Source organism: Tubulanus polymorphus, chromosome 12 (assembly GCF_964204645.1).
Source record: "Tubulanus polymorphus chromosome 12, tnTubPoly1.2, whole genome shotgun sequence".
NCBI lineage: Eukaryota > Metazoa > Nemertea > Palaeonemertea > Tubulaniformes > Tubulanidae > Tubulanus > Tubulanus polymorphus.
In genome coordinates this window covers 7,913,350-8,057,528 of record NC_134036.1, presented here as the reverse complement: position 1 = coordinate 8,057,528, position 144,179 = coordinate 7,913,350, and the positions used below count along the sequence as shown (strand labels likewise).

The 144,179-nt window shown below is 32.1% G+C and overlaps 1 long non-coding RNA gene across 1 annotated transcript; it reads left to right on the top strand.

Moving 5' to 3' along the window:
- Window positions 1-45,151: 45,151 nt before the first annotated feature.
- LOC141913872 (uncharacterized) lies at window positions 45,152-110,096 on the top strand. The gene is made up of 3 exons (XR_012620661.1): window positions 45,152-45,249; window positions 45,323-45,457; window positions 110,080-110,096. It is a non-coding gene; the product is annotated as an uncharacterized LOC141913872 (long non-coding RNA).
- Window positions 110,097-144,179: the final 34,083 nt, after the last annotated feature.

The window sequence follows — 144,179 nt, the reverse complement described above, 5'->3', positions numbered from 1 at the left end:
ATTCTTTTTTTTTCTAGTCCTTGATCTAAATTTTCAATAATCAATCTTGAACGTGTTATTAATATGAAATAATTATTTAATACCTGGTCATGGTGCAGCAGATTTTTTAGATAATTTTCATAGATATTTTGCATTTTTCATTAGACCATCTTTAACTTTATCTTGTATAGAATTATTATTATTTGGCGGTTCATCCGGTGAAATATTTACAAAGTAACTGGTAGTTGCTGGGGGATGTTTGACAAGGAGGAGTGAAGATGTCTCAGTTGTTAATGTAAATATTTTCCGAATTATCAACAATTTCTTTTACCCGTTTTAATATCGGCTTCGGTCGTGTTTCATTTTCTCGAGTATTTTCAGAATGGTCAAGTCGTTTGTTGATGGGGGATGATTGATAAGGTGGGTTGAGGATGACTTCAGTTTTTAATGAATATATTTTCCGAATTTTCAACATTTTCTTTTATCGGGTTTACTATTGGCTGAGGTGGTGTGCATGTGCACAGTCTGACTGAAGGCATTTCTACCAAAAAGCGACATAAATACCGGGGAAAATCAAAGAAACCACACGTGATGAAACTTTCTAGGTCGTATATATGTATATTAATAGTTTTCATGTATCGCTTTTTCAAATTACACTACCGACCTCTAGTGGGATCAATACATCACTAATTCTCACACCACATTAGTAATTGGGAAAGTAGGCTTTCAGATCAGAGGTCGAAGGTCGACCACTCATCACCACAAGTAATTTTTTTTCCTAATAAATGGGAGATAGAAAAGCATTCTTAGCAACAATAAATAACAGAATTAAACCAACAAAAAAACAATTTGAAATAAAAAAGTTAGTTGATGTTACAAAAGAAATTGAACATAAGATATTGAAATTAGAAAAGATAAAAACTAAATATGGAGAGAAAGTATCAGCTAATTTAAGCTACTGTAATGTTAGTACATCACGAGAATTTAAAGTGTTTTTACCCGATAAATGGGTTTCATTGAGTACAGAGGAATTGAAAGATTTAGTAGGATTTAAAATAATATATCATGGGAAAAATGAAGACGGTCATCATGATTTGGAAATTGTTGATTAAATAAAAAATAAAAATAATGAATATCTAAAAATGACCTTAGTCGTTTTATAAACAACTACAATCATACAGTCAAACATCTGTTACATGTTATTATATGAGAGTGCTTCATTTGAATATTGATCAATCAAACAGGTGTTGCACAACGTTGTTGTTATATTGGATAGCTAGCAGTTATATATTAAGCACGCAGTACATACAACACACACAAGCCAGTTAGCCGGCATTGAACCACCACGTTTTCATTGGTTGCTGAAAGCGAGGTTTATTTAAATTAGCTCGGCCGTGACGACAGGAGGATAGTCATCATTCTCTCGTGATTAAAAGGAATATTTCAATGTTTTTACGGTAAGTTTTAGCAAAACCACCCGACTTGACTCGCAGAGTTTTTAGGGGATAAGCATCCCGTTATTGAGAGGCGCCACGAGATACCTATCCCCAAGCATTTCTACTTACACCCCTGTGACCCACGCCTCGCCAATTCTCCTTCAATGGTTGACAGGAAACACATTATATTTAAGGCGCCTAATGCATTTCCTATCAACCCCTTACCCCGAAAGGAGGATCGAAAGTCAAAACTGAAGGAGAACCACGGAGGGTGGACAAAGGTGCATTTTCGAAATGCCCCTGCAAGCCAAGCCCGGCGGCACTCCAGTGGTTGAATGAATTGCCTTATATACTTAGCTAAAACACCTGTGAAATTGTGAAATATGTGAAATTTGAAATTATAAATTATTTCGAATGAAAAGAATATAAGAATGAAAACTGATAAATGAATTATGGATTTTTAACTTAATTATGATATAATTTTTAATCAAATTAGTAATCAATTACTATGTTAATTGATTAACAAATTCAAATTCAAATATTCATTTTATCATACCCAGTGTTGTCATCTTTCAATTTAAGAAAAAACTAATAATAAGAAACGACTGTAATACAATATTCAAGTAAAAACTAAATAAATTAATAAAAATAATGAATATCTAGAATCCGAAATGACTTATCTGGACAATTTAATTGCTCCGCATAGATAGACAAAAGTAGTGAGATATTCAATTAATTAAAAAAAATTATTTTTTTTTGCTTTTTTTCTAAAATATTAATCCATTTTTTTTATCATCAATTTTGGAATTTCAGAAGTACTTTCATTTTTGATAGCAGTTGGTTCAGAATTACTAATATCATGAATTTTATTTGATTTCTTATACCAATTACACCCAATCAAAATGAATACAATTACAAATCCAACTGTAAAATATAAATATTTATCAAATATTCTATTATCAGAAGGAGTAGAAATAACAATATTTTCACCATTTTTATTAACATTTTTATTACTTATTTTTTCTTTTACAGCTTTTTTATATTCTTGTGATTCAATCCCTAATTGCCGAGACCATTCAATTTGTTTCTGAGTTCTCGGTTTTTTCTTCACATTTAATTCCTTCACTTCTTTCACCTCGCTCATTTATTATAGAAATATTTTTACTTTCAATATTTGAAAATGTTATAACCCCAGTTGATAATAATGTCATAAATCCACCTAATTGAAACGATAAATATCCAATCCATTTATTTAATTCAGTCATAACTAAATAATCATTTTTTAAATCGGAATATAATCTATTTTCATCTTCAATTGGTAGTATATAATTACATAATTTACTATAACCTTTTACTACATTTTCTGATATCGCGTCATTAATTTTAGCTGTTCTCGCGGCTTCATAAATCTTAAATAATCTAATAATTTCATCTGATTTCATTGTATCTAATTCATTATAAGTTAAATTTTTATTGACAAAATTTTTACATTTTCCAGATGCTATTAATATTTCTAATTGATGTTTGCAATAAAGATAATATTCATAATTATTATTTGTTGTAACATTATTTAAAGCACCATCATCTGGAATTAATTTGTTTTCTGTTATTCCTAAATCATCTAAAGTTTTTTCAATTGGAACATCACCATTTTTAGATTTTATTTTCTTTTCACCTACCATTTATATAACAACAAAATTAGTTGTGATGTTGCAACTAGAATTCAACTAGAATGTAACTAGAATTCAAATAGATTAACAAGCTAGTTGAAATATTGTTGTTTTTGTTTATTTCTTGTTAAATCTAGTTGATTTTTGTTTCAACTACTAACAACTAGAATTCAACTAGAATGTAACTAGAATTAAACTAGATTAACAAGCTAGTTAAAATATTGTTAAATCTAGTTGATTTTTGTTACAACTACCAATAACTAGAATTCAACTGGAATGTAACTAGAATTTAACTATATTAACAAGCTAGTTGAATTTAAATAAATTCATATTTAAATGGGTGTTGTAATCTAAATAGTAATTTTGATCTTTTAATATTTTTCAACTTATCCATATATTCATAATGTAAATCATGTGGAATAATATCATTTTCCTCAAGTGCATTTTTCATTGATTTTCTATCTTTATTGTAGAATAAAACTAGAAATCTAATGTTTTCTCTAAAGTCTTTAACAATTGAATTTTATTTTTGATTTAAAACCCATGTTGTTATCCCGAAATGTCTTCCAGAGAAAGCTAGATAACATAACTCACTTTCTCTCACTTTTGAATCATGTAAATTAGCGCAATCATCTATAATGAATAATGTATTTGATCCTTTATAAATATCAATTGCTATTTTTATACAATTATCTAAATTTTCTTCTACTGTTTTAGGATCTAATATAATAAATTCATTATTTCTAGTACTATTTCTATCATAAGTTTGATTAAATTAATACGTTGGGCAAAATAATACTATATTATCAAAATAGTTTTCAAAAACAGTTTCTAATAAATTTAATATGAAATAAGTTTTTCCACAATTTGTTACGCCAGATATTAACATATTATGAGGCTCAAATATAAATAATTCTGTATTTATTTACATATTTTTAATTTTACTTGATAATATCCATTCATTGAATTTATCTGGCCATCCAACCCATTTTACTAAAGAATATTTTTTTCTTTTATATTTTTGTTTTTAATACTTTTTCAATTTTATATTCTTGTTCTAGATTTTCAGTAGTTAAACTTAATTCTTCTTCGTAAAAGTAGCCATCAACTTCTTCACCATCTAAATCTTCTAATTTATAGACATATGGTTTTGTTGTTATTACCTTTTTTATTTTATATATTTCTCTAGTAAAATTTCGATCGTATCCTTTATCAAATATCTTTTTATACTTAGAAATTCTAACATTTTGACCAACTTTAAATTTAGGTTCACCAAAATCATCTACAAGAAATGCTCCATATAAATTATTCCAAACAATTTCAGCATTTTCAGGTTTTCTAGCATCAATAGGTTTCATTCCAATAGAAGAATGATAAGAATTATTATATCCTTCTATCAATTTTGGTAAAACATCAATCCATTTAAAAGTATTATTTGCTGTAAAATATTTCCACATTCTTGTTCTTAATGTTCTATTAAATCGTTCAACAACTGCTGCTTTTTTATCTGATTTTGTTGAAAAATATTTAATATTATGATTATCTAAGAGTTCATGAACAAGTGAATTATCAAACTCTTTTCCATCATCAAATTGTATTTTTTCTGGTTTTAGTTTATCATCCGAAAGAAATTTTCTTAAAACATTTGATGTTTGTACAGCATCTTTTCTATAAAGTGGGAAGCTCTATACATTACGACTAAAAATAGCAATTATATTCAATAACCACCAATAATCATCATTATCTTTCTTAACATTTTTCATATAGATTAAATCTCCTTGCCACTGTTGATCTACATAACTTACCATAGTTTTACGAGTTTTTTATTTTCTAACAATTTTTTTATGTGTTGTATATGTTGGTTGTTCTAACATAAATTCATTTATATCTTTATATTTAACTAAATTTTGTGGGATCATCTTATCTAATTTATCTTGTTTTACTTGACGCCATATATTTTTAGTAGAAGAATAAGCAACTGAACTCTCAGGGTTGTAATATAAATTTCTTAAATATTGTTCTTTAGTATTAGGAGTTTTTTTACCACCCATTTATATATCCTTAATTTTAACTTTATATTTCTAATATTGAATACTATCTAATTGTGAATTTACAATACTTAATTGCGCGTCAGATATAATATAAATGTGCATTTTGAAATTTTTGTCCCCTCTTTTCTTCGCCATGAATAATTGTATTCCATCTTTAGTGTTTTGTAATTTTTTTCCAGAACCATGTAATGAATTATCCTCTGTTGTTCTAAAATCTAACCATAATGCATATTTATTGCCGGTATAATAATCAATTTGATTAATATTACAATTTTCAAATGATTTTACTTTTTCATTCGTAAAATGTTTTCTAATTTCTGGCCACTGATCTATCATTCTCACTCCTTGGCAAAATATTTTATTTGCTATTCCTTCGATAGTTATTTCTACTTTTGTTATTTCAGGATTATAATAATTATCTACCTTTATTGCACCATTAGAATATGTTGCAATGGTAAAAAATATTAATATACCTTTAATAGATCTTCTTGGGAAGTTAATATTCTCATTAATTATTTCATCATTTGCATTAATTTAATTTAATTAACTTAATTTATGACTATAGATATTATACAAACTATTAGATGGTATGGGAAGTGCACAATATTCTGCAATCTTTTTAGGGCAAGGAAGTGATCTTATTGTTCCAATTTTTGTTCTAAAATCAGAATTATTTATATCTTTATTAAATTCATTACAAATTTTATAAAACTTTGATAAATTAATATTATTATCTAATTCTTTAAAATATCTTGATCCTGGTAAAGCGCACTCTAATTCATTTAATATTATTCTTATTTGAAAGTATGTATGAAATCTAAATAAACTTTGAATTAATTTATATTTAGAATTATTCAAATGATCATTCCAACTAATTCCACATCCTGTTGTTGCACAATAAACAGCAAAATTTAATTGGTTCTGCCAATACTTCATATTAGATTTTAATAACCATTGTTTTTCATCTTTCAATTTTTTACATGAAATATATTTTCCATCTTTACATGAAAATTATTACTTTCAGTAACATAAATATATAAATCAATTAATGAATTTAAAACTTCATTTCTATATGTAATATCTTTATTAAAATCTATTGCTGGAATATTATATTTAATTGATTTATTATATTGGAAAGCTTTTGGATCTGCCATTTATATAATTAAAAAATTAATAATTTATTAATTCTTTTAATAATTTATCTTGTTCTTCAACTGTTATATGACCATTTAAACTTATTATATAATCTAGTGTGTTCTTTAATTTATTAATTTCTTTTATATTAGTTTTAATTTTTTCTTTATTACTTTTTATATTTAATTTTGAACTTATACCGGTTAAGATACTTGAACTTAATCCTAATACACCAATTGATATAGCTAAAGGTGTTAATGGACTGAATATTGCTAGAAATGTTATTACAGAACTAATTGTAACCGAACCACTAATAATCAAATAATATATAATTTTACTTTTTAAATATTTTTTCTTTTTAACTTTTAAATCACTTCCAAATTCTAATATTTGTTTTTCTAAATATATTTTTAATTTAGTTTTATTTATATCATGAGGAATAATATCAATATTATCTTCCATTTATTTAGAAAAAAAATTACTAATTAGTAAACTTATAAGCAACAAATATAACAATAACAGTTCCACCTAAAATCCAAATTATTTCATATTTCTGTTGTTCTTTACTTGGGGTATAATAATCTGATAATTTAGGTTTGTATAGATGTAATTTTTCTTTATTTGTTACTGCGTTATATAAACTCATTGCATCATCAACTGATTGAAAATCTCTATGTGAAATCTTCTGATCATATAATTCTTTATTCATGTAATCCATATAGTTTTGTCGTTTTTCTCTATATTCTTCTGCTGCTTTATTGTATTTCTCTAATGCTAAATTATGTCTTCTTTGTTCTCCTAATGAACTATTTTTATCAATATGTTTAAATAAATATCCACCACCAGTAAATGCTAAAGCGTTAACAATTGCCGATCCTATAATAGTTATAATTGCAGAAGCCATTTATTTAGCAAAAAAATTATGCATTTATATGGGAGGAATATATTTTTGTTTTTCCAAATAATCAATAGTTAAATTAGATAAAGTAACTGCTAATGTTAATTTTAAGATATCATTGATATCAAATCTATCAACATTAACACTTCCCATTTTGAATACTTTTTTTAATACCATTGAATAACCAACAGTTCCAACTGATAGTAATGCGCCATTATATAATCCAGTTATTATCCAGTTATTATCACTCATTTATTTATCAAAAAAATTACTATCATCAAAATATTTAGTTAACTTATTTAGGATTAATTCAACATTTATTTCATTACTAGTTTCATTTGTATATATTTCAATTATTATTTTTTTAATATCATCGATGATAAAATCTTCATCTAATTCATAAAATCTTAAAGATTCTCTAATTAAATTAGTAATCTTTTCTACATTTAAAGTTTCTTTATCTATTGTTGTTTCATACTAACATGTTGTTTCATTAGAAAATGCAATATTTTTAATATGTGTAATTACATCAGTAATGTTAAATTTCATTTCTTTCTCACGTTTAAAATCAAATCCAAAACATATGCTCGGCCCAACAGTTATAAAATGATTTATATAATGAAAAAATTACTCTCTACATCTTATAACTAATTCATATATTACAGGAAAGTTATTCAAATCAATTAAATAACCATTATGATTTCTTATTTCTAATTCAAAATTATTGAAATGTGGAATACAAGGTTTGAAATCACATTCTGTTAAATTATAATTTATTTGCGCTCCAAATTGTTTAACATTCTTCAATGGTAAAATATTGAATATACTAGAATTACATGTTGTATCTTTAGTTGCTTCAAATGTTTTTGTAGGATCAATTAAATTGCAATAAATATAAAAGTGTGTAAAAGGTATTATATTTGAAATGCCTTCTACGTTTACTGTAACAACATCTGGTGCAATTCCTAGCAATTTAGCTAATGGTTTTTTTACTATAAATGCATGTTGACTTTCATCAAATACCTTTATTTTAATTTTATTTGAGCTATCACTTTTTATAAATCTTATTAAAAATTCATCATCTTTTCTAATTTTCAACCGTGCTCTACGATTAATTTCTTGAGCTAATGTTTCTAAATTATATAATCCTGGTCTTAGAAATAGATGAAACCATTTATTTATATTTCTAATATGAATTAAAAAAGTATTATGTTCAATAGTTTTATTCGATATATTATAAATAGAATTACATAAACTTATATTAACTAATTTTAAATCTACACAATTCTTAAATTCTCTATCTAATTGTACTAGTAAATTATGAGATTTATAATTTGTAAGTTTTCTTGAATCAACAAATATTCTGTATTCTTTTAATTCTACCATTATTTATAACATAAAAAAATTACCGCTCATCACTAAAAATTAATTTTAATAAAATTTTTCCTTAATAAATGGATGAGAAGATAGCATGCGAAATTTGTGGTGAACTTCTAAGAAAAAGTAATATGGCTCGACATATGAAAAAACATGATGAAAATTATAAACCCCCTAAAATAAACTGCCCAAAATGTTATAAATTATTCTCAAGAAATTATGTTTAAAAACATTCAGAGAAGTGTAGAATTAATGGCGCAACGGCTAATGTTGATAGTAATGAAAGTAATAGTAATTCTGCCGAAGTTGAACCTGAAGTTATTTGGAAAAGACCTTTCTTATTCTATGATAAGGATAATATAAAAGATCATTTCTGCGAGCCTTGTCGAATAAAATATAGCCCTGAAAATATTGAAGATTGGGAGAATCATCAATTTCGTAAAGCACATATAGATAAAATTTCTAATAAATTTGAAACTGAATTCAATGAAAGAAAAAATAATTTATTAGAAAAAATAAAATATGAGAAAACGTAACCAGATCATAAAGAAACAGTTGAAAAGTTAGAAAAACAATATAATGAATTAACAAGAAAAACATATTATTGTAAATATTGTAAATTGATTATTACAACAAGTAATTCAAATCTACATAATAGAACAATAAAACATAAAGAAAACGTAAGAAAATACCAGGAGCTTAATGAAGATATATTACCAATAAATTATAAACGAAAATGTCCACAATGTAGTTATGCGACCTTAAGACAAGAAGGTACTGTGTTATTTTGTAATGAATGTGGATGGCAACAAATTTATTGGGTGAAGAAAAAACTAGAGATTTTCTCATAGATCCAAAATTAAATTATCTAGATGAAATTTTTAAAATATTTTCTATGAAAGATCATACACCAGAATATATGCAATGGCTTGAAAAAATGAAAATAATAGAAAATAAAAATGGTGAAATAACTAAAAAAGATATTATAAATACAATTATTCCGTCAACATTTAATTAACACAAAACAAAAGAAAATGTATTTATATTTATTATTTACCGATTATTATGAAAAACCTAAATTATCAGAAGATACGGAAAATATAAAAAAAATAATCAAACAAATATTAATGTATCATTTAGAAAATAGAATAACAGATTCAATAAATTATGAATTCTTTTTAAATAAGATTGTAAATTATTTAAACATAGATATTATAATTCCATTTGATGAATTAACAAACAAAAAGAAACAAAGAGAGCGAGATGAAATGTGGAACAAGATAGAACTTTATTTAAATGAGAAAAATGGAATGGAAGAAGAACCTGAACAATTAAATGAAAATGAAGAAGCCAATAGTGATTTCGAGTATGATGATATTGATTTTATGTTTTAATGACCATAAGGTAATGTTTTTATACCATCATCTAAAATATGCCTTTTATCATCAAATGGATTTAAACTAGTTTTTTCAACTTCATTAATGTACATCTCATGATCTTCTGATCTTAAACAATTCATTTTGTGTTTCATTACAATTGATTTATATAAACACTTTATATAATCTTGAAATTCTATATGTTTATCAACCACATGTTTTGTTATTCCTTTTAACTTTTTAGCTTCATGATCTTTTGTTCTGTAACTATACATTTTACTTCTTATCCCAACAAATTAAATCATTTCATCACCCCCTAATACATCTTTAAATTTACCAGGAATCTTTTTATTATCATTGCTAAATAGTTCATGATCTTTGGGATAATTGCTAAAATCAAAATGATGTTTTAATGTTTTTAAGTCTTTTGTTATGTCATTTGTTTTGATTTTTAGTATGTAGGCGTCAGTATTTTTGGCTATTAATGGAAATCCACAGTTAAATGTACCATCTTCAGTTGATAAATCATAAACATAATCTGTTGGGTTATATATTTCAAATAAATCTTTAACTTCTTCAGTTAACTCATTTTCTACATGGCTTAAATTAAAGCAATTTGGTTTAGATTTAATCAATCCAATATTCATATTAAAACCTAATGAATTGCATAATATATTTAATCCTGATATAGCAACTTTTCCTTTTGGAGCTAAAGATATTGTTTTGCGGTTTTTGAAACTTTTAGTACCATCGGCTGCGTAGAATCCAATGAAGAACCATTTTCTTAAATTATTTTTTGCATTTAATACATAATCTGGAACTATCTTTTCTTTAGTTGAAGTATTACTTTTCACTATTGCATGAATATAGAATTCGTTATTATATTTTATAGCAAAATCTTTAGGATTATTTACATGTATTCTATAACGTTGCGATGATTTCATAACATCTATGATTTTGAATGTTTTATGTGAATAAACTTCTTCACAGAATTTCTTAATTCTTTCTAATAATTTTAATTCTTGATTGCATAAATACCAGCAATATTGAGTGCGATTAACATAATTATACACACCTGCTGAACCATCACCCATGAAAAATCCTTTGATAAAATATTCTTTTTCTTCTAATGTTTCGGGTTCTATATTATAAATATTATCAATTATTTCATCAAATGACATATGATTCATTCTTTGGAAAAATCTTTTATGTAATAATTCATCTCCAATTTTTATATCAGTTGGTTTTATTTCATCGCCATTTCGTTTAATTAAACTATGATCTTCTGTAACATCTACGAACCCTAATTTAGTTCTAACTCTATAGATTTTATTATTTGTTTTATGTCTAATAATATTCTTTAATTTTTTCCATCCATTTCTTGTCCAAACATCCATTAATCCATTTATTTGTATTAATTCTTTTTCTCCATATGAAATATAACATTCATTTTGTTTTGGAATTATTTCTGAAATTCTTCTTATCAATATTTTATCATTACATTTTAATAATATTGGGGTGTCAGCTGTTACAGAATCAAAATATAATATTCCAATATGCTTTTCCCCAAAAAGTGGTTGTAAAACATTATAATAAAAATCATACATTAATAATTTTGATACTTCTAAAACAGTCGAACCAATAAATAAAGGTTTATTAAATTTCATTGATGTTCTTTTTAATTTAACTGCTGTTAAATAATCTTCAAATCTTTTATTTCCTAAATGTCTAGGACTTGATTGTAAATGTCTTAATCTTTCAGAATTATTTACTAATTCAATATCATTTCTATTTCTAATATTTTCACATGTTTTACCATAAAAACTATTATTCATTAATTTGAAGAAATCTTTTTCAAAATCTGTTTTTGATATTGTTCTCTGTTGAGTATTGAAATCTATATATTTTTCTAACCACTTCGATTGATTAAATTCAATATATCTATGTACTTTCTTTAATTTCATTCCTTGTTTTAGATAAAATTTTAACATTCTATAATGAACAATATAATTGTATTTATTATTTTGAGTAAGTATTAATTTTTCTGTAAAAACATGATCTTTCGGTTTTATTTTCTTCTGGTATTCACTTAAATAACTATCATCTACAGTTAAATGTTCTGGGCAATAAGGTAAGTTTCTTGTTTTAAACTTTATATTTTCAGGATATTCTAAATCAACTACAAAGAAATAACCAATTGGTGCTTCATCTTTTAAACTCGCAATTGCGCTTTCCCAATCAGTTTTATCACCATTTTCAACTTCTGTTAATATAAAATTTTCATATGGTTGAGGTTGCATCATTGCCCAACCATATAAATTATTGGCGTCAATATATAATAATTTATATTCATCATTTGCTTTAAAATACCTATCTCCCATAACACCACTAATTCCACCTCTAATTGATTTTTCAAATAATAAAACCATATCTGGTTCTTTTAATAAATCTAATTCTACATTTGTATATTTTAAACCAAATTGCCAGGTTAAAGCAGGACTAGAGTAGCAATAACATAGATCAACATTAAAATGATTCAAATTAACTTCTCTAAATTTTTCAAATATGTCAGCCAATATCATAACGTCTGATTTTAAATATAAATCAACTAATTCACCATGATTTTTCAGCTTAAAATGGTTCCAAATATTTAATGTTCTATTAAACACTTCGTCTTTCACATACTCCTCTTTTAATTGATTATAAAATTGATCTTTTAATAATTCTGTTACATTAAAATCATTGTGTGTTTTATAAAATGAATAAGGAATTGCACCTTTATATCTCAATAATTTAAAATCTTGTTCATTTGGATAATAATATCGAGTTATAACAAAATCATTATCAACTAAACTTTTTGATAAATTATCTAATGAACTTGCTAGAAATCTATAAGAATCTAAAAATCTAATGCAACCAAATTGAAATGAAATATAATTTTCAGATGTTTTAGCTAATAGTTTAAAATCATATTTTCTTACATTTACACCATTCATAGCATTATATTCTTCTATTTCTTGATTAATTGCGCCCAATTTTCCCGATAGTTGTTTTATAAATAGATGGGTATCATAGCCTGATAAATTATGAAATAATATTGGTACGAAATTAACTTTCTTAGCTTGTAAATTGCAATCTTCATGAGCAGCTCCACGATATTCTGAATTTAAATGATCATGATCTCTAACTCTTTTATCAAATGAATAAAAACGTTTTTCACAATAACAACAATGAGTTGCATAATTAAAATCAATTTCATCTTCTTTTGTCATAACTATTCTTTTATTTTTGTTTAATAATTTTGCAAAATCACTTTCTAATTCAATCATTTTATCACAAAAATCATTAACTACATTTTCACCTCTAAAAGAAATATATTGACTTTCATATAATTCAGGATAATTTGATTTTATATAAATTCCATAAGCAGCAGCTCTTTGATGAACTTTTTTAATTGTATTTATAATTGGTGGGTCTTGTATGGTGTCTACATTTAATTCATTTCCTTTATCCATTGATTTTAATAATTGCTTTTTGTTATATATTTCTTTTCTATCTTGATCAGTTAATTCTTTATTCAACGATTCAAAATCCCCATAAATTACAAATGGAACAATATTCTTAAATTTATGATTAGTAAGTTTCAATTTATAATCTTTTTCTGTTGGCATTATTAATTTACAAAAATCTTTATTATCACATAATTCTTTATATTTTAGTAATGTATTCTCAGTCATAAATTTAGATAAACATTTTCTACATAGATAAATTTTTTTATGGTGATCACTTTCTGTTCTAAAGAATAAATCAATTTTTTTTAACCACATATAATGTTCATTTTCATCTTTTTTGTAATATAACAAATCTATAGCATTTTCATCATCATAATATTCTGTTAAATATAAAGCTTCCAATGTATAATCTTTAATATTTTCACCTTTTGTCTTTGGTAATTGCATTAATTCGAATACATTTATTTTTAAATTATTAACTTTTTCTATTTTAGAAATCATTTTTATAGTTACTGGATATTGATCAATTTTATATAATGTTTCATATTTCCGATAATCTGTTATTCTACAAACATTTTCCTGTGTTGGATGTAAGCAAATAATAATTGACCATAGAAAACATTTATTATCTTCATTTTGAATATTTATTACTGCTTTTGTTGTAAATGGTAATTAAATATAAGATGATGCTTTAATATCCTTTTCTGTTGTAAAGTTTGAATCATTTTTAAACATTTTATTACTTTTTGATGTTTTGTTTCTTTTTGTATTATAAACATTTAAATCTAAATATATAATTTCATTCAATGTTAAGCCAGAACCCTCAAAATATCTTTCTTCAATATGACGTTTAAATTCATTAAATATTTTTTCTAAAATTATTTCTTCAGAGAGTGTTTGAATATTATAATCCATTTTATCTTCTGACTTTATAAAACTTACTTTCCCAGAGATACTAATTTTTGGATATTCAACATCTGTTATCAAATCTAGTATTTTTTCTATTATTTCAGTAAAAGTACTGATACACCGGTCACAATCCTCTCTTTAATCGTTATCTATTAAAATACTTGAGTAAGGCCCTGGCGAGAGAACGTGTCCGTGCACAAATCCGAATGAATAAACTGAAATACCGGATGATAATATTGAAGATAATATATTTTCTTTACCTTGAACCTGAGAATGATTTTCCTAATCCCTATTATATGAATCCCTATCGTTCCGAAGCTTCTCCTGTCCTGCTGTCGACACTCGTCTTACTAAGGTACAGATTCTCCCGATTGACTGCTCTCTCGAGATGCGGGTCCCTTTTATAGAAAGAATCGGCATTCTTAAAATACCGACTCTCCCACTCGACTTTTGGCAAGGAGCAGCAACCTTACTGTCATGACTGTTTTGGTCAGAATTTGGCCTTAATGATTCGCTGATCTAAAATTATTTTCAAAACTGATTTGCTAAACTAACTTTTTCCTTCCAACCCTCCTGTCATGACGCGTTGTGATTTACTCACTCCTTGCTAGTCGTTGTTGAGAGAGCAGCTATTGTCTGTGAATTACCAACGAGCGCATACAGACAACAGAAACTTCAGCCAGCTAGTTTTAACATTTAACACAAATTAATTTTTCTAAAACATTAGCGATTATAAACAATTTGTTCTTAAACAACATCTAGATTGCTCAAATTAATTATCTTTTCAAAACTTTGTTTTCTTTTCTAATTACAGTACAAATTCATTGTTTCTTTTTTAATTATTATAATTAACTACGATTCGGAATACATTGTGATTGATTATCAAATCTTAAATTATTTGAAATACTTATACTAATTATTTTATCTACAATTTAACTAATTCTATTTTAATACAGGATAAGCAAAACAACCACATCTTCCTAAACTTCCGGTTTTTCCTTTTACGGAAAGTAGCCGGGAATATCATCAAGTATCAGCGTGATCCCTTCACGACCCTCATTATAAATACACTCCATTGTTCCGACCCAACCAAATATGGTTCCAACTATTTAAAAGTTTTATATAAAGATTTTCTGAATGTTTGCCAGATCTCACAGCAGAAGAACCGAGAAAGAATTGTTGTTTATAGACTGATTTATGGTTTGCGTTGGTAGATGAAAGCATCAAACAAGAACTTTCGTAATTCTTACCACTAGTACGTTCTTGTCTGACGGCTTTAACGTAACCCCCACGCATACGGAAACAACATTAAGAACATTTCTAAATACTACGAACATTTTCAAATACTACGAAAATCTAGCTGTGGATCAGTACTATAATCTTCTATTGTTGTACCTTTAAAAAATCTAAATATAATAGCTTCAGGACCAATTTTACTATGTAATGTTTCTAAAATTTCAATTGTATCTTTTATTTCTAGTGAATCAATATAATTTCTAACATTTTCCATGTAAGGTTTATTTGAAACGGATTTAGTTTTTGAAGTTGATTTTTTTACTTGTTGAGGTTTATTATCAAAATATTCTGATCCTAAAACATTTTTATTTAAATTTTTATAATGATTTTGTGATTCGAGATGTCTATTATAATTCCCTTTTACTATAAATTCATTACAAACTTCACATTTTATTTCATCCACATTCATATTTTCTAATCGTTCTTTTCTTTCATTGGAATTTTCTGGAGTTTCAAAATCTATTACATTTTTTATATGATTTGCAGATTTTTCATGTCGTGATTTTTGGGATTTATCGATGTATTTTTTACAATATTGACAATAATATTGATTTTTATTGACATTATTGTTTTCTGGCTGTGGTTCATTCTCCATTTATAAGGAAAAAAAATTACTTGTGGTGATGAGTGGTCGACCTTCGACCTCTGATCTGAAAGCCTACTTTCCCAATTACTCACATTATACTCAAGATCTGCTTTTGGTCATTAACGGTTGACAAAACCATCATATGCCAATTACCAAATACTTATTACGGATAAAAAACCTCTCGTTTGACTTGTCAGGTTTAAGGTATTTCACTACTCTTCCTTCTGAACTAGCCAGATTCTGCTCATACGCAAACTATTCTAGCTAATTACCTATCCACATGTTTCAACAACAGCACTCACTATCTACAAACTGTCAAACCAAGGTTTTTAATCTGTGACATATAGTATTCCATGTTTATAATTTACGAATTGATGGATCTATCATAGTTAATTATATTGATTATAGCAATCAATGACTATTTCCTGGATAGAGATCTGGGAGCAAAATGAATGACGTCAAACGGCCGCAGACGTGAAACTTAGTGATGGTCGCATTTCGTTGCTTGAATAATTTCCGAATTTCTAACATTTTCTATTATCCGTTTAAATCCCGGGTCCGGTAGTGTTTCGTTTTCTCAAGTATACTTTTAGAATGGTCGAGTCGTTTGTTACCCGGGGATGTTAGAAAAGGAGGATAAGGATGACTTCAGTTGTTAATGTAAATATTGTCCGAATTATCAACATTTTCTTTTACCCATTTTTTTAGCGGCTACGGTCATGTTTCGTTTTCTCGAGTATTTTCAGAATGGTCGAGTCGTTTGTTACTGGAGGATGGTTAACAAGGATGAGTGAGGGTGACTTCAGTTTTTAATGTAAATATTTTCCGAATTTTCAACCTTCTGTTTCATGTTTTTTAATAACGGCTTCGGTCGTGTTTGGTTTTCTCGAGTATTTTCAGAATGGTCGAGTCGTTTGTTACCCGGGGATGTAAGAAAAGGAGGATAAGGATGACTTCAGTTTTTAATGTAAATATTTTCCGAATTTTCAACATTTTCTTTTATCTATTTTTACATCGGCTTCAGTCGTGTTTCGTTTTCTTGAGTATTTTCAGAATGACCAATTGGTTTGTTACTGGGCGATCTTTGACAAGGAGGATTGAGGATGACGTCAGTTTTTGATGTAAATATCTTCCGAATTTTCAAAATTTTCTTTTATCTGTTTTAATATCGGCTTCGGTCATGTTTTGATTAATCAAGTTTATATAGAATGGTCGATTCGTTTGTTACTGGGGATGATTTACAAGGAGGACTGCGGATGATTTCAGTTTTTAGTGTAAATATTTTCAATATTTTCAACCTTTTGTTTCATGTGTTTTAATAACGGCTTCGGTCGTGTTTCGTTTTCTCGAGTATTTTCAGAATGGTCGAATGGTTTATCACAGGATGATGTTTGACAAGGAGGAGTGAGGATGAATTCAGTTTTCAATGTAAGTATTTTCCGAATTTTAAACATTTTATTTTATCTGTTTTAATATCGGCTTCGGTCCTGTTTCGTTTTCTTGAGTATTTTCAGTATGGACGTGTCGTTTGTTACCGGGGGATGTTTGACAAGGAGGATTGAGGATGACATCAGTTGTTAATGTAAATATTATCCGAATTATAAACATTATCTTTTATCTGTTTTGATATCGGCTCCGGTCGTGTTTCGTTTTCTCGAGTATTTTCAGAATGGTTGAGTCTTTTGTTACTGGGGATGATTGACAAGGAGGATTGAGAATAACTTCAGATTTTAATGTAAATATTTTCCGAATTTTCAACGTTTTCTTTTATCTGTTTTGATATCGGCTTCAGTCGTGTTTCGTTTTCTAGAGTATTTTCAGAATGACCAATTGAATTGTTACTGGGAAATGTTTGACAAGGAGGAGTGAGGATGACTTCAGTTTTTAATATAAATATTTTCCGAATTTTCGAAATTGTCTTTTAGTTGTTTTAATATCGGCTTCGGTCGTCTTTCGTTTTCTCGAGTATTTTCAGAATGGTCGAGTGGTTTGTTACTGGGGGATGTTTGACCAGGAGGAGTGATGATGACTTCAGTTGTTAATGTAAATATTTTCCAAATTATCACTAATTTCCCGTAGCCGTTTTAAAGTCGGCTTCGGTCATGTTTCGTTTTCTCGAGTATTTTCAGAATGATTAAGTAGTTTGTTACTCGGGAATGTTTGACCAGGAGGAGTGAGGATGACTTCAGTTTTTAATGAACATATTTTCCGAATTTTCAACATTTTTTCATCTGTTTTACTATCGGCTGAGGTGTGCATGTGCACAGTCGGACTAAAGACATTTCTACCAAATAGCGACATAAATACCGGGAAAATCAAAGAAACCACACGTGATGAAACTTTCAAGGTCTTGTATATGTATATGAATGAAAAACCTCTTGTTTGACTTGTCAGGTTTAGGGTTTTTCACCACTCTTCCTTCTGAACTAACCAGACTCTGCTCAAACTATTCTAGCTAATTATCTATCCATATGTTTCACCAACAGCACTCACTTACTACAAACTGTCAAACCAAGTTTTTTAATGTGTGACACGTAGTATTCCATGTTTATAATTTACGAATTGATGGATCTATCAAAGTTAACTATACTGAATATAGCAATCAATAACTATTTCCTGGAGATCTGGGAGCAAAATGAGTGACATGAAACTTAGTGATGGTCGCATTTTGTTGCTTGAATATTTTCCGAATTTCCAACATTTTGTATCATCCGTTTAAATTTTGGGTTCGGTCGTGTTTTGTTTTTCTTAAGTATTTTTAGAATGGTCGAGTCGTGTGTTACTGGGGGGATGTTGGACAACGAATATTCAAGTTTGAGGATGACTTCAGTTTTTTATGAGAATATTTTCCGAATTTTTAAAATTTTCTTTTATCTGTTTTAATATCGGCTTCGGTCGTGTTTCGTTTTCTCGAGTATTTTCAGAATGGTCGAGTCGTATGTTACTGGGGGATGTTTGACAAGGAGGATTGAGGATGACTTCAGTTTTTATGTAAATATTTTCCTACTTTTCAACATTTTATTTTATTCATACTCAGTCCACCCTGTCAAATATCCCCAATTAATAAAACGAATCGACAATACTAAAAATACTTGTGATAACCAAGACACGACCAAAGTCGAGAATACAAAATACAGATTACAGTAAATTGCCGTAGCCTCCTAATAAAACTGGGAACAATATTTAGCAAAACAAATGATTTGAAATCATCAAATTTTTGTATGATAACATTTGCCATTAAAGAGACATTGATCCGATGGCCATCAATTTTCGTGCCGGTGCATATAGTAACTAATTACATCGTTTTATTTTAGAATACATGTATTTGTTAGTTAAAACAGGAGTGATGTGATTTATTCCTGCCTCTTGTTTCGGTCTTGTAGCCGCGTTCTAAACCCGCTGAAGTTGGTATATTAAACCCGCATATACCATAAAAGAATGAAGCAGACAGTTAATAGAGTTCAAATATTCTAGTACACGTACTTCATTGTGTCAATTTTGGGTCACGATATGATCGAATTTCCACACAATAGCCGCCACCCAAATCGTATTGTAGTAACGCTTGGTTAGAGCTTCATTCGAGAACCAGCCACCACGTCTAGCGCACGCACACCAGTGAAGGGCCTGTATTGAGGATTACCCACCAAAGCCAAGTCGTCAGAAAATCCCAACATATCTGGTAAGTTTTAGATTATAATTAAGATTAACGATCATGAAATGTATTTAAATCAGTGGATTCGTAAACTATCTTTCATATCAAAGATTTTGTAGTTAGTTTTGTTGTAGGTGTATAGTACCATTCTTCAAAAACTGAATTAGTTTTGTATTCAAATCTTTTATTTCAGGCCTAGTTTAATTTCTCAAGTTCAATTGATTTTTTTCTGATAGTTGACCTTTTTGTTCGGAAATCTTACAATCTTTAGTTTTCGTTTGTAGATACCCAAAACGCCCTAGTGATAGATATCTCGACAAGTCGGAAACATATTTTTGATTACTTTTAGAATATAACGGTGAGTATTCAACATATTCATTGCTGTTAGTTTCTCCTAAGTGTGAAGATTTCTTTTTTAGAATAATTTGCTTATCTGTTTTAGATTGATAGCACACTGGAAACAAAATCGATTGAATAGTCAACATCAAAACATGGGATCTTTATTTAATATGAATGGTTGAGTATGTGTTCATTTCATATAAGAATGAATTAGAATCTTTCAACGATGAATAAAAGTGAAAGAATGAATTGAGTTTTCTAGCAGCAACCGTCAACATAGTAGCAGCAGCATCCATCAACATAGGAGAGGCAGCATCCGTCAACATAGGAGCAGCAGCATCCATCAACATAGGAGAGGCAGCATCCATCAACATAGGAGAGGCAGCATCCGTCAACATAGGAGCAGCAGCATCCGTCAACATAGGAGCAGCAGCATCCATCAACATAGGAGAGGCAGCATCCGTCAACATAGGAGCAGCAGCATCCGTCAACATAGGAGCAGCAGCATCCATCAACATAGGAGAGGCAGCATCCGTCAACATAGGAGCAGCAGCATCCGTCAACATAGGAGCAGCAGCATCCATCAATATAGTAGCAGCAACAGCAGCAGCACAATTTGGTATCAACATAGGATCCAAGCGGCATCAAAAAATTAAAAACAAGTAAGTTTAAAGATAAGTTTTTCACCCCTAAGCTGAAAATACGGAACTGTCAAGGTTTTTCAGAGCTTCATTTTCCCGAGATAGTAACTGGAGAAAATATCGGTAAACTCTTCGGTACAGGGATTAAGTTCCACGACGACGTGATACCACCAGGAGCTCCCGAAATCCCAAACAGTGCTTCATATAATTATTAATTTCTATTTCGTCATTACAGCACGTTTTAAAACATTTTCAGTACAAAATAAAAAGCGCTTCGTTCGACTTCGAAAAAAAGACAAGTTTGTTTGGTCTTTTAAAATCTTGAATTCTTCCAGCAAATGTTAATTCTACAGAGCTCATTGATGCGCAGTGCCGGTACATGGATTCACAAACTTGTACTATTCTGTTTTTGCCAATAATGCCATTCAAATCAATCAATTTATTCAAACATTTTCAGCAACATTGGAATAGCAAGAGCAGTATGAGCGACAGAGGAACAACGGAGGAAAAATGAATCGCTTAGTATAAAAGATAAGTAGAGTTACATTCATCACTAGGAGCTGTAAAGTGTTTTGAATGCAGTCTGATATGTGTAAGATTGTAAGTGTAGAAGTTTCACTCATTGTTTCAGTCTAACAAAGTTGTGACTGATGTACATGTAACCGTGATTGTGTACACAGTCATTTCACTTATTCCTCATTTGGATGAATGTTCGTTCTCTCATCTTCATTAGCAATAAGAATAATTTCCATCCGTTTAACCGCGACATCATGACATTTCTACCTCTCTGATTGTAGTGTGGATTAGGAGTGGTTTGGAATAGGGAAGGGTACAGAGGAGCTCACACGTAGGGTAGGATAGGACAATATGATAAGGTTAGGTCGAGTTGGATGGTGCAGGATGCGTTGGTGAGGTTGGGTTGGATGGTGAGTTTGGTAGAACTGATCACGGGGTGAGTGGTGTATGTGGTAGGATAGGGTAGTGTAGTTCGGTAGGTCTGCGATTAGAGATAGAAAGGCTGGTGTTAAGGCATTACAGAAGTGACGGTGGTAGGGTTCGGGTAGGAGGATGAGGTGGGGTATGGTAATAGGATAGAGTAGGACAGGATGTGATAGGGTAAGGTCTCTGGGTGGGGTAGGGTTGTCTGGTTGTGGTTGGGTTTGGGATTGGTTTAGTTCTTTGAAGGGTATGCTTAGTACAATGTTTGAACGTGTTGAGCTTGAATGAACCGAACACTGATATCCGATTAAAAAAGAAATCATGCAACGAGAAAAGCATCGATCGTTGAAAAATTAAACAGATGTTACCTAAGCATCCAAGACCTTACGGTGGCAATGTTTTTGAAAGACACACGATGCAATGAATTTTGATTTCAAATAGTTTAGTACCAGCGTCAACCATTTCAATATCACGCGATGACTGGTATAGCACGTATCTGGATATGCTCTTGGTCTCAATACTTTCAAAACAGACCCGTAGCCCGGGATTTTGATCACAAACTTTGAAAAGGAAAGTTGGCTACAAAAAGTACCATATTTCAAAGGTTTAGGCAAAAGGTCGAAATACTATTGCTTTGAATAGTCTTAACGCGATTCGACAATTAAGATTAAACTCATTGGCATCTAATGTCGGTTGTAGGCTCTGTCGGTTGTAAGCTCTTTTCGCATCATGAAGATAGAAAGGGAAATACAATATTGAAATGCCTTTGATACGTTTGCTTTCAGTTAAGCAGGTTTACTTGTTTTGGAAACCATCATATTTGGGAATGGACATCTTTTGGCTGCACTTCAAAACCTGTAAATAGTGGATATATTGATAATTGAAGAAATTCTATAATTCTAATTTTGTAAGATAAAATTTATTATTTTGAAACCAAAATGTGTTTATGGATATTGAATCATATCCTTCTAAAATACAAGATCTCAACAACCAACCAAGACGCGTATACAAAAAAAAACTCAAATCAAACCTGCCAGAAATTATGCAAAGCAAATTCAAAGGACTTTCGGACTGCGAATTAAAATAACGAATTTTCAAAAATGGTTACCGTCATTTCCTTATCTCTGCAGACTAATGTCACTGATGTCACTATTCACTAATGTCACTGCGGACTTTCAAACATTATAAGAAGGATATTCCGCTATGACCGATCATATCGAATACAATCACCCCAGTTTTAGCTGGTTTATATTTGGAACACGTTGAAGACGGAACACGGATTTTGAAATTTTGAAATTTTGAAAAGGAAAGTTGTCTACAAAAAGAGTTTGATATCAACTACCCAGAGTCTGATAACAACTGGGCCATATTTCAAAGATTTAGGCAATAGGTCGGAATACTATTTCTTTGATTAGTCTTAACGCGATTCGACGATTAAGATTAAACTCATTGGCATCTTATGTCGGTTGTAAACTCTTTCCGCATCATGAAGAAGATAGAAAGGGGAATGAGATATCGAAATCATTTTGGTAGGTTCGATATGTTTGCCTTCTGATAAGCAGGCTTACCTGTTTTGGAAACCATCCTATTTGGGAATGGACATCTTTGGCTGCAGTTCAAAATCTGTAAATAGTGGATATATTGAGAATAATCAGGGTTTATTAGTCTGAAATTGTCTAAAAATGTTATTCCTGGGCATAATTAATTATTCATATATTTTAATGTTGCGAGCTTATTCACTAATGTCACTGCGGACTTTCAAACATTATAAGAAGGATATTCCGCTATGACCGATCATATCGAATTGCGATTCAAATTTGGCGAAAACTCTGTCATCGGTTTTTGGCTCATTTTTGAAAGCCAAATTACGTCCATCCTCGCGTGCCAGGCGTCCGGTATCGCTCCCCGAACTCGCTTCCACCAGCCCTCTAGCCTCACGACGCGCAATTTCTTTACTGGCGCTTTGCGCATGACATCATATATCGACTTGCGAAATACTTCCTTGTTCAGTAAAATGCACGCTGATTGGTCCATCTAAACGGGAATTCTTGAGGAAGTCTAATGTCGTTTGTTACAAGCGTTGTGATTGGCCCGACGTCGGCTAATCACGACAAAAACGACATATTAGGTCAAGGGGTTCGGGTAACGGCTTTAGCGTAGTGGGTTCGACTCCCTTGACGGGTGAAGATGACTTAGTCTTAATCAAGGTTTATTAGAATGTCTAAAAATGTTATTCCTGGGCATGATAAATTATTCATATATTTTGATGTTGCAAGTTTATTCATTTATGTTACTTTCAAACCTACTATGGATTTTCTTAGGAGAAAGTTACCTACTTCTTATTTTCATTTTGATAAAAACACAAGGCATACCGTAGAAATCGCAGATAGTGATTGTCTCTTGGATTTAATTGAGCTTTGTACAAAAAACTCATATTTTCTATTTGGTTCTAATTTTTTTAAACAGACTTTTAACATGGCTATGGGAAATACAATCACCCCTGATATATATATACTGTGAAATATCATAATGTTAGTCACTCTTGAGAATGGTTTTTAGGATAAAACCGAAAATTCCAGTTTTTAATAAATTCTTTATAGTTTTGATGTTTTAAAATCTTTTTCGAACTTGTGATTGTGGGATAATTTTCGAGTCTCGCGATTTATTGCGTAGTTTTATCACGTTAACAATTACCTCTGTTTTAGCTGGTTTATTTTTGGAACACGTTGAAGCAAAGTTCTTCCTCTTCACACTGAATGTAGACGTTACGTTGATGATTTTCTTCGGTTAGTTTCCGCCGATTTCAATTTGATTTGGATATACAAATAGTTCAAATAATGAAGGAACCTACTCTAAATTTCGATTTAAGTGGGATAAAAATAAAATCTAACCATTTGATACTATTTCGCTCATAAGTGAACGTGTATTTGCTATAGCAATTCTTACCTAAGTATACGCAACTTTACGGTGCAATGTTTTTGAAAGTCACACAATTTTTCTTTAACTGTTATAGCATCTAATACAATAATTTTATTATTTCTAGTAATGTTCTATTATAAGTTTGATTAAATTCATATGTTGGACAAAATAATACTATTATATCAAAATAGTTTTTATAAACAGTTTCTAATGAATTCAATATAAAAATAAGTTTTTATTACATTTTGTTACACCAGAAATTAACATATTATGAGGTTCAAATATAAATAATTCCTTATTCATTTATATATTTTTAATTTCACTCAATGATATCAATTCATTAAATTTATCTGGCCATCAACTCATTTTACTAAAGAATATTTTTTTCTATTAACAGTTTTATTTAATATATATTTTTTTAATTTTATATTCTTGTTCTAGTTTTTCAGTAGTTAAACTTAATTCGTCTTCATATACTACCAATCAAATTCTTCACCATCAAAATCTACTAATTTATAGACATATGGTTTTGTTGTTATTACTTTTCTTATACTATATATATCTCTAGAAAAAATTCCGATCTTACCCTTTATCAAATATTTTTTTCATACTTTGAAATTCTAACATATTGACCAGCTTTATATATGTAGGTTCACCAAAATCACCTACAAGAAATGCTCCATATAAATTATTCCAAACAATTTCAGCATTTTCGGATTTTCTATCATCAATAGGTTTCATCCCAATAGACGAATGATAATAATTGTTATACCCTTCTATAAATCTTGGTAAAAATATCAATCCATTTAAAAGTATTATTTGCTGTAAAATATTTCCACATTCTTGTTCTTAATCTGCTGCTGCTGCTGCTGCTGCTGCTGCTGCCGCCGCCGCCGCCGCCGCCGCCGCCGCCGCCGCCGCCGCCGCCGCTGAAAAATATTTAATATTATGATAATCTTAGAGTCCATGAACAAATGAATTATCAAATTCTTTTCCATTATCAAACTGTATTTTTTCTGGTTTCGCTGTACCTGAAAGCAATTTTCTTAAAACTTTTGAAGTTTGTACAGCATCTTTTCTGGATAGTGGGAAACTCCATACATAACGACTAAATAAATCAATTATATTCAATATCAACTAATAATCATTATTATCTTTTTAAAGATTTTTAATATCAATAAAATCTCCCTGCCATATGTGATCTATATAACTAACCATAGTTTTACGAGTTTGAATTTTTTAATGCGTTGTATGTTGTATGTTGGTAGTTCTAACGTTATATCTTATATCTTTATATCTAACTAAATTTTGTGGGGTTATCTTATTTAATTTATCTTGTTTTACTTGGCGCCATATATTTTTTACAGAAGAATAGGGAACTGAGCTCTTAGGATTGTAATACACATTTCTTAAATGTTGTTCTTTAGGATTACGATATTTTTTATTCCCCATTTATATATATCATTAATATTATTTCTATATTATTAATATTGAATAATATCTAAATGTGATCATGTTTAATTGTATTCCATCTTTTGTATTTTGTAATTTTTTCCCCGAACCATGTAACAAGTTATCTTCAGTTGTTCCAAAATCTACCCATAATGCAAATTTATTACCATTATAATATTCAATTTGATTAATATTACAATCTTTAGACGATTTTATTTTTTCATTCATGAAATGTTTTTTTTAAATTTCTACGCATTGATGTATTATTCTTATTCCTTGACAAAATATTCTATTTGCTGTACCTTCAATTGTAATTTCTACTTTTAATATTTCGGGATTATAACAATTATCAACATCTATTGTGCCATTAGCATATACTTTACTTATAAATAATAAAATATCTTTAATAGATCTTCTAGGAAAGTCAACATTTTCATTCATTATTTCATTAATTGCATTAAAAGAGTTAATAGATCTTGTAGGAAAGTCAACATTTTCATTTATTATTTCATCACTTGCATAGTTCCAGTTTTACTTTATCATATTCTTAACATATATTCGATAATTTATAACCCATATCTTTAATTACACTAGATAATACTATTTCATTTACAGGAGCAAAAGTTATTTCAAATATTATATCTTCTTGAATTGCATATTTATATAAAGGTGCATTATTATTAATCAATTCAAAATCTAATGGAATTTTATAGTGACTTCCATAAATGTTTTTTTAAATTAAATTATCTGCAGCATTAGTTACTATAGCATTATTTACTTTTGATCTTAATTTATTTTCATTTTCGTCTTGTGCGGGAAAATTCTTAGCTCTTGCGTATAAAATTGCAATGAACTCGATTGAGGGGCGTCGTCTCTAAGAGCGAATGTGATATGCTGCTTTTGGGATATACGGAGAATTACGGCACTACTAAAATAGTTATGGGGAAGCCATTTATGGCGAACGTTTCATTGGACTAGATGTGTGCGAATTTTGAATGCTCATTGCCGGTGAGAAATTATTTCACATATCGCCATAGGTATTGTTTCATTTTAATACCCAGTGATTGTGTTGATTGAGATTGAAGTGAAGCGAACGTTCACTACACAAGGCCTCCACATGTGCGCGGGACGGGAGTGCTAAACACTAGACTGTTGCACACACGCTCATACAGACTACTATATGGCGATGCTGTAAAGCTGCTTGGCGCGTGCACGCTTGGTATGATAACACAACAGGCTGCTCGTCGTAGAAGAAGATGAGAGCTGTGTATTTCCATCGAGTACTGTACCCTTTCCTATGGTTTTTGCCAATATTTTCTAAATTTGGATTTATCGCCAATGGTTTTTCTATACGACCCGGCCCTGCGGTATTGCATTTAGCCACCGGCGAAATCATCTTTTTTCTTGGCGTTCTCGCAGTAGAACGCGTTGGATTTTTTCGCCGTAAAAATCTGGGAATTAGGATATTAGGGAGTTTTCACTCTCGTAACGGTGAGTCCGTTCGGTTTGGGGGTTATCCCTGATTTCTTTTTTTCCGTAAGAATTTTATTTACAAATATAATTTGATTGAATTGAATTGATTTAATTTGTAACAGGTAATTATGCCACCCCCTCCTAAGGGTCAGCATCGTGGCGGGGAGGGATGCGGGCATTTGTTTGGCGCCTGGGACAACCACGATTCATGTGCGTCGTGCAGGCGCAAATCCGGTCAAATATGTGCAAGGAGCAATCCTTGCAATATTTGCGTCGTGTGGTCCGAGGACCTTTGGCTTCGGGCCGATAAGGCTCTTAAACTAAGAGATCGTCGTCGAGTTAGCAGGGATTCGTCGGTTTCGGCCGATGTGCCAACCGACGTTTCTAATCCTGTTTCTTATCGTAAAGCGGAGCGGTCGCCGGTCGTTCAGGTACGATCGGCTTCCCAACTCCGTTCACCGGGGAGGAACGCTGGTTCACCGGCACCGGTCTCCGGTCACCGGTCTCTGGTCGTTCACCGGTTCGGCCGGTTCGGCCGGTTCAGACTACATGTTCGGAACCGAGCGCGCGCCGCGGTAGTCGCGAACGGCCCGCACCGGTTCGGTCGGTACCGGTCCGGTCCGGTTCGGCCACCGGTCCGGTCCAGACGTCGTCCGGTTCAAAACATCCGGTACGTTCATCGTCTGATTCTGATCGTCGCTCCGGGGATAGAGCTCGCTCTCCCACTAGATTTAGACGCCGTGAGCGTAATAAACGAGCAAGATCTCCTTCTCGCAGATCAAGGTTTGATCGCGAGAGGGACTACGATCGTTATTGTCGGAAGTTTCGCCGTCGGTCTTCTCATCGTTCGTCGACGTCGGTTAGCGATGAAAGCGATTCTTCTAGTAGGTCGCGATCCCGTTCGAGGGACCGTCACCGAAGTCGGCATGATCGTCGGGATACTGGAAAATACCTGACTCAGAAGGATTTCCATGTATTTGAGGAGAAAATTTTAAACTTGTTATCTTCGTCGCAACAAGTCGCTGCAACTTCTACAACAGGTAAGCCTATTCCTGATTGTCCGGTTAGAAGTTCGCCAGCCCACTCAGTTTTTCGGAATTCTGACTCTGAATTCCTGGATGCTGCGGTAGGGTCTGATTTCAATGAGGATCCGGTCCCAGAGGCGGCAATTCCTTCTGGGGTCGTTCCTGTCGCAAGCAATTGTGGGTTGCCCCAGACGATGGGGGCTTCCCTGGCTCGCAATGTATCTCCGTCCCGTTCAGTTTTATCCGAACCAGCGGGGGACATGCCATTTAGAGCGATGATAAGTGAGTTCTTTGTCAAGCACGGGGCAACTCGCGCTAAGCCCACAGCAGCTCCTCTGGTCGGTGAGTCAATGGAAGCTTATCGCCCTCAGGACTCCGATCTTAACGTTTTACGGGAATCGTCAGCGGTTTCAAGAGAATGGGCTCGATTGGATACGCAATTATGGGGTGAATGTCGGCCTGGAACTTTTTCATTTCCCCCTCCAGAACGGGGTATGAAATCTGGGAAATATTTTAGTTCAACCGATCCACCTATAGGCGCATTTCGCTCGGCGTATTACGCAACTCCAGGTGCTGTGGATCACAGTCATAACTGCCTGGATGCTGATTATACTTTGATCAGCCCGGATACTGTTACAGCACAGTCGGGTATTCGTTTGCCTAAGTCCGGTTTGGTGGCCATGACGTCAATCCTGGACAATCTTACCAGGGTTGGTTCGTTTCAAGATATGGCACTTAAGGTGTTGACGGGTGAGCTTCGCGAGACTCACGCCGCCGTTCATGCGGGCTCCGACCCAGAGTCAGTTGCCCTAAAACTGGAGGGAATGGACCGGATTATCCAATCTTTGGCTCGGTCTGTTTCGCATGTAATTCCGTTGTCGGTTCGGGGTCAGGCTAATCTGGTGTTAGCCTCCCGTCAGTCAGTGATGGACTCCAGTGCCAAAACTCGTCTACCGGATATGGTGTCCAATGCTTTGCTGAGAGCCCCATTGGGGACGTCTTCACGTCTCTTCTCCGGTTGGTGCGCTCCGGTTTCCGCAGAGCTGAGGAAGATTCGGGAGGTTCAGGCCAAGTCCAACCCCCGAACTGCGTGGAAAAAGCGTTCTGGTCCGACGCCGGCGGCGCAAGGTTCGGCACGGACGCAAACAGGACCATCTCAAACTTCAGCGCTTTCTCAGGCGGCTTCGGATGCCGGTTGGAGAACTAGCGCGCAACTTCAACAATCGTGTCAAGCCTCGTCCGGTCGTAACAGTTCCGGTTCGTATCGAGGCAAGGGGAAGGCTCCAAAAAGGGGCTCTTCCTTTCGGAAAAACTCGAAATGAATTCTTGGGACCAGTGGGAGGTTGTCTGCAGCAGGCAGCAACCCACTGGTCCGACCTCTTTGGAGACGGTTGGCCCTCCCGGGTCGTCTCTCGGGGCTACCGTCTCCGTTTCCTAAGGCGACCGCGCCTGATGAGGTCACCTCCCGACATGCGGCCAAAACCAGGTCAGGAGGCCTTAATCTCTCCGGCTCTCAAGGAACTGGCAGAGAAGGGAGCGATAGAACCAGTTTGCAACGAAACTTCTCCCGGCTGGTTTTCTCGAATATTCATGGTACCAAAGGCCACAGGGGGTCAACGGAGACAGTGATAGATCTGTCATCCCTCAATCGGCACCTAGACATTCCAAGGTTCCGGATGACCAAGCCCAAGGACGTGATTCAAGGGCTCCGTCCGGGTCAATGGGCGGCTTCATTGGACCTGAAAGATGCTTACTTTCAGGTTCCAATTCACCCAAAATCTCGGCGATTTCTCAGGATAAAGTGGAAAGGCCGCCAGTTCCAATTCAGGTCTCTTCCATTTGGCCTCAGTACGGCCCCGTGGGTTTTCACCAAGTTGGTCAAGTCAGTTCAGAAGGTACTTCAGTCAAGGGGTGTTCGACTGTTCGTTTACCTCGACGACTGGTTAATAGTCGCGAATTCGGCTCAGGAATGTCGGGAGGCAATGACCTCAGTCTTGGACTTAGTCCATCAGCGAGGGTTCCGCGTAAACAGGGAAAAATCTCAGTTGACGCCGGCCCAACAGTTCACTTATCTCGGCATGGACTTCGATCTCCGAATCGGCAAAGTCTTTCCGTCTATGGTTCGAGTGGCCAAACTTCAAGAACCTGTAGCGGGAGTGTCCACAACCCCGAGAACAGCTCGTTACTGGTCACGGCTTCTAGGCTCCATCAGCTCCATGGGTCTGGTGGTGCCCTTAGGCCGCCTCAGAAGCAGGCGCTTGCAACAATATTTGAAGGTCTTCTGGTCTCAGTCGAAGGGCAACTGGGAGGCCTTGATTCCCGTACCTCCAACCGATCTAAGTCCGGATCTTCAGTGGTGGGCGGCCACTACGAATCTTCGGCTCGGGGTGTCACTAGCCCCGTTAGAGGCTCCAGTTCGTGTATTCACGAATGCCAGTCACCAAGGTTGGGGGGCACATCTGGAGAACCGAGTCAAAGCCGGGAAATGGTCTCGCTACGAGGCCACCAACCACATAAATTTCCTAGAAATGCTGGCCGTGTGGAAGGCCCTGAAGGTCTTTCACAGGAGAGTGGAGGGCCACCACGTTTGGTTAGCCACAGACAATTCAACAGTGAGGGTTTACCTTCAGAACCAAGGGGGCACTCACTCAGAAACCCTCACAGGTCTGTCGGCCAAAATTCTTCTTTGGTGCCAGACAAAGGGCGTGTCCCTGACTGTGGCACATTTAGCAGGGAAAAGGAACGTGATGGCCGATGCTCTGTCTCGTCGAGGTCAGGCTATTGCGACAGAATGGGTTCTCCACCAAGAAGTAGCCGATCGGGTTCGGGGCATTTTTGGCAATCCGCTGCTGGATCTGTTTGCCACCCGGTTCAATCGGAGGTGTCCTCTGTTTGTGTCCCCGTTTCCAGACGCGGAAGCGTGGGGGGTCGATGCCTTCTCTCTGGACTGGTCAGGGATGCATGCGTATGCGTTCCCGCCCACACCAGTCCTGCCGCGCTTACTGGATCAAATAGAGAGATCAGTCAATTGCAACATAGTTCTGGTAGCACCATGTTGGCCGGCTCAGAAATGGTTCCTACCACTTCTCAACCTACTGTGCGACAACCCCAGGATTCTTCCGAATTTCCCATCGCTTCTGTCTCAGGGGATCTTCGGCATCATCCAAACAGCCAGTGGTTAAATCTGCTCGCCTGGCCATTGTCCAGCGATCCTTGTCAGCTTCAGGCTTTTCAGAACAGGCTGCCTCCTTTATCGCAGGATCTAAGCGGCCATCAACAAGTACCATTTACGATGCCAAATGGAGTCATTTTGCGGATTGGTGTGCTGCAGGGGAAATTGATCCATGCTCACCCTCTGTAGCTCAATTGGCAGATTTTTTACTGCACCTATTTGTAGCAAAAGGTTTACAGGTCAAAACTATTAAAGGTTACCGCTCCGCGATTTCTCATACATTGCGTGCTTCTGGATGGCCAAATGTAGCAGGGGATCATCGGATATCCCAGCTGGTTGCTGGGTTTTCTATTTCCCGGCCTCGGGTAACAAGGACAGTTCCACCATGGGATCTGTCTGTAATTTTGAAGAAGTTAATGGAGGCTCCATTTGAACCTCTTTCGGCAGCGTCTTTTGCAAATTTGTCAAAAAAGACTGTATTTTTGCTGTTCTTGGCTTGCTCGGCCCGTCGCTCTGAGATTCATGCGCTTTCAGTCCGACAAGGTCACATTGTCTTTGGGCCAGCGAATGAATTTGTTTCGCTGCGGCCTGCTTTGGAATTTATGGCAAAGAACCAACGACCAGGCTCGGTTGGGCGTCAATGGCGAATTGAAGCCCTAAAACATCGAGTGGAACCGGGCATCCCAGACAGGACTTTATGTCCTGTGCGGGCGTTGTGTTTCTATTTAGATCGCTCTGCTTCACGGAGGGGTTCACGGGAGCGGTTATTTATTCCGCTGCTGGATCACCTAAAGGGTGATATTTCGCGGGACACAGTAGCCCGATGGGTCTCTTCAATGATCAAGGACATTTTATTGAAGGAGAATCTTTCCTCGGAGGGAGTCGTTTCTCATCAAGTGAGGTCTATGGCTACTTCCTGCGCAGCCTTTTCGGGTGCTCCGTTGGAGGAAGTCTGTCGGGCCGCCTTTTGGAATTCACCGTCGACATTCACGTCATTTTATTTACGGGATGTTTCAGGCCAGTTAGGCTCATTAGCTTCACTTGGTCCTGTTGTCATGGCTCAAGGTGTCCGTTCTTTCCGATCGGACCCTTTAGTGTCGAATATTTATGTAGCATTATCAGGATCACAGGGGGTGTATCCTTGTACATAGTTTGGGCTCATATCTGCAAGTATTAATTTCGCAAAATTCTGGGGGGGCCCCTGAGCTGGACGGACTCACTGTGGCCAACCGGTCTTCCCTGTGCTACAGTGCTCCATTCCGTGCTTGGGTAAGTGCTCTCTTTTTCCCTCTTACCTTGCGTTTGAGCGGTGGTTTTTCTATCTACCTTTCCCACCATCCTTGTGCTAGGCTAGTCTAGCAAAAACCATAGGAAAGGGTACAGTACTCGATGGAAATATTACAATTTTTGGAACTAAAATTTGTATTTCCGAGTAGTACTTACCCTTTCTATGGTGGGAATCCCGCCCACCTGCCCCGCATAGCTGTTTTTTTTTTTGGTCTGCTATGACGAAAAAAGATGATTTCGCCGGTGGCTAAATGCAATACCGCAGGGCCGGGTCGTATAGAAAAACCATTGGCGATAAATCCAAATTTAGAAAATATTGGCAAAAACCATAGGAAAGGGTAAGTACTACTCGGAAATACAAATTTTAGTTCCAAAAATTGTAATTTTCTGTTTGATAGAAATTGTAACAAATCGTAATTTCTTGTGACCTGGAAATACTAAGCAGCAAACTATAGGTATAGGTCGAAGTCTGAATATTATTGTCGTGGTAAATTCCAGGATTTAAAACGATCTACGCCCCGGTGTTTAAGCCGTAAATTGAAGATGTTTCGTCCCCAAGACTCTCAGCCACCCTCTGACATGTGACATCATATGAATTTTATTCGAATATTTTTTCATATCGTGAAAAATATTTTTTTGAAAATATAGAATAGTTTCCCTGCCGCGCCTACCTGTACCCTACGAATTTTTGGAGGTAGACCATAAACAAATATTTATCTTTGGTCTTATTTGACTACAAAATAATCATTTAAGAAAGATGAAATACAATAAAAACTTCTAGAACTTTGAAGTCACAAGTTAAAAAGATTTTTCAAGCAATGCCCTTACTCAAAACAACCTCTAGCTTTCACGGTAAACCACACTTTGCCCATGGGCAATTTATTTTTCAATTTTCTTTTGTTAATTATAAATCATTATAATGTGCAAATAAATTATAATCATCTATTGTAAAAACAGTTTCCGGTTCAATTTTCATAGTAAATTATTGTAATAAGTATCTACCAACATTATCTACAACATAATTATTATTATTACTAGTTAATTCTATATCAGCTGATAAATACATACTGTTTGATAAATATGAAAAGTATTTTGATTTAATCTAGGAATTCTAACATATAAAGTCTCACTTGGATTAATATTTGAAGGATTGAGTAATTATATGATGATTACGTTCTGCTTAATTTGCATTAGATATTCTCGAATTATTTGAAGGATATATGTATTTTCCATTCACCAGTTATTAAGAAAAGATAGTTCCCATAAATATTTTGCTAATTTCTTTAAACATCCTTAACTTTATCTTGTATAGAATTATTATCATTCGGGGGTTTATCTGGTTTATTGGGAGTAGGAGTAGATTTCAAAGCATTTGATATTGCTAAACCAATTGTTGTAAATAACATAGTTACAGCTGTTAGAATTGAAAGAATTGTTATTCCTTCTAATTTAAATAATAACTTTATTCTATCTTTCAATGATATTTTAGAATCTGGTTTTATCAACAAATCTTTAAAACTAACTTTTAATTTTTTAATATGATTAAGATCATATGATTTTAATAATGTATCTCTTTCTTTTTCCTGTAATTCTTTGTTATATTTTAAATCATCTATTTCTTTTTCTAAAGCTAACTTTCTGCTTTTATAATCAGCTTCCTCGATTAATTGAAGATCTCTATTTAATTCTAATTGTTTTAATTCTTCATTTGCATTAGTTAATTCTTTTTCTAACATGGTTATTTTAGAAAATCTCATCTTAATATTAGCAATTTCACCAGCTGTTTCTTGCATACCTTTAATTTCTCTACGTGCTTGTTCAGGAAATGCTTCTAATTCATCATCAGTTAAATCAAGTATTCCTTTTTCTAGTAAAGATAGTATTCGATTTATTCCAGTTTCAGTACCGGGTGTATCTAAAATACTATTCATCTCTTCGTCAAATGAATGAATTGTATCAAACATTTTATCAAAATGTTTTACTACTTGTAATTGATTTGAATCATTATCAATTTGTTGAATATCTCTTCTAGATGTTTCGGGTGTTGAAGATCTTAATTTATCTAATCGATCTCTATTCTCTTCCATTTCCGTTTCTGGATTATCATCGATTATTTTAAATAAGTCATCAATTCTTTGTTTGAATTCTTTTCTATTTTTTTCATTTCTTTTTGTGTTACATCGGTTATTTCATTACTATTAATTATTCTCTTAATTCTATCTGGTTCTAACTTAAGCAAAGTTGATTCTGCTAATATTATATTTTGATTTTTATAAGAGATGTTAATATAATAATCATCTTTCAATTTATAATAATATTCACCATCTAAAAACTTTAAATCTTGTACTAAAAGTCTGGCGCCTCTATCATTTATATTATATCCAGATCTTTCAAATACATCTTGAAACTTATATATAAATTTATTATTTTCTATATCTTCCTATGATAAACCTGGAATTTCATTTTCAGGATTTATTTTCGATCTAGTTCTTCTATTAAATTCATCTGTTGATGGGACTTTAGAACCACTATCTGCTAAATTAGAATTATATGCTGATTCATCATCATTATCAATATTAGTTTCATTAAAATCAGGTTGTGGTTCATCATCAATATATCCTTCATTATTATTTCCCATGTCATCCAATGGAAAACCTTCTCCACTTTCTGCCATTTACATAATAAAAAAATTAAAATTTAAAATATAATATTCCTCCGATTACAATTCCTATACAAGTTATAGCTAATTTAGTATTTTCATGGGATTTATTATCATCATTTAGTTTAATTATATCATGTTGAATAATATCAGTTTTTATATCTTCTGATGTGTTATAATCCGGTTTAGAATCATTATTTAATTTAATATTTTTAGTTTTAGTTTCTGTTGATTGAATATGTTTTTTATTTTTTTCACCTTCCATTAATTTTGGAGCAGTAATAATCTTTTTATTTATATCATTTAATCCAAATGAATTATTTATTGTTGCAGTTTTAATTAGATTATTATAACCAATTATATTTCCCATCTTTAATACTAAATCATTAGAAATAATTAATAGATTAGGGCTTATACAATAATTTAATCTAATATGTGATTTATCTAAATAATTTTGATATCTTATAATGTTTTCTGGAATCGATCTATTTTTATCATTATGAATTGAATCTTCAAATAAAACTTTAAATTGTTTCTGTGTATCGAATGATGTATTCAAATTTCCAATTATTGGTGATCTTGTTTCAACTTGCGCACCTAAAATACATATCAAATAAGTTCTAATAGATTGATTTATTCTTTGTATACCTGATTTAGTAAAACCTTCATTATTTTCTAAAATGAAATAAACCCAACCATTATTGTTTTCTTGTTTTAAATTATCATAAAATGTCGGTAATTTATTAAAATTTAATGTTTCTAAATCCTTAGTTTCTATTTTACCATAACCTAATTTATGACTATAGATATTATACAAACTATTAGATGGTATGGGAAGTGCACAATATTCTGCAATCTTTTTAGGGCAAGGAAGTGATCTTATTGTTTCAATTTTTGTTCTAAAATCAGAATTATTTATATCTTCATTAAATTCATTACAAATTTTATAAAACTTTGATAAATTAATATTATTATCTAATTCTTTAAAATATCTTGATCCTGGTAAAGCGCACTCTAATTCATTTAATATTATTCTTATTTGAAAGTATGTATGAAATCTAAATAAACTTTGAATTAATTTATATTTAGAATTATTCAAATGATCATTCCAACTAATTCCACATCCTGTTGTTGCACAATAAACAGCAAAATTTAATTGGTTCTGCCAATACTTCATATTAGATTTTAATAACCATTGTTTTTCATCTTTCAATTTTTTACATGAAATATATTTTCCATCTTTACATGAAAATTATTACTTTCAGTAACATAAATATATAAATCAATTAATGAATTTAAAACTTCATTTCTATATGTAACATCTTTATTAAAATCTATTGCTGGAATATTATATTTAATTGATTTATTATATTGGAAAGCTTTTGGAAAACTATCTGCCATTTATATAATTAAAAAATTAATAATTTATTAATTCTTTTAATAATTGATCTTGTTCTTCAACTGTTATATGACCATTTAAACTTATTATATAATCTAGTGTGTTCTTTAATTTATTAATTTTTTTTATATTAGTTTTAATTTTTTCTTTATTACTTTTTATATTTAATTTTGAACTTATACCGGTTAAAACACTCGAACTTAATCCTAATACACCAATTGATATAGCTAAAGGTGTTAATGGACTGAATATTGCTAGAAATGTTACTACAGAACTAATTGTAACCGAACCACTAATAATCAAATAATATATAATTTTACTTTTTAAATATTTTTTCTTTTTAACTTTTAAATCACTTTCAAATTCTAATATTTGTTTTTCTAAATATATTTTTAATTTAGTTTTATTTATATCATGAGGAATAATATCAATATTATCTTCCATTTATTTAGAAAAAAAATTACTAATTAGTAAACTTATAAGCAACAAATATAACAATAACAGTTCCACCTAAAATCCAAATTATTTCATATTTCTGTTGTTCTTTACTTGGGGTATAATAATCTGATAATTTAGGTCTGTATAGATGTAATTTTTCTTTATTTGTTACTGCGTTATATAAACTCATTGCATCATCTGATCATATAATTCTTTATTGATGTAATCCATATAGTTTTGTCGTTTTTTTCTATATTCTTCTGCTGCTTTATTGTATTTCTCTAATGCTAAATTATGTCTTCTTTGTTCTCCTAATGAACTATTTTTATCAATATGTTTAAATAAATATCCACCACCAGTAAATGCTAAAGCGTTAACAATTGCCGATCCTATAATAGTTATAATTGCAGAAGCCATTTATTTAGCAAAAAAATTATGCATTTATATGGGAGGAATATATTTTTGTTTTTCCAAATAATCAATAGTTAAATTAGATAAAGTAACTGCTAATGTTAATTTTAAGATATCATTGATATCAAATCTATCAACATTAACACTTCCCATTTTGAATACTTTTTTTAATACCATTGAATAACCAACAGTTCCAACTGATAGTAATGCGCCATTATATAATCCAGTTATTATCCACTTATTATCACTCATTTATTTATCAAAAAAATTACTATCATCAAAATATTTAGTTAACTTATTTATGATTAATTCAACATTTATTTCATTACTAGTTTCATTTGTATATATTTCAATTATTATTTTTTTAATATCATCGATGATAAAATCTTCATCTAATTCATAAAATCTTAAAGATTCTCTAATTAAATTAGTAATCTTTTCTACATTTAAAGTTTCTTTATCTATTGTTGTTTCATACTCAAATGTTGTTTCATTAGAAAATGCAATATTTTTAATATGTGTAATTACATCAGTAATGTTAAATTTCATTTCTTTCTCACGTTTAAAATCAAATCCAAAACATATGCTCGGCCCAACAGTTATATTCATTTATATAATGAAAAAATTACTCTCTACATCTTATAACTAATTCATATATTACAGGAAAGTTATTCAAATCAATTAAATAACCATTATGATTTCTTATTTCTAATTTAAAATTATTGAAATGTGGAATACAAGGTTTGAAATCACATTCTGTTAAATTATAATTTATTTGCGCTCCAAATTGTTTAACATTCTTCAATGGTAAAATATTTAATATACTAGAATTACATGTTGTATCTTTAGTTGCTTCAAATGTTTTTGTAGGATCAATTAAATTGCAATAAATATAAAAGTGTGTAAAAGGTATTATATTTGAAATGCCTTCTACGTTTACTGTAACAACATCTGGTGCAATTCCTAGCAATTTAGCTAATGGTTTTTTTACTATAAATGCATGTTGACTTTCATCAAATACCTTTATTTTAATTTTATTTGAGCTATCACTTTTTATAAATCTTATTAAAAATTTATCATCTTTTCTAATTTTCAACCGTGCTCTACGATTAATTTCTTGAGCTAATGTTTCTAAATTATATAATCCTGGTCTTAGAAATAGATGAAACCATTTTTTTATATTTCTAATATGAATTAAAAAAGTATTATGTTCAATAGTTTTATTCGATATATTATAAAAAGAATTACATAAACTTATATTAACTAATTTTAAATCTACACAATTCTTAAATTCTCTATCTAATTGTACTAGTAAATTATGAGATTTATAATTTGTAAGTTTTCTTGAATCAACAAATATTCTGTATTCTTTTAATTCTACCATTATTTATAACATAAAAAAATTACTGCTCATCACTAAAAATTAATTTTAATAAAATTTTTCCTAAATAAATGGATGAGAAGATAGCATGCGAAATTTGTGGTGAACTTCTAAGAAAAAGTAATATGGCTCGACATATGAAATAAATTGCCCTGAGGCAAAGTGGTTTACCTTGAATAGTATCAGTTAGTTTGTTGTCGATAGTTAGTCATTCACTTTTAATACAGACTCGTGTAAATGGGATAAATTGTTGTAATTCCTAATTAAGTGGATTCTTCAGTAAATATACATAGTTGAATATATGGCAGTACGTACAAGTTATATTTAATCAATTAAGAATTAACAACAAATACACATTTGAATAGGAATAAATCAAGTTAAAATTCAATAATTGTTGTCAAATATTGTGTCTTGGTTTGTTAATTTAGGAAATAAATATATGAAGTCTCAAATTTTTGGTTGTGCTGATGGTTGCAAGGATACCAATTAGTAAAATGAGAAAAATATATAAATTTTGTATAGAAACTAAATTTATTTATTACATATTCAAAAATAATACTTATCAAATAACAATATGTGATAAAATAACTCTGTTAACATTTTAAAAATGAATAAATGCTTATAGGTAAATACAGTGAATTAGCATTATAAAGAGATTTGTCCTATAACACTATGATTCGTTTAACATGGATGACATCATCAGACGTTGAATGGTTGTTGATTAAATTGATTTCTATGTTTGGACGTATTAACCAAATAAGGCTGCCTCCCAAAATCCTATTACAGTGTATAAAATTGAAGTTGCCAAGTGTATAGAAGCAAAGACTATAAAAATATAGTAATAGATATAATAACAGAAATGACATAGATATTAACAACGCAGGCTAGCGTCGGAATTAATGTTCTCGAATTTGTATAAAATTAAGATATATTAACAGAAATGACATAGATATTAACAACGCAGGCTAGCGTTGGAATTATTGTTCTCAAATTTGTATAAAATTAAGATATAATAACAGAAATGATTTGATCACACCTGTTGGACCTAGATATTTTAATCCTGTAGGCTAACATTGGAATTATTGTCGTCGTACTATTTAAAATTACGTTAAAGTAACAGAAATGATTTGATAACACAAGTTGTACATAGATATTCTAATCCAGCAGGCAAGCATCAGAATCATCATCCTCATCCAGTAGACGGGCGTCAGGATCTTCATAAACATTGTTTTGAGTTGTGACAGCTGGTTTGTTACTCCCTGCCAAATTAAAATATTTATTAGACCATTTTTCACGTTGCCATGATAAATATGTTACCAGAAATTTTTTGGGCATTAAGTGGTGGGGAGTATATATGAGGGGATTTCCTAGTAATTTGATTTAAATCATTTTTGTTATCATGGAAGAAAATTGCAGTGATTGGATCATGAAAATTAGCAATTGCATAATAATATTGCAGGATATTTGAGGAGGGATAGTAAAAATTTTATAACAATGAGTATCAAAACATACTGAAAGTTTGTTTCTAACTAATAATGAAGTGAATAAGTATATGTACAAACAGGTTATTTTTAATGATCGGATTACATGCATTTAGTTTTAGACCTTGCACGTATAGTTTAATTTGTTTAGAAGTTTGAGTTTAGACTCAATTTTTGATTTAGCCAGCTATTAACTAATGATGTGTATTTTTTTGGAGGAAATATAATTTACCAGAGGTGGAGGCTTTAGGCTGTTTTTGTAGGTCATATTCTGCCAGACCTATGATGGTGTCACCTGTAAATATACATACGTAATTTAATAATTACATAATTTCATATAATATCCTACAAATTTTGAAATCAATATTTAGAACAATACATTAGCAGGTTCTGTCGATAGAGGTAATGCTGGATTTTGCAAATTTTAATTAGTACAGACAAATATATGGTTATATTTTGGTAAGCTTGCACATCTTGAACAGTACAAACAGGAAATATATTTATTTTTGAACCAGTTTGAACTAAATGTAGAATATCTTGTAGCATATTAGGCAAAGTTTAATATATGTCAGATATCGTTTTTATGAAAATCATTTAGAATACCTAAAATCTTTAGTTGAATTTGTCCAATTTCAGTCATGCATTCAATGACGTCTTGTTCCATGCCTTGATTTCCATTGAAATTGATTATTTGAAGAAGTAGGTTCTTTTCTACGGAATAAGTGGTAACTTCATCATCTGTTGAAATTGATGATACATAGTAGAGTAGAGGAGTTTCTGATTCAATGCCCAGGAAGGTAACATTTGCGATTGTCACCTCAGGAGTTTTTAACTGAAAATAACATATGCAAATAACATGAAAATAAGATTTAGGTGGTGTCCAATTATATGGATAAGATTTTTTAGGTCTTTTTAAAGGTTTTTTGTGCGTAAGTAGGGGCGTCATGAGAAATTTATTTTTGAAAATTATCTTTATGAATAGCTATCTTACTGTGATTTCTGTTTTATAAGTTGATCTGAGTTGTTTGATATTATCTTTGGTTGTAGCAGTTCGCAGGTGTGTGATGGTAGTACTGTCACCTAGTTTTATTGGAGATGAAGATTTGTCTGCCCACAAAACAACGTCAATATTGGCGGTTTTGTCTTCTACAACGATGTTTCTGACTTTAATGTTAGCACCAGTGGCTGTAATTTTAACATCCCTAGGTTCTTCGTCCTGGAAATAAGGTAAAACAGAAATATTTGTAATTATTACAAGAAATATCTTCAATAATATAGTGAATAGGCCTGAAATGAGTATTTTTACAGTTGATTATGATTAGTTTATATCCTGTCATGTGACTGAATATTCATAAAAGTTTAATTGGACATTAATTATTGGACAGCTTAGCTGGGGATTAATTTAACAGCATGAGAGCATACCTGATTATCAAATCAGAACTTTTTGGCTGGACAGCTATTACGTGGCCAATAATTCCCTAACCCGGACATGAAATATTTTTGGACATGAATGCTTTGTGGCATAATTACCACAAAGCAAGCTAAGGTATTTATAGTTTATTTTTACATATGAATGCAGTATGGTAGCTATTCATAAATTATAGAGGCTCTGAGCATCATAAGTCAATTTCTTATGTACATAAAGGTCTAATGTTTGTATACATGTTTGAAAAGTGATTCTGGATGTTATTAATTTACCTTTACAATTCTTCCAGTTATACTGGACAAGTTGGAGTCAGTATCATTGAACTTGATTTCGGCAATATCACGTGCCACTGGAGCTATTTCTATAATTAAAGCTCTGGCTTCTTCAACTACTTTTTGAGGAACATTGACCTTTTTTGTTTTGGTAATAACACACTTTTTTGATAGTAGCATATGTTTCTTTCCCATTTCAAAATTCCTTAGAAGCACAGAGTCGCCTTCTTTTAATTTTCTATCTATGCAGTCTTCATAACTTATAGCCTTGCACGTTCTTTCTTCATCACAGATTGCATATTCATATTTGTTTGTACGCTGGTTTAGTTGTTTAGCAGCTATCAGGACTTTCACAGGTTTGGTATAAAATTTGCTGTTGTTGAGCACAACGTGTTTTAGAGAAAGCATCTGTAAAAGAATAAGAAGTAATTGGTTACAAGTATTTCAGATGATTTTTAGTGTTTTTTTATCATTTGCAGACAGGAAATGAATAATGCAGTGGTACAGATATAGCCTATTAGAGTTTTACTGTATTCAAAATAAAGAACAGTAAATCATACTGTGGTCTGACCAGTAGGTGTCAATAATTCCTACTTGAATGTTGGACATAGACACATTAGTGAAGATGAGGTCAAGTGTGCTCCCATGTTTAGTTGTTGGATGTTTTACAAGTTGGTGGCAATTAAACTTGTTTACCATGAACCCAGCTAATATGTCATTGTAGTCAGTTGAATGAACGATGGATTTCATGTTGAAATCTCCCATAATTACTAATGGGCTATGCAAGTCTAGGTGATTTGACAATGCATTCATAGAGTAGAATAGGGTTTCTAATGAACATTGTGGTGACACGTAAACGAAGACAATTTGGTGAGGTCTGTGCATATATTGCAGACAAATGTATGTATATTCTATGTTGACCTGGCTGCTAACATAAGATTCTAGAAGGTGTATATTGCTTTTGTAGTATGCAATTAGGCCATGTGGTGGTCTAAATGCAGTAGTAAGATGTTGGGGCATGTCATTGCGAATAATTTTGTAGCCGGGCATGTCAAGTTCAGATTCTTGGTCAGAACAAATAAGTCTTGACTCAGAAAATCCACTTATGTCAGCAGCTTTGACATTTGGGTTGTCTTTGATATCAAGATAATGTTTTGAGTATGACCTAGCATTTTGATATATGATTTTTAATGCAAAAGGCAAAGTTAAATACAGTGGTGTGTAACATAGCTGTAATTGTCTGTGTTGGCACATATATTCCATATGTTGGATGACATGTGAAGATACAGATATTTTTTTTTCATTTAGATTAAGTATGTGCAAACCTGACAATTGTTTTACACGACTGAGGGCAACATAGTGTGAATGAGTTAGTATGGATGCAGGTGTTTTGGTTCCAGTACTCATGTCAACAACTATTGTGTCAAATGTTCCACCTTGGGCACGATGAATTGTTCTGCCTGAACTGGGCATAAGTGGAAATTGAGTTCTCTGAACAGTGACATTTCTGACAGTGAATGAACGTTTCAGTGCAAATATTGGAGTCCAGCTAGCAGTTATCTGGTCAGTAAAAAAACATCTATATTTGTTTCTTTGTTGTTTGCCTACATCAGTATTACGGAACTCTACCCATATTATGGATGGTCGATCACTGGTATTATTATCAAATTGTATTTTTTTCACAGTGCATTCAGATCCATTAATTATACCATCATCAACTGAAATGTTAACTGTTGTAATGTAAATCAATGACTCGGCAACGTTTAAAATTCTTGGAAGGCCACTTGCATCTATATAAGTTTTACAGTTTTCACAGGCATATAATACTTTAGTTTTTACTGAACTACATATATCTGTTAAGACAACGTCTGTACATTTTATTGATACTTTAACTGATGAGACAGCATTAAATATCTGGTCATTGTGTTTCTGAGCTTGGATTTTTAGAGGGAAAAAATGTGGAGCAGATTTAGGATATATTGTATCAGATGAAGAGACTATACGAGACTTTAAAATGCCTTTGTCTAAGTGGGACAAATTGTTGGTTCTCAAACGATTCAAAAGCTCAGCAAAAGCTAAATCTTCTTTTTGTCTCATAATCTGATGAAGTTCGTAGATTTTAAAATTGTCTAGCCATAGATTATTAGCAAATGCAGCATATTCTTTAGGTACTGGTTGAAATATAAACCTATCCATCACTGGTTTTAATTGGTAGAGGTCGCCGAAGGTAATAATATGTACGCCTCCAAATATCTTTTGATTACCCATTATTTCTTTCAAACGTAGATTAATTGTATAAAACATACAAGCACCAACCATTGAAATCTCATCTATTATGACTACTTGTAAGTTCATGTACTTAGTTCTCAGAGCATTTAAAGAACTAGCTGACAACGGCTCATACTTGTATCCTCGACTTGGTGGGATCTTAAAGGCACCATGAATTGTGGAGCCATTAATACCATAAGCAGCCATACCGGTAGGGGCCAAAAGAAGGACTTTACAATCGTCAGGATTTTCTCCTGGTAAAGAGGATAGAGAGCGCAACAAGTACTGATGTATAGCCTTAATTACAATAGATTTTCCACATCCAGCCGAGCCTGTACAAAAAACATGGAGACTTTCATCATTAGTTCGATTTATATGCTGTGCTATATGTGTAAATATTTCATTCTGTCTCTTATTTAGTGATTGCAATAATGCATGATATTCAGGTTCAGTAATTCTTTTAGGAAGGAGAGAAACTTCAACATTGTAGTTCACTGATGTCAAACCTATGTCTGGTGCCAAGTCATAAATGCGTTGGTGAATTGGCCGATCAGGATCAAAGAACATACTTTCCATACTCAAAGTCTGGTCATTGTCAGGTAGCTGTTCATCAGTATCTACATTTAAATTATCCATAGTTTCTATAACTGATTTCAAGTCATCATTGTGTGCTTCAAACTTTTTCATCATCATACTGATTTGTGCTGTGTAGGATTTGAAAGCAGCTTCATAAGAATCAAAGTCACGTAGAAGGTCTTTTTCTTTGCGCCATGGTACGTACAGCAATAAACGTTCTCGAAAGAAATTTTCTGGGTCAGAGCGTTTGTTGTAATTAACAAAGCGTATAATTCGAGCGTTTGGTTTTAGCTTTACTTGGCTGTCTGACATATTGCTAGAAAGGCCATCACAAGGAGGGTCATCATCAATGTTATCATCATATTGGCTGGTCTCATAAGTGGATGATTTGTGGTTTTGAACCTCAGAAACAAATTGAGCAAGGCAATAATTTTCCAATTCAAGGCGTCGTCTTGAGTAATGAACTAATATGTTGTCAACTTCTATATTAGTTGAATTTTTTGGCAACTTCTTTAGGCTGTTCAAATCTTTTAAAAGATATGTACGTTCATCTGGTGGTGAAGTGTTTATGAAAACCACTTCTCGGGAACATCGAGTAATGGGCATTTGTAAAGTAAGATAAGCTGCCTCTTGAGCGCCGATTTCAACTGAGTTAATGAACTTATTGCCAATGTGCCTGACTGCTTTTTTTAAGTCTAAATTGTCATTTCTTGCTTCTTTGCAGGCAGTTTTTAATATAGTACTCATAGCTTTTTGTCCTTTGCAGGTGTAACTTGCAATGTACACCGCCATACTGTACGCATCCAAAACATATTGGATATCATGGTTTGCTTGCCAAATACCCAAAAGATTTTTCATGTACGGGTTAATTCTAATTTCATTAGGTGATCTTTTTAGGAAAACTTTTGGTTTTGATAAGGAAGATCTGATAGCATCAACATATTCATTTTCAGACATCTTGAGATCATTTTGAAGGAAATTTTTAAAAGAGATATCAGAGCCGTCACCATAGCTATTCAAAACCTCAATAATTTGAGTGTAGTATTCTTGAAGTGTATGCAGTGGCAAGCTGTATTGATTATCAGCAGAATCAATATCAAGTGGGTAAAGTATCGTAGTAGTGGTTATTGGTGGTTGTGGGTATCCAAATCTACAAGATTTTGTCCTACCTTTCCGACAAGTTTGTGAATGTTTATGTCGTTGATATTCAAGGTACTTTTGTTCACTAAGTGGGACATTAGATGAAACTGAAATGATATTGTCAATGAAGTCAACTATTTCCAAATCAGAATCTTCTCCAAAGACTGGAGCATCATGTAGCCATATTGTCATATGTACATGTGGTGAACCCCTGGTCTGAAATTCTATTCTGGCAAAGAAGTCAGAAACTTTTCCAATCGGATTATTTTTACTTTTGAGAACTAGCTTTATAAATTGCTGTACTTTATGATCAAAATATCTTGCGCAAGTCACTGGGTCGTTACTGATGAGGCGGCTTGTGGTTCTCCAATCAAAGTTTTTTATTTCATCATCAGTGTAGTGCTTTCCATCTATAAGAATACCCAGAGTTCTTAAAAGTGGAGTCCATTTAGTATCAGCGGCAGACAGACTTAAAAATATTGCTGGGAAACCGAGTTGTCGAATACAAGCAAACAGATCTCTTTTACGTTTAGATAAGTATGCAGGGGTATTTCTGATTGACTTGAAAATATGATAACCTTCATCCAATTTGACCATGTTGTCTCGAACAGTTTCATCTGCAAGATCACCGGCTGTATACGTTTTACCCCTTGTTTTTACTCTACGCACTGAGATAGACGCCTTGTCTGAAACCTGTTATATTTGCAATTTTTTTAGTTTATAAAAGATGTTAGGAATATTTGAGGCAACTCGCCTATCAATGCAGCGGAGTTCGTACTTGCAGATATCACTGTAATGCACTGGCCTATATCGCTCGGAGTTATCAGGACGCACTTTGCCACAGAATATTGTAGGCCAAGATAAATATTCCGAGTCACTATCCGTATATAGTCCCAAGGGATGCTGGCCTTCTCCTGGAGCATATGTAAAGACATTTGGATCAACTTCATCTAATAGTGTATCCATGTTTTCTAATTGCTGTTCTTTGTTATCAATTTCTATAAATCCATCATCATCACTGTCTGAATCTGATTCAGGTGGATTTTGATTTTGGGGTTGTCTCTTTTTCGAATCAGAAATTCTACCTTCAAGAAAAGGTTGTATCTCGGGATCATTAGTATGTAAGCATGAAAGCCAATGGTCATTAATACAGACTCCAGAATTTTGGTATAAATGGCTATTGTCTAACAACCACTTTAATGCTCGTATGACTACTAGAGGGCGAATATTCTCGGCAAACTCAACAGTTCGGTAGGCTAGCTTTCGTTTAATTTGAACAGCTACAGTTTGACTTTCACTTATTTTCCTAGGCAATGTATTGACAGTGTGTTCAATGGCAACTGGGACATTACAAACTCCACCTCGAATAAATTTCTGCTGATTAACTGGGAGTTGTCGTATTTGCATAAATGGGATCCTAAGTGCTATGAGCCTTTCTTCTAATGACGTAATATTCAACTCTGGTGGTTTGATAGGGAATCCCATTTTATTTTTTACAGATAAGCGCGGAATAAGTCCATTGTTTATATTTGCTAAACAGGTAACACATATCCATTCTTCTTTTTCATGAGAGATAATGTGTGTAAGGCAATCATTCAATAAATGGCTGTTTTTAGCATTAATTGAAGCAGTAACTTTTGAAACAGAAACCTTGAACCATGTTTGCTGGCATACTGAACAAACATAAGCAGGCCCACATTCAACTGCTGCTAGGAAAGCCGAATAGTCAGCTGAGAAAGAATCATGAAAACATGTAGATTCTGAGTTAGAGATTGACACATGGTCATTATTGGATGAAATTCCATAAGACATGGATCCATTTCTAGATTGTTTGAGTTTGACATTACTTTGTGGTACACTTTGATTATGTGATCTTTTCCTAGGAAATATAACTTTGTCTTTAATTGTTGATCTTGTTGAAGTTTTTTTTTTCGATGATTTATCGTTAAGGTACCTCTCATGACATTTCTGTTTTTGCGTCTTATTAATATGCAATTTACCATCATTTTTTCTGTAACATCTCATGTATGACCTCATGTATGATCGTTTCTTAAGTTTTTCCTGTAATTTTTTTGCTTGATCGTCCAGGTACAATTGAACAGATGATAAACTTCTAAAACTGGACAAAGATGGTCTAGTAGATGCTGCATGGACAGTATCACTGGTATTCGGAGCTTTAACAATTGTATGACTTCTTATACCTAGTATATAAGCTTTCTTTGAAATCAATTTAACATCATAGAATGATACATCATAAGCTGCAGCATTAATAGAGCTTATATATGTGTTGATGAAATCCAAAATATTGATCAGACTGTCAAATTCTAGTAAAACTGATGATCCATCAGCACAAGGGAAACCTGAGGTATTGCGGCTATGAGAATCAAAAAGGTAATATTTACCATTCCTTACAAATAAAGCACATGCATTTGTGCCTAATATAGCTATACAATTTGAATTGATGACTAAGTAGTTACTGAGTACTTCTGCAACACTTGGGATTCCTAAGCTTTCATTGACACTAACACATACTCCCACTAAATTCTTCTTGGACTTCAAAATAAAATGTGCTTCAAAGCAAGAAAGATAAAGAGGAATATCATTTGCAAATAAATAGCCTTGATTGCTTCTGTCAGTTATATCCCTATACAACTTATCACCCTGTAAGAGTATATTATCAAGATCACTGCTTACCCAAGTATTCATATTTTGCTTTAACAAAGTAAATAAAATACAACATGCTGCAATAGGAACACACTGTTTTCCTACAGAATCAGCAGAAAATATGGTTGGATCACCTTGGTGAAATGCACCTGTTAGTACAGGGCCAGGGTTGAGTTCAACATCATTTGCTAGAAGTATAGTAGAATCTTCATGCAATGATGTCACTAATGGAGTACAAGGGAAACATGATTGCTCATTTCTACACATGAAGTGATTCCTATATATGCACAATTGTATAATCCATATAGATGCATAATAACTACACTTTCTTCTCATTTCACAGATATCATAAACTTTAGACGCATACATGTAATACAGACAGGCCAGCCATTGCGATGCTACAAATTTTGCACCAGTTGCTTGAACTAAATTGCCACTATTTCTAACATATGAATGGCATACAGACTGGCTTTTGTATACTGCCCTACAGTAATAATTACCAACTAAACAGCGATAGTTCTGCAAGGAGTCCATACCTGTTTATTTGTCCTTAACCCAGATTTAATTATGTTGTTAGTGAGTCAATTTGTGTTTTGTCTGATATTGAAAGACTGTTTAGTTTATAATGGCATAATTGTTCTGTCTAATGTGCATCATTGTAGGCAGTTGATTTATATCAGTCTTATTTTGTCAAGTAGTATGTAGTATGATCATGTCAGTTATGAAGCATTACATGTGATATTGTCAAGCAATTGTCAATTAATATTGTCTTGCTTTAGTCAGTTATGGTGGTCAAGCATTTCAATGTTCAGCTAATACTTACGATTTTCTTCCTACTGTTTTCAACCTGAAAAAGAAAATTCAGAGTCATGTAACATTGTTAATATGGAAAGGACAAGTTTTTCCTAGACGAAAATAAAATCTGTATGAACACCCAAGTACTCAACAGTAAGATAATAGGGAGAATATAATTAATTTTGAAATGTTTGAAGTTCACTTCACCTATAATATGTATGATTAAATTTACTGAAGATTTTTGGTAGTTACAATGGTTAGGAAAGTTTTTTTGTAGTATTTCAAGAATACTCTATTTGAAATGAATGAAGTATCATTGATGTTTCAATACATTTTAAGTGAATAACTTGAAACTTGATATTGACGCATTGAAAAACTAGATTGAGGCAAAGCCTCAAATGCCCCCTGCCTGAATGTCGCTGGCCCACATGTGAAGTTACAGGATTTGTGGTAAAATGTGTTAGAAATATTGTTGCCACAATTATTTCTATAAGAATGATATTAAACAACATGTTCACAAAGTGTAAAAAAATTATCAACAGTAGCAGTCTCTAGGCTGTTTTCCCCTGGTGGCCATAATTTGAATCAATTCAACTTAATCCTTAATAGGGCTCTGCCCCAAGTAAAGGTTTAATCGTGTATAAAGTTTTAAGAAAATTGCGGCTTCTAGACTGCTAACATTATTTATCATGTCGGCCCCATTGTGGCCATAATGTTAACCGCATCAACCCAATTTTTTATAAGGTTCTGTCCAAAGTGATACCCTAGTCGTGTACAAAGTATACAAAAAAATTTGTTGCCCTAGGCTGTTAACGTCATTTTTTATGTCAGCCCCTGGTGGTCATAATTTGAATTGAATTAACCAGATTTTGAATAGGGTTCTGCCCCATATGATACCCTACTTAAACAGGGCTTTCAAAAAAGGCTATCGCATCCGACTGTTAGTAAGAATCCTGCGACAGCTATGAAATATTTCATCTGATATCGATGATAGTATAAAAGCTGTGATCAGTGGTTATATTTAAATGTACTGCAGTCAGTGATGTGAAAACGTGCCTCAGACGCGTGGCCTAATTTAAGTTTCCAGGAAATTGGCTGCCTTCCAAACTACTGCCAATCATTCTAGCGACTGACTGCGTTGTAAAGCTGGTAGTGTATATTCGATAGATTGTCTCATTATGAATGTTGAAAATTGTTTCATCGTTGATGCTCTGGATCTTGTTATCTAGACACTATTAGACAAATTTTATATGCATAAGGTGAAAACTTTGTTCGGTGAACTCACAGTGATACTCGCACAGACAATCAGTTTGGGTAGCCTAATAGCATTAATGTGTTCTTAAGCTGGCTGCTTTACTTGCAACAGTTACTTGCCAATCACTAACACTAGCCCCTGGTGGCCGTAATTTGAATCGAATAAATAGTTCTGGCCCAAGTGATATCCTAATGTGTATCAAGTTTGAAATAAATAGGTCAACAATTGCAGCCTCTACGCTGTTAAGGTCACTTGCAGCACGTATTCAGATGCGGGTAATTCTGTAATACGGGCCCTCTCAAGTAAAGTCAAGGGCATAACAATAAATTTCTATTGCTCAATATTTGTCAACAATGACTTATATTTGAATCATGTTTCATTGATATAAAATTGATCAAGTAGTGTGAGTAGAACACACTAGCAAAATGGATGGTATGACAAATGTGTATGCTTCAAATGATTATGCAATATAATAATTTTCAATTCATTGAAAGTTTTTTTGAAACTGCATGAAACAATATATTTATATTCAATGCAGATAGGGTGAGAGCAGTGCAGAGCCCAACGTGTGTGTGTGTGTGTGCGTGCGTGCGTGCGTGCGTGCGTGCGTGCGTGCGTGCGTGCGTGCGTGCGTGCGTGCGTGCGTGTGAAGAGAAGTGTGTGAAGAGAAGTGTGTGAAGAGAAGTGTGTGAAGAGAAGTGTGTGAAGAGAAGTGTGTGAAGAGAAGTGTGTGAAGAGAAGTGTGTGAAGAGAAGTGTGTGAAGAGAAGTGTGTGAAGAGAACTGCTGTCAGTTCCTGACACGACGCATGTAAGTGTATGTATACTACATACTATTGATAGTATATACTGTATACGCACGTGGTGCTGTATAATACAGCACCACGTGCGCTGCACGGTTTCTAACAAGCCCTTAAAATATCATAATACCTCAACACATAAGCCTATCAAACAAAATAAATGACGACAATAAGTTGATGAAAAATGAGTGATCATCTGAGAGATTCTACTACAGAAAAACGATTTGAGCCGTAACGGCTATGTTGTTATTTCTGCGACGTACTCACCTGACCACGGCCATGTATTTAGTGAAAATGTTCAGTACGCCTAAATCTGATTTTCAATTCCCACAAATCAGTTACTAAAGACAAAAATTGACTAATTAGGCCTAGCTAGACTCGTACAAACAATGGGTAGAGACAGACACTTTCTCGCTCTTAACAATGGCAACAGTACGTTTCATGACGGCACCGCCATGATTGATCGCACGTGTTAATAATAATCCGTCCATTACAAACCACGGTGTAGAATTCGTAAAATGAAAGCTACACTTAGCAAACCCTTGAACACTTAGAATGACAAACATGTGATTTTCGAAAGCTGTCACTGCCACAAGTAATATAATTTTAACAGTTTATAGAAAGAAAACTTGACTTACCGAGAGCGATGTAAATGACGATGTAGTTGATTGTGAAATACCTGCGCATGAATCTGGCTTTATTGAATCCTTTCGTTTGGCCCGATAAACCGCTTTCGAAAGATGATGACGTTTTTTGATAATTCTATACGCTACCACAAAACTGAACCAAGCTTTGATGTAACATATCAACAACTAGGCCTACATAATTCATTTTATAACGAACTATTTAATTGCGTCAGCTGAGCAAACTGCGTACGTGTGTCGGTCTAATACCTCGCAGCAAAAACAGCCAATCACATTCGCTCGTAGAGACGACGCCCCCCAATCGAGGTCATTGCAATTTTATACGCGAGAGCTAAGAATTTTCCCGCCAAAAACAGTTTTTCGTAGAATTTTAACAAAGTTGACCATGTACATCGACGGAGGTTCGCCATGTCTTCAATCGCATCGATTATACGTCGTTTAAACCGAGAACCAATGAAACAAATGCTCACATAAAAAAACGTACCGCGATTTTACATGAATTGGCTCAATGCCAACTTCATATCGCTGACAAAGGTAAACCAAAAACATGATGAAAATTATAAACCCCCTAAAATAAACTGCCCAAAATGTAATAAATTATTCTCAAGAAATTATGTTAAAAAACATTCTGAGAAGTGTAGAATTAATGGCGCAACGGCTAATGTTAATAGTAATGAAAGTAATAGTAATTCTGCCGAAGTTGAACCTGAAGTTATTTGAAAAGACCTTTCTTATTCTATGATAAGGATAATATAAAAGATCATTTCTGTGAGCCTTGTCGAATAAAATATACCCCTGAAAATATAGAAGATTGGGAGAATCATCAATTTCGTAAAGCACATATAGATAAAATTTCTAATAAATTTGAAACTGAATTCAATGAAAGAAAAAATAATTTATTAGAAAAAATAAAATATGAGAAAACGTTACCAGATAATAAAGAAACAGTTGAAAAGTTAGAAAAACAATATAATGAATTAACAAGAAAAACATATTATTGTAAATATTGTAAATTGATTATTACAACAAGTAATTCAAATCTACATAATAGAACAATAAAACATAAAGAAAACGTAAGAAAATACCAGGAGCTTAATGAAGATATATTACCAATAAATTATAAACGAAAATGTCCACAATGTAGTTATGCGACCTTAAGACAAGAAGGTACTGTGTTATTTTGTAATGAATGTGGATGGCAAAAGAATTTATTGGGTGAAGAAAAAACTAGAGATTTTCTCATAGATCCAAAATTAAATTATCTAGATGAAATTTTTAAAATATTTTCTATGGAAGATCATACACCAGAATATATGCAATGGCTTGAAAAAATGAAAATAATAGAAAATAAAAATGGTGAAATAACTAAAAAAGATATTATAAATACAATTATTCCGTCAACATTTAATTAACACAAAACAAAAGAAAATGTATTTATATTTATTATTTAACGATTATTATGAAAAACCTAAATTATCAGAAGATACGGAAAATATAAAAAAAATATTCAAACAAATATTAATGTATCATTTAGAAAATAGAATAACAGATTCAATAAATTATGAATTCTTTTTAAATAAGATTGTAAATTATTTAAACATAGATATTATAATTCCATTTGATGAATTAACAAACAAAAAGAAACAAAGAGAGCGAGATGAAATGTGGAACAAGATAGAACTTTATTTAAATGAGAAAAATGGAATGGAAGAAGAACCTGAACAATTAAATGAAAATGAAGAAGCCAATAGTGATTTCGAGTATGATGATATTGATTTTATGTTTTAAGGACCATAAGGTAATGTTTTTATACCATCATCTAAAATATGCCTTTTATTATCAAATGGATTTAAACTAGTTTTTTTCAACTTCATTAATGTACATCTCATGATCTTCTGATCTTAAACAATTCATTTTGTGTTTCATTACAATTGATTTATATAAACACTTTATATAATCTTGAAATTCTATATGTTTATCAACCACATGTTTTGTTATTCCTTTTAACTTTTTAGCTTCATGATCTTTTGTTCTGTAACTATACATTTTACTTCTTATCCCAACAAATTGAATCATTTCATCACCCCCTAATTCATCTTTAAATTTACCAGGAATCTTTTTATTATCATTGCTAAATAGTTCATGATCTTTGGGATAATTGCTAAAATCAAAATGATGTTTTAATGTTTTTAAGTCTTTTGTTATGTCATTTGTCTTGATTTTTAGTATGTAGGCGTCAGTATTTTTGGCTATTAATGGAAATCCACAGTTAAATGTACCATCTTCAGTTGATAAATCATAAACATAATCTGTTGGGTTATATATTTCAAATAAATCTTTAACTTCTTCAGTTAACTCATTTTCTACATGGCTTAAATTAAAGCAATTTGGTTTAGATTTAATCAATCCAATATTCATATTAAAACCTAATGAATTGCATAATATATTTAATCCTGATATAGCAACTTTTCCTTTTTGAGCTAAAGATATTGTTTTGCGGTTTTTGAAACTTTTAGTACCATCGGCTGCGTAGAATCCAATGAAGAACCATTTTCTTAAATTATTTTTTGCATTTAATACATAATCTGGAACTATCTTTTCTTTAGTTGAAGTATTACTTTTCACTATTGCATGAATATAGAATTCGTTATTATATTTTATAGCAAAATCTTTAGGATTATTCACATGTATTCTATAACGTTGCGATGATTTCATAACATCTATGATTTTGAATGTTTTATGTGAATAAACTTCTTCACAGAATTTCTTAATTCTTTCTAATAATTTTAAGTCTTGATTGCATAAATACCAGCAATATTGAGTGCGATTAACATAATTATACACACCTGCTGAACCATCACCCATGAAAAATCCTTTGATAAAATATTCTTTTTCTTCTAATGTTTCGGGTTCTATATTATAAATATTATCAATTATTTCATCAAATGACATATGATTCATTCTTTGGAAAAATCTTTTATGTAATAATTCATCTCCAATTTTTATATCAGTTGGTTTTATTTCATCGCCATTTCGTTTAATTAAACTATGATCTTCTGTAACATCTACGAACCCTAATTTAGTTCTAACTCTATAGATTTTATTATTTGTTTTATGTCTAATAATATTCTTTAATTTTTTCCATCCATTTCTTGTCCAAACATCCATTAATCCATTTATTTGTATTAATTATTTTTCTCCATATGAAATATAACATTCATTTTGTTTTGGAATTATTTCTGAAATTCTTCTTATCAATATTTTATCATTACATTTTAATAATATTGGGGTGTCAGCTGTTACAGAATCAAAATATAATATTCCAATATGCTTTTCCCCAAAAAGTGGTTGTAAAACATTATAATAAAAATCATACATTAATAATTTTGATACTTCTAAAACAGTCGAACCAATAAATATAGGTTTATTAAATTTCATTGATGTTCTTTTTAATTTAACAGCTGTTAAATAATCTTCAAATCTTTTATTTCCTAAATGTCTAGGACTTGATTGTAAATGTCTTAATCTTTCAGAATTATTTACTAATTCAATATCATTTCTATTTCTAATATTTTCACGTTTTACCATAAAAACTATTATTCATTATTTTGAAGAAATCTTTTTCAAAATCTGTTTTTGATATTGTTCTCTGTTGAGTATTGAAATCTATATATTTTTCTAACCACTTCGATTGATTAAATTCAATATATCTATGTACTTTCTTTAATTTCATTCCTTGTTTTAGATAAAATTTTAACATTCTATAATGAACAATATAATTGTATTTATTATTTTGAGTAAGTATTAATTTTTCTGTAAAAACATGATCTTTCGGTTTTATTTTCTTCTGGTATTCACTTAAATAACTATCATCTACAGTTAAATGTTCTGGGCAATAAGGTAAGTTTCTTGTTTTAAACTTTATATTTTCAGGATATTCTAAATCAACTACAAAGAAATAACCAATTGGTGCTTCATCTTTTGAACTCGCAATTGCGCTTTCTCAATCAGTTTTATCATCATTTTCAACTTCTGTTAATATAAAATTTTCATATGGTTGAGGTTGCATCATTGCCCAACCATATAAATTATTGGCGTCAATATATAATAATTTATATTCATCATTTGCTTTAAAATACCTATCTCCCATAACACCACTAATTCCACCTCTAATTGATTTTTCAAATAATAAAACCATATCTGGTTTTTTTAATAAATCTAATTCTACATTTGTATATTTTAAACCACATTGCCAGGTTAAACCAGGACTAGAGTAGCAATAACAAGGATCAACATTAAAATGATTCAAATTAACTTCTCTAAATTTTTCAAATATGTCAGCCAATATCATAACGTCTGATTTTAAATATAAATCAACTAATTCACCATGGTTTTTCATCTTAAAATGTTTCCAAATATTTAATGTTCTATTAAACACTTCGTCTTTCACATACTCCTCTTTTAATTGATTATAAAATTGATCTTTTAATAATTCTGTTACATTAAAATCATTGTGTGTTTTATAAAATGAATAAGGAATTGCACCTTTATATCTCAATAATTTAAAATCTTGTTCATTTGGATAATAATATCGAGTTATAACAAAATCATTATCAACTAAACTTTTTGATAAATTATCTAATGAACTTGCTAGAAATCTATAAGAATCTAAAAATCTAATGCAACCAAATTGAAATGAAATATAATTTTCAGATGTTTTAGCTAATAGTTTAAAATCATATTTTCTTACATTTACACCATTCATAGCATTATATTCTTCTATTTCTTGATTAATTGCGCCCAATTTTCCCGATAATTGTTTTATAAATAGATGGGTATCATAGCCTGATGAATTATGAAATAATATTGGTACGAAATTAACTTTCTTAGCTTGTAAATTGCAATCTTCATGAGCAGCTCCACGATATTCTGAATTTAAATGATCATGATCTCTAACTCTTTTATCAAATGAATTAAAACGTTTTTCACAATAACAACAATGAGTTGCATAATTAAAATCAATTTCATCTTCTTTTGTCATAACTATTCTTTTATTTTTGTTTAATAATTTTGCAAAATCACTTTTTAATTCAATCATTTTATCACAAAAATCATTAACTACATTTTCACCTCTAAAAGAAATATATTGACTTTCATATAATTCAGGATAATTTGATTTTATATAAATTCCATAAGCAGCAGCTCTTTGATGAACTTTTTTAATTGTATTTATAATTGGTGGGTCTTGTATTGTGTCTTCATTTAATTCATTTCCTTTATCCATTGATTTTAATAATTGCTTTTTGTTATATATTTCTTTTCTATCTTGATCAGTTAATTCTTTATTCAACGATTCAAAATCCCCATAAATTACAAATGGAACAATATTCTTAAATTTATGATTAGTAAGTTTCAATTTATAATCTTTTTCTGTTGGCATTATTAATTTACAAAAATCTTTATTATCACATAATTCTTTATATTTTAGTAATGTATTCTCAGTCATAAATTTAGATAAACATTTTCTACATAGATAAATTTTATTATGGTGATCACTTTCTGTTCTAAAGAATAAATCAATTTGTTTTAACCACATATAATGTTCATTTTCATCTTTTTTGTAATATAACAAATCTATAGCATTTTCATCATCATAATATTATTTAAATATTATATCATTTAAATATAAAGCTTCCAATGTATAATCTTTAATATTTTCACCTTTTGTCTTTGGTAATTGCATTAATTCGAATACATTTATTTTTAAATTATTAACTTTTTCTATTTTAGAAATCATTTTTATAGTTACTGGATATTGATCAATTTTATATAATGTTTCATATTTCCGATAATCTGTTATTCTACAAACATTTTCCTGTGTTGGACGTAAGCAACTAATAATTGACCATAGAAAACATTTATTATCTTCATTTTGAATATTTATTACTGCTTCTGTTGTAAATGGTAATTAAATATAAGATGATGCTTTAATATCCTTTTCTGTTGTAAAGTTTGAATCATTTTTAAACATTTTATTACTTTTTGATGTTTTATTTCTTTTTGTATTATAAACATTTAAATCTAAATATATAATTTCATTCAATGTTAAGCCAGAACCCTCAAAATATCTTTCTTCAATATGACGTTTAAATTCATTAAATATTTTTTCTAACTTCTCTTTTATATGTGTTTTTGAAATTATTTCTTCAGAGAGTGTTTGAATATTATAATCCATTTTATCTTCTGACTTTATAAAACTTACTTTCCCAGAGATACTAATTTTTGGATATTCAACATCTGTTATCAAATCTAGTATTTTTTCTATTATTTCATTAAATGTACTATAATCTTCTATTGTTGTACCTTTAAAAAATCTAAATATAATAGCTGCAGGACCAATTTTACTATGTAATGTTTCTAAAATTTCAATTGTATCTTTTATTTCTAGTGAATCAATATAATTTCTAACATTTTCCATGTATGGTTTATTTGAAACGGATTTAGTTTTTGAAGTTGATTTTTTTACTTGTTGAGGTTTATTATCAAAATATTCTGATCCTAAAACATTTTTATTTAAATTTTTATAATGTTTTTGTGATTCGAGATGTCTATTATAATTCCCTTTTACTATAAATTCATTACAAACTTCACATTTTATTTCATCCACATTCATATTTTCTAATCGTTCTTTTCTTTCATTGGAATTTTCTGGAGTTTCAAAATCTATTACATTTTTTATATGATTTGCAGATTTTTCATGTCGTGATTTTTGGGATTTATCGATGTATTTTTTACAATATTGACAATAATATTGATTTTTATTGACATTTTTATTGACATCTGGCTGTGGTTCATTCTCCATTTATAAGGAAAAAACATTACTTGTGGTGATGAGTGGTCGACCTTCGACCTCTGATCTGAAAGCCTACTTTCCCAATTACTCACATTATACTCAAGATCTGCTTTTGGTCATTAACGGTTGACAAAACCATCATATGCCAATTACAAAATACTTATTACGGATAAAAAACCTCTCGTTTGACTTGTCAGGTTTAAGGTATTTCACTACTCTTCCTTCTGAACTAACCAGATTCTGCTCATACGCAAACTATTCTAGCTAATTACCTATCCACATGTTTCAGCAACAGCACTCACTAACTACAAACTGTCAAACCAAGGTTTTTAATCTGTGACATATAGTATTCCATGTTTATGATTTACGAATTGATGGATCTATCATAGTTAATTATATTGATTATAGCAATCAATGACTATTTCCTGGATAGAGATCTGGGAGCAAAATGAGTGACGTCAAACGGCCTCAGACGTGAAACTTAGTTATGGTCGCATTTCGTTGCTTGAATATTTTCCGAATTTCTAACATTTTCTATTATGCGTTTAAATCCCGGGTCCGGTAGTGTTTCGTTTTCTCAGGTATACTTTTAGAATGGTCGAGTCGTTTGTTACCCGGGGATGTTAGAAAAGGAGGATAAGGATGACTTCAGTTGTTAATGTAAATATTGTCCGAATTATCAACATTTTCTTTTACCCATTTTTTTAGCGGCTACGGTCATGTTTCGTTTTCTCGAGTATTTTCAGAATGGTCGAGTCGTTTGTTACTGGAGGATGGTTGACAAGGATGAGTGAGGGTGACTTCAGTTTTTAATGTAAATATTTTCCGAATTTTCAACCTTCTGTTTCATGTGTTTTAATAACGGCTTCGGTCGTGTTTGGTTTTCTCGAGTATTTTCAGAATGGTCGAGTCGTTTGTTACCCGGGGATGTAAGAAAAGGAGGATAAGGATGACTTCAGTTTTTAATGTAAATATTTTCCGAATTTTCAACATTTTCTTTTATCTATTTTTATATCGGCTTCAGTCGGGTTTCGTTTTCTTGAGTATTTTCAGAATGACCAATTGGTTTGTTACTGGGCGATCTTTGACAAGGAGGATTGAGGATGACGTCAGTTTTTGATGTAAATATCTTCTGAATTTTCAAAATTTTCTTTTATCTGTTTTAATATCGGCTTCGGTCATGTTTTGATTAATCAAGTTTATATAGAATGGTCGATTCGTTTGTTACTGGGGATGATTTACAAGGAGGACTGCGGATGATTTCAGTTTTTAGTGTAAATATTTTCAATATTTTCAACCTTTTGTTTCATGTGTTTTAATAACGGCTTCGGTCGTGTTTCGTTTTCTCGAGTATTTTCAGAATGGTCGAATGGTTTATCACAGGATGATGTTTGACAAGGAGGAGTGAGGATGAATTCAGTTGTCAATGTAAGTATTTTCCGAATTTTAAACATTTTATTTTATCTGTTTTAATATCGGCTTCGGTCCTGTTTCGTTTTCTTGAGTATTTTCAGTATGGACGTGTCGTTTGTTACCGGGGGATGTTTGACAAGGAGGATTGAGGATGACATCAGTTGTTAATGTAAATATTATCCGAATTATAAACATTATCTTTTATCTGTTTTGATATCGGCTCCGGTCGTGTTTCGTTTTCTCGAGTATTTTCAGAATGGTTGAGTCTTTTGTTACTGGGGATGATTGACAAGGAGGATTGAGAATAACTTCAGATTTTAATGTAAATATTTTCCGAATTTTCAACGTTTTCTTTTATCTGTTTTGATATCGGCTTCAGTCGTGTTTCGTTTTCTAGAGTATTTTCAGAATGACCAATTGAATTGTTACTGGGAAATGTTTGACAAGGAGGAGTGAGGATGACTTCAGTTTTTAATGTAAATATTTTCCGAATTTTCGAAATTGTCTTTTAGTTGTTTTAATATCGGCTTCGGTCGTCTTTCGTTTTCTCGAGTATTTTCAGAATGGTCGAGTGGTTTGTTACTGGGGGATGTTTGACCAGGAGGAGTGATGATGACTTCAGTTGTTAATGTAAATATTTTCCAAATTATCACTAATTTCCCGTAGCCGTTTTAAAGTCGGCTTCGGTCATGTTTCGTTTTCTCGAGTATTTTCAGAATGATTAAGTAGTTTGTTACTCGGGAATGTTTGACCAGGAGGAGTGAGGATGACTTCAGTTTTTAATGAACATATTTTCCGAATTTTCAACATTTTTTCATCTGTTTTACTATCGGCTGAGGTGTGCATGTGCACAGTCGGACTAAAGACATTTCTACCAAATAGCGACATAAATACCGGGAAAATCAAAGAAACCACACGTGATGAAACTTTCAAGGTCTTGTATATGTATATGAATGAAAAACCTCTCGTTTGACTTGTCAGGTTTAGGGTTTTTCACCACTCTTCCTTCTGAACTAACCAGACTCTGCTCAAACTATTCTAGCTAATTATCTATCCATATGTTTCACCAACAGCACTCACTTACTACAAACTGTCAAACCAAGTTTTTTAATGTGTGACACGTAGTATTCCATGTTTATAATTTACGAATTGATGGATCTATCAAAGTTAACTATACTGAGTATAGCAATCAATAACTATTTCCTGGAGATCTGGGAGCAAAATGAGTGACATGAAACTTAGTGATGGTCGCATTTTGTTGCTTGAATATTTTCCGAATTTCCAACATTTTGTATCATCCGTTTAAATTTTGGGTTCGGTCGTGTTTTGTTTTTCTTAAGTATTTTTAGAATGGTCGAGTCGTGTGTTACTGGGGGGATGTTGGACAACGAATATTCAAGTTTGAGGATGACTTCAGTTTTTTATGAGAATATTTTCCGAATTTTTAAAATTTTCTTTTATCTGTTTTAATATCGGCTTCGGTCGTGTTTCGTTTTCTCGAGTATTTTCAGAATGGTCGAGTCGTATGTTACTGGGGGATGTTTGACAAGGAGGATTGAGGATGACTTCAGTTTTTATGTAAATATTTTCCTACTTTTCAACATTTTATTTTATTCATACTCAGTCCACCCTGTCAAATATCCCCAATTAATAAAACGAATCGACAATACTAAAAATACTTGTGATAACCAAGACACGACCAAAGTCGAGAATACAAAATACAGATTACAGTAAATTGCCGTAGCCTCCTAATAAAACTGGGAACAATATTTAGCAAAACAAATGATTTGAAATCATCAAATTTTTGTATGATAACATTTGCCATTAAAGAGACATTGATCCGATGGCCATCAATTTTCGTGCCGGTGCATATAGTAACTAATTACATCGTTTTATTTTAGAATACATGTATTTGTTAGTTAAAACAGGAGTGATGTGATTTATTCCTGCCTCTTGTTTCGGTCTTGTAGCCGCGTTCTAAACCCGCTGAAGTTGGTATATTAAACCCGCATATACCATAAAAGAATGAAGCAGACAGTTAATAGAGTTCGAATATTCTAGTACACGTACTTCATTGTGTCAATTTTGGGTCACGATATGATCGAATTTCCACACAATAGCCGCCACCCAAATCGTATTGTAGTAACGCTTGGTTAGAGCTTCATTCGAGAACCAGCCACCACGTCTAGCGCACGCACACCAGTGAAGGGCCTGTATTGAGGATTACCCACCAAAGCCAAGTCGTCAGAAAATCCCAACATATCTGGTAAGTTTTAGATTATAATTAAGATTAACGATCATGAAATGTATTTAAATCAGTGGATTCGTAAACTATCTTTCATATCAAAGATTTTGTAGTTAGTTTTGTTGTAGGTGTATAGTACCATTCTTCAAAAACTGAATTAGTTTTGTATTCAAATCTTTTATTTCAGGCCTAGTTTAATTTCTCAAGTTCAATTGATTTTTTTCTGATAGTTGACCTTTTTGTTCGGAAATCTTACAATCTTTAGTTTTCGTTTGTAGATACCCAAAACGCCCTAGTGATAGATATCTCGACAAGTCGGAAACATATTTTTGATTACTTTTAGAATATAACGGTGAGTATTCAACATATTCATTGCTGTTAGTTTCTCCTAAGTGTGAAGATTTCTTTTTTAGAATAATTTGCTTATCTGTTTTAGATTGATAGCACACTGGAAACAAAATCGATTGAATAGTCAACATCAAAACATGGGATCTTTATTTAATATGAATGGTTGAGTATGTGTTCATTTCATATAAGAATGAATTAGAATCTTTCAACGATGAATAAAAGTGAAAGAATGAATTGAGTTTTCTAGCAGCAACCGTCAACATAGTAGCAGCAGCATCCATCAACATAGGAGCAGCAGCATCCGTCAACATAGGAGCAGCAGCATCCATCAACATAGGAGAGGCAGCATCCGTCAACATAGGAGCAGCAGCATCCGTCAACATAGGAGCAGCAGCATCCATCAATATAGTAGCAGCAACAGCAGCAGCACAATTTGGTATCAACATAGGATCCAAGCGGCATCAAAAAATTAAAAACAAGTAAGTTTAAAGATAAGTTTTTCACCCCTAAGCTGAAAATACGGAACTGTCAAGGTTTTTCAGAGCTTCATTTTCCCGAGATAGTAACTGGAGAAAATATCGGTAAACTCTTCGGTACCGGGATTAAGTTCCACGACGACGTGATACCACCAGGAGCTCCCGAAATCCCAAACAGTGCTTCATATAATTATTAATTTCTATTTCGTCATTACAGCACGTTTTAAAACATTTTCAGTACAAAATAAAAAGCGCTTCGTTCGACTTCGAAAAAAAGACAAGTTTGTTTGGTCTTTTAAAATCTTGAATTCTTCCAGCAAATGTTAATTCCACAGAGCTCATTGATGCGCAGTGCCGGTACATGGATTCACAAACTTGTACTATTCTGTTTTTGCCAATCATGCCATTCAAATCAATCAATTTATTCAAACATTTTCAGCAACATTGGAATAGCAAGAGCAGTATGAGCGACAGAGGAACAACGGAGGAAAAATGAATCGCTTAGTATAAAAGATAAGTAGAGTTACATTCATCACTAGGAGCTGTAAAGTGTTTTGAATGCAGTCTGATATGTGTAAGATTGTAAGTGTAGAAGTTTCACTCATTGTTTCAGTCTAACAAAGTTGTGACTGATGTACATGTAACCGTGATTGTGTACACAGTCATTTCACTTATTCCTCATTTGGATGAATGTTCGTTCTCTCATCTTCATTAGCAATAAGAATAATTTCCATCCGTTTAACCGCGACATCATGACATTTCTACCTCTCTGATTGTAGTGTGGATTAGGAGTGGTTTGGAATAGGGAAGGGTACAGAGGAGCTCACACGTAGGGTAGGATAGGACAATATGATAAGGTTAGGTCGAGTTGGATGGTGCAGGATGCGTTGGTGAGGTTGGGTTGGATGGTGAGTTTGGTAGAACTGATCACGGGGTGAGTGGTGTATGTGGTAGGATAGGGTAGTGTAGTTCGGTAGGTCTGCGATTAGAGATAGAAAGGCTGGTGTTAAGGCATTACAGAAGTGACGGTGGTAGGGTTCGGGTAGGAGGATGAGGTGGGGTATGGTAATAGGATAGAGTAGGACAGGATGTGATAGGGTAAGGTCTCTGGGTGGGGTAGGGTTGTCTGGTTGTGGTTGGGTTTGGGATTGGTTTAGTTCTTTGAAGGGTATGCTTAGTACAATGTTTGAACGTGTTGAGCTTGAATGAACCGAACACTGATATCCGATTAAAAAAGAAATCATGCAACGAGAAAAGCATCGATCGTTGAAAAATTAAACAGATGTTACCTAAGCATCCAAGACCTTACGGTGGCAATGTTTTTGAAAGACACACGATGCAATGAATTTTGATTTCAAATAGTTTAGTACCAGCGTCAACCATTTCAATATCACGCGATGACTGGTATAGCACGTATCTGGATATGCTCTTGGTCTCAATACTTTCAAAACAGACCCGTAGCCCGGGATTTTGATCACAAACTTTGAAAAGGAAAGTTGGCTACAAAAAGTACCATATTTCAAAGGTTTAGGCAATAGGTCGAAATACTATTGCTTTGAATAGTCTTAACGCGATTCGACAATTAAGATTAAACTCATTGGCATCTTATGTCGGTTGTAGGCTCTGTCGGTTGTAAGCTCTTTTCGCATCATGAAGATAGAAAGGGAAATACAATATTGAAATGCCTTTGATACGTTTGCTTTCAGTTAAGCAGGTTTACTTGTTTTGGAAACCATCATATTTGGGAATGGACATCTTTTGGCTGCACTTCAAAACCTGTAAATAGTGGATATATTGATAATTGAAGAAATTCTATAATTCTAATTTTGTAAGATAAAATTTATTATTTTGAAACCAAAATGTGTTTATGGATATTGAATCATATCCTTCTAAAATACAAGATCTCAACAACCAACCAAGACGCGTATACAAAAAAAAACTCAAATCAAACCTGCCAGAAATTATGCAAAGCAAATTCAAAGGACTTTCGGACTGCGAATTAAAATAACGAATTTTCAAAAATGGTTACCGTCATTTCCTTATCTCTGCAGACTAATGTCACTGATGTCACTATTCACTAATGTCACTGCGGACTTTCAAACATTATAAGAAGGATATTCCGCTATGACCGATCATATCGAATACAATCACCCCAGTTTTAGCTGGTTTATATTTGGAACACGTTGAAGACGGAACACGGATTTTGAAATTTTGAAATTTTGAAAAGGAAAGTTGTCTACAAAAAGAGTTTGATATCAACTACCCAGAGTCTGATAACAACTGGGCCATATTTCAAAGATTTAGGCAATAGGTCGGAATACTATTTCTTTGATTAGTCTTAACGCGATTCGACGATTAAGATTAAACTCATTGGCATCTTATGTCGGTTGTAAACTCTTTCCGCATCATGAAGAAGATAGAAAGGGGAATGAAATATCGAAATCATTTTGGTAGGTTCGATATGTTTGCCTTCTGATAAGCAGGCTTACCTGTTTTGGAAACCATCCTATTTGGGAATGGACATCTTTGGCTGCAGTTCAAAATCTGTAAATAGTGGATATATTGAGAATAATCAGGGTTTATTAGTCTGAAATTGTCTAAAAATGTTATTCCTGGGCATAATTAATTATTCATATATTTTAATGTTGCGAGCTTATTCACTAATGTCACTGCGGACTTTCAAACATTATAAGAAGGATATTCCGCTATGACCGATCATATCGAATTGCGATTCAAATTTGGCGAAAACTCTGTCATCGGTTCTTGGCTCATTTTTGAAAGCCAAATTACGTCCATCCTCGCGTGCCAGGCGTCCGGTATCGCTCCCCGAACTCGCTTCCACCAGCCCTCTAGCCTCACGACGCGCAATTTCTTTACTGGCGCTTTGCGCATGACATCATATATCGACTTGCGAAATACTTCCTTGTTCAGTAAAATGCACGCTGATTGGTCCATCTAAACGGGAATTCTTGAGGAAGTCTAATGTCGTTTGTTACAAGCGTTGTGATTGGCCCGACGTCGGCTAATCACGACAAAAACGACATATTAGGTCAAGGGGTTCGGGTAACGGCTTTAGCGTAGTGGGTTCGACTCCCTTGACGGGTGAAGATGACTTAGTCTTAATCAAGGTTTATTAGAATGTCTAAAAATGTTATTCCTGGGCATGATAAATTATTCATATATTTTGATGTTGCAAGTTTATTCATTTATGTTACTTTCAAACCTACTATGGATTTTCTTAGGAGAAAGTTACCTACTTCTTATTTTCATTTTGATAAAAACACAAGGCATACCGTAGAAATCGCAGATAGTGATTGTCTCTTGGATTTAATTGAGCTTTGTACAAAAAACTCATATTTTCTATTTGGTTCTAATTTTTTTAAACAGACTTTTAACATGGCTATGGGAAATACAATCACCCCTGATATATATATACTGTGAAATATCATAATGTTAGTCACTCTTGAGAATGGTTTTTAGGATAAAACCGAAAATTCCAGTTTTTAATAAATTCTTTATAGTTTTGATGTTTTAAAATCTTTTTCGAACTTGTGATTGTGGGATAATTTTCGAGTCTCGCGATTTATTGCGTAGTTTTATCACGTTAACAATTACCTCTGTTTTAGCTGGTTTATTTTTGGAACACGTTGAAGCAAAGTTCTTCCTCTTCACACTGAATGTAGACGTTACGTTGATGATTTTCTTCGGTTAGTTTCCGCCGATTTCAATTTGATTTGGATATACAAATAGTTCAAATAATGAAGGAACCTACTCTAAATTTCGATTTAAGTGGGATAAAAATAAAATCTAACCATTTGATACTATTTCGCTCATAAGTGAACGTGTATTTGCTATAGCAATTCTTACCTAAGTATACGCAACTTTACGGTGCAATGTTTTTGAAAGTCACACAATTTTTCTTTAACTGTTATAGCATCTAATACAATAATTTTATTATTTCTAGTAATGTTCTATTATAAGTTTGATTAAATTCATATGTTGGACAAAATAATACTATTATATGAAAATAGTTTTTATAAACAGTTTCTAATGAATTCAATATAAAAATAAGTTTTTATTACATTTTGTTACACCAGAAATTAACATATTATGAGGTTCAAATATAAATAATTCCTTATTCATTTATATATTTTTAATTTCACTCAATGATATCAATTCATTAAATTTATCTGGCCATCAACTCATTTTACTAAAGAATATTTTTTTCTATTAACAGTTTTATTTAATATATATTTTTTTAATTTTATATTCTTGTTCTAGTTTTTCAGTAGTTAAACTTAATTCGTCTTCATATACTACCAATCAAATTCTTCACCATCAAAATCTACTAATTTATAGACATATGGTTTTGTTGTTATTACTTTTCTTATACTATATATATCTCTAGAAAAAATTCCGATCTTACCCTTTATCAAATATTTTTTTCATACTTTGAAATTCTAACATATTGACCAGCTTTATATATGTAGGTTCACCAAAATCACCTACAAGAAATGCTCCATATAAATTATTCCAAACAATTTCAGCATTTTCGGATTTTCTATCATCAATAGGTTTCATCCCAATAGACGAATGATAATAATTGTTATATCCTTCTATAAATCTTGGTAAAAATATCAATCCATTTAAAAGTATTATTTGCTGTAAAATATTTCCACATTCTTGTTCTTAATCTGCTGCTGCTGCTGCTGCTGCTGCTGCTGCCGCTGCCGCCGCCGCCGCCGCCGCTGAAAAATATTTAATATTATGATAATCTTAGAGTCCATGAACAAATGAATTATCAAATTCTTTTCCATTATCAAACTGTATTTTTTCTGGTTTCGCTGTACCTGAAAGCAATTTTCTTAAAACTTTTGAAGTTTGTACAGCATCTTTTCTGGATAGTGGGAAACTCCATACATAACGACTAAATAAATCAATTACATTCAATATCAACTAATAATCATTATTATCTTTTTAAAGATTTTTAATATCAATAAAATCTCCCTGCCATATGTGATCTATATAACTAACCATAGTTTTACGAGTTTGAATTTTTTAATGCGTTGTATGTTGTATGTTGGTAGTTCTAACGTTATATCTTATATCTTTATATCTAACTAAATTTTGTGGGGTTATCTTATTTAATTTATCTTGTTTTACTTGGCGCCATATATTTTTTACAGAAGAATAGGGAACTGAGCTCTTAGGATTGTAATACACATTTCTTAAATGTTGTTCTTTAGGATTACGATATTTTTTATTCCCCATTTATATATATCATTAATATTATTTCTATATTATTAATATTGAATAATATCTAAATGTGATCATGTTTAATTGTATTCCATCTTTTGTATTTTGTAATTTTTTCCCCGAACCATGTAACAAGTTATCTTCAGTTGTTCCAAAATCTACCCATAATGCAAATTTATTACCATTATAATATTCAATTTGATTAATATTACAATCTTTAGACGATTTTATTTTTTCATTCATGAAATGTTTTTTTTAAATTTCTACGCATTGATGTATTATTCTTATTCCTTGACAAAATATTCTATTTGCTGTACCTTCAATTGTAATTTCTACTTTTAATATTTCGGGATTATAACAATTATCAACATCTATTGTGCCATTAGCATATACTTTACTTATAAATAATAAAATATCTTTAATAGATCTTCTAGGAAAGTCAACATTTTCATTCATTATTTCATTAATTGCATTAAAAGAGTTAATAGATCTTGTAGGAAAGTCAACATTTTCATTTATTATTTCATCACTTGCATAGTTCCAGTTTTACTTTATCATATTCTTAACATATATTCGATAATTTATAACCCATATCTTTAATTACACTAGATAATACTATTTCATTTACAGGAGCAAAAGTTATTTCAAATATTATATCTTCTTGAATTGCATATTTATATAAAGGTGCATTATTATTAATCAATTCAAAATCTAATGGAATTTTATAGTGACTTCCATAAATGTTTTTTTAAATTAAATTATCTGCAGCATTAGTTACTATAGCATTATTTACTTTTGATCTTAATTTATTTTCATTTTCGTCTTGTGCGGGAAAATTCTTAGCTCTTGCGTATAAAATTGCAATGAACTCGATTGAGGGGCGTCGTCTCTAAGAGCGAATGTGATATGCTGCTTTTGGGATATACGGAGAATTACGGCACTACTAAAATAGTTATGGGGAAGCCATTTATGGCGAACGTTTCATTGGACTAGATGTGTGCGAATTTTGAATGCTCATTGCCGGTGAGAAATTATTTCACATATCGCCATAGGTATTGTTTCATTTTAATACCCAGTGATTGTGTTGATTGAGATTGAAGTGAAGCGAACGTTCACTACACAAGGCCTCCACATGTGCGCGGGACGGGAGTGCTAAACACTAGACTGTTGCACACACGCTCATACAGACTACTATATGGCGATGCTGTAAAGCTGCTTGGCGCGTGCACGCTTGGTATGATAACACAACAGGCTGCTCGTCGTAGCAGAAGATGAGAGCTGTGTATTTCCATCGAGTACTGTACCCTTTCCTATGGTTTTTGCCAATATTTTCTAAATTTGGATTTATCGCCAATGGTTTTTCTATACGACCCGGCCCTGCGGTATTGCATTTAGCCACCGGCGAAATCATCTTTTTTCTTGGCGTTCTCGCAGTAGAACGCGTTGGATTTTTTCGCCGTAAAAATCTGGGAATTAGGATATTAGGGAGTTTTCACTCTCGTAACGGTGAGTCCGTTCGGTTTGGGGGTTATCCCTGATTTCTTTTTTTCCGTAAGAATTTTATTTACAAATATAATTTGATTGAATTGAATTGATTTAATTTGTAACAGGTAATTATGCCACCCCCTCCTAAGGGTCAGCATCGTGGCGGGGAGGGATGCGGGCATTTGTTTGGCGCCTGGGACAACCACGATTCATGTGCGTCGTGCAGGCGCAAATCCGGTCAAATATGTGCAAGGAGCAATCCTTGCAATATTTGCGTCGTGTGGTCCGAGGACCTTTGGCTTCGGGCCGATAAGGCTCTTAAACTAAGAGATCGTCGTCGAGTTAGCAGGGATTCGTCGGTTTCGGCCGATGTGCCAACCGACGTTTCTAATCCTGTTTCTTATCGTAAAGCGGAGCGGTCGCCGGTCGTTCAGGTACGATCGGCTTCCCAACTCCGTTCACCGGGGAGGAACGCTGGTTCACCGGCACCGGTCTCCGGTCACCGGTCTCTGGTCGTTCACCGGTTCGGCCGGTTCGGCCGGTTCAGACTACATGTTCGGAACCGAGCGCGCGCCGCGGTAGTCGCGAACGGCCCGCACCGGTTCGGTCGGTACCGGTCCGGTCCGGTTCGGCCACCGGTCCGGTCCAGACGTCGTCCGGTTCAAAACATCCGGTACGTTCATCGTCTGATTCTGATCGTCGCTCCGGGGATAGAGCTCGCTCTCCCACTAGATTTAGACGCCGTGAGCGTAATAAACGAGCAAGATCTCCTTCTCGCAGATCAAGGTTTGATCGCGAGAGGGACTACGATCGTTATTGTCGGAAGTTTCGCCGTCGGTCTTCTCATCGTTCGTCGACGTCGGTTAGCGATGAAAGCGATTCTTCTAGTAGGTCGCGATCCCGTTCGAGGGACCGTCACCGAAGTCGGCATGATCGTCGGGATACTGGAAAATACCTGACTCAGAAGGATTTCCATGTATTTGAGGAGAAAATTTTAAACTTGTTATCTTCGTCGCAACAAGTCGCTGCAACTTCTACAACAGGTAAGCCTATTCCTGATTGTCCGGTTAGAAGTTCGCCAGCCCACTCAGTTTTTCGGAATTCTGACTCTGAATTCCTGGATGCTGCGGTAGGGTCTGATTTCAATGAGGATCCGGTCCCAGAGGCGGCAATTCCTTCTGGGGTCGTTCCTGTCGCAAGCAATTGTGGGTTGCCCCAGACGATGGGGGCTTCCCTGGCTCGCAATGTATCTCCGTCCCGTTCAGTTTTATCCGAACCAGCGGGGGACATGCCATTTAGAGCGATGATAAGTGAGTTCTTTGTCAAGCACGGGGCAACTCGCGCTAAGCCCACAGCAGCTCTTCTGGTCGGTGAGTCAATGGAAGCTTATCGCCCTCAGGACTCCGATCTTAACGTTTTACGGGAATCGTCAGCGGTTTCAAGAGAATGGGCTCGATTGGATACGCAATTATGGGGTGAATGTCGGCCTGGAACTTTTTCATTTCCCCCTCCAGAACGGGGTATGAAATCTGGGAAATATTTTAGTTCAACCGATCCACCTATAGGCGCATTTCGCTCGGCGTATTACGCAACTCCAGGTGCTGTGGATCACAGTCATAACTGCCTGGATGCTGATTATACTTTGATCAGCCCGGATACTGTTACAGCACAGTCGGGTATTCGTTTGCCTAAGTCCGGTTTGGTGGCCATGACGTCAATCCTGGACAATCTTACCAGGGTTGGTTCGTTTCAAGATATGGCACTTAAGGTGTTGACGGGTGAGCTTCGCGAGACTCACGCCGCCGTTCATGCGGGCTCCGACCCAGAGTCAGTTGCCCTAAAACTGGAGGGAATGGACCGGAATATCCAATCTTTGGCTCGGTCTGTTTCGCATGTAATTCCGTTGTCGGTTCGGGGTCAGGCTAATCTGGTGTTAGCCTCCCGTCAGTCAGTGATGGACTCCAGTGCCAAAACTCGTCTACCGGATATGGTGTCCAATGCTTTGCTGAGAGCCCCATTGGGGACGTCTTCACGTCTCTTCTCCGGTTGGTGCGCTCCGGTTTCCGCAGAGCTGAGGAAGATTCGGGAGGTTCAGGCCAAGTCCAACCCCCGAACTGCGTGGAAAAAGCGTTCTGGTCCGACGCCGGCGGCGCAAGGTTCGGCACGGACGCAAACAGGACCATCTCAAACTTCAGCGCTTTCTCAGGCGGCTTCGGATGCCGGTTGGAGAACTAGCGCGCAACTTCAACAATCGTGTCAAGCCTCGTCCGGTCGTAACAGTTCCGGTTCGTATCGAGGCAAGGGGAAGGCTCCAAAAAGGGGCTCTTCCTTTCGGAAAAACTCGAAATGAATTCTTGGGACCAGTGGGAGGTTGTCTGCAGCAGGCAGCAACCCACTGGTCCGACCTCTTTGGAGACGGTTGGCCCTCCCGGGTCGTCTCTCGGGGCTACCGTCTCCGTTTCCTAAGGCGACCGCGCCTGATGAGGTCACCTCCCGACATGCGGCCAAAACCAGGTCAGGAGGCCTTAATCTCTCCGGCTCTCAAGGAACTGGCAGAGAAGGGAGCGATAGAACCAGTTTGCAACGAAACTTCTCCCGGCTGGTTTTCTCGAATATTCATGGTACCAAAGGCCACAGGGGGTCAACGGAGACAGTGATAGATCTGTCATCCCTCAATCGGCACCTAGACATTCCAAGGTTCCGGATGACCAAGCCCAAGGACGTGATTCAAGGGCTCCGTCCGGGTCAATGGGCGGCTTCATTGGACCTGAAAGATGCTTACTTTCAGGTTCCAATTCACCCAAAATCTCGGCGATTTCTCAGGATAAAGTGGAAAGGCCGCCAGTTCCAATTCAGGTCTCTTCCATTTGGCCTCAGTACGGCCCCGTGGGTTTTCACCAAGTTGGTCAAGTCAGTTCAGAAGGTACTTCAGTCAAGGGGTGTTCGACTGTTCGTTTACCTCGACGACTGGTTAATAGTCGCGAATTCGGCTCAGGAATGTCGGGAGGCAATGACCTCAGTCTTGGACTTAGTCCATCAGCGAGGGTTCCGCGTAAACAGGGAAAAATCTCAGTTGACGTCGGCCCAACAGTTCACTTATCTCGGCATGGACTTCGATCTCCGAATCGGCAAAGTCTTTCCGTCTATGGTTCGAGTGGCCAAACTTCAAGAAGCTGTAGCGGGAGTGTCCATAACCCCGAGAACAGCTCGTTACTGGTCACGGCTTCTAGGCTCCATCAGCTCCATGGGTCTGGTGGTGCCCTTAGGCCGCCTCAGAAGCAGGCGCTTGCAACAATATTGGAAGGTCTTCTGGTCTCAGTCGAAGGGCAACTGGGAGGCCTTGATTCCCGTACCTCCAACCGATCTAAGTCCGGATCTTCAGTGGTGGGCGGCCACTACGAATCTTCGGCTCGGGGTGTCACTAGCCCCGTTAGAGGCTCCAGTTCGTGTATTCACGGATGCCAGTCACCAAGGTTGGAGGGCACATCTGGAGAACCGAGTCAAAGCCGGGAAATGGTCTCGCTACGAGGCCACCAACCACATAAATTTCCTAGAAATGCTGGCCGTGTGGAAGGCCCTGAAGTTCTTTCACAGGAGAGTGGAGGGCCACCACGTTTGGTTAGCCACAGACAATTCAACAGTGAGGGCTTACCTTCAGAACCAAGGGGGCACTCACTCAGAAACCCTCACAGGTCTGTCGGCCAAAATTCTTCTTTGGTGCCAGACAAAGGGCGTGTCCCTGACTGTGGCACATTTAGCAGGGAAAAGGAACGTGATGGCCGATGCTCTGTCTCGTCGAGGTCAGGCTATTGCGACAGAATGGGTTCTCCACCAAGAAGTAGCCGATCGGGTTCGGGGCATTTTTGGCAATCCGCTGCTGGATCTGTTTGCCACCCGGTTCAATCGGAGGTGTCCTCTGTTTGTGTCCCCGTTTCCAGACGCGGAAGCGTGGGGGGTCGATGCCTTCTCTCTGGACTGGTCAGGGATGCATGCGTATGCGTTCCCGCCCACACCAGTCCTGCCGCGCTTACTGGATCAAATAGAGAGATCAGTCAATTGCAACATAGTTCTGGTAGCACCATGTTGGCCGGCTCAGAAATGGTTCCTACCACTTCTCAACCTACTGTGCGACAACCCCAGGATTCTTCCGAATTTCCCATCGCTTCTGTCTCAGGGGATCTTCGGCATCATCCAAACAGCCAGTGGTTAAATCTGCTCGCCTGGCCATTGTCCAGCGATCCTTGTCAGCTTCAGGCTTTTCAGAACAGGCTGCCTCCTTTATCGCAGGATCTAAGCGGCCATCAACAAGTACCATTTACGATGCCAAATGGAGTCATTTTGCGGATTGGTGTGCTGCAGGGGAAATTGATCCATGCTCACCCTCTGTAGCTCAATTGGCAGATTTTTTACTGCACCTATTTGTAGCAAAAGGTTTACAGGTCATAACTATTAAAGGTTACCGCTCCGCGATTTCTCATACATTGCGTGCTTCTGGATGGCCAAATGTAGCAGGGGATCATCGGATATCCCAGCTGGTTGCTGGGTTTTCTATTTCCCGGCCTCGGGTAACAAGGACAGTTCCACCATGGGATCTGTCTGTAATTTTGAAGAAGTTAATGGAGGCTCCATTTGAACCTCTTTCGGCAGCGTCTTTTGCAAATTTGTCAAAAAAGACTGTATTTTTGCTGTTCTTGGCTTGCTCGGCCCGTCGCTCTGAGATTCATGCGCTTTCAGTCCGACAAGGTCACATTGTCTTTGGGCCAGCGAATGAATTTGTTTCGCTGCGGCCTGCTTTGGAATTTATGGCAAAGAACCAACGACCAGGCTCGGTTGGGCGTCAATGGCGAATTGAAGCCCTAAAACATCGAGTGGAACCGGGCATCCCAGACAGGACTTTATGTCCTGTGCGGGCGTTGTGTTTCTATTTAGATCGCTCTGCTTCACGGAGGGGTTCACGGGAGCGGTTATTTATTCCGCTGCTGGATCACCTAAAGGGTGATATTTCGCGGGACACAGTAGCCCGATGGGTCTCTTCAATGATCAAGGACATTTTATTGAAGGAGAATCTTTCCCTTTCTGGAGAACCCATTCTGTCGCAATAGCCTGACCTCGACGAGACAGAGCATCGGCCATCACGTTCCTTTTCCCTGCTAAATGTGCCACAGTCAGGGACACGCCCTTTGTCTGGCACCAAAGAAGAATTTTGGCCGACAGACCTGTGAGGGTTTCTGAGTGCCCCCTTGGTTCTGAAGGTAAGCCCTCACTGTTGAATTGTCTGTGGCTAACCAAACGTGGTGGCCCTCCACTCTCCTGTGAAAGAACTTCAGGGCCTTCCACACGGCCAGCATTTCTAGGAAATTTATGTGGTTGGTGGCCTCGTAGCGAGACCATTTCCCGGCTTTGACTCGGTTCTCCAGATGTGCCCCCCAACCTTGGTGACTGGCATCCGTGAATACACGAACTGGAGCCTCTAACGGGGCTAGTGACACCCCGAGCCGAAGATTCGTAGTGGCCGCCCACCACTGAAGATCCGGACTTAGATCGGTTGGAGGTACGGGAATCAAGGCCTCCCAGTTGCCCTTCGACTGAGACCAGAAGACCTTCCAATATTGTTGCAAGCGCCTGCTTCTGAGGCGGCCTAAGGGCACCACCAGACCCATGGAGCTGATGGAGCCTAGAAGCCGTGACCAGTAACGAGCTGTTCTCGGGGTTGTGGACACTCCCGCTACAGCTTCTTGAAGTTTGGCCACTCGAACCATAGACGGAAAGACTTTGCCGATTCGGAGATCGAAGTCCATGCCGAGATAAGTGAACTGTTGGGCCGGCGTCAACTGAGATTTTTCCCTGTTTACGCGGAACCCTCGCTGATGGACTAAGTCCAAGACTGAGGTCATTGCCTCCCGACATTCCTGAGCCGAATTCGCGACTATTAACCAGTCGTCGAGGTAAACGAACAGTCGAACACCCCTTGACTGAAGTACCTTCTGAACTGACTTGACCAACTTGGTGAAAACCCACGGGGCCGTACTGAGGCCAAATGGAAGAGACCTGAATTGGAACTGGCGGCCTTTCCACTTTATCCTGAGAAATCGCCGAGATTTTGGGTGAATTGGAACCTGAAAGTAAGCATCTTTCAGGTCCAATGAAGCCGCCCATTGACCCGGACGGAGCCCTTGAATCACGTCCTTGGGCTTGGTCATCCGGAACCTTGGAATGTCTAGGTGCCGATTGAGGGATGACAGATCTATCACTGTCTCCGTTGACCCCCTGTGGCCTTTGGTACCATGAATATTCGAGAAAACCAGCCGGGAGAAGTTTCGTTGCAAACTGGTTCTATCGCTCCCTTCTCTGCCAGTTCCTTGAGAGCCGGAGAGATTAAGGCCTCCTGACCTGGTTTTGGCCGCATGTCGGGAGGTGACCTCATCAGGCGCGGTCGCCTTAGGAAACGGAGACGGTAGCCCCGAGAGACGACCCGGGAGGGCCAACCGTCTCCAAAGAGGTCGGACCAGTGGGTTGCTGCCTGCTGCAGACAACCTCCCACTGGTCCCAAGAATTCATTTCGAGTTTTTCCGAAAGGAAGAGCCCCTTTTTGGAGCCTTCCCCTTGCCTCGATACGAACCGGAACTGTTACGACCGGACGAGGCTTGACACGATTGTTGAAGTTGCGCGCTAGTTCTCCAACCGGCATCCGAAGCCGCCTGAGAAAGCGCTGAAGTTTGAGATGGTCCTGTTTGCGTCCGTGCCGAACCTTGCGCCGCCGGCGTCGGACCAGAACGCTTTTTCCACGCAGTTCGGGGGTTGGACTTGGCCTGAACCTCCCGAATCTTCCTCAGCTCTGCGGAAACCGGAGCGCACCAACCGGAGAAGAGACGTGAAGACGTCCCCAATGGGGCTCTCAGCAAAGCATTGGACACCATATCCGGTAGACGAGTTTTGGCACTGGAGTCCATCACTGACTGACGGGAGGCTAACACCAGATTAGCCTGACCCCGAACCGACAACGGAATTACATGCGAAACAGACCGAGCCAAAGATTGGATAATCCGGTCCATTCCCTCCAGTTTTAGGGCAACTGACTCTGGGTCGGAGCCCGCATGAACGGCGGCGTGAGTCTCGCGAAGCTCACCCGTCAACACCTTAAGTGCCATATCTTGAAACGAACCAACCCTGGTAAGATTGTCCAGGATTGACGTCATGGCCACCAAACCGGACTTAGGCAAACGAATACCCGACTGTGCTGTAACAGTATCCGGGCTGATCAAAGTATAATCAGCATCCAGGCAGTTATGACTGTGATCCACAGCACCTGGAGTTGCGTAATACGCCGAGCGAAATGCGCCTATAGGTGGATCGGTTGAACTAAAATATTTCCCAGATTTCATACCCCGTTCTGGAGGGGGAAATGAAAAAGTTCCAGGCCGACATTCACCCCATAATTGCGTATCCAATCGAGCCCATTCTCTTGAAACCGCTGACGATTCCCGTAAAACGTTAAGATCGGAGTCCGGAGGGCGATAAGCTTCCATTGACTCACCGACCAGAGGAGCTGCTGTGGGCTTAGCGCGAGTTGCCCCGTGCTTGACAAAGAACTCACTTATCATCGCTCTAGATGGCATGTCCCCCGCTGGTTCGGATAAAACTGAACGGGACGGAGATACATTGCGAGCCAGGGAAGCCCCCATCGTCTGGGGCAACCCACAATTGCTTGCGACAGGAACGACCCCAGAAGGAATTGCCGCCTCTGGGACCGGATCCTCATTGAAATCAGACCCTACCGCAGCATCCAGGAATTCAGAGTCAGAATTCCGAAAAACTGAGTGGGCTGGCGAACTTCTAACCGGACAATCAGGAATAGGCTTACCTGTTGTAGAAGTTGCAGCGACTTGTTGCGACGAAGATAACAAGTTTAAAATTTTCTCCTCAAATACATGGAAATCCTTCTGAGTCAGGTATTTTCCAGTATCCCGACGATCATGCCGACTTCGGTGACGGTCCCTCGAACGGGATCGCGACCTACTAGAAGAATCGCTTTCATCGCTAACCGACGTCGACGAACGATGAGAAGACCGACGGCGAAACTTCCGACAATAACGATCGTAGTCCCTCTCGCGATCAAACCTTGATCTGCGAGAAGGAGATCTTGCTCGTTTATTACGCTCACGGCGTCTAAATCTAGTGGGAGAGCGAGCTCTATCCCCGGAGCGACGATCAGAATCAGACGATGAACGTACCGGATGTTTTGAACCGGACGACGTCTGGACCGGACCGGTGGCCGAACCGGACCGAACCTGACCGATGCCCGACCCGGACCGGACCGGTACCGACCGAACCGGTGCGGGCCGTTCGCGACTACCGCGGCGCGCGCTCGGTTCCGAACATGTAGTCTGAACCGGCCGAACCGGCCGAACCGGTGAACGACCAGAGACCGGTGAATGACCGGAGACCGGTGCCGGTGAACGACCAGAGACCGGTGAATGACCAGAGACCGGTGCCGGTGAACCAGCGTTCCTCCCCGGTGAACGGAGTTGGGAAGCCGATCGTACCTGAACGACCGGCGACCGCTCCGCTTTACGATAAGAAACAGGATTAGAAACGTCGGTTGGCACATCGGCCGAAACCGACGAATCCCTGCTAACTCGACGACGATCTCTTAGTTTAAGAGCCTTATCGGCCCGAAGCCAAAGGTCCTCGGACCACACGACGCAAATATTGCAAGGATTGCTCCTTGCACATATTTGACCGGATTTGCGCCTGCACGACGCACATGAATCGTGGTTGTCCCAGGCGCCAAACAAATGCCCGCATCCCTCCCCGCCACGATGCTGACCCTTGGGAGGGGGTGGCATAATTATCCTGTTACAAATCAAAACAATTCAATTCAATTCAATCAAATTATATTTGTAAATAAAATTCTTACGGAAAAAAAGAAATCAGGGATAACCCCCAAACCGAACGGACTCACCGTTACGAGAGTGAAAACTCCCTAATATCCTAATTCCCAGATTTTTACGGCGAAAAAATCCAACGCGTTCTACTGCGAGAACGCCAAGAAAAAAGATGGCGGATTTCGCCGGTGGCTAAATGCAATACCGCAGGGCCGGGTCGTATAGAAAAACCATTGGCGATAAATCCAAATTTAGAAAATATTGGCAAAAACCATAGGAAAGGGTACAGTACTCGATGGAAATACTGGGGTGATTGTATTCGATATGATCGGTCATAGCGGAATATCCTTCTTATAATGTTTGAAAGTCCGCAGTGACATTAGTGAATAGTGACATCAGTGACATTAGTCTGCAGAGATAAGGAAATGACGGTAACCATTTTTGAAAATTCGTTATTTTAATTCGCAGTCCGAAAGTCCTTTGAATTTGCTTTGCATAATTTCTGTCAGGTTTGATTTGAGTTTTTTTTTGTATACGCGTCTTGGTTGGTTGTTGAGATCTTGTATTTTAGAAGGATATGATTCAATATCCATAAACACATTTTGGTTTCAAAATAATAAATTTTATCTTACAAAATTAGAATTATAGAATTTCTTCAATTATCAATATATCCACTATTTACAGGTTTTGAAGTGCAGCCAAAAGATGTCCATTCCCAAATATGATGGTTTCCAAAACAAGTAAACCTGCTTAACTGAAAGCAAACGTATCAAAGGCATTTCAATATTGTATTTCCCTTTCTATCTTCATGATGCGAAAAGAGCTTACAACCGACAGAGCCTACAACCGACATAAGATGCCAATGAGTTTAATCTTAATTGTCGAATCGCGTTAAGACTATTCAAAGCAATAGTATTTCGACCTATTGCCTAAACCTTTGAAATATGGTACTTTTTGTAGCCAACTTTCCTTTTCAAAGTTTGTGATCAAAATCCCGGGCTACGGGTCTGTTTTGAAAGTATTGAGACCAAGAGCATATCCAGATACGTGCTATACCAGTCATCGCGTGATATTGAAATGGTTGACGCTGGTACTAAACTATTTGAAATCAAAATTCATTGCATCGTGTGTCTTTCAAAAACATTGCCACCGTAAGGTCTTGGATGCTTAGGTAACATCTGTTTAATTTTTCAACGATCGATGCTTTTCTCGTTGCATGATTTCTTTTTTAATCGGATATCAGTGTTCGGTTCATTCAAGCTCAACACGTTCAAACATTGTACTAAGCATACCCTTCAAAGAACTAAACCAATCCCAAACCCAACCACAACCAGACAACCCTACCCCACCCAGAGACCTTACCCTATCACATCCTGTCCTACTCTATCCTATTACCATACCCCACCTCATCCTCCTACCCGAACCCTACCACCGTCACTTCTGTAATGCCTTAACACCAGCCTTTCTATCTCTAATCGCAGACCTACCGAACTACACTACCCTATCCTACCACATACACCACTCACCCCGTGATCAGTTCTACCAAACTCACCATCCAACCCAACCTCACCAACGCATCCTGCACCATCCAACTCGACCTAACCTTATCATATTGTCCTATCCTACCCTACGTGTGAGCTCCTCTGTACCCTTCCCTATTCCAAACCACTCCTAATCCACACTACAATCAGAGAGGTAGAAATGTCATGATGTCGCGGTTAAACGGATGGAAATTATTCTTATTGCTAATGAAGATGAGAGAACGAACATTCATCCAAATGAGGAATAAGTGAAATGACTGTGTACACAATCACGGTTACATGTACATCAGTCACAACTTTGTTAGACTGAAACAATGAGTGAAACTTCTACACTTACAATCTTACACATATCAGACTGCATTCAAAACACTTTACAGCTCCTAGTGATGAATGTAACTCTACTTATCTTTTATACTAAGCGATTCATTTTTCCTCCGTTGTTCCTCTGTCGCTCATACTGCTCTTGCTATTCCAATGTTGCTGAAAATGTTTGAATAAATTGATTGATTTGAATGGCATGATTGGCAAAAACAGAATAGTACAAGTTTGTGAATCCATGTACCGGCACTGCGCATCAATGAGCTCTGTAGAATTAACATTTGCTGGAAGAATTCAAGATTTTAAAAGACCAAACAAACTTGTCTTTTTTTCGAAGTCGAACGAAGCGCTTTTTATTTTGTACTGAAAATGTTTTAAAACGTGCTGTAATGACGAAATAGAAATTAATAATTATATGAAGCACTGTTTGGGATTTCGGGAGCTCCTGGTGGTATCACGTCGTCGTGGAACTTAATCCCGGTACCGAAGAGTTTACCGATATTTTCTCCAGTTACTATCTCGGGAAAATGAAGCTCTGAAAAACCTTGACAGTTCCGTATTTTCAGCTTAGGGGTGAAAAACTTATCTTTAAACTTACTTGTTTTTAATTTTTTGATGCCGCTTGGATCCTATGTTGATACCAAATTGTGCTGCTGCTGTTGCTGCTACTATATTGATGGATGCTGCTGCTCCTATGTTGACGGATGCTGCTGCTCCTATGTTGACGGATGCTGCCTCTCCTATGTTGATGGATGCTGCTGCTCCTATGTTGACGGATGCTGCTGCTCCTATGTTGATGGATGCTGCTGCTACTATGTTGACGGTTGCTGCTAGAAAACTCAATTCATTCTTTCACTTTTATTCATCGTTGAAAGATTCTAATTCATTCTTATATGAAATGAACACATACTCAACCATTCATATTAAATAAAGATCCCATGTTTTGATGTTGACTATTCAATCGATTTTGTTTCCAGTGTGCTATCAATCTAAAACAGATAAGCAAATTATTCTAAAAAAGAAATCTTCACACTTAGGAGAAACTAACAGCAATGAATATGTTGAATACTCACCGTTATATTCTAAAAGTAATCAAAAATATGTTTCCGACTAGTCGAGATATCTATCACTAGGGCGTTTTGGGTATCTACAAACGAAAACTAAAGATTGTAAGATTTCCGAACAAAAAGGTCAACTATCAGAAAAAAATCAATTGAACTTGAGAAATTAAACTAGGCCTGAAATAAAAGATTTGAATACAAAACTAATTCAGTTTTTGAAGAATGGTACTATACACCTACAACAAAACTAACTACAAAATCTTTGATATGAAAGATAGTTTACGAATCCACTGATTTAAATACATTTCATGATCGTTAATCTTAATTATAATCTAAAACTTACCAGATATGTTGGGATTTTCTGACGACTTGGCTTTGGTGGGTAATCCTCAATACAGGCCCTTCACTGGTGTGCGTGCGCTAGACGTGGTGGCTGGTTCTCGAATGAAGCTCTAACCAAGCGTTACTACAATACGATTTGGGTGGCGGCTATTGTGTGGAAATTCGATCATATCGTGACCCAAAATTGACACAATGAAGTACGTGTACTAGAATATTTGAACTCTATTAACTGTCTGCTTCATTCTTTTATGGTATGCGGGTTTAACATACCAACTTCAGCGGGTTTAGAACGCGGCTACAAGACCGAAACAAGAGGCAGGAATAAATCACATCACTCCTGTTTTAACTAACAAATACATGTATTCTAAAATAAAACGATGTAATTAGTTACTATATGCACCGGCACGAAAATTGATGGCCATCGGATCAATGTCTCTTTAATGGCAAATGTTATCATACAAAAATTTGATGATTTCAAATCATTTGTTTTGCTAAATATTGTTCCCAGTTTTATTAGGAGGCTACGGCAATTTACTGTAATCTGTATTTTGTATTCTCGACTTTGGTCGTGTCTTGGTTATCACAAGTATTTTTAGTATTGTCGATTCGTTTTATTAATTGGGGATATTTGACAGGGTGGACTGAGTATGAATAAAATAAAATGTTGAAAAGTAGGAAAATATTTACATAAAAACTGAAGTCATCCTCAATCCTCCTTGTCAAACATCCCCCAGTAACATACGACTCGACCATTCTGAAAATACTCGAGAAAACGAAACACGACCGAAGCCGATATTAAAACAGATAAAAGAAAATTTTAAAAATTCGGAAAATATTCTCATAAAAAACTGAAGTCATCCTCAAACTTGAATATTCGTTGTCCAACATCCCCCCAGTAACACACGACTCGACCATTCTAAAAATACTTAAGAAAAACAAAACACGACCGAACCCAAAATTTAAACGGATGATACAAAATGTTGGAAATTCGGAAAATATTCAAGCAACAAAATGCGACCATCACTAAGTTTCATGTCACTCATTTTGCTCCCAGATCTCCAGGAAATAGTTATTGATTGCTATACTCAGTATAGTTAACTTTGATAGATCCATCAATTCGTAAATTATAAACATGGAATACTACGTGTCACACATTAAAAAACTTGGTTTGACAGTTTGTAGTAAGTGAGTGCTGTTGGTGAAACATATGGATAGATAATTAGCTAGAATAGTTTGAGCAGAGTCTGGTTAGTTCAGAAGGAAGAGTGGTGAAAAACCCTAAACCTGACAAGTCAAACGAGAGGTTTTTCATTCATATACATATACAAGACCTTGAAAGTTTCATCACGTGTGGTTTCTTTGATTTTCCCGGTATTTATGTCGCTATTTGGTAGAAATGTCTTTAGTCCGACTGTGCACATGCACACCTCAGCCGATAGTAAAACAGATGAAAAAATGTTGAAAATTCGGAAAATATGTTCATTTAAAACTGAAGTCATCCTCACTCCTCCTGGTCAAACATTCCCGAGTAACAAACTACTTAATCATTCTGAAAATACTCGAGAAAACGAAACATGACCGAAGCCGACTTTAAAACGGCTACGGGAAATTAGTGATAATTTGGAAAATATTTACATTAACAACTGAAGTCATCATCACTCCTCCTGGTCAAACATCCCCCAGTAACAAACCACTCGACCATTCTGAAAATACTCGAGAAAACGAAAGACGACCGAAGCCGATATTAAAACAACTAAAAGACAATTTCGAAAATTCGGAAAATATTTATATTAAAAACTGAAGTCATCCTCACTCCTCCTTGTCAAACATTTCCCAGTAACAATTCAATTGGTCATTCTGAAAATACTCTAGAAAACGAAACACGACTGAAGCCGATATCAAAACAGATAAAAGAAAACGTTGAAAATTCGGAAAATATTTACATTAAAATCTGAAGTTATTCTCAATCCTCCTTGTCAATCATCCCCAGTAACAAAAGACTCAACCATTCTGAAAATACTCGAGAAAACGAAACACGACCGGAGCCGATATCAAAACAGATAAAAGATAATGTTTATAATTCGGATAATATTTACATTAACAACTGATGTCATCCTCAATCCTCCTTGTCAAACATCCCCCGGTAACAAACGACACGTCCATACTGAAAATACTCAAGAAAACGAAACAGGACCGAAGCCGATATTAAAACAGATAAAATAAAATGTTTAAAATTCGGAAAATACTTACATTGACAACTGAATTCATCCTCACTCCTCCTTGTCAAACATCATCCTGTGATAAACCATTCGACCATTCTGAAAATACTCGAGAAAACGAAACACGACCGAAGCCGTTATTAAAACACATGAAACAAAAGGTTGAAAATATTGAAAATATTTACACTAAAAACTGAAATCATCCGCAGTCCTCCTTGTAAATCATCCCCAGTAACAAACGAATCGACCATTCTATATAAACTTGATTAATCAAAACATGACCGAAGCCGATATTAAAACAGATAAAAGAAAATTTTGAAAATTCAGAAGATATTTACATCAAAAACTGACGTCATCCTCAATCCTCCTTGTCAAAGATCGCCCAGTAACAAACCAATTGGTCATTCTGAAAATACTCAAGAAAACGAAACCCGACTGAAGCCGATATAAAAATAGATAAAAGAAAATGTTGAAAATTCGGAAAATATTTACATTAAAAACTGAAGTCATCCTTATCCTCCTTTTCTTACATCCCCGGGTAACAAACGACTCGACCATTCTGAAAATACTCGAGAAAACCAAACACGACCGAAGCCGTTATTAAAACACATGAAACAGAAGGTTGAAAATTCGGAAAATATTTACATTAAAAACTGAAGTCACCCTCACTCATCCTTGTCAACCATCCTCCAGTAACAAACGACTCGACCATTCTGAAAATACTCGAGAAAACGAAACATGACCGTAGCCGCTAAAAAAATGGGTAAAAGAAAATGTTGATAATTCGGACAATATTTACATTAACACCTGAAGTCATCCTTATCCTCCTTTTCTAACATCCCCGGGTAACAAACGACTCGACCATTCTAAAAGTATACCTGAGAAAACGAAACACTACCGGACCCGGGATTTAAACGCATAATAGAAAATGTTAGAAATTCGGAAAATATTCAAGCAACGAAATGCGACCATAACTAAGTTTCACGTCTGAGGCCGTTTGACGTCACTCATTTTGCTCCCAGATCTCTATCCAGGAAATAGTCATTGATTGCTATAATCAATATAATTAACTATGATAGATCCATCAATTCGTAAATCATAAACATGGAATACTATATGTCACAGATTAAAAACCTTGGTTTGACAGTTTGTAGTTAGTGAGTGCTGTTGCTGAAACATGTGGATAGGTAATTAGCTAGAATAGTTTGCGTATGAGCAGAATCTGGTTAGTTCAGAAGGAAGAGTAGTGAAATACCTTAAACCTGACAAGTCAAACGAGAGGTTTTTTATCCGTAATAAGTATTTTGTAATTGGCATATGATGGTTTTGTCAACCGTTAATGACCAAAAGCAGATCTTGAGTATAATGTGAGTAATTGGGAAAGTAGGCTTTCAGATCAGAGGTCGAAGGTCGACCACTCATCACCACAAGTAATGTTTTTTCCTTATAAATGGAGAATGAACCACAGCCAGATGTCAATAAAAATGTCAATAAAAATCAATATTATTGTCAATATTGTAAAAAATACATCGATAAATCCCAAAAATCACGACATGAAAAATCTGCAAATCATATAAAAAATGTAATAGATTTTGAAACTCCAGAAAATTCCAATGAAAGAAAAGAACGATTAGAAAATATGAATGTGGATGAAATAAAATGTGAAGTTTGTAATGAATTTATAGTAAAAGGGAATTATAATAGACATCTCGAATCACAAAAACATTATAAAAATTTAAATAAAAATGTTTTAGGATCAGAATATTTTGATAATAAACCTCAACAAGTAAAAAAATCAACTTCAAAAACTAAATCCGTTTCAAATAAACCATACATGGAAAATGTTAGAAATTATATTGATTCACTAGAAATAAAAGATACAATTGAAATTTTAGAAACATTACATAGTAAAATTGGTCCTGCAGCTATTATATTTAGATTTTTTAAAGGTACAACAATAGAAGATTATAGTACATTTAATGAAATAATAGAAAAAATACTAGATTTGATAACAGATGTTGAATATCCAAAAATTAGTATCTCTGGGAAAGTAAGTTTTATAAAGTCAGAAGATAAAATGGATTATAATATTCAAACACTCTCTGAAGAAATAATTTCAAAAACACATATAAAAGAGAAGTTAGAAAAAATATTTAATGAATTTAAACGTCATATTGAAGAAAGATATTTTGAGGGTTCTGGCTTAACATTGAATGAAATTATATATTTAGATTTAAATGTTTATAATACAAAAAGAAATAAAACATCAAAAAGTAATAAAATGTTTAAAAATGATTCAAACTTTACAACAGAAAAGGATATTAAAGCATCATCTTATATTTAATTACCATTTACAACAAAAGCAGTAATAAATATTCAAAATGAAGATAATAAATGTTTTCTATGGTCAATTATTAGTTGCTTACGTCCAACACAGGAAAATGTTTGTAGAATAACAGATTATCGGAAATATGAAACATTATATAAAATTGATCAATATCCAGTAACTATAAAAATGATTTCTAAAATAGAAAAAGTTAATAATTTAAAAATAAATGTATTCGAATTAATGCAATTACCAAAGACAAAAGGTGAAAATATTAAAGATTATACATTGGAAGCTTTATATTTAACAGAATATTATGATGATGAAAATGCTATAGATTTGTTATATTACAAAAAAGATGAAAATGAACATTATATGTGGTTAAAACAAATTGATTTATTCTTTAGAACAGAAAGTGATCACCATAATAAAATTTATCTATGTAGAAAATGTTTATCTAAATTTATGACTGAGAATACATTACTAAAATATAAAGAATTATGTGATAATAAAGATTTTTGTAAATTAATAATGCCAACAGAAAAAGATTATAAATTGAAACTTACTAATCATAAATTTAAGAATATTGTTCCATTTGTAATTTATGGGGATTTTGAATCGTTGAATAAAGAATTAACTGATCAAGATAGAAAAGAAATATATAACAAAAAGCAATTATTAAAATCAATGGACAAAGGAAATGAATTAAATGAAGACACAATACAAGACCCACCAATTATAAATACAATTAAAAAAGTTCATCAAAGAGCTGCTGCTTATGGAATTTATATAAAATCAAATTATCCTGAATTATATGAAAGTCAATATATTTCTTTTAGAGGTGAAAATGTAGTTAATGATTTTTGTGATAAAATGATTGAATTAAAAAGTGATTTTGCAAAATTATTAAACAAAAATAAAAGAATAGTTATGACAAAAGATGAAATTGATTTTAATTATGCAACTCATTGTTGTTATTGTGAAAAACGTTTTAATTCATTTGATAAAAGAGTTAGAGATCATGATCATTTAAATTCAGAATATCGTGGAGCTGCTCATGAAGATTGCAATTTACAAGCTAAGAAAGTTAATTTCGTACCAATATTATTTCATAATTTATCAGGCTATGATACCCATCTATTTATAAAACAATTATCGGGAAAATTGGGCGCAATTAATCAAGAAATAGAAGAATATAATGCTATGAATGGTGTAAATGTAAGAAAATATGATTTTAAACTATTAGCTAAAACATCTGAAAATTATATTTCATTTCAATTTGGTTGCATTAGATTTTTAGATTCTTATAGATTTCTAGCAAGTTCATTAGATAATTTATCAAAAAGTTTAGTTGATAATGATTTTGTTATAACTCGATATTATTATCCAAATGAACAAGATTTTAAATTATTGAGATATAAAGGTGCAATTCCTTATTCATTTTATAAAACACACAATGATTTTAATGTAACAGAATTATTAAAAGATCAATTTTATAATCAATTAAAAGAGGAGTATGTGAAAGACGAAGTGTTTAATAGAACATTAAATATTTGGAACCATTTTAAGATGAAAAACCATGGTGAATTAGTTGATTTATATTTAAAATCAGACGTTATGATATTGGCTGACATATTTGAAAAATTTAGAGAAGTTAATTTGAATCATTTTAATGTTGATCCTTGTTATTGCTACTCTAGTCCTGGTTTAACCTGGCAATGTGGTTTAAAATATACAAATGTAGAATTAGATTTATTAAAAAAACCAGATATGGTTTTATTATTTGAAAAATCAATTAGAGGTGGAATTAGTGGTGTTATGGGAGATAGGTATTTTAAAGCAAATGATGAATATAAATTATTATATATTGACGCCAATAATTTATATGGTTGGGCAATGATGCAACCTCAACCATATGAAAATTTTATATTAACAGAAGTTGAAAATGATGATAAAACTGATTGAGAAAGCGCAATTGCGAGTTCAAAAGATGAAGCACCAATTGGTTATTTCTTTGTAGTTGATTTAGAATATCCTGAAAATATAAAGTTTAAAACAAGAAACTTACCTTATTGCCCAGAACATTTAACTGTAGATGATAGTTATTTAAGTGAATACCAGAAGAAAATAAAACCGAAAGATCATGTTTTTCCAGAAAAATTAATACTTACTCAAAATAATAAATACAATTATATTGTTCATTATAGAATGTTAAAATTTTATCCAAAACAAGGAATGAAATTAAAGAAAGTACATAGATATATTGAATTTAATCAATCGAAGTGGTTAGAAAAATATATAGATTTCAATACTCAACAGAGAACAATATCAAAAACAGATTTTGAAAAAGATTTCTTCAAATTAATGAATAATAGTTTTTATGGTAAAACGTGAAAATATTAGAAATAGAAATGATATTGAATTAGTAAATAATTCTGAAAGATTAAGACATTTACAATCAAGTCCTAGACATTTAGGAAATAAAAGATTTGAAGATTATTTAACAGCTGTTAAATTAAAAAGAACATCAATGAAATTTAATAAACCTATATTTATTGGTTCGACTGTTTTAGAAGTATCAAAATTATTAATGTATGATTTTTATTATAATGTTTTACAACCACTTTTTGGGGAAAAGCATATTGGAATATTATATTTTGATTCTGTAACAGCTGACACCCCAATATTATTAAAATGTAATGATAAAATATTGATAAGAAGAATTTCAGAAATAATTCCAAAACAAAATGAATGTTATATTTCATATGGAGAAAAATAATTAATACAAATAAATGGATTAATGGATGTTTGGACAAGAAATGGATGGAAAAAATTAAAGAATATTATTAGACATAAAACAAATAATAAAATCTATAGAGTTAGAACTAAATTAGGGTTCGTAGATGTTACAGAAGATCATAGTTTAATTAAACGAAATGGCGATGAAATAAAACCAACTGATATAAAAATTGGAGATGAATTATTACATAAAAGATTTTTCCAAAGAATGAATCATATGTCATTTGATGAAATAATTGATAATATTTATAATATAGAACCCGAAACATTAGAAGAAAAAGAATATTTTATCAAAGGATTTTTCATGGGTGATGGTTCAGCAGGTGTGTATAATTATGTTAATCGCACTCAATATTGCTGGTATTTATGCAATCAAGACTTAAAATTATTAGAAAGAATTAAGAAATTCTGTGAAGAAGTTTATTCACATAAAACATTCAAAATCATAGATGTTATGAAATCATCGCAACGTTATAGAATACATGTGAATAATCCTAAAGATTTTGCTATAAAATATAATAACGAATTCTATATTCATGCAATAGTGAAAAGTAATACTTCAACTAAAGAAAAGATAGTTCCAGATTATGTATTAAATGCAAAAAATAATTTAAGAAAATGGTTCTTCATTGGATTCTACGCAGCCGATGGTACTAAAAGTTTCAAAAACCGCAAAACAATATCTTTAGCTCAAAAAGGAAAAGTTGCTATATCAGGATTAAATATATTATGCAATTCATTAGGTTTTAATATGAATATTGGATTGATTAAATCTAAACCAAATTGCTTTAATTTAAGCCATGTAGAAAATGAGTTAACTGAAGAAGTTAAAGATTTATTTGAAATATATAACCCAACAGATTATGTTTATGATTTATCAACTGAAGATGGTACATTTAACTGTGGATTTCCATTAATAGCCAAAAATACTGACGCCTACATACTAAAAATCAAGACAAATGACATAACAAAAGACTTAAAAACATTAAAACATCATTTTGATTTTAGCAATTATCCCAAAGATCATGAACTATTTAGCAATGATAATAAAAAGATTCCTGGTAAATTTAAAGATGAATTAGGGGGTGATGAAATGATTCAATTTGTTGGGATAAGAAGTAAAATGTATAGTTACAGAACAAAAGATCATGAAGCTAAAAAGTTAAAAGGAATAACAAAACATGTGGTTGATAAACATATAGAATTTCAAGATTATATAGTGTTTATATAAATCAATTGTAATGAAACACAAAATGAATTGTTTAAGATCAGAAGATCATGAGATGTACATTAATGAAGTTGAAAAAAACTAGTTTAAATCCATTTGATGATAAAAGGCATATTTTAGATGATGGTATAAAAACATTACCTTATGGAATTATAATATCTATGTTTAAATAATTTACAATCTTATTTAAAAAGAATTCATAATTTATTGAATCTGTTATTCTATTTTCTAAATGATACATTAATATTTGTTTGAATATTTTTTTTATATTTTCCGTATCTTCTGATAATTTAGGTTTTTCATAATAATCGTTAAATAATAAATATAAATACATTTTCTTTTGTTTTGTGTTAATTAAATGTTGACGGAATAATTGTATTTATAATATCTTTTTTAGTTATTTCACCATTTTTATTTTCTATTATTTTCATTTTTTCAAGCCATTGCATATATTCTGGTGTATGATCTTCCATAGAAAATATTTTAAAAATTTCATCTAGATAATTTAATTTTGGATCTATGAGAAAATCTCTAGTTTTTTCTTCACCCAATAAATTCTTTTGCCATCCACATTCATTACAAAATAACACAGTACCTTCTTGTCTTAAGGTCGCATAACTACATTGTGGACATTTTCGTTTATAATTTATTGGTAATATATCTTCATTAAGCTCCTGGTATTTTCTTACGTTTTCTTTATGTTTTATTGTTCTATTATGTAGATTTGAATTACTTGTTGTAATAATCAATTTACAATATTTACAATAATATTTTTTTCTTGTTAATTCATTATATTGTTTTTCTAACTTTTCAACTGTTTCTTTATTATCTGGTTACGTTTTCTCATATTTTATTTTTTCTAATAAATTATTTTTTCTTTCATTGAATTCAGTTTCAAATTTATTAGAAATTTTATCTATATGTGCTTTACGAAATTGATGATTCTCCCAATCTTCTATATTTTCAGGGCTATATTTTATTCGACAAGGCTCACAGAAATGATCTTTTATATTATCCTTATCATAGAATAAGAAAGGTCTTTTCCAAATAACTTCAGGTTCAACTTCGGCAGAATTACTATTACTTTCATTACTATCAACATTAGCCGTTGCACCATTAATTCTACACTTCTCTGAATGTTTTTTAACATAATTTCTTGAGAATAATTTATTACATTTTGGGCAGTTTATTTTAGGGGGTTTATAATTTTCATCATGTTTTTTCATATGTCGAGCCATATTACTTTTTCTTAGAAGTTCACCACAAATTTCGCATGCTATCTTCTCATCCATTTATTTAGGAAAAATTTTATTAAAATTAATTTTTAGTGATGAGCGGTAATTTTTTTATGTTATAAATAATGGTAGAATTGAAAGAATACAGAATATTTGTTGATTCAAGAAAACTTACAAATTATAAATCTCAAAATTTACTAGTACAATTAGATAGAGAATTTAAGAATTGTGTAGATTTAAAATTAGTTAATATAAGTTTATGTAATTCTTTTTATAATATATCGAATAAAACTATTGAACATAATACTTTTTTAATTCATATTAGAAATATAAATAAATGGTTTCATCTATTTCTAAGACCAGGATTATATAATTTAGAAACATTAGCTCAAGAAATTAATCGTAGAGCACGGTTGAAAATTAGAAAAGATGATAAATTTTTAATAAGATTTATAAAAAGTGATAGCTCAAATAAAATTAAAATAAAGGTATTTGATGAAAGTCAAAATGCATTTATAGTAAAAAAACCATTAGCTAAATTGCTAGGAATTGCACCAGATGTTGTTACAGTAAACGTAGAAGGCATTTCAAATATAATACCTTTTACACACTTATATTTATTGCAATTTAATTGATCCTACAAAAACATTTGAAGCAACTAAAGATACAACATGTAATTCTAGTATATTAAATATTTTACCATTGAAGAATGTTAAACAATTTGGAGCGCAAATAAATTATAATTTAACAGAATGTGATTTCAAACCTTGTATTCCACATTTCAATAATTTTAAATTAGAAATAAGAAATCATAATGGTTATTTAATTGATTTGAATAACTTTCCTGTAATATATGAATTAGTTATAAGATGTAGAGAGTAATTTCTTCATTATATAAATGAATATAACTGTTGGGCCGAGCATATGTTTTGGATTTGATTTTAAACGTGAGAAAGAAATGAAATTTAACATTACTGATGTAATTACACATATTAAAAATATTGCATTTTCTAATGAAACAACATTTGAGTATGAAACAACAATAGATAAAGAAACTTTAAATGTAGAAAAGATTACTAATTTAATTAGAGAATCTCTAAGATTTTATGAATTAGATGAAGATTTTATCATCGATGATATTAAAAAAAGAATAATTGAAATATATACAAATGAAACTAGTAATGAAATAAATGTTGAATCAATCATAAATAAGTTAACTAAATTTTTTGATGATAGTAATGTTTTTGATAAATAAATGAGTGATAATAATTTGATAATAACTGGATTATATAATGGCGCATTACTATCAGTTGGAACTGTTGGTTATTCAATGGTATTAAAAAAAGTATTCAAAATGGGAAGTGTTAATGTTGATAGATTTGATATCAATGATATCTTAAAATTAACATTAGCAGTTACTTTATCTAATTTAACTATTAATTATTTGGAAAAACAAAAATATATTCCTCCCATATAAATGCATAATTTTTTTGCTAAATAAATGGCTTCTGCAATTATAACTATTATAGGATCGGCAATTGTTAACGCTTTAGCATTTACTGGTGGTGGATATTTATTTAAACATATTGATAAAAATAGTTCATTAGGAGAACAAAGAAGACATATTTTAGCATTAGAGAAATACAATAAAGCAGCAGAAGAATATAGAGAAAAACGACAAAACTATATGGATTACATGAATAAAGAATTATATGATCAGAAGATTTCACATAGAGATTTTCAATCAGTTGATGATGCAATGAGTTTATATAACGCAGTAACAAATAAAGAAAAATTACATCTATACAAACCTAAATTATCAGATTATTATACCCCAAGTAAAGAACAACAGAAATATGAAATAATTTGGATTTTAGGTGGAACTGTTATTGTTATATTTGTTGCTTATAAGTTTACTAATTAGTAATTTTTTTTCTAAATGAATGGAAGATAATATTGATATTATTCCTCATGATATAAATAAAACTAAATTAAGAATATATTTAGAAAAACAAATATTAGAATTTGAAAGTGATTTAAAAGTTAAAAAGAAAAAATATTTAAAAAGTAAAATTATATATTATTTGATTATTAGTGGTTCGGTTACAATTAGTCCTGTAATAACATTTCTAGCAATATTCAGTCCATTAACACCTTTAGCTATATCAATTGGTGTATTAGGATTAAGTTCAAGTGTTTTAACCGTTAAAAGTTCAAAATTAAATATAAAAAGTAATAAAGAAAAAATTAAAACTAATATAAAAGAAATTGATAAATTAAAGAATACACTAGTTTATATAATAAGTTTAAATGGTCATATAACAGTTGAAGAACAAGATAAATTATTAAAAGAATTAATAAATTATTAATTTTTTAATTATATAAATGGCAGATAGTTTTCCAAAAGCTTTCCAATATAATAAATCAATTAAATATAATATTCCAGCAATAGATTTTAATAAAGATATTACATATAGAAATGAAGTTTTAAATTCATTAATTGATTTATATATTTATGTTACTGAAAGTAATAATTTTCATGTAAAGATGGAAAATATATTTCATGTAAAAAATTGAAAGATGAAAAACAATGGTTATTAAAATCTAATATGAAGTATTGGCAGAACCAATTAAATATTGCTGTTTATTGTGCAACAACAGGATGTGGAATTAGTTGGAATGATCATTTGAATAATTCTAAATATAAATTAATTCAAAGTTTATTTAGATTTCATACATACTTTTAAATAAGAATAATATTAAATGAATTAGAGTGCGCTTTACCAGGATCAAGATATTTTAAAGAATTAGATAATAATATTAATTTATCAAAGTTTTATAAAATTTGTAATGAATTTAATATAGATATAAATAATTCTGATTTTAGAACAAAAATTGGAACAATAAGATCACTTCCTTGCCCTAAAAAGATTGCAGAATATTGTGCACTTCCCATACCATCTAATAGTTTGTATAATATCTATAGTCATAAATTAGGTTATGGTAAAATAGAAACTTAGGATTTAGAAACATTAAATTTTAATAAATTACTGACATTTTATGATAATTTAAAACAAGAAAACAATAATGGTTGGGTTTATTTCATTTTAGAAAATAATGAAGGTTTTACTAAATCAGGTATACAAAGAATAAATCAATCTATTAGAACTTATTTGATATGTATTTTAGGTGCGCAAGTTGAAACAAGATCACCAATAATTGGAAATTTGAATACATCATTCGATACACAGAAACAATTTGAAGTTTTATTTGAAGATTCAATTCATAATGATAAAAATAGATCGATTCCAGAAAACATTATAAGATATCAAGATTATTTAGATAAATCACATATTAGATTAAATTATTGTATAGGCCCTAATCTAATAATTATTTCTAATGATTTAGTATTAAAGATGGGAAATATAATTGGTTATAATAATCTAATTAAAACTGCAACAATAAATAATTCATTTGGATTAAATGATATAAATAAAAAGATTATTACTGCTCCAAAATTAATGGAAGGTGAAAAAAATAAAAAACATATTCAATCAACTGAAACTAAAACTAAAAATATTAAATTAAATAATGATTCTAAACCGGATTATAATACATCAGAAGATATAGAAACTGATATTATTCAACATGATATAATTAAACTAAATGATGATAATAAATCCCATGAAAATACTAAATTAGCTATAACTTGTATAGGAATTGTAATCGGAGGAATATTATATTTTAAATTTTAATTTTTTTATTATGTAAATGGCAGAAGGTGGAGAAGGTTTTCCATTGGATGACATGGGAAATAATAATGAAGGATACATTGATGATGAACCACAACCTGATTTTAATGAAACTAATATTGATAATGATGATGAATCAGCATATGATTCTAATTTAGCAGATAGTGGTTCTAAAGTCCCATCAACAGATGAATTTGATAGAAGAACTAGATCGAAAATAAATCCTGAAAATGAAATGCCAGGTTTATCAAAGGAAGATATAGAAAATAATAAATTTATATATAAGTTTCAAGATGTATTTGTAAGATCTGGATATAATATAAATGATAGAGGCGCCAGACTTTTAGTACAAGATTTAAAGTTTTTAGATGGTGAATATTATTATAAATTGAAAGATGATTATTATATTAACATCTCTTATAAAAATCAAAATATAATATTAGCAGAATCAACTTTGCTTAAGTTAGAACCAGATAGAATTAAGAGAATAATTAATAGTAATGAAATAACTGATGTAACACAAAAAGAAATAAAAACAAAATAGAAAAGAATTCAAACAAAGAATTGATGACTTATTTAAAATAATCGATGATAATCCAGAAACGGAAATGGAAGAGAATAGAGATCGATTAGATAAATTAAGATCTTCAACACCCGAAACATCTAGAAGAGATATTCAACAAATTGATAATGATTCAAATCAATTACAAGTAGTAAAACATTTTGATAAAATGTTTGATACAATTCATTCATTTGACGAAGAGATGAATAGTATTTTAGATACACCCGGTACTGAAACTGGAATAAATCGAATACTATCTTTACTAGAAAAAGGAATACTTGATTCAAGCGTAACTTTCTTCAAAGTTGATGGACATACCTGTTTATCGAATGAAGACATTGAGCATCGTTTCAAAAGAAAATCGGGAACAATTACTGAACAAGTCCTTCTTCTTCGTTGTCGATGCCTCAGTTAACTGATGATGAATTAGAAGCATTTCCTGAACAAGCACGTAGAGAAATTAAAGGTATGCAAGAATCAGCTGGTGAAATTGCTAATATTAAGATGAGATTTTCTAAAATAACCATGTTAGAAAAAGAATTAACTAATGCAAATGAAGAATTAAAACAATTAGAATTAAATAGAGATATTCAATTAATCGAGGAAGCTGATTATGAAAGCAGAAAGTTAGCTTTAGAAAAAGAAAGAGATGATTTAAAATATAACAAAGAATTACAGGAAAAAGAAAGAGATACATTATTAAAATCATATGATCTTAATCATATTAAAAAATTAAAAGTTATTTTTAAAGATTTGTTGATAAAACCAGATTCTAAAATATCATTGAAAGATAGAATAAAGTTATTATTTAAATTAGAAGGAATAACAATTCTTTCAATTCTAACAGCTGTAACTATGTAATTTACAACAATTGGTTTAGCAATATCAAATGCTTTGAAATCTACTCCTACTCCCAATAAACCAGATAAACCCCCGAATGATAATAATTCTATACAAGATAAAGTTAAGGATGGTTTAAAGAAATTAGCAAAATATTTATGGGAACTATCTAAAAAATCTGCTGCAGCTTTACCAGGAGTTATTGCATCAATTGTTGGTTTTATATTGAAATCTGCTGGGAATATTCTTAACTTTGCTGCTGAACATATTATTTTATTTTTAATTACAGTTGTAAGTGCTATTATTTTTGGGTTAGTAAATATGATATCAAAAAGATATCAAGAAAAAAATAATAAAAAATAAATAATTAATTTTTTTGTTTAATAAATGAGTGGGAGTTATATAAGTCCTTCTAAGATTTCTAGAATATCTAATGCTATTAAAGCAGAAAGATCACATCATATAATTACTCATAACCCTTCAAATATTAATCCCGATGAAACTTTATATGTTAGAATTCCTCGATTAACACAAAATACTTTTTATGTTCCAAATAGTATTTATTTATCAGCCGATATAAAAGTAAATGGCCATGATAACAATTACGTTGTTGATAATGTTGGAAGATATTTGATTAAAAAATTAACTATAAAGATTGGTCCGGAAACAGTTTTCTCATTAGATGATTATAATTTATTTATGCATTATAAAGATTTATGGTTAACTAAAGAAAATAGAAATAATATGATATTTCAGGGTATTCAATCCGAAAACCATAATAAATTAAGATCAGGAACTAATGACGCAATAGTAACTCGTGCCACAGATAATTTGATTAAAAAGATTTATGGAAGCAAATATAAAATTCCATTAGACTTTGAATTGATAAATAATAATGCACCTTTATATAAATACGCAATTCAAGAAGATATTATATTTGAGATAACATTTGCTCCTGTAAATGAAATTGTATTATCTAGCGTTGTTAAAGATATGGGTTATAAATTATCGAATATATGTTTAGAATATAACACAGTAACTAATGAAAATATTGCTAGCACAATTCAAACTTAATACAATCAAGGACTTTCATTATTATATGATTATATTGATAAATTTAAAACCGTAACTATTAATGCAAATGATGAAATAATTAATGAGAATATTTACTTCCCAAGAAGATCTATTAAAGGTATATTAATATTTTTCACCATTGCAACATATTCTAATGGTGCAATAAAGGTAGATAATTATTATAATCCTGAAATAACAAAAGTAGAAATAACTATCGAAGGAATAGCAAATAAAATATTTTGCCAAGGAATGAGAATGATAGATCAGTGGCCAGAAATTAGAAAACATTTTATGAATGAAAAAGTAAAATCATTTGAAAATTGTAATATTAATCAAATTGATTATTATACCGGCAATAAATATGCATTATGGTTAGATTTTAGAACAACAGAGGATAATTCATTACATGGTTCTGGAAAAAAATTACAAAACACTAAAGATGGAATACAATTATTCATGGCGAAGAAAAGAGGGGACAAAAATTTCAAAATGCACATTTATATTATATCTGACGCGCAATTAAATATTGTAAATTCACAATTAGATAGTATTCAATATTAGAAATATAAAGTTAAAATTAAGGATATATAAATGGGTGGTACAAAAACTCATAATACTAAAGAACAATATTTAAGAAATTCATATTACAACCCTGAGAGTTCAGTTGCTTATTCTTCTACTAGAAATATATGGCGTCAAGTAAAACAAGATAAATTAGATAAGATAATCCCACAGAATTTAGTTAAATATAAAGATATAAATGAATTTATGTTAGAACAACCAACATATACAACACATAAAAAAATTGTTAGAAAATATAAAACTCGTAAAACTATGGTAAGTTATGTAGATCAACAGTGGCAAGGAGATTTAATTGATATGAAAAATGTTAAGAAAGATAATGATGATTATTGGTGGTTATTGAATATAATTGATATTTTTAGTCGTTATGTATGGAGCTTCCCACTTTATAGAAAAGATGCTGTACAAACATCAAATGTTTTAAGAAAATTTCTTTCGGATGATAAACTAAAACCAGAAAAAATACAATTTGATGATGGAAAAGAGTTTGATAATTCACTTGTTCATGAACTCTTAGATAATCATAATATTAAATATTTTTCAACAAAATCAGATAAAAAAGCAGCAGTTGTTGAACGATTTAATAGAACATTAAGAACAAGAATCTGGAAATATTTTACAGCAAATAATACTTTTAAATGGATTGATGTTTTACCAAAATTGATAGAAGGATATGATAATTCTTATCATTCTTCTATTGGAATGAAACCTATTGATGCTAGAAAACCTGAAAATGCTGCAATTGTTTGGAATAATTTATATGGAGCATTTCTTGTAGATGATTTTGGTGAACCTAAATTGAAAGTTGGTCAAAATGTTAGAATTTCTAAGTATAAAAAGATATTTGATAAAGGATACGATCGAAATTTTACTAGAGAAATATATAAAATAAAAAACAAAATAACAACAAAACCATATGTCTATGAATTAGAAGATTTAGATGGTGAAGAAGTTGATGGCTACTTTTACGAAGAAGAATTAAGTTTAACTACTGAAAATCTAGAACAAGAATATAAAATTGAAAAAGTATTAAAAACAAAAACTATTAAAAGAAAAAAATATTCTTTAGTAAAATGGGTTGGATGGCCAGATAAATTCAATGAAGGGATATTACCAAGTAAAATTAAAAATATATAAATGAATAAAGAATTATTTATATTTGAGCCTCATAATATGTTAATATCTGGCGTAACAAATTGTGGAAAAACTTATTTTATATTAAATTTATTAGAAACTGTTTATGAAAACTATTTTGATAATATAGTATTATTTTGCCCAACGTATGAATTTAATCAAACTTATGATAGAAATAGTACTAGAAATAATAAATTTATTATATTAGATCCTAAAACAGTAGAAGAAAATTTAGATAATTGTATAAAAATAGCAATTGATATTTATAAAGGATCAAATACATTATTCATTATAGATGATTGCGCTAATTTACATGATTCAAAAGTGAGAGAAAGTGAGTTATGTTATCTAGCTTTCTCTGGAAGACATTTCGGGATAACAACATGGGTTTTAAATCAAAAATATAATTCAATTGTTAAAGACTTTAGAGAAAACATTAGATTTCTAGTTTTATTCTACAATAAAGATAGAAAATCAATGAAAAATGCACTTGAGGAAAATGATATTATTCCACATGATTTACATAATGAATATATGGATAAGTTGAAAAAAATTAAAAGATCAAAATTACTATTTAGATTACAACACCATTTTAAATATGAATTTATTTAAATTCAACTAGCTTGTTAATATAGTTGAATTCTAGTTACATTCCAGTTGAATTCTAGTTATTGGTAGTTGTAACAAAAATCAACTAGATTTAACAATATTTTAACTAGCTTGTTAATCTAGTTTAATTCTAGATACATTCTAGTTGAATTCTAGTTGTTAGTAGTTGAAACAAAAATCAACTAGATTTAACAAGAAATAAACAAAAACAACAATATTTCAACTAGCTTGTTAATCAATTTGAATTCTAGTTACATTCTAGTTGAATTCTAGTTGCAACATCACAACTAATTTTGTTGTTATATAAATGGTAGGTGAAAAGAAAATAAAATCTAAAAATGGTGATGTTCCAATTGAAAAAACTTTAGATGATTTAGGAATAACAGAAAACAAATTAATTCCAGATGATGGTGCTTTAAATAATGTTACAACAAATAATAATTATGAATATTATCTTTATTGCAAACATCAATTAGAAATATTAATAGCATCTGGAAAATGTAAAAATTTTGTCGGTAAAAATTTAACTTATAATGAATTAGATACAATGAAATCAGATGAAATTATTAGATTATTTAAGATTTATGAAGCCGCGAGAACAGCTAAAATTAATGACGCGATATCAGAAAATGTAGTAAAAGGTTATAGTAAATTATGTAATTATATACTACCAATTGAAGATGAAAATAGATAATATTCCGATTTAAAAAATGATTATTTAGTTATGACTGAATTAAATAAATGGATTGGATATTTATCGTTTCAATTAGGTGGATTTATGACATTATTATCAACTGGGGTTATAACATTTTCAAATATTGAAAGTAAAAATATTTCTATAATAAATGAGCGAGGTGAAAGAAGTGAAGGAATTAACTGTGAAGAAAAAACCGAGAACTCAGAAACAAATTGAATGGTCTCGGCAATTAGGAATTAAATCACAAGAATATAAAAAATCTGTAAAAGAAAAAATAAGTAATAAAAATGTTAATAAAAATGGTGAAAATATTGTTATTTCTACTCCTTCTGATAATAGAATATTTTATAAATATTTATATTTTACAGTTGGATTTGTAATTGTATTCATTTTGATTGGGTGTAATTGGTATAAGAAATCAAATAAAATTCATGATATTAGTAATTCTGAACCAACTGCTATCAAAAATGAAAGTACTTCTGAAATTCCAAAATTGATAATAAAAAAATGGATTAATATTTTAGAAAAAAAGCAAAAAAAAATAATTTTTTTTAATTAATTAAATATCTCACTACTTTTGTCTATCTATGCGGAGCAATTAAATTGTCCAGATAAGTCATTTCGGATTCTAGATATTCATTATTTTTATCAATTTATTTTGTTTTTACTTGAATATTGTATTACAGTCGTTTCTTATTATTAGTTTTTTCTTAAATTGAAAGATGACAACACTGGGTATGCTAAAATGAATATTTGAATTTGAATTTGTTAATCAATTAACATAGTAATTGATTACTAATTTGATTAAAAATTATATCATAATTAAGTTAAAAATCCATAATTCATTTATCAGTTTTCATTCTTATATTCTTTTCATTCGAAATAATTTATAATTTCAAATTTCACATATTTTTTTAGCACCAGCAACATTTACTTAGGTGTTTTAGCTAAGTATATAAGGCAATTCATTCAACCACTGGAGTGCCGCCGGGCTTGGCTTGCAGGGGCATTTCGAAAATGCACCTTTGTCCACCCTCCGTGGTTCTCCTTCAGTCCTCTTTTCGGGGGTAAGGGGTTGATAGGAAATGCATAAGGCGCCTTAAATATAATGTGTTTCCTGTCAACCATTGAAGGAGAATTGGTGAGGCGTGGGTCACAGGGGTGTAAGTAGAAATGCTTGGGGATAGGTATCTCGTGGCGCCTCTCAATAACGGGATGCTTATCCCCTAAAAACTCTGCGAGTCAAGTCGGGTGGTTTTGCTAAAACTTACCGTAAAAACATTGAAATATTCCTTTTAATCACGAGAGAATGATAACTATCCTCCTGTCGTCACGGCCGAGCTAATTTAAATAAACCTCGCTTTCAGCAACCAATGAAAACGTGGTGGTTCAATGCCGGCTAACTGGCTTGTGTGTGTTGTATGTACTGCGTGCTTAATATATAACTGCTAGCTATCCAATATAACAACAACGTTGTGCAACACCTGTTTGATTGATTAATATTCAAATGAAGCACTCTCTCATAATAACATGTAACAGATGTTTGACTGTATGATTGTAGTTGTTTATAAAACGACTAAGGTCATTTTTAGATATTCATTATTTTTATTTTTTATTTAATCAACAATTTCCAAATCATGATGACCGTCTTCATTTTTCCCATGATATACTATTTTAAATCCTACTAAATCTTTCAATTCCTCTGTACTCAATGAAACCCATTTATCGGGTAAAAACACTTTAAATTCTCGTGATGTACTAACATTACAGTAGCTTAAATTAGCTGATACTTTCTCTCCATATTTAGTTTTTATCTTTTCTAATTTCAATATCTTATGTTCGATTTCTTTTGTAACATCAACTAACTTTTTTATTTCAAATTGTTTTTTTGTTGGTTTAATTCTGTTATTTATTGTTGCTAAGAATGCTTTTCTATCTCCCATTTATTAGGAAAAAAAAATACTTGTGGTGATGAGTGGTCGACCTTCGACCTCTGATCTGAAAGCCTACTTTCCCAATTACTAATGTGGTGTGAGAATTAGTGATGTATTGATCCCACTAGAGGTCGGTAGTGTAATTTGAAAAAGCGATACATGAAAACCATTAATATACATATATACGACCTAGAAAGTTTCATCACGTGTGGTTTCTTTGATTTTCCCCGGTATTTATGTCGCTATTTGGTAGAAATGCCTTCAGTCAGACTGTGCACATGCACACCACCTCAGCCAATAGTAAACCCGATAAAAGAAAATGTTGAAAATTCGGAAAATATATTCATTAAAAACTGAAGTCATCCTCAACCCACCTTATCAATCATCCCCCATCAACAAACGACTTGACCATTCTGAAAATACTCGAGAAAATGAAACACGACCGAAGCCGATATTAAAACGGGTAAAAGAAATTGTTGATAATTCGGAAAATATTTACATTAACAACTGATGTCATCCTTATCCTCCTTTTCTTACATCCCCGGGTAACAAACGACTCGACCATTCTGAAAATACTCGAGAAAACCAAACACGACCGAAGCCGTTATTAAAACACATGAAACAGAAGGTTGAAAATTCGGAAAATATTTACATTAAAAACTGAAGTCACCCTCACTCATCCTTGTCAACCATCCTCCAGCAACTACCAGTTACTTTGTAAATATTTCACCGGATGAACCGCCAAATAATAATAATTCTATACAAGATAAAGTTAAAGATGGTCTAATGAAATATGCAAAATATTTATGAAAATTATCTAAAAAATCTGCAGCACCATGACCAGGTATTAAATAATTATTTCATATTAATAACACGTTCAAGATTGATTATTGAAAATTTAGATCAAGGACTAGAAAAAAAAAAGAATTCTATTATGATGATTTAATTGATAATTTTAAACCAATATAGACAAAATGTGGATTTAATGTAACTAATAAAATGTGGAGTATTTGGCACCAGATTTGAAATATTTAGATGGTGATTATTATTGGCGTTTCAAAGATGACTATGATTTTAAGATATCTTCTTATAAATGTCGTGATAAAATAGTAACAAAATCAACTTTGGCTAAATTAGAACAATCTAGAATTAAAAGAGTAAGTAATAAGAATGATATAACTGATGTTACAGAACAAGAAATAACTCTAAATAGAAGAGAATTTAATCAAAGAAATGATTATATTTCGAAGATGATTCATGAAAATTTAGAACCAGAAACAATCCCTAAAGAAGTTATTAATTCAAAAACCAGTAAACCTAGATCATCGGGATTTCAAACTGAAAAACTTTTACCGGAAGGAGTAATTGGTTTAACAGATCAATAAATAGAAGCTTTAACTATGTTTCATGAACAATTCCTCTGAGAAATTATTAGTATAAGAAATGAAGCTGAGAAAATTGTACATGAAAAAATTACGACTTTTGAAGATTAATCATCTAAATCAAATAAAGAATAAGAACAGTTAAGATCGGATTTAGATCGTCAAGTAATTGAAGAAATGTAATATAGACAAAATGAATTAGAATAAGAAATTGATAATTTAAAAGAAAATTCAAAAGTACAGAAAAAGAAAAAAAAATGATTTATTCAAATCAGGTGCTAATAGAATTTAAAGATTAAAAGATATTTTTATATAATTATTAATAAATAAAACCAACTTTTGAATTATCATTAAAAGATAGAATAAAATCATTATTTGAATTAAAAGGTATAACAAGATGGTCTAAAGAAATTAGCAAAACATTTATGGGAATTATCTAAAAAATCTGCTGCAGCATTACCTGGAATTATGGCATTAATTGATCGTTTTATTTTTAAAGTCTGTTGGAAATATTATTAGTTTTACTGCTTAACATATAATTGTATTTTAAATTGCAGTTGTTAGTGCTATTATTTTCGGATTTTTAAATATGATAAAAAGTAGATAAGTTAGCTTTTTTATTAATAACTGGTGAATGTAAAATATATAGATCCTTCAAATAATTCGAGAATATCTAATGCAAATCAAGCAGAACGTAATCATCATATAATTTCTCAATCCTTCAAGTAAAATATTAATCCAAATGAAACTTTATATGTTAGAATTCCTAGATTAAATCAAAATACTTTTTATGCTTATCAAGCAGTATGTATTTATCAGCTGATATAGAATTAACTGGTAATAATAATAATTATGTTGTAGATAATGTTGTTAGATACTTGATACAAAATTTAGGATGAAAATTGAACCGGAAACTGTTTTTACATTAGATGATTATAATTTATTTGCATATTATAAAGATTTATGGTTAACAAAAGAAAATTGAAAAAATATGATATTTCTAGGAATTCAAACAGAAAAATGAAAATAAATTAAGATCAAAAACAAATAATGCAATAGTAACTAATGCTGCAGTAAATTTAATAAAAAACATTTATGGAAGTAAATATGAAATTCCATTAGATTTTGAATAATAAATAATAATGCACTTTTATATAAATATGCAATTCAAGAAGATATAACATTTGAAATAACTTTTGCTCCTGTAAATGAAATAGTATTATCTAGTGTAATTAAAGATATGGGTTATAAATAATCGAATATATGTTAAGAATATGATACAGTAAAACTGCAACTATTAATGCAAGTGATGAAATAATAAATGAAAATGACTTTCCTATAAGATCTATTAAAGGTATTTTATTATTTATCACCTAAGTGTATGCTAATGGCACAATAGATGTTAATAATCATTATAATCCCGAAATATTAAAAGTAGAATCAAATTGATTATTATACTGGTAATAAATTTGCATTATGGGTAGATTTTGGAACAACTGAAGATAACTTGTTACATGGTTCTGGGAAAAAATTACAAAATACAAAAGATTGAATACAATTAAACATGATAAAGAAAAAAGGAATCGACGATTATAAAATGCATATTTATATTTATTCTGATGCGCAATTAAATATATCAAATTCACAATTAGATATTATTCAATATTAATAATATAGAAATAATATTTGTGATATATAAATGGAGAATAAAATATATCGCAATCCTAAAGAACAACATCTAAGAAATTTGTATTATAATCCTGAGAGTTCAGTCTAGGCTGAGAGTTCAGCCTATTCTTCTGTAAAACATATATGGCGCCAAGTAAAACAAGATAAATTAAATAAGCTAATCCCATAAATCTTTGTAAAATATAAAGATATGAATGAATTTACGTTAGAACAACGTAATGAAAAATGAAAAATCTTTAAAACAATGAAAAATCTTTAAAAAGATAATATTGGTTGATATTGAATAAAATTGATTTTTTAGTCGTTATGTATGGAGTTTCCGACTATCCAGAAAAGATGCTGTACAAACATCAAAAGGTTCGAGAAAATTTCTTTCAGGTCCTGCGAATCCAGAATAAAATAGAATTTGATGATGGAAAAGAATTTGATAATTCATTTGTTCATGGACTCTTAGATTTTTTAACAACATTGGATAAGAAAGCAGCTGAAGCAGAGAACAAGAATGTGGAAATATTTTACAGCAAATAATACTTTTAAATGGTTTTATATTTAACCAAAATTAATAGAAGGATATAATAATTATTATCATTCGTCTATTAGAATGAAACCTATTGATGTTAGAAAATATGAAAATGCTGAAATTGTTTGCCATAATTTATATGGAGCATTTCTTGTAGATGATTTTGGTGAACCTATCTATATAAAGTTGGTCAGTAAGTAATAACAACAAAACCATATGTCAATGAATTAGTAGATTTTGAAGGTGAAGAAGTTGATTGGTAGTTTATGAAGACGAATTAATTCTAACTACTGAAAAACTAGAACAAGAATATAAAATTGAAAAAAAAAATTAAAAACAAAAACTGCTAAAGAAAAAAATATTCTTTAGTAAAATGAGTTGGATGGCTAGATAAATTTAATGAATTGATATCATTAAGTGAAATTAAAAATATGTAAATCAATGAGGAATTATTTATATTTCAACATCATAATATGTTAATTTCTCGTGTAACAAAATGTGGAAAAACTTATTTTTATATTGAATTCATTAGAAACTGTTTATAGAAACTATTTTGATATATTAGTATTATTTTGTCTAAGATATGTATTCAATAAAACTTATAATAGGAACATTACTAGAAATACTAAAATTATTGTATTAGATCCTAGATTGTATTAGATAACAGTTAAAGAAAAATTTAGATAATTGTATTAAAATAGCAATTGATACATTGATACATCTAATACATTATTTAATATAGATAATTGTGACGTAAGCGGGCATTCGAAAATGAACCAAGAACCGATGACAGAGTTTCTGCCAAATATTAAGAGAGTCAATAAGATGGTGAATCGGCAATACGATATGATCGGTCGTGGCGGAATATCCTTTCTATAATGTTTGAAAGTTCCCAAATAGGATTGTTTCCAAAACAGGTTTGCCTGCTTATCTGAATGCAAATATCGAACCTACCAAAATGATTTCGATATTTCATTCCCCATTCTATCTTATTTCTATCTCTATCTATTTCGACCTATTGCCCAAATCTTTGAAATATGGCCCAGTTGTTATCAGACTCAGGGTAGTTGATATCAAACATTTTTTGTAGCCAACTTTCCTTTTCAAAGTTTCAAAATCCCCGGCTACGGCTCTGTTATGAAAGTATCGAGACCGAGGGCACATCCAGATACGTGCTATACCAGTTATCGCGTCATATTGAAACGGTTGACGCCGGTACTAAACTATTTGAAATGACAATTTATACACGTTCACTAAGGAACAAAATAGTATCAAATGGTAAGATTTTATTTTCATCCCACTTCAAGCGAAATTTAGAGTAGGATATATAAAGAGTTCAAATAATGTAAGAACCCAATCAAATTGAAATCGGCGGAAACTAACCGAAGAATATCATCAACGTAACGTCGCAGAAGTTTGGGTCTACTTTCAGTGTAAAGAAGAAGAGCTGTGCTTTCAACGTGTTCCAAAAAACCCCAGCCAAAACAGGGGTGATTGTATTCCCCATAGCCATACTAAAAGTCTGAAAAAAATTAGAACCAAATAGAAAATATGAGTTTTTTGTACAAAGTTCGATTAAATCCAAGAGACAATCGGTAATCTGCGATTTCTACGGTATTCCTTGTGGTTTTATCAAAATGAAAATCAGAAGTAGCTAACTTTCTCCTAAGAAAATCCATAGAAGGTTTAAAAGTAACATTAGTGAATAAGCTCGCAACATTAAAATATATAAATAATTTATCATGCCCATTTTAGCCATTCTAATAAAACCTGATTATTATCAATATATCCACTATTTAGTGATTTTGAATTACAGCCAAAGATGTCCATTCCCAAATAGGATGGTTTCCAAAACAGGGAAGCCTGCTTATCTGAAGGCAAACATATCGAACCTACCAAAATGATTTCGATATTTCATTCCCCTTTCTATCTTTATGATGCGGAAAGAGTTTACAACCGACATAAGAAGCCAATGAGTTTAATTTTAATTGTCGAATTGCGTTAAGACTAATCAAAGCAATAGTATTTCGACCTATTGCCTAAATCTTTGAAATATGGTCCCGTTGTTATCAGACTCGGGGAAGTTGATATCAAACTCTTTTTGTAGCCAACTTTCCTTTTCAAAATTTAAAAATCCCCGGCTACGGGTTCGTCATGAAAGTATTGAGACCGAGGGCACATCCAGATACGGGCTATACCAGTCATCGCGTTATATTGAAATTGTTGACGCCGGTACTAAACTATTTGAAATGAAAATTTATGGCGACGTGTGACTTTCAAAAACATTGTCACTGTAAAGTTCGGTATGCTTAGGTAACATTTCAAAATTGCTATAGCAAATACACGTTCACTAATGAGCAAAATAGTATCAAATGGTTAGATTTTATTTTCATCCCACTTAAATCGAAATTTAATAGAGTAGGATATATAAAGAGTTCAAATAATGTAAGAACTTAATCAAATTGAAATCGGCGGAAACTAACAGCAACATTTTTAGACATTCTAATAAACCCTGATTATCATCAATGTATCCACTATTTACAGATTTTGAACTGCAGCCAAAGATGTCCATTCCGAATTGGATGGTTTCCAAAACAGGTAAGCCAGCTTATCTGAAGGCAAACATCGAACCTACCAAAATTATTTCGATATTTCATTCCCATTTATATCCTCGTGATGCAGAAAGAGCTTACAACCGACATAAGATGCCAATGAGTTTAATCTTAATGATCGAATCGCGTTTAGACTAATCAAAGCTATAGTATTTCTACCTAAATCTTTGAAATATGGCCCAGTTGTTATCAGGCTCTGGGAAGTTGATATCAAACTCTTTTTTAGCCAACTTTCCTTTTCAAAATTTCAAAATCCCCGGCTACGGGTCTGTTATGAAAGTATTGAGACCAAGAGCATATCCAGATACGTGCTATACCAGTCATCGCGTGATATTGAAATGGTTGACGATGGTACTAAACTATTTGAAATTAAAATTCATTGCATCGTGTGACTTTCAATAACATTGCCACCGTAAGTCTTGGATGCTTAAGTAACATCTCTTTAATTTTTCGACGATCTCTGTTTTTCTCATTGCATGATTTCTTTTTTAATCAGATATCAGTTTTCGGTTCATTCAAGCTCAACACGTTCTAACCTGCCCCAATTCACATCGGCCCTACAATGCCTACCGACATTTACACTGCCTATTGCAATACACCTATCAAACATTGTACTAAGCATACCCTTCCAAGAACTAAACCCATCCCAAACCCAACCACAACCCGACAACCCTACCCCACCCAGAGACCTTACCCTATCACATCCTGTCCTACCCTATCCTATTACCATACCCCACCTCATCCTCCTACCCGAACCCTACCACCGTCACTTATGTAATGCCCTTACACCAGCCTTTCTATCTCATCGCAGACCTACCGAACTACACTACCCTATCCTACCACATACACCACTCACCCCGTGATCAGTTCTACCAAACTCACCATCCAACCCAACCACACCAACGCATCCTGCACCATCCAACTCGACCTAACCTTATCACATTGTCCTATTCTACCCTACGTGTGAGCTCCTCTGTACCCTTCCCTATTCCAAACCACTCCTAATCCACACTACAATCAGAGAGGTAGAAATGCCACGATGTAGCGGTTTAAATGGATGGGAATGATTCTTATCGCTAATGAAGATGAGAGAATAAACATTCTTCCAAATGAGGAGGAATAAATGAAATGACTGTGTACACAATCAGTGTTACATGTACATCAGTCACAACTTAGTTAGACTGAAACAATGAGTGAATCTTCTACATTTACAATCTTACACATATCAGACTGCATTCAAAATACTGTACAGCTCCTAGTGATAAACTCTACTTATCTTTTTTACTAAGCGATTCATTTTTCCTCCGTTGCTCCTCTGTCGCTCATATTGCTCTTGCAGCTCAATTTTGTGAATCTATGTACAAGTTTGTGAATCTATGTACCGGCACTGCGCATCAATGAGCTCTGTAGAATTAACCTTTGCTGGAAGAAATCAAGGTTTTAAAAGACCAAACAAACTAGTCTTTTTTTCGAAGTCGAACGAAGCGCTTTTTTATTTTTTACTGAAAATGTTTACAAAAAGCGCTGTAATGACTATCGAAATAGAAATTAAGAATTACATGAACCACTGTTTGGGATGTCTGGAGCTCCTGGTGGTATCACGTCGCCGTGGAAGTTAATCCCGGTACCGAAGAGTTTGCCGATATTTTCTCTAGTTACTAGCTCGGGAAAATGAAGCTCTGAAAAACCTTGACAGTTTCCGGTTCTGTATTTTCAGCTTAGGGGTGAATAATTATATTTAAACTTACTTGTCTTTAAACTTTTGATACCGTTTCATATTGTGCTGCTGCTGTTGCTGCTCCTATGTTGACGGATGCTGCCTCTCCTATGTTGATGGATGCTGCTGCTCCTATGTTGACGGTTGCTGCTGCTCCTGTTTTGACGGTCGCTGCCTCTCCTATGTTGATGGATGCTGCTGCTGCTGCTGCTGCTATACCACTTGTAGATCCTGCTACACACGATGAATACCCCAGCGAAACGATATCAGAAAACTCAATTCATTCTTTCACTTTTATTCATCGTTGAAAGATTCTAATTCATTTTTATATAAAATGAACACTTACTCAACCATTCAGATTAAATAAAGATCCCATGTTTTGATGTTGACTATTCAATCGATTTTGTTTCCAGTGTGCTATCAATCTAAAACAGATAAGCAAATTATTCTAAAAAAGAAATCTTCACACTTAGGAGAAACTAACAGCAATGAATATGTTGAATACTCACCGTTATATTCTAAAAGTAATCAAAAATATGTTTCCGACTTGTCAAGATATCTATCACTAGGGCGTTGTAAGATTGTAAGATTTTCGAACGAAAAGGTCAACTATCAGAATAAAATGAATTTAATTTGAGAAATTAAACTAGGCCTGAAATGAAAGATTTAAATACAAAACTAATTCAGTTTTTGAAGAATGGTACTATACACCTACAACAAAATCTAACTACAAAATGTTTGATATGAAAGATATTTCACGAATCCACTGATTTAAATACATTTCATGATCGTTTATCTTAATTAAGATCTAAAACTTACCAGATATGTTGGGATTTTCTGACTTGGCTTCGGTGGGTAATTATATCTCAATACAGGCCCTTCACTGGTGTACGTGCGCTAGACGTGGTGGCTGGTTCTCGAATGAAGCTCTAACCAAGCGTTACCACAATACGATTTGGGCGGCGGCTATTGTGTGGAAATTCGATCATATCGTGACCCAAAATTGATACAATGAAGTACGTGTACTAGAATATTCGAACTCTATTACTAAACTGTCTGCTAAACTGTTCACTCTTTTATGGTATATGCGGGTTTAATATACCAACTTCAGCGGGTTTAGAACGCGGCTACAAGACCGAAACAAGAGGCAGGAATAAATCACATCACTCCTGTTTTAACTAACAAATACATGTATTCTAAAATAAAACGATGTAATTAGTTACTATATGCACCGGCATCAAAATTGATGGATCAATGTCTCCTTAATGGCAAATGTTATCATACAAAAATTTGATGATTTCAAATCATTTGTTTTGCTTAATAGTGATCCCAGTTTTATTAGGAGGCTACGGCAATTTACTGTAAACTGTATTTTGTGTCAAACAACCCCGAGTAACAAATGACTCGACCATTCTAAATATATACTTGATATTACAAAATAAGACCAAGCCGATATTAAAACAGATAATGAAAATGGTGCTAATTGGGAAAATATTTACATAAACAACTGAAGTCATCCTCACACCTCCTTTTCAAATATCACTCAGTAACAAACGACTCGACCATTCTGAAAATACTCGAGAAAACGAAACACGAACGGAGCCGATATCAAAACAGATAAAAGTAAATATTGACAATTCGGAAAATATTTACATTAACAACTGATGTCATTCCCAATCGTCCTTGTCAAACATCCCCCAGTAACAAAACACTCGACCATTCTGCAAATACTCGAGAAAACGAAACACGACCGAAGCCGATAATGAAACAGATAGAAGAATATGTTGAAAATTCGGAAAATATTTACAACAAAAACTGAAGTCTTCCTCATTCCTCCTTGTCAAACATCCCCCAGTAACATACGACTCGACCATTCTGAAAATACTCGAGAAAACGAAACACGACCGAAGCCGATATTAAAACAGATGAAAGAAAATGTTAAAAATTCGGAAAATATTCACATAAAAAAACTGAAGTCATCCTCAAACCTCGTTGTCCAACATCCCCCAGTAACACACGACTCGACCATTCTAAAAATACTTAAGAAAAACAAAACACGACCGAACACGAGATTTAAACAGATAATAGAAAATGTTGGAAATTCGGAAAATATTCCCGCAACAAAATGCGACCATCACTAAGTTTCATGTCACTCATTTTGCTCCCAGATCTCTATCCAGGAAATAGTCATTGATTGCTATACTCAGTATAATTAACTTTGATAGATCCATCAACTCGTAAATTATAAACATGGAATACTACATGTCACAGATTAAAAACCTTGGTTTGACAGTTTGTAGTTAGAGAGTGCTGTTGTTGATACATATGGATAGATAATTAGCTGGAATAGCTTGCGCATGAGTAGAGTCTGGTTAGTTCAGAAGGAAGAGTAGTGAAAAACCCTAAACCTGACAAGTCAAACGAGAGGTTTTTTATTCGTAACAAGTATTTGGTAATTGGCATATGATGGTTTTGTCAACCGTTAATGACCAAAAGCAGATCTTGAGTATAATACCCGATCAACGTACCCACATCACGGAGGGCTGAATGAGAGAAACGATCGGAAGTTTATGGAATAGGATTTAATCAATTTGATGTCTGCGGTGTGAGAATTAGTGATGTATTGATCCCACTAGAGGTCGGTAGTGTAATTTGAATAAGCGATACATGAAAACCATAAATATACATATATACGACCTTGAAAGTTTCATCACGTGTGGTTTCTTTGATTTTCCCCGGTATTTATGTCGCTATTTGGTAGAAATGTCTTCAGTCAGACTTTGCACATGCACACCTCAGCCGATAGTAAAAAAGATAAAAGAAAATGTTGATAATTCTGAAAATGTTTTCATTAAAAACTGAAGTCATCCACAACCCTCCTTGTGAAACATCCCCCAGTAACAAACGACTCGACCATTGTAAAAATACTAGAGAAAACGAAACACGAACGAAACCGGTATTAAAACAACTAAAAGAAAATGTTGAAAATTCCGATGTCATCCTCAATCCTCCTTGTAAATCATCCCCAGTAACAAACGACTCGACCATTCTTAATATACTTGTTAAAACAAAGCATGACCGAAATTAAAACCGATAAAAGAAAATGTAGAAAATTCGGAAAATATTTACATTAAAAACTGATGTCATCCTTAATCCTCCTTGTCAAACATCCCCCAGTAACAAACAACTCGACCATTCTGAAAATACTCGAGTAAACGAAACACGACCGAAGCCGATATTAAAACAAATAAAAGAAAATGTCGAAAATTCGGAAAATATTTACTTTAACAACTGATGTCATCCTCACTCCTCCTTGCCAAACATCCCCCAGTAACAAACGACTCGACCATTCTTAGAATACTCGAGAAAACGAAACACGACCGAAGCCGTTATTAAAACACATGAAACAAAAAGTTGAAAATTCGGAAAATATTTACACTAAAATCTGAAGTCATCCTCAATCTTCCTTGCAAATCATCCCCAGTAACAAACGACTCGACCATTCCAAATATACTTGTTAAAACAAAACATGACCGAAGCCGATATGAAAACAGATAAATGAAAATTTTGAAAATTCGGAAGATATTTACGTCAAAAACTGACTTCATCCTCAATCCTCCTTGTCAAAGATCACCCAGGAACACTTCAATTGGTCATTCTGAAAATACTCGAGAAATAATCAAGAAAAAGAAACACGACCGAAGCCTATATTAAAACGGGTAAAAGAAAATGGTGATAATTCGGAAAATATTTACATTATCAACTGAAGTCATCCTCAATCCTCCTTGGCAAACATCCCCCAGAAAACAAACAACTCCACCATTCTGAAAATACGCAAGAAAACAAAACACGACCGAAGCCGAGATTAAAACGGGTAAAAGAAAATGGTGATAATTCGGAAAATATTTACATTGACAACTTAATTCATCCTCACTCCTTTTAAACTTCCCCCAGTAACAAACGACTTGACCATTCTAAAAATACTCGAGAAAACGAAACACGACCGAAGCCGATATTATAACGGTGATTATTATTGGCGTTTCAAAGATGACTATTATTTCAAGATATCTTCTAATAAGAGTCGTGATAAAATAATAACAAAATCAACTTCGGCTAAATTAGAACAATTAGAATTAAAAGAGTAAGTAATAAGAATGATAAAACTGATGTTACAGAACAAGAAATAACTCCAAATAGAAGAGAATTTAATCTAAGAAATGATTATATTTCGAAAATTTAGAACCAGAAACAATCCCTAAAGAAGTTATCAAAAACCAGTAAACCTAGATCAGCGGAATTTCTAACTGAAAAACTTTTACCGGAAGGAGTAATCGGTTTAAGAGATCAATAAATAGAAGCTTTAACTATGTTTCATGAAAATTCCTTCGAGAAATTGTTAGTATAAGAAATGAAGCTGAGAAAATTGTACACGAAAAAATTAGAGACTTTAGAAGATGAATTATCTAAATCAAATAAAGAATTAGAAAAATTAAGATCGGATTTAGATCTTCAAGTAATTGATGAAATGTAATATAGACAAAATGAATTACGTTTAGAAGAAGCAATTGATAATTTAAAAGAAATTCAAAAGTACAGAAAAAAGAAAAAAATGATTTTTAAATCAGGTGCTAATCGAATTTAAAGATTAAAAGATATTATTAAATATTTATTAATAAATAAAACCAAATTTTGAATCATCATTAAAAGATAGAATAAAATCATTATTTGAATTAGAAGGTATAACAATTGTTTAAATTCTAACAGCTTTAACTACGGTATTTACAACAATTAGTTTAGCTATATCAAATTCATTAAAATCTATACCAAGACCTAAAATTCCAGATAAACTGCCAAATAATTACCATAAATATACAAAATAAAGTTAAAGATGGTCTAAACAAATTAGCAAAATATTTATGGGAATTATCTAAAAAATCAGCTGCAGCATTACCTGGATTTATAGCATCAATTGATAGTTTTATTTAAAACTCTGTTGGAAATAGTATAAGTTTTACTGCCGAACATATGATTGCATTTTTAATTGCAGTTGTTAGTGCTATTTTTTCGGATTTTTAAATATGGTAAAAAGTAGGTAAGTAAGCTTTTTTATTAATAACTGGTGAATGGAAAATATATAGATCCTTCAAATAATTCAAGAATATCTAATGCAAATCAAGCAGAACGTAATCATCATATAATTTCTCAATCCTTCAAATAAAATATTAATCCAAATGAAACTTTATAAGTTAGAATTCCTAGATTAAATCAAAATACTTTTTATGCCTTATCAAGCAGTATGTATTTATCAGCTGATATAGAATTAACTGGTAATAATAATAATTATGTTGTAGATAATGCTGGTAGATACTTGATACAAAAATTTAGGATGAAAATTGAACCAGAAACTGTTTTTACATTAGATGATTATAATTTATTTGCACATTATAAAGATTTATGGTTAACAAAAGTAAATAGAAAAAATATGATATTTCTAGGAATTCAAACAGAAAAATTAAAATAAATTAGGATCAAAAGCAAATAATGCAATAGTAACTAATGCTGCAGATAATTTAATAAAAAAACATTTATGGAAGAAAATATGAAATTCCATTAGATTTTGAATAATGAATAATAATGCACTTTTATATAAATACGCAATTCAAGAATACATAACATTTGAAATAACTTTGCTCCTGTAAATGAAATAGTATTATCAAGTGTAATTAAAGATATGGGTCATAAATTATCGAATATATGTTAAGAATATGATACAGTAAAACTCTAACTATTAATGCAAGTGATGAAATAATAAATGAAATTGTTGACTTTCCTAAAGGTATTTTATTATTTATTACCAAAGAATATGCTAATGGCACAATAGATGTTAATAATTATTTTAATCCCGAAATATTATAAGTAGAAATAACAATTGAAGGTATAGCCAATAAAATATTTTGTCAAGGAATGAGAGTAATAGATCAATGGGTAGAAACAAACAAAAAAAACATTTCATGAATGAAAAAAAATAAAATCATCTAAAGATTGTAATATTAATCAAATTGATTATTATACTGCTAATAAAATTGCATTATGGGTAGATTTTGGAACAACTGAAGATAACTTGTTACATGGTTCTGGGAAAAAATTACAAAGTACAAAAGATTGAATACAATTAAACATGATAAAGAAAAAACGAATCGATGATTATAAAATGCATATTTATATTAATTCTGATGCGCAATTAAATATATCAAATTCACAATTAGATAGTATTCAATATTAATAATATAGAAATAATATTAATTATATATAAATGGAGAATAAAAAATATCGCAATCCTAAAGAACAACATCTAAGAAATTACAATTTTTGGAACTAAAATTTGTATTTCCGAGTAGTACTTACCCTTTCCTATGGTTTTTGCCAATATTTTCTAAATTTGGATTGATCGCCAATGGTTTTTCTATACGACCCAACCCTGCGGTATTGCATTTAGCCACCGGCGAAATCCACCATCTTTTTACGTCATAGCAGACCAAAAAAACAGCTATGCGGGGCAGGTGGGCGGGATTCCCACCATAGGAAAGGGTAAGTACTACTCGGAAATATTGTAATATTTCTGTCGAGTCCTGTACCCTTTCCTATGGTTTTTGCTAGACTAGCCTAGCACAAGGATGGTGGGAAAGGTAGATAGAAAAACCACCGCTCAAACGCAAGGTAAGAGGGAAAAAGAGAGCACTTACCCAAGCATGGAATGGAGCACTGTAGCACAGGGAAGACCGGTTGGCCACAGTGAGTCCGTCCAGCTCAGGGCACCCCCCCCCCCCCCCAGAATTTTGCGAAATTAATACTTGCAGATATGAGCCCAAACTATGTACAAGGATACACCCCCTGTGATCCTGATAATGCAACATAAATATTCTACACTAAAGGGTCCGATCGGAAAGAACGGACACCTTGAGCCATGACAACAGGACCAAATGAAGCTAATGAGCCTAACTGGCCTGAAACATCCCGTAAATAAAATGACGTGAATGTCGATGAAGACTTCCAAAAGGCGGCCCGACAGACTTCCTCCAACGGAGCACCCGAAAAGGCTGCGCAGGAAGTAGCCATAGACCTCACTTGATGAGAAACCACTTCATCCGAGGAAAGATTCTCCTTCAATAAAACGTCCTTGATCAGTGAAGAGACCCATCGGGCCACTGTGTCCCGTGAAATATCACCCTTTAGGTGATCCAGCAGCGGAATAAATAACCGTTCCCGTGAACCCCTCCGTGAAGCAGAGCGATCTAAATAGAAACACAACGCCCGCACAGGACATAAAGTCCTGTCCGGGATGCCCGGTTCCACTCGATGTTTTAGGGCTTCAATTCGCCATTGACGCCCAACCAAGCCTGGTCGTTGGTTCTTGGCCAAAAATTCCAAAGCTGGCCGCAGCGAAACAAATTCCTTCGCTGGCCCAAAGACAATATGACCTTGTCGGACTGAAAGCGCATGAATCTCAGAGCGACGGGCCGAGCAAGCCAAGAACAGCAGAAATACAGTCTTTTTGACAAATGCGCAAATGACGCTGCCGAAAGAGGTTCAAATGGAGCCTCCATTAACTTCTTCAAAATTACAGACAGATCCCATGGTGGAACTGTCCATGGTACCTGAGGCCGGGAAATAGAAAACCCTGCAACAAGCTGGGATATCCGATGATCCCCTCCTACGTTTGGCCATCCAGAAGCACGCAATGTATGAGAAATCGCGGAGCGGTAACCTTTAATAGTCTGCCAATTGAGCTACAGAGGGTGAGCATGGATCAATTTCCCCTGCAGCACACCAATCCGCAAAATGACTCCATTTGGCATCATAAATTGTACTTGTTGATGGCCGCTTAGATCCTGCGATAAAGGAGGCAGCCTGTTCTGAAAAGCCTGAAGCTGACAAGGATCGCTGGACAATGGCCAGGCAAGCAGATTTAACCACTGGCTGTTTGGATGATGCCGAAAGTTCCCCTGAGACCGAAGCGATAGGAAATTCGGAAGAATCCTGGGGTTGTCGCACAGTAGGTTGAGAAGTGGTAGGAACCATTTCTGAGCCGGCCAACATGGAGCTACCAGAACTATGTTGCAATTGACTGATCTCTCTATTTGATCCAGTAAGCGCGGCAGGACTGGTGTGGGGGGAACGCATACGCATGCATCCCCGACCAGTCCAGAGAGAAGGCATCGACCCCCACGCATCCGCGTCTGGAAACGGAAACACAAACAAAGGACACCTCCGATTGAACCGGGTGGCAAACAGATCCAGCAGCGGATTGCCAAACATGCCCCGAACCCGATCGGCTACTTCTTGGTGGAGAAACCACTCTGTCGCAGTAGCCTGACCTCGACGAGACAGAGCATCGGCCATCACGTTCCTTTTCCCTGCTAAATGTGCCACAGTCAGGGACACGCCCTTTTTCTGGCACCAAAGAAGAATTTCTGCTAAATATTTAGAGAGTCAATAAGATGGTGAATCGCAATATGATATGATCGGTCATGGCGGAATATCCTTCATATAATGTTTGAAAGTCCGCAGGGATAAGGAAGCGACGGAAACCGTTTTGAAACATCGTAATCTTTGTAATTCGCAATAATGCCCGAAAAAAGTATGAATTTGCTTTGCATAATTTCTAACAGGGTTGATTTAGTTTTTTGTATACACATCTTGGTTGGTTGTTGAGATCTGTACTATAAAATCATATGATTCAATATGCTCAAACTCATTGCGGTTTCAAAATAATAGATTTAATCATATAAAATTTGAATTATAGGATTTATCTAATTATCAGCATATCCACTATTTACAGATTTTACATTTTGAACTGTAGCCAAAGATCTCCATTCCCAACTAGGTTGGTTTCCCTAAGAGGTAAACCTGCTTAACTGGAAAGCAAACATAAAGAAACTATCAAAATAATCTTGATATTTCATTTCCCTTTCTATCCTCATGATGCGGAATGAGTTTACAACCGACATAAGATGCCAATGAGTTGAATCGCGTTAGGACTAATCAAAGCAATAGTATTTCGACCTATTACCTAAATCTTTAAAATATGGCCCAGTTGATATCAAACTCTGGGTAGTTGATATCAAACTCTTTTTGTAGCCAACTTTCCTTTTCAAAATTTGTGGCCAGAATTTCAAAATCCCCGGCTACGGGTCTATTATGAAAGTATTCAGACCAAGAGCACATCCAGATACGTGCAATACCAGTCATCGCGTTATATTGAAGTGGTTGACGCCGGTACTAAACTATTTGAAATGACAATTTATGGCGACGTGTGACTTTCAAAAACATTGCCACCGTAAAGTTCCGTATGCTTAGGTCACATTTCAAAATTGCTATAGCAAATACACGTTCACTAAGAAGCAAAATAGTATCAAATGGTTAGATTTTATTTTCATCCCACTTACATCGAAATTTAGAGTAGGATATATAAAGACTTCAAATAATGTAAGAACCCAATCAAATTGAAATCGGTGGAAACTAACCGAAGAATAACATCATCGTAACGTCGCCAAAGTTTGGGTCTACTTTCAGTGTAATGAGGAAGAACTTTGCTGTCAACGTGTTCCAAAAAACCCAGCTAAAACAGGGGTGATTGTATACCCCATGGCCATACTAAAAGTCTGTTTAAAAAAATTAGAACCAAATAGAAAATATGAGTTTTTTGTACAAAGTTCGATTAAATCCAAAAGACAATCACTATCTGCGATTTCTAGGGTATCCCTTGTGTTTTTATCAAAATGAAAATCAGAAGTAGGTTACTTTCTCCTAAGAAAATCCAAAGAAGGTTTAAAAGTAACATTAGTGAATAAGCTCGCAACATCAAAATATATAAATAATTTATCATCCCCAGGAATAACATTTTTAGACATTCTAATAAACCCTGATTATTATCAATATATCCACTATTTACAGACACTGTACTGCAGCCAAAGATGTCCATTCCCAAAGAGGATGGTTTCCGAAACAGGTAAGCCTGCTTATCTGAAGGCAAATATATCGAACCTACCATAGTGATTTTGATATTTCATTCCCCTTTCTATCTTCATGATGCGGAATGAGTTGACAACCGACATAAGATGCTAATGAGTTTAATCTTAATTGTCGAATCGCGTTAAGACTAATCCAAGCAATAGTATTTCGACCGATTGCCTAAATCTTTGAAATATGGCCCAGTTGTTAGTAATAGGGGTTTAGTTGTTCTATACCAAAGGTCGAAAGGTCGAGGTCGATAAATTTTCAAATGTGAAAATAACAATAATTTCTACTTGAATTAGTCGCGTACACTCCTAATTCAAGTAGAAATTATTATTATTTTAACATTTGGAAAATTTATCAACCTCGACCTCTCAACCTTTGATATAGAACAACTAAACCCCTATTACTCTATCTAATCACAAGTCTCATAATTTACAAGCCTCAACACGTTGAGTATTGCGTATTACATGTTGATTCTAGAACCATCCATGTAGAAAACTACATTAGCCAATCACAGTTGAGTATTACTCTAGACAATCACATTTGAGTATTTCCAGCCAATCACAGTTGAATATTCCCTATTAATCTATCCAATCACAGTTGAGTATTTCCAGCCAATCACAGTTGAGTATTTTACTATTAATCTATCCAATCACAGTTGAGTATTACTCTATCCAATCACAGTTGAGTATTCCCTATTACACTAGCCAATCACAAGCCTCATAATTTACAAGTCTCAACACGCAGCTGGGTTTTCCCCACTGTTTAGTAGTATAAATAGGCGGGACTCACACGTGGTTGGACTCACACGTGGCGGGACGCGTTGAGAGGTAAGAGTTATGTTCAATTTCAATAAAAAATTTGATATTAAAATGGAAGCAAATAAGTACTACTGTCCAACATGTAATATCAATATAGATAAATCCCAAAAAGCAAGACACAATAAAACTAAAACACATTTAGATAATAAATTGAAACTAGAATATTTACAGTTATATTCAGAACAGTTAACAAAGGCAAAGAAATTTATTGAATTATGGAACAATGATCCAAATAATGAACAATACGTTGAGTAATTTGATATCAAGGATCCGAAATGACTTATCTGGACAGTTATAATTACTGCTCCTATAGATAAACAATAGTAGTGAGATAATCTAAATCCTAATTTAAATAAAATATATATTATAAATGGAGGAACAATCACAAGCTATAAATATAAACAATAATGGTGTAATAAATATATATCAGAAGACATGTTATAAGTGTAAAATAAATAAGCCATTTACAGAATTTAATAAACATAAAAAAACTAAAGATGGTAAAAGTTGTTATTGCAAAACTTGTAATAAACTATATAATAAACAATATCGAGCAAATAATCCAGAAAAATATAAAGAAAAAGATAAACAATGGAGAGAAAATAATCCAGAAAAGTGGAAAGTTTATAATAAACAATGGAGAGAAAATCACCCAGAATATATGAGAGAATGGAGAGAAAATCACCCAGAATATATGAGAGAATGGAGGGAAAATAATAGAGAGAATATTAACAATTATCAAAATGAAAAATATCAAACAGATCTAAATTTTAAAATGAAAAAATGTTTGATAAATAGATTAACACAATTATTCAGTAAAGACAGTCACTCATACACACTATCTAATTTATTGGGTTGTTCGGATGAATTCTTAAAATCATGGATTATATTTCAATTCGATGATAAAATGAATATAAATAATCATGGTAATTATTTTCATATTGATCATGTGTTGCCTATTTCTAAATTTGACATGAATGATGAATATGATAAAAAGTTAATTTGGAATTGGAAGAATTTAAGACCTCTTGAAAAGAAAGAAAATAAAATAAATTTTAATAAACTAGATTTACAGTAATATTTGGATCAATTAGATAAAGCAAAGAAATTCATTGAATTATGGAATAATGATCCAAATAATGAACAATACGTTGAGTCTTTAATGAGTGGTTAAAGAATAATAGAATTTAAATAAAAAGTATTAAAAATTACATATCTTCAACTAGCTAGTATTAGTTATTGTTTTTTTAATACTTTCTTTTCAAAAAGAGAATACTTTATATTTTGAATAGATTCAAATAGAAATTCTTTAAGTTCAAATAGCTAGTATCAGTAGTCAATACTAGAATTCTTTAGTTTTAACTAGCTAGTATCATTTTATAATACTTATAATATTTTTCTTATTAAATTTCTCTAATATAAATGTCAAAGAAATCTAATAAGAATAGTATTGATATTGAAAAGACAAAGATAAAGATACAGTTGTTTCTAATTCTACTCAAGTTAATAACAATATAGATTATGAATACTATTTATATTGTAAGCATCATATAGAACTATTGATTGCCGGTGGAAAAACTAATGAGTTTTTAAATAGAATCATTACTTTTCAAGAACTAGACTCTATGAAACCAGATAAAGTAATAAAATATTTTAAGATTTATGAAGAGTCAAGATTAGCTAGAATAAATGATTCTATTTCAGATGGTATTGTCAAATGTTATTCAAAATTATGTAACCAGTTAATACCAATTGATGATGAAAATAAATTATATACTGATTTGAAAAGTGACTACTTAGTTATGACTGAATTACAAAAATGGGTTGGATATGCTTCATTTCAATTAGGATCTGTTATGACATTAATTTCTACTGGTGTCATAACATTTTCGAACATCAAGCCTATGGAATATAAATCAGGTAAGAACGAAACAGATGTACTACAACCAAAGGTCGAAACAGAAAATGAATCAGAACAAAAATTAACTAAAATAAATGAGTGATGGAGTTGAGAAAAAGGCTAGATCCGAGAAACAAATTAAATGGGCAAGAGAATTAGGTAAAAGATCTTCAGAATTAAAAAAGCTAAGAAAAAGAAATTAACTGATATAGAGAAACAAATTAAATGGGCAAGAGAATTAGGTAAAAGATCTTCAGAATTAAAAAAAGCTAAGAAAAAGAAATTAACTGATATGAATGAATCACAGACTTTATCTGATATTGATTCAAAAAATAATCCATCTGATTCTTCTAATGCTGGAAGTAATTATAAATTATATATTAAAATTAGATTAGTAACAGTTATTATAGTATCCGGTGTAATATATAAATCAAAATTCAAATCTGATGATAAATATGATTCCAATGACAATAAACCTATTATACCAGAAAATAAGTCAAATCATGAAGCCATTGAAACTAAATCTAAATTATTATTAATGGATTAAAATACGATGAAAAAAGAACAATATTTAAGAGAGTTATATTATAACCCAGAAAGTGAGGTATCATATTCTAACGTTTCAGAATAATGGAATAAAATTAAATCTGATAATGAAAATGGTAATGGTGCCGTACGGCACCCACACGGTGGTATAAAATATGGTGAATTAAAATCATGGTTACAAAACCAACCCACATATCAAATACATAAGAAAATGGATAAAACTTATTTAACAAGAAAAGTTATGGTTTCATATATCGATCAACAATGGCAAGCTGATTTAATTGACATGAAGAACTTAGAAGAATACAACAAAGGATATTTCTGGATATTAAATGTTATAGACATATTCAGTAGATACGCATGGTCAATTCCAATCAAAAATAAAACTGGTATAGAAGTGACAAATGCTTTTAAATCAATATTTAAAGAATCTATTCCAGATAAGATACAATTTGATGAAGGTAAGGAATTTTATAACAAACATTTTAAAAAACTATTATCTGATAACGATGTAGATTATTTTTCAACACACTCAGATAAAAAAGCATCTATTATAGAAAGATTTAATAAAACATTGAAAACTAGAATGTGGAAATATTTTACTGCTAATGAAACATATAAATATATCGATGTGTTAGATGATTAAGTGAAAGGTTATAATAATTCTAAACATAGTTCTATAAATATGAAACCTATACAAGCTAGAAAAGAAGATAATTCAGAAATAGTTTGGAATAATTTATATGGAGCGTTTGTAACACATGATTTCGGTGAACCTAGATTCAAAATAGGACAACACGTAAGAATATCTAAATATAGAAAAACATTTTATAAAGGTTATACCCATAATTTTACAGAAGAAATATTCAAGATTAAAAAGATAATATTAACTAAACCATTTGTTTATAAAGTAGAAGATCTAAAAGATGAAGAAATATTAGGTTATTTCTATGAACAAGAATTATCACTTGTACCAAATCCAGATGAAATAGAATACAAAATAGAAAAAGTATTGAAAAAAAAAACTCTTAAAGGGAAAAAGTATTCTTTGGTGAAATATAAAGGATACGATGATAAATTTAATGAATGGATTTCATCTAGTAAAATTAAAAGAATAAATGAATAAAGATTTATTTATATTTGAACCTCATAATATGTTAGTTACTGGAGTAACAAACTGTGGTAAAACACATTTCATATTAGATTTGTTAGAAACTATTTATAAGAATCATTTTGATAATATAATATTATTCTGTCCTACTTATGAAATGAATAAAACATATAATAGAGATATAGTTAAGATAAAAAAGTTTATTATATTAGATCCTAAAACAGTAAAAGAAAATTTAGATAATTGTATAAAAATAGCAATTGATACTTATAAAGGATCAAATACATTATTCATTGTAGATGATCGCGCAAATTTACATGATTCAAAAGTTAGAGAAAGTGAGTTATGTTATCTAGCTTTCTGTGGAAGACATTTCGGGATAACAACATGGGTTTTAAATCAAAAATATTATTCAATTGTTAAAGACTTTAGGGAGAATATGAGATTTCTAGTTTTATTCTACAATAAAGATAGAAAATCTATGCAACAATCATTGGAAGAAAATCAAATTATACCTACTGAATTATATGATGAATATATGAATAAATTAAAGAATAATAAAGGTTCAAAATTATTACTGAGATTACAATTTCCATATGAAAATAAATTTATAAAATAACTATTTATATACTTATGTATTAGATGCCCTATTAGATACCCCAATACCTGATACCCTATTAGATACCTTAAATACTTAAAAGCCCCTTTTTTAAAATAAATATTATTTATACAATTTTCAACCAATTTATTTTTATTATTTGAACTAATATATGAATATTATATCAGACCCTAACAATTTTCTCAAATTCTCTACCGAATTTTCTTCTTCAAATTCTCTATTATTTTTATACTTTTTTTTCACCTTTTTTACCGAATCATCAATAGTTGTTTCATTGTTATGCTTATTCATCCAATCAAATTTATCATTATTTTCTACTTTATGTTTCATAGAATCTTTATTCGTGTTTGCTCCTAATATTTCATTTACAGTGTTTGATCCTAATATTTTATTAGCATCAGTTAAATCTAATTCATCTTTATTAGGTGTTGCTAATAATAAATCTTCATATAATTCTTTACCATTTACTTTTTTATTCGAAACAAATTTTGTAACATATCTAAATGGGTGTTCTATAAATTCTTTTAAACCAACACGTTCTATAACATTTGTAATATGTGAATTTGTATTCATATGTTTATTCCAATTTGATGGGGCGTTTGAAAATTCACCTTTATAATAATCACAATAATTTCTATTTTCACTAACATTTAATATTATTTCATTATTCTATGTAGAAGGTAAAACATTATCAGATGTCGAAGGTAAAACATTATTATAAATTACATTACTTAAATAATCAACAACTTCACTTTTATTATTATAGATTTCTATTAGTTTAGTTTTATAAATTTTGAAAATAGGATCAAATATCAAAGCTATATTACAAGGTATTACATAATATAAACCATCATTATTTTCATGTGTATCGATGTATGGAATATGTTTATATACTTTACCTCCTTCCATTTATTATATATATTTTTATTAAAGTTAAAATTTTAATACATAACACTATCTAATTGTGAATTTACAATATTTAATTGCGCGTCAGATATAATATAAATGTGCATTTTGAAATTTTTGTCTCCTCTTTTCTTTGTCATGAATAATTGTATTCCATCTTTTGTAATTTGTAATTTTTTTCCAGAACCATGTAATGAATTATCCTCTGTTGTTTTAAAATCTAACCATATTGCATATTTATTACCGGTATAATAATCAATTTGATTAATATTACAATTTTCAGATGATTTTACTTTTTCATTCATAAAATTCTTTCTAATTTCTGGCCACTGATCTATCATTCTCATTCCTTGACAAAATATTTTATTTGCTATTCCTTCGATAGTTATTTCTACTTTTGTTATTTCAGGATTAAAATAATTATCAACATTTTTTGCGCCATTAGTATATGTTGCAATGGTAAAAAATATTAATATACCTTTAATAGATCTTCTTGGGAAGTTAATATTCTCATTAATTATTTCATCATTTGCATTAATAGTTACAGTTTTAAATTTATCAATATAATCATATAATAATGAAAATCCTTGATTGTATTTAGTTTGAATTATACTTGAAATATTTTCATCAGTTACTGTATCATATTCTAAACATATATTCGATAATTTATAACTCATATCTTTATTAACGCTAGATATTACAATTTCATTAACAGGAGCAAATGTTATCTCAAATATAACGTCTTCTTGAATTGCATATTTATATAAAGGTGCATTTTTATTTATCATTTCAAAGTCTAATGGAATTTTATATTTGCTTCCATATATACTTTTTATCAATTTATCTACAGCATTAGTTAATATTGCGCTATTAGCTTCTGATCTTAATTTATTTTGGTTTTCTGATTGGATGCCTTGAAATATCATATTATTTCTATTTTCTTTAGTTAACCATAAATCTTAATAATGCATGAATAAATTATAATCATCTAATGAGAAAACTGTTTCCGGACCAATCTTTATAGTTAATTTTTTAATCAAATATCTTCCAACATTATCAACAACATAATTATTATGATTACCGATTACTTTTATATCGGCTGATAAATAAATACTATTTGGAACATAAAAAGTATTTTGTGTTAATCGAGGAATTCTAACATATAAAGTTTCATCAGGATTAATATTAGAAGGGTTATGAGTATTTATATGATGTGATCTTTCTGCTTTAATAGCATTAGATATTCTAGAAATCTTAGAAGGATTGATATAACTCCCACTCATTTATTTAACAAAAAAATTAATTATTTATTTTTGATCATGTTTACTTGATATTTTTTGATATCATATTCACTAACCCAAAAATAATAGCACTTACAGCTGTAATTAAAAATAAAATAATATGTTCAGCAGCAAAGTTAATAATGTTTCCTGCAGATTTCAATATAAAACCAACAATTGATGCAATAATTCCTGGTAAAGCTGCAGCAGATTTTTTAGATAGTTCCCATAAATATTTTGCTAATTTCTTTAAACCATCCTTAACTTTATCTTGTATAGAATTCTTATCATTCGGGGGTTTATTCGGTTTATTGGGAGTAGGAGTAGGTGTAGATTTTAAAGCATTTGATATAGCTAAACCAATTGTTGTAAATAACATAGTTACAGCTGTTAGAATTGAAAGAATTGTTATTCCTTCTAACTTAAATAATAATCTTATTCTATCTTTTAATGATATTTTAGAATTTGGTTTTATCAACAAATCTTTAAAAACATCTTTTAATCTTTTAAAATTATTACCAAATTCTTTTAATAATATATCTCTTTCACCTTTCAGTACTTCTAAATTATCTTTTAAATTATTAATTTCTTTTTCTAAACCTAATTATTTTTGCTTATATTCCATTTCATCAATTACTCGACGATCTAAATCAGACTTTAATTTTTCTATTTCTTTATTTTTATCAGTTAATTCTTTTTCTAAATTGTTAATTTTAATATCTCTTATACTTTTATTATGTGCAATTTTATCAGCTTCATTTCTTATACTAATAATTTCTCTAATTGCTTCATCAGAAAATATATTCAAATCTTCTAATTCTTGATCTGTTGCATCGAGTAATCCATTTGGTAAAAGCTTTTCAGTTTGAACTTCAGTGTTTGATTTAAGTTTACTAGTTTTGGAATTATCAGCTTCTTTAGGAATTTTTTTTTTTTCATTAATTATCTTAAAAAATTTAGCATTTCTTTGTTTAAATTCTCTTCTATTATCAATTATCTCTTTTTCTGTAACATCAGTTATAATATCATTAATGATTTTCTTAATTCTATCTGGTTTAAATAAATTAAAAGTTGATTGTGTTATTATTTTATCGTTACTTTTAAGATTTGAAATCTTAAAATAATAGTCGCCTTTTAATTTCCAATAATAATCACCATTAAAATATTTCAAATCTTTTACTAAATAATTCATACCTTTATTTGTTATATTGAAACCAGATCTTTTTAACATTGGTTTAAATTCATGAATAATTTCATTATATTTGTATTCTTTTTCTGTTATTTCTGGTACTTCTTTTTCAATACTTATCTTTGAACGTGTTTTATCAATACATGCAGGTGTATTTAAATTAGAATTACGTCCTGGCTCATTACCGTCATTAAAACTTGTTTCACTAAAATCAGGTTGTTGTTCATCACTTATACCGGGTTCATCTAAAGGATCAATTGGAATATCTTCTTCCATTTATATAATAAAAAATTAAAATTTAAAATATAATATTCCTCCGATTACAATTCCTACACAAGTTAAAGCTAATTTAGTATTTTCATAGGATTTATTATCATCATTAGTTTTAATTATATCATGTTGAATATTATCAGTTTTAATATTTTCTGATGTATTATAATCTTTTATTTTAGAATCATTATTTAATTTAATATTTTTAGTTTTAGTTTCAGTTGATTGAATGTGTTTTTTATTTTTTTCACCTTCCATTAATTTTGGAGCAGTAATAATCTTTTTATTTATATCATTCAATCCAAATGAATTATTTATTGTTGCAGTTTTAATTAGATTATTATAACCAATTATATTTCCCATCTTTAATACTAAATCATTAGAAATAATTAATAGATTAGGGCCTATACAATAATTTAATCTAATATGTGATTTATCTAAATAATTTTGATATCTTACAATGTTTTCTGGAATCAATCTATTTTTATCATTATGAATTGAATCTTCAAATAATACTTTGAATTGTTTCTGCGCATCGAATGAAGTGTTATCATTTCCAATTATTGGGGATCTTGTTTCAACTTGCGCACCTAAAATACATATCAAATAAGTTCTAATAGATTGATTTATTCTTTGTATTCCAGCTTTAGTAAAACCTTCACTATTTTCTAAAATGAAATTAACCCAACCATTATTGTTTTGTTGTTGTATATTATTATAATATTTTGGTAATTCATTCCAATTTAGTGTTCTTATATCTGAATTTGTCATTATTTTACCAAATTCTTTAGTATATAATATTCCTAATCCGCCCATTGTTCCAATTTTTGCTCTAAAATCTTTATTTGAATTAATATTAAATTCATTACATATTTTATAAAACTTAGAAAAATTAATATTATTATTCAATTCTTTAAAATATTTTGAACCTGGTAAAGGACATTCTAATTCATCTAATACTAATTTTATTTGAAAATATGTATGAAATCTAAAAAGTGATAACATCAATGGTAAACTTGGTTTGTTTAAATGATCATTCCAACTAATTCCACAACCTGTTGTTGCGCAATAAACAGCAAAATTTAATTGGTTCTGCCAATACTTCATATTAGATTTTAATAACCATTGTTTTGCCTCATTTAAATTTTTGAAATTAATTGTATACACATGAAATATATTTTCCATCTTCACATGAAAATTATTACTTTCAGTAACATAAATATATAAATCAATTAATGAATTTAAAACTTCATTTCTATATGTAATATCTTTATTAAAATATATTGCTGGAATATTATATTTAATTGATTTATTATATTGGAAAGCTTTTGGAAAACTATCTGCCATTTATATAACTAAAAAATTAATAATTAACTAATTCTTTTAATAATTTATCTTGTTCTTCAACTGTTATATGACCATTTAAACTTATTATATAATCTAGTGTATTCTTCAATTTATTAATTTCTTTTATATTAGTTTTAATTTTTTCTTTATTACTTTTTATATTTAATTTTGAACTTATACCAGTTAAAACACTTGAACTTAATCCTAATACACCAATTGATATAGCTAAAGGTGTTAATGGACTGAATATTGCTAGAAATGTTATTACAGAACTAATTGTAACCGAACCACTGATAATAAGATAATATATAATTTTACTTTTTAAATATTTTTTCTTTTTAACTTTTAAATCACTTTCAAATTCTAATATTTGTTTTTCTAAATATATTTTTAATTTAGTTTTATTTATATCATGAGGAATAATATCAATATTATCAACTTTATCTTCCATTTATTTAGCAAAAAAAATTACTAATTAGTAAACTTATAACAAATATAACAATAACAGTTCCACCTAAAATCCATATTATTTCATATTTCTCTTGTTCTTTACTTGGGGTATAATAATCTGATAAATTAGGTTTGTATAGATGTAATTTTTCTTTATTTGTTACCGCGTTATATAAACTCATTGCATCATCAACTGATTGAAAATCTCTATGTGAAATTTTCTGATCATATAATTCTTTATTGATGTAATCCATATAGTTTTGTCTCTTTTCTCTATATTCTTCTGCTGCTTTATTATATTTCTCTAATACTAAGTTATGTCTTTTTTGTTCTGTTAATGATCCATTTTTATCAATATGCTTGAATAAATAACCACCACCAGTAAATGCTAAAGCGTTAACAATTGCTGATCCTATAATAGTTATAACTGCAGAAGCCATTTATTTAGTAAAATAATTACGCATTTATATGGGAGGAATATATTTTTGTTTTTCTAAATAATCAATAGTTAAATTAGATAAAGTAACTGCTAACGTTAATTTTAGAATATCATTTATATCAAATCTATCAACATTAACACTTCCCATTTTTAATACTTTTTTTAATACCATTGAATAACCAACAGTTCCAACTGATAGTAATGCTCCATTATATAATCCAGTTATTATCCACTTATTATCACTCATTTATTTATCAAAAAAATTACTATCATCAAAATATTTAGTTATCTCATTTATGATTAAATCAACATTTATTTCATTACTAGTTTCATTTGTATATATTTCAATTATTATTTTTTTAATATCATCTATAATAAAATCTTCATCTAATTCATAAAATCTTTAAGATTCTCTAATTAAATTAGTAATCTTTTCTACATTTAAAGTTTCTTTATCTATTGTTGTTTCATACTCAAATATTGTTTCATTAGAAAATACAATATTTTTGATATGTGTAATTACATCATTAACGTTAAATTTCATTTCTTTCTCACGTTTAAAATCAAATCCAAAACATATGCTCGGCCCAACAGTTATATTCATTTATATAGTGAAAAAAATTACTCTCTACATCTTATAACTAATTCATATATCACAGGAAAGTTATTCAAATCAATTAAATAACCATTGTGATTCCTTATTTCTAATTTAAAATTATTAAATTTAGGAATGCAAGGTTTAAAATCACATTCTGTTAAATTATAATTTATTTGCGTTCCAAATTGTTTAACATTTTTAATGGTAAAATATTTAATATACTAGAATTACAAATTGTATCTTTAGTTGCTTCGAATGTTTTTGTAGGCTCGATTAAATTGCAATAAATATAAAAGTGTGTAAAAGGTATTATATTTGAAATACCATCTACGTTTCCTGTAACAGTATCTGGTGCAATTCCTAACAGTTTAGCTATAGGTTTTTTACCATAAATGCATGTTGACTTTCATCATATACCTTTATTTTAATTTTATTTGTGCTATCACTTTTTATAAATCTAATTAAAAATTTATCTTCTCTTCTAATTTTCAACCGTGCTCTTCTATTAATTTATTGAGCTAATGTTTCTAAATTATATAATCCTGGTTTTAAAATTATATGAAACCATTTATTTAGATTTCCAATATGAATTAAAAAAGTATTATCTTCAATAGTTTTATCCGTTATATTATAAAAAGAATTACATAAACTTATATTGACTAATTTTAAATCTACACAATTTTTATATTCCCTATCTAATTGAACTAGTAAATTATGAGATTTATAATTTGTAAGCCTTCTAGAATCAACAAATATTCTGTATTCTTTTAATTCTACCATTTATTTTACATATTTTATTCGAAATCTATTTCATGATGCCATTTTTCATTCTTACCTTTGTATACGAAATAGAAATCTCCAGAACATAATTCTTCTAAATCTTCACTTGATAATCTATGAAATCTATCAGGTAAATATGTTCTGAATTTATATGTATTTCCTTTTAATCCTTCATATTCTAAGTGTATAACTAATTTATCTCCATAGTTATTAGTAACTGTATCAATATTTGTAATTAGATATTTCTTATGGATTTTTAATTCTGTTAACTTTTTGAATTTATAATCTACAGATTTTATATTTGTAGTATCTTTTATTCTATCTAGAAATAATTTGTTTTTCTCACTGTGCGCTTGTTTACTCTCCATTTTAATAACATATTTTTATTAAAATTTGATTAACACGTTAGAATTCTTTTCAGTATCTCGTTCTCTTTTGTTTCTTCTCTTTTAAATTTTAAGTATTCATCTAAGTTGCAACCATAAGCAACTGTATGAATTCCATCATCCAGAATATAACTTTTATCATCAAATGGGTTTAGACTTATCTTTTCAATTTCTTCAATAAATATTTCGTGATCTTCAGATCTTAAACATCTCATCTTATGTTTTCTAACTGCTTCATTGAATATACAATTGATGTAATCTTTAAAATGAATATTCTTTTCTACTACACTTTTTGTTATTCCTTTTAACTTTTTAGCTTCATGTTCTTTAGTTTTATATGAATACATTTTAGATCGAATACCTATGAATTCAATCATTTCTTCACCACCTAATTCATCCTTAAACTTTTTTATTATCATTGCTAAACAATTCATGATCTTTAGGATAATTACGAAAATCAAAATAATGTTTTAATGTTTTTAAATCATCTGTTATGTTATCAGTTTTTATCTTTAATATGTAACTGTCAGTATCAAAATATAATATTTCTATATGTTTTTCTCCAAAAAGTGGTTGTAATACATTATAATAGAATTCATATATTAGTAATTTTGATAATTCTAAAACTGAAGCGCCAACATAGATTGGTTTATTAAATTTCATTGATGTTCTTCTCATCTTAACTGCAGCTAAATTTTCATCAAATATTCTGTTACCAATGAACTTAGGATATGATTGTAAATGCCTTATCCTTTTACCATTACTAACTAACTCAATATCATTTCTATTTCTAATATTTTCACAAGTCTTACCATAGAATGCATTATTCATTAACTTGAAGAAATCTTTTTCGAAATCAGTTTTAGCTTCAGTTCTCTGTTTGGTGTTAAAATCTATATATTTTTCTAACCACTTAGATTGACTAAATGAAATATATCTATGTACTTTTTTTAGAACCATTCCTTGTTTTAGATAAAACTTTAACATTCTATAATGTACTACATAATTATATTTATCTTCTTGAGTTACCATTAACTTTTCTGTATGAATATGATTTTCGGGTTTAATTCTTTATTGGTAATTTAGTTTTATGTTCGGGACAGTATGCTAGATTTCTAGATTTAAATTTAATATGTTCAGGATATTCTAAGTCTACAACAAAGAAGTAACCAGTATCTGAATCATCTGCAATATCTAGGATTCTTTTCTTCCAATCAAAATTATCATTATTTTCATTCTGTAAAACTTCAGTTAATTCAAATACTCCATAAGGTTGTGGTTCCATCATTGCCCAACCATACAAATTATTTGCATCTATATATAATAACTTATATCCAGGGTTATCATTTACATTGAAATATCTATCACCTAATACACCTGAAACTCCTCCTCTTATAGATTTTTCAAATAATAGTAATTGATCTATATTTGTTAACAAATCCATTTTTATATCTGTAAATTTTGAACCACAATCCCATGTTAAACCTGGTGATGAATAACAATGACAAGGATCAATGTTAAAATATTTTAGGTTTACATCTCTAAACCTTTCGAATATATCGGTTAATAATAATACATCTGATTTTAAATATATATCTACTAATTGTCCATGATTTTCTATTTTGAAATGATTCCAAATATTCAATGTTCTATTATACACTTCATCTTTAACATATTCATTTTTTAATTCATCATAGAATTGTTCTTTCAATAATTCAGTTATGTTAAAATCATTATGTGATTTATAAAATGAATATGGAATTGCTCCTTTATATCTCATTAATTGAAAATCATCGATATTTGGGTAATATTCTTTTAATATCTTTAATTCATCATCAACTAATGATTTTGATAAGTTATCTAATGAACTATTTAAAAATCTATATGAATCTATAAATCTTAGACATCCAAATTGGAATGATATATAATTCTCAGATGTTTTAGCTAACATTCTAAATTTATAAGTTGGTATTTTATCTTTTGATCTATTTGAATTTAATCTTCTATTTCAATATTAATTTCTTCTATTTTATGACATAACTGTTTGATAAATAAATGTGCATCATATCCTGATAGATTATGAAATATAACTGGTACAAAATTAATTTTCTTAGCTTGTAAATTACAATTCTCATGTGCGGCGCCTCTAAACTTTCCATTCAAATGATCATGGTCTCTTACTTTTTTATCTTTATAATTAAATATCTTTTCACAATAATAACATTTATCTGCAAACTCAAATTCTTCTTTATCTTCTTCTGTCATTATAATTTCTATATTTGTATTCAATAATTTACTAAATCTTATTTCATATTCAATTAATAAGTCACAAAAATGATTGATAACATTTTCATTTCTATAATCATAATATTTACTTTCAATTAGTTCTGGATAATCAGATTTTATATATAACCCGAAAGCAGCAGCTGATTGATGAATCTTTTTAATAGTATTTGTTTTTGGTGGTTCATCTGAAAAATCATTTTCATTAGAATTTAATTTCCTTCTTTTATAATATATTTCTTTTCTATCTTGATCAGTTAGTTCTTTATTTAATGATTCAAAATCTCCATATATTACAAATGGTACTTTATTTTTGTAATCATATTTTTTGAATTCTTATATTTTATCTTTTTCATTTGGTAAAACTAATTTACAATAATCATGATTTTCACATAATTGTTTATGATTTAATAATGCCCTTTCAGTTCTGAATTTAGTTATACATTTTCTACATACATATATTTTATTATCAAAATCATTTTCTGATTTGAAAAATAAATCAATTCTTTTAATCCACATATAATGTTTCTCATAACATAATATATCTATCACATCATTTGAATCATAATCTTTTGATAAGTATAGAGGTTCTAATGTATAATGTTTTATATTGTTACCTTTTGTATTTGGTAATTTGAATAAATCAAATACATTTATCTTTATATTAATATCCCTTTCTATTTTTGGGATGTTTTTAGTTTTTAACAGGATACTTATCTATCTTATAATTATTTTCAAATGGTTTATAATGAGTTAATCTAAAACTATGTGTAATATCTTCTGTTGGATGTAAACAACTTATTATAGCCCATAGAAAACATTTATCATCTTCATTTTGTACATTTATTACAGCATTAGTTTTAAATGGTAGTTTGATATAACTCGATGCTTCAATATCTGGTTCTTTATAATATGATATATTATTTTCATCTATTGGTTTTGATTTAGTTAACTTATTATATTTTGTGTTATAAACATGTAAAGTCATAAATATTATTTCATCAAATATTAAACCAGATCCTTCAAAATATTTCTCTTCTATTTTAGTTTTTACTTCATTATAAAATTTATCTTATTTATCATCTATATGTTGTTTAGATATAGTATGTTGTGAATGAGAATTTATATTATATATTGGATTATCTTCAGATTTTATGAATTTAACTTTAGAAGATATACTAATTTTAGGGTATTCAACATCAGTTATTATTTTTATTATTTCTTTCATATTTTCTAAATGTTTTTTATTTTCTTCTAATGTTTTTCCTTTATGAAATTTAAACTCGATAGCTGCTGGACCAATATCACTTTTAAATGCTTCGGTTATCTCAATATCTTTTTTATTATCCAATAAATTAATATATTTTCTTACATCTTCCATGTATGGTCTTTTATTGTTTAATTTATTTCTTATTCTTTTAATTGTCTTCTGTTTCTTATCATTATCATTATCAAAATAATCTTCACCTAAAATATCATTATTCATATTTCTAATATGACTTTTAGATTTTAAATGTTCTTTATAATATCTTTTATCACTGAATGATTGATTACATGTATCACATTTATATGTTTCTTTTTCATTCTTTAATTCATCTAATTTAGTTTCTAATATATCATCTTTATATTCTAGTTTCAATTTATTATCTAAATGTGTTTTAGTTTTATTGTGTCTTGCTTTTTGGGATTTATCTATATTGATATTACATGTTGGACAGTAGTACTTATTTGCTTCCATTTTAATATCAAATTTTTTATTGAAAATTGAACATAACACTTACCTCTCAACGCGTCCCGCCACGTGTGAGTCCAACCACGTGTGAGTCCCGCCTATTTATACCACTCAACAGTGGGGAAAACCAAGCTGCGTGTTGAGACTTGTAAATTATGAGGCTTGTGATTGGCTAGTGTAATAGGGAATACTCAACTGTGATTGGATAGATTAATAGTAAAATACTCAACTGTGATTGGCTGGAAATACTCAACTGTGATTGGATAGATTAATAGGGAATATTCAACTGTGATTGGCTGGAAATACTCAACTGTGATTGGCTAGAGTAATACTCAACTGTGATTGGCTAATGTAGTTTTCTAGATGGATGGTTCTAGAATCAACATGTAATACGCAATACTCAACGTGTTGAGGCTTGTAAATTATGAGACTTGTGATTAGATAGAGTAATAGGGGTTTAGTTGTTCTATATCAAAGGTCGAAAGGTCGAGGTTGATAAATTTTCCAAATGTTAAAATAATAATAATTTCTACTTGAATTAGGAGTGTACGCGACTAACTCAAGTAGAAATTCTTGTTATTTTCACATTTGGAAAATTTATCGACCTCGACCTTTCGACCTTTGGTATAGAACAACTAAACCCCTATTACTGTTGTTATCAGACTCTGGGTAGTTGATATCAAACTCTTTTTGTAGCCAACTTTCCTTTTCAAAATTTCAAAATCCCCGGCTACGGGTCTGTTATGAAAGTATTGAGACCAAGAGCATATCCAGATACGCGCTATACCAGTCATCGCGTGATATTGAAATGGTTGACGATGGTACTAAACTATTTGAAATCAAAATTCATTGCATCGTGTGGCTTTCAAAAACATTGCCATCGTAAGGTCTTGGATGCTTAGGTAACATCTCTTTAATTTTTCGACGATCTATGTTTTTCTCATTGCATGATTTCTTTTTTAATCATATATCAGTGTTCGGTTCATTCAAGCTCAACACGTTCTAACCTGCCCCATTTCACCTGGCCCTACAATGCCTACCGACATTTACACTGTCTATTGCAATACGCCTATCAAACATTGTACTAAGCGTACCCTTCCAAGAAATAAACCGATTCCAAACCAAACCACAACCAGACAACCCTACCCCACCCAGAGACCTTACCCTATCACATCCTGTCCTACTCTATCCTATTACCATACCCCACCTAATCCTCCTACCCGAACCCTACCACCGTCACTTCTGTAATGCCCTTACACCAGCCTTTCTATCTCTTATCGCAGATCTACCGAACTACACTACCCTATACTACCACATACACCACTCACCCCATGATCAGTTCTACCAAAGTCACCATCCAACCAAACCACACCAACGCATCCTGCACCATCCAACTCGACCGAACCTTATCACATTGTCCTATTCAACCCTACGTGTGAGCTCCTCTGTACCCTTCCCTATTCGAAACCACTCCTAATCCACACTAGAATCAGAGAGGTAGAAATGCCACGATGTCGCGGTTAAATGGATGGAAATGATTCTTATTGCTAATGAAGATGAGAGAATAAACATTCTTCCAAATGAGGAGGAATAAGTGAAATGACTGTGTAAACAATCAGTGTTACATGTACATCAGTCACAACTTAGTTAGACCGAAACAATGAGTGAATCTTCTACACTTACAATTTTACACATATCAGACTGCATTCAAAATACTTTACAGCTCCTAGTGATAAACTCTACTTATCTTTTTTATTAAGCGATTCATTTTTCCTCCGTTGCATTCTGTCGCTCATATTGCTCTTGCAGCTCAAGTTTGTGAATCTATGTTCAAGTTTGTGAATCTATGTACCGGCACTGCGCATCAATGAGCTCTGTAGAATTAACCTTTGCTGGAAGAAATCAAGGTTTTAAAAGACCAAACAAACTTGTCTTTTTTTCGAAGTCGAACGAAGCGCTTATTATTTTTTACTGAAAATGTTTACAAAAAAGTGCTGTAATGACTATCGAAATAGAAATTAAGATCTATATGAACCACTGTTTGGGATGTCTGGAGCTCCTGGTGGTATCTCGTCGCCGTGGAACTTAATCCCGGTACCGAAGAGTTTGCCGATATTTTCTCTAGTTACTATCTCAGGAAAATGAAGCTCTGAAAAACCTTGACAGTTTCCGGTTCTGTATTTTCAGCTTAGGGGTGAAAAACTTATATTTAAACTTACTTTTTTTTAAACTTTTGATGCCGCTTCATATTGTGCTGCTGCTGTTGCTGCTCCTATGTTGACGGATGCTGCCTCTCCTATGTTGATGGATGCTGCTGCTCCTATGTTGACGGTTGGTGCTGCTCCTGTTTTGACGGATGCAGTCTCTCCTATATGTTGACAGGATGCTGCTGCTATACCACTTGCAGATCCTGCTACACACGATGAATACCCTAGCGAAACGATATCAGAAAACTCAATTCATTCTTTCACTGTTATTCATCGTTGAAAGATTCTAATTCATTCTTATATAAAATGAACACTTACTCAACCATTCAGATTAAATAAAGATCCCATGTTTTAATGTTGACTATTCAATCGATTTTGTTTCCAGTGTGCTATCAATTCTAAGACAGATTGAGAAAACATAAGCAAATTATTCTAAAAAAGAAATCTTCACACATAGGAGAAACTAACAGCAATGAATATGTTGAATACTCACCGTTATATTCTAAAAGTTTTCGAAAATATGATTCTGACTTGTCGAGATATCTATCACTAGGGCGTTTTGGGTATCTACAAACGAAAACTAAAGATTGTAAGGTTTCCGAACGAAAATGTCAACTATAAGAATGAAATAAATTGAACTTGAGAAATTAAATTAAGCCTGACATAGAAGATTTGAATACAAAACTAATTCAGTTTTTGAAGAATGGTACTAAACACATACAACAAAATCTAACTACAAAATCTTTGAAATGAAAGATAGTTCACGAATCCACTGAATTTAAATACATGTCATGATCGTTAATCTTAATTATAATCTAAAACTTACCAGATATGTTGAAATTTTCTGACTTGGCTTTGGTGGGTAATCATATCTCAATACAGGCTCTTTCTTCACTGGTGTACGTGCGCTATACGTGGTGGCTGGTTCTCGAATGAAGCTCTAACCAAGCGTTACCACAATACGATTTGGGCGGCGACTATTGTGTGGAAATTAGATCATATCGGCACAATGAAGTAGGTGTACTAAAATATTCTAACTCTACTGCTAAACTGTCTGCTTCATTCTTTTATGGTGCATGCGGGTTTAATATACCAACTTCAGCGGGTTTAGAACGCGGCTACAAGACGGAAATAAGAGGCAGGAATATTCACATCACTCCTGTTTTAACTAATAGATACATGTATTCTAAAATAAAACGACGTAATTAGTTACTATATGCACCGGCACAAAAATTGACGGCCATCGGATCAGTGTCTCCTTAATGGCAAATGTTATCGTACAAAAATTTGATGATTTCAAATCATTTGTTTTGCTAAGTATTTTTAGTAAAGTCGATTCGTTTTATTAATTGGGGACATTTGACAAGGAGGACTGAGTATGAATAAAATAAAATGTTGAAAATTAGGAAAATATTAACATAACAACTGAAGTCATCCTCAATCCTCCTTGTGAAACATCCCCCAGTAACAAACGACCCAGCCATTTTGAAAATACTTGATAACACAAACATGGCCGAAGCCGACAGATCAAAACAGATGAAAGAAAATGATAAAAATTCGACAAAAATATTCACATAAAAACTGAACTCATCCTCAATCCTCCTTGTAAACACCCCCGGTATGTGCTATTTTCAGTTAAATAATAAATATTATTCTTCACCGAAACAGGTAAACTAAATCAATTTGGGCTTTGGTTTATTTTAGACTTGTCAAAGTGTTGAGACCAAATCACTGTTTCTAAGACTCGTAGTTCATAGTTTTCCCCACATACATAACACCAGATCTCGATCCAGCTCCAGACACTATCTTATGCATCTTTCCACGGACAAATTCATAAAAGCAGCACATGAATATACTGATAGATATACATTCTGCCAAGTACAGTGCCTCCATCTTTATAAATGTATCGATAAATTATTTGTAAACAAGAAAATTAATTTTGATAAATTATTTGACGCCTGCGAAAAAATGTAGAATTTCTGGTATAATCTAATGTGGAATTGCAAATTTGAAATCGAAGTTTTAAGAAATTTGGGCAATTATGAGATTTGGCGATTGGGTAGAATGATGATACAGGTCTTCGACTGTACTGATTAGTGGTTTAATTTTTTTTATTGAAAATTGGCAATGCAACTTCATTGCCTCCATGGTTGATGAAATACCTCTTCTGATGTCTGCTTCACCATGACTTCAAGCATATCGTGTGGCCTAGCCAGCCGGCCCGGTCCCGCGGGTCCGGTTTGGCTGTCACCCGATATCCTATCTTGATTCTGGGTTGAAGTAGACATTGTCATCTAAAATAAATTGTTTATGTTATTCCGTATGAATTACCCGTGTGTCTTGTATGTTGTATTTTCTTATTTTAAAATGTGTAACTTTATTGAATTTGGGAATTTTATCCCGGAATTTCAATATAATAAGGATCAATAAAGAATTGAATTGAATTATCACCTAATACACATGCCATCAGAGGATGCGGAGCCGTATATGACAGCTATGCTAGTTTACATTGCTAATCTCATGAAACCCGCATAACCCTAATATCGAACATATTTTCTAAAACATTTGAATATTGAAATTATATATTTACACATTTTTATATGGACCGTATGTCGCGCTGATGAAATTCGCGCTGGCCCTACACAGATTGGAGATAGCTTCGTCATTCCACCAGCATCCCCATGTCAGGGTCTGATTTTTATATCAGACTTCCTAATCGTGTATACATCCGCCATTCAACCGAATGATCCGATTTACTTATCATTTCTATTTATGCCTGCCGCTTCTGATATTACATCCTTTACTATTACAATACGTCTTCTAATGATATTCAATGCATTATAACATTTCTACGTTCAAATAGAGGTCATTACATAATCACAGGAAGCCATTCTACATCTTAGTCAATAATATTTTGCCAAATAGCTTGTATGTGTGCACATAGACCTGTGATGTTTTGTACATCGATTTACGGCTGTCGTTTGTAAAATGACGCTGAATGGTTAACATTGTTTAGGTTTCATATGGTAATCTTTTTATAAGGCGTCAAAAAACCTATACACCGACGGTAAGGTTTATATATTGACATACTTTTACAAGTAAAACCAGCCTACTTGTTTATAGGGCCCTGAAATAGCTACACCGGAAGAATTTCTCATCAAACATTACAAGATATCGAATGTTTGCTAATATCAAAGCGATTAGTTGCCGTAATTAGTAAATTGACCGATCTATTTCTTGATTGTTAGTTAATCAATAGTGATATGAGGCCCGGAAATATCTACATTCGAAAAATTTCAAACTTCAGAAAATTTTCACATATTACATAAAATATTGAATTAACCTTGCTTTTACATACTTAAAAAATCGTTAATATAATAACCGACTAATATACATCTTATATATCAGCCAAAAGATATTCATAAGTGACTTCA